Raw genomic sequence first — 121,006 nt, 5'->3', positions numbered from 1 at the left:
CTCTACTGTCTGCTATCTTCCTCCGTAACTCGCTCAAGCTCTTCAACCTACACTCGCTTCTTCCATCTTCACTCTTCAATTGCTAAATCCTAACTCTTTTCTCCAAAAACCAAAATCTTACTGCTTCTCCAACAGCCAAATTCTTACTGCTTTTCGTTCTTCAATTGTTCGATGTCTTATCATTTTCCCCCTCCAATAACATCAGTATTCCTCGATTTGTAGAATTGTGTCCCCATTAGTAGTTCTCATCATGTAATCTCTCCGAGATTTCTTTGTGGAAGGGCGTCTCAACCTAGTTGCTTCCTTGGAGGCAAAGTTGATCAGGCTTCCCCCACAAGGGCTGCAAATTTATAGCTAATTCCTCAACTTAAATCTAATTTGTTCACAAAATCTCCAAAATGCACCTTCCACACCTCCATCTCTTCTATTGGAGTGCCACGTTGCTGGACCTGATCGAATGATCATAACTCATAGGGCTAGAACGTCTCCTAGCATGGATCCTCCTCAACCTATTGAGTCTTTTTCTACTACCAGAATTACATGCATAATCTTCCAACCTTGCTAATTATCGTTTATAATGATATTTTAGATTAACAATCAAAATTAATAATTAGTAATAAAAGTATGTAATCGAGTAAAATAATCTTTCAAGCACAACGTGAACAATTACTGTAATGACCATTAAAATAGGTACTGAAAGCTTTAAAAATATAGAGCAACACGTGAAAAATAGCTAGAGCAAACTAAGTGGGCTAGAATTAGCCTTCAATATTCAATAAACTGTTAATAATGATAGTCAATGGGACGTTATCCCAAAAATAACGTCACAATATACATGTACAGTGTGTACAGAAAATTGAATCAATTTTTCCCTACCACAAAAAAATAGTAAAAATCTTAAATTTTTATCAAGCAAATTTTTGTACAACGAAACATTTACTCGTACACTGCAAATCCTAGATTATTAACATTATTGTCTCCAACAAGCACGCGGTCGAGCACTTGTTGCGTCAATTAGCTCCAGGTGAATCACGCGGTCGACTCTATAATCTGTCTCGTAGCAATTTCACAGAATTGTGCAGTAAACTCACGGTTTTCAGACTAAATCGATATCAGTTGTCTCAGTAAGTGTCCCTCGGACAAAAGTGAACGGAAATAATCAGTCTCAAACGTGCAAGTGGTCCAGGAATAGCAGCAGTGAGTCTTTGGGCGTGAAACTGTGCTGGCGTTGACGCGATAGTGCCTCACGGACAGTCACACGTACAGCACACCCCCGAACAACTCTGTTGTATTGTATGCCTGTCGCTACATGCGGTCTGAGATAGACAATCATAAATATTTAGTGATTAATTATATAGATATTCATATTTTAAGTGGTTTTGTTAATAAAGACAAAACAACCGATTTTGTTTGTGTGTTTGAAAGTGCTTTTCTGAACCTTTTAGCATCTAACCTCTTGAATTAATCCTACAGTCCACTTAATTTGATTTTTTTCATCACGGCCTACTCGAAGTCAGAACATTTACTATTTATTCGTTTTGCGATCAAACAAACATTTAAGTATTGGTTCAATTCATCGAAACTACACTGTGAATATGATATAGTTTCATATTGTTGACAATCAATTGATCTAAATATTCATAAATATATTATGTTATCTATGATTATTCTCTTTATTTTGATTAAAAAATTCAAATAATTGTGATTGCTTACTTATGATGGAATAAGTTGCAGGCTTTTCATTGAAAAATAAAAAAAGCTTAAGTATATGAATCGTCACGAGACAGCGGTTAGTAATTCCTTTTTAACATTTTGTTACTCTTTCGCTGTTAATTTTAGACCATAAATACCTTTTTTTCTTAAATCGTAGCGTGTATATATTACGATAATAAGCATTGGAAGAAAAGAGGAGAAAAAACAAATTATACTACGATTGGGATTGAACCCGGCTTGGCAAAACAATAATCTGGTGCTCTAACCACAGAGCTACCGCGTAGACTTTTCTTAATTTTGTTCGTCAACATAGTTCTTTCACATAAGAGTGAATTTCATAGGTGGTCTTAATGGGCCCTATTGAATTTCTATAAAACGATTGATAATTTATTGATTGAAATATTGATTAAGGTAATTACTAGGTAAATTAAAAAATTTTTTTTAATTAATATAGTAATTTTATAACTAATTCTGAAAGTAAGTTTTATATCTGACACGCTTTTGTTGAAAGTTCGGCAACGATGTGAATAATCACTAGTGACTCTATGTGGTTAGTTTTATAAAGTTTTAGGATAAAAAAAGACAGCTACGTCGTGTTAGGTGTCAGCTACACCAATAAGTTAGAAAAAAAATTATAAAAATGTCTCGTCTTAGATTTTGAAATCAGCTGAAAATCGAATAATTGATTTCACATGCAGGAATTGCCGGAGTAAGATATACAGCAAAGCACAGGCTCGTTAATGGTTGGTAATAGACAGAAATTTTTATTGGGCCGATACTAAAACCAAGAAAAGGCCAATCTGCGGTTTTTCAAAATGTAGCCAGTCAATAGTTTTTTGTATGTCAACGTCTGATATATCACTGGGGAAATATTTCATTCAATCAATAATTTGGGAGTAATAATAATAATTAATGAATTTTTAAACAATAATAAATAATAGATAATTGATAATAATTTCAAATTTCTTGATGCATAAAAAAATTCAATGGCGCTAGAACGATCACAAAAATTTTATATAGCTGCTGAGAAAGTATTACGAGTGATACGAATAATAAAGTTACAGATGACAAAGTTGTTTCTCTTTTAATTATTTATTTCAACATATTGAATATGTTGCGTAATTCTTATAGAATTAAAAAACATCGTATAATGAAAAAAAGGGAAAATAGTGATAATAATTATTGTAAAGATCACTGTCGAAACAATTCTAAAATTATTAATAGTGAAAGTGAATATTAGTCAATTGAAATGTATTACCTTTAAGTACTGTGACTAATTTATTACGTATTCTTTGTGAACAAGATTTGACAACACTACCAAAGACAGCACAAACATAACAAGGTACAGCTTATCGTTGTACTTTATATCCAATGCTGAGTTCCAAAATACTCTTGGATAATAAATGGGGAAAGAAATAGGGTTAAAAAACTTTATTTGTGCCGAATAATCATACTGATTCACGAATATTTGTACATATTGATGGGATGCAAATGTTTAATAAGACTTTTATAACAGTATGGCCAATATTAATTAGATTATATATTGTACATTGCATCGCAAAACCATCTATTGCTGTTTTTCATGGTGTGAATGTGTAATTTTTATAAATAGGTTCCAAGAATTAATTTAGAAAATGATAGAGTCTGCGAAACTTCTAAATTTTTAGTTTCTGTTTTTTCTTTTCTAGTTAACGGACCTAGTCTATCAACTAAAGATTTAGAAACAAGAACAATCGTCAAGTAATTTTGTTCTCCATTGCTTACTATTCAATATCTTGTTAGAAAGTCGGTCGCTGGCTATCTGGCGCAGGAGATCGTGAACGTTGTTGAAAAGAACGGGCGAAAAAAATTAAATTTTCGCGTTTTTTCACTTACCAAAAAATGACATTTATTCAAATTTTTACCATTATTTCTAATTTTTTTTTATCTCAAGTATATTTTGTAACTATTTGAAGTACTGAAAAAAAATGTAATTTTCACTTATGATAAACATATATTTTGGTGACATGTTTATATATGGAGAAAAATGAGAATATTGTGTTAATTATAGTTCAGATTAGTTATTATTAGGGCCAGGAATTTTTGCGCTAAAAAAAAAGATCATCAGATAATTTTTATTTTAATCAATAATAGTTTCATAAAAAAATTATCTTATCTGAAGATGAATAGGTTCAAACGATACAATGACAGTTCAGGACATGAAACGACGAAATTGGGGTATATAAACAAATAGAATGTTGATATATATATATCTATATACCCAAATAAAGAATGTATGAAAGTTACGTTTCAGTAAATGAACAATTAAAAATATTAATTGTGTCGTAAACACTAAATCTTAAATTAATTCAAATAAAAAGAAAATTGAATAAATTAAAATACAACTAAATAAATTTCCAATAAAGAAAAAAGCAAAAAAAAAATTCGATTATCTTACTGTCATTAAAACTATATGTTCTGACTTCGAGTCGGCCGGACGAGCAAACTAAAAACTAGTGGACTGTAATGATTAAGAGCAGAATAGAGAAAAAGGTTGGATGCTAGAAGGTTCCTTAAAAAGAGTTTATTAACACAAAAACTGTATGGTTTTTTCACTTTTATTAACAATTAACAATTACTACTACAATAGAAAGCACTAATCACTAAGGTTCATTGAGTTGTCCGTAATTCAACTATTTCTACACTTGTGAATTATCTGCTGGTCAATGTTTCACCAAAAAAACGTCTCAAAACAGTGAATAGCAACATTCACGGTATACACCAGAGTTGTCGGGTGTGCGATGTATATGTGAATGTCCGTGAGGCACTACGGCGTCGACGCCAGTTCAGCTTCGCGCCCAAAGACACTACAACTGACTGTACTGGACCACTGGCACTGATGAGATTGATGATGAAGCTTCAATTATGTTCACTAGAGTTGTCTGAGTCTGTTTGACCGTAACTTTAACTACAACGGGTGAGCTGACTGCAAAAATCTGCGATTTGACTGCGAAAGGTTGCACAAAGATGACCGCGTGATTTGCCTTGAGCTAACTGACGCCACAAGTGCTCGATCGCGTGCTTGTTGGCGTTACTAGGGCCGTAGAGTTGCCTTCTGGGCCATGAGGGAAATACTTCCCGATGATTGGTCCAGTGAGTTGACTGACGCGCCGGTGGACAAGTCCGGCATTAACAATTTTCGAATATTCTGAGACTTGCTGACTTGGGGCCCTCCAAGTCAGAACACTATACATAGCCGAAAAATCGGATGTAACAATGAATCTGCATCTAGTACATTCAACGGTACTTTCCCCAGTACTTTTCTCAGTACTTCTACCGTACGATCTGAACAAGGCGATTTTGATAGAAAAAAAAATTTAATTAAAAAAAAAAACATAATTTGTAGAAGTTATTGGAAACAATTTTTACCAGTGCTAAATAAGAATGCGTAGCAAATATTAACATATTTATTAGAAATGACAAGACCTCATCAGTTATAAATTGTAAATGATAGACACTACAACTAAGCTAAGTTTCGACGTTTCCGACAAGCCGAAATCATTAGCTTAGTAAAAGTGTCACATGTCGAGAAGTACATATTTTTATACATAATTTGACTCAGCAAGCATAAAATTTAATGATTTCAAATGTTTTGCTGGCTGCTATGTTACGTTTTCAGGTGTTAAAAATGCTGATACACCTAGATTATTTTTAATATTGAAAAACAAAAAGATGCAACGAAAAATAAGTTGCAAATATTGATCAAATATTTGTACTTCCTCTATCTAGTTTTACCATGTACATTATGGAGATCCATATTTCTATTTGTTTTTGATGATTCACACAAGGTTCATTTTTGATTTTATTTATATATCTATGTAAATATGTATATATATATATATTTTTTCTAATGACTGCAGTGAAGTTCGATATCAATTATTTTGTGTCGCATTTTTATGTAATTTTTTTCAATCTGTTCAGTAGCATTCTATGAATTAGAGCTAAACTGCACAAGAAACTGTATCTCTGTCTGTTTTTTACTTTATTTTATTCGTCAAAGTTCTCTTTTTTCGACACATTCATCAAGTTCATCAATTGTTATTAGTTGTTCTGTCGCGTTTAAGTTCATTATTGTTGTAATCATGCCTAGACGTATGCCTACATTGCCAGAAAGATGGGAGTACCTTTGTGAAACTTTAAATGTACCCCTTGGAGTTTATGAACTCCGTGAAAATTGTGTGCGGTGTAAGTATTGTTCCAAAACATTACATTCTGTTACCCTCTGCGATATCTGCCGTCATGAAGAAACCCAAGCTCATCTTCACGTAGTAGCTCTTAGAACCGAAGAGGTCACAGCATCGGATGATGCATGAGAAAGGTGTTCTAACCGAATGAACTCTTTTTATTTTGATTTGGCAAACGTATTGATGTCTGCAGATATTTCTTTTGAAAAATTAAACCATCCAAAATTCAGAGATTTTCTCGAAAAGTACACAAAAAACAATATCCCAGATCCTTCCACTCTCCGCAAAAATTATACTATCATGATATATGAACGTACCATATCAACGATTCGTGACGAAATAGAAAACAACCAAATTTTTGTATCAGCCGATGAAACCACTGATTTAGATAGACGATCCATCGTTTATGTGATTGTTGGTCCATTGTTTCATGACCGTCCAGGAATACCACGCCTCGTCAATAGTGGTGCTGTTCCTGTAGATAATGCTGAATACATCGTAAATTTTGTATCGAAATCACTTCTTCTTCTGTGACCAAATCTTAACCAACCATATTCTGATCGTGTTTTATTATACTTATCTGATGGTGCGCCATATATGATGCGATCTGGTCGGCTATTGCGGGAACGATTTCCAAAAATGATCCATGTTTCATGTGTTGCGCATGGACTTCACAGGGTTTCAGAAGAAATTAGAAATTTTTACGAAGATGCGAATAACATCATCGCTACCACTAAAGCTATATTTAAAAAGGCTCCAACAAGAGTTCAGCTTTTTAGAGAATCATGAAAATTTTCGAACTGTCAAAAATGTCATTTTCCAATTAATACCTGATGCCGCTGCAGTAAGACGCGCTCAACGCTACTTTAGAAAACCAAGAGTTGAACAGGACTTTTTGTTCATCCATGAAAACTTCTCATATATTCATCGATCGATCAAACAACTCGAAGATAGAAACATATCCTTACATTACTCTATTACATTGATTAATGATCTTTCAAACTTTGTATTAAATAATAACAATATTCCACTGGATATTAGACAAAAATTTATAAATGTATTAAGGAATAATACTGGTTTATCAACAGATTTGGTTAAAATTTTTAATGCTTTGGAAAGAAATATAGAAAATTTACGTGAAGATTGAACTGATGACGACGTGAGATGTATGAAATACGCACCAATAACAACTAGTGAATTAGAACGATCTTTCCCTAATTTTAAATGTTTATTCAGAGATAATCGTCATTCACTATTATCAGAAAATCTTAAAATGTTTGTAGTAACATATTTTAATAATTGTTAATTTGTAATATTATTCTTAGCGATCCCTGCTACACTGTGTATTTAGAGGAAAATCTTAGTGTAAATACTTTATTTAGTGTAAATAGAAAGTATATAAAGTGTTTTTAATAAAAGTAAATTTTTCAATTTACTTGTAGTACAATTATAGTATTTTATTAGTGTTAATCGTAGTGTCTTAATAGTAAGAAGAACACTGTTAGATATACTTGGTAAGGTTAAGAAGTTTATGTAAAAGTAAATACGTCTGAATGTGTCTCGATAATTCAAACTATTTAAATGAATAAAATTATTGCGTTTTATAGAAGCCATTGCTTTTATTGCTTACTTGCATTTCATGCAATAAAAAGATTTAGGATCTAAACAATAGCTGTGTAAGTTTGAAATTTATATGACATTATAAAACTTATTAACACACTAACGAAATTTCAATATTTTCCAAGCTTCTGTGTTACATTTCATAGTACAGAAACAGCTGATCTAACCAGTTTTTTTAAAATTTGATCATAAAAAAAAGTTTTAAGAAATAACTAATCATAAATGTTAGCTAAACATGATAATTATTCATGAAATATAATTTGAATTGATGCACATAATATCTGATAATTTCAAATATTTTTCGAGCCTCTATGTCACATTAGTCAGTATTAAATTTACTGTCAGAGCTAGTTGTCAAAAATTTCAACGAAATGAAGATTTTTAACGAAATAAGTTGCAAATGTTAGACAACTATGCAAACTTCAAAGTTTTTAAGTATTTTTAAAGTTTTTACAAAACACTTTGTAAAGTCAGATAAGCTTTCAGTACCAGTTTTTTCACTTGAAAAAACACAAGATACAAGGAGCAATAAACTACAATTTTTAATCCAATATGGTGACTTTTTATAAAATACAATTTGATGCAATATCCATGATTACTTGAAATTCTTCATACCCTTTATTTTTTATGATACATTCTACAAGAAAAGTTTATATATACTGTTATGCCGTGGATAAATTTCAGGATTTTAGTCAATTTAAATACACAAAAATTTATTTTAAGTGATCACAAATTTATTGTCACTTTTAATATTAATTACACTTAAATGTTTAGCACTAAAATTATAGTTAACAACAGTACAGTTAATTAATCACTTCTATTTATTACTGAATATTCTAAACTTATTGACAATATTCTGATTCTTATTCTTCACATAAATCGAGAAAACTTTATTTATTTCTGTTTCTACTTCAATGATAGTTTCCTGTCGACTAACGGAATAACAAAAATAAAAAAAAATCAAAATACAAAAGTAGTGCTACTAATGTGTTACTGCGCTTGAGAAAAATAAGTAAGAGAGTTGCCATGAGTCTCGAGACACAGGCGTAATAATATTACAGTCAGCAAAAATTAAATACACGTATGGTGTGAGGTAGTCACGGCGTAACACCCCCACCCTTAGATTGGAAAATCTTCCAAAAAGAAAAAGATTTTCAAAACAAAAAAGTGTTAAGTTGAGTCTTCAAATTCTGATATGCGTAATTTTGATTTAGTTAGTTTTCTTCTCTGATTTGAATGATGGTTTTGTTTACTATTTCCTGAAATGCTATTGAAATCTGAAGAAATAGAATTTGCGTAACATATTGTTCTTATTGAAATTTCGTTGGAATAATTTTCGTCGTTATTGAGTTGAGTTTTAGGAGATGAAACACAATAGTTGATTAACTTATTGTATAGTGAAAAGAACTTATTTACTATGAATTTAATCAATTGAAAGATTCTTAATTTGTAAACTAAATATAATATAACTAACACACCTAAAACATACATAGCATAAGTTAGCCAAAACATTTTTTTTCATAGGTGGTTTCGTTCGTTCATGGTTACCTATTGCAATTGCGTCTCTTTTAATTTCATCTAGTTTAGTTCCGTATTTAGTTAAATCCTCAATTTTTACATCAGGTGTCTCTATTGAGTAAATTTTGGATAAACTGAGGTTCATAATTGAATTATTGATCGTTTGGAAATTTTGGTGAAAGTTATAATTAATCGATGGGATAAAAGTTTGATTATTGTCGTAATTTGTTCTTTTGTAAGAATTTAGTATGACACTATTAGAGACAACACTACATCCCGGTGCGATCCACAATATTTTTGTTCCGTTTATAATTTTATCTGCTACCTTATTATTGCAAATAATTTTAATAGTCTCAGGTTTAGGGGCCGAATATAACCATTTGTCATTACTTTTAAATTGTAACCAAATAGAAGTTTTTACACTGATCAGTTTAATATCACAATCATTTTCGCTTAAATTTACAGGTTCGTTTACAATTTTGCTCATACATGTGTCTTGTTTTTGAATGAAGTATTTTGGGTATATCGTTTTACAGAAATAAAGTGATTTGTGGGTTTTACAAGTTCCTAAAAAATATTTATCGCTAGAGGTATATAATAGTCTTTCATTATTAGTAATTATATAATCGTTTGGATTTGATATATAAGCCAATAGATTACTTCTTATTAATTTAGGAGCAGGAATTGCTCTGTATGCTTTATAATTTCCTATTTCTAAAATCGGTATTTTGATTACATAAACAAATCTATATCCTATGACACTTATTGATACGTCACTTATTTCTAAATATTCAAAATAGTTGCCTTGATGAAGAGCAATTGGCATTTCGTTTGCTCCCCTTTCGTCTCTTGTCAATTTTATTGAACTCATAAGTAAATCTGGTGTTAATAATTGGGAATTTATTTGACCAATTTTTGCAAAACTAATAGATTGAACTATCATATTCACATTTCTACTAAACTCAATTAGGGCTAACTCAATTTCTAAGCAAATATCTGTGATTACAGTATCTTTTTGAATGATATTTTCAGTCTCTAAGATTTTTTGAATGTTTTTATCAATACTTTGAAAATTAGAATTCATTTTATTAAACTTTTCACTATATTCTCTAAAGAGGCTTTCAGTTTTATGAATAGTTAATTGCAATATGTATGTTTGATTTCGAAATAATTCACTTATTCTTTTATTATCCCTATGAATAGCATCAATTCCATTATTGTAATAAGTTGCGTCATCTGAACTCATAGTTCCGAATAAAATTTTGGAAAGTTGACCGACAAAATTGAATAGACCTCTCTTTTCTCTAACTAGATTTGGAACTCCTATAGCAGAAAACAGTTTATACTTATCTTGTCTAAATGTCTCAAATTGATTACGTATTTTCTTTATCAGATTCGCTTCAGTACAATTATCGTTACAAAACGTGTTGACCATGTTGAGTCCTTTCATGATTTCGGATTCCTGGAATGTCAATTCATCCAAGTTGATATATGATACTACGTTGTAGGTCTCGTGGAAGAATCTTACGTCCCCCAAATAGTCCATGTAGATATTTGGTAATACAGGAAAACCTGTTTCTCTGTAAATTTCTTTGTTACCATCAGAAAATTCAATCAGGAAAATTCTGAAACAAATTTATATTAGCGTATTTTAATCTATTTGCATGAACGATAATTTTTTTATTATTCTTTATTATCTCATAATTGACGTCAGACGTCTTGTCAGGTATTTGATATGGCCCTTCCCATGGTAGGTTGAGTGCATGTGTTTTATTGTTAGCTACACTTTCTTTCCGTAACCAAATTAAATCGCCCGGTTTGAATTCTTGAGGATTACTCATTCTATCATATCTGTCCTTGGATCGTTGTTTACTCTCGGATATCATTTTTTTGCATTCATCTAGATTCTTTGATAACTTACGTTTTTATTCATTGAAATACTCAGTATATGGTATATTATAACGTTTCTTGACTGATGATACATCTCTTGCGTTCTGACCGAATACTAGTTCACAGGGTGTAAATTTAGTTCCTTCATGTTTCGATGTATTGTAATATAGTGTTGCAAAATGGATTACTTCGTCCCAGTTTTGAGCATTTTCATCACAGAAGTGTCGCAGAAAGTCTTTTAATACCTGATGACTTCGTTCGAGGCATCCGTTGCTTTGAGGGTGGAAACTTGTCGTTGTTTGTTTTATTCCCAACAATTTTTCGAAATTCTTCATTAATTCACTTGTAAAGTTTGTTCCTTTGTCTGTTAAAATGTTTTGTGGTACTCCAAAATAGCTGACCCAATGTTTCAAAAATTCATTAATAACTGTAGCGGCTGTGAAATTTTTTAAGGGTACGGCGACGAGATATTCTGTGAGCTGATCTTGCAAGGTCAAAAGATATCTACTTTCCCCTGTTGTCGAAGGTAGAGGTCCACAAATATCCATGGAAATTTTCGTATTAAATCTGGTTGGTGTGTCGGTGATCACCATTGGCATTTTTGTTGGATGTCGATTGATTTTATTTCGTTGACATGTTATACAATTTCTTACATAATTATCAACATCTTTCCTTAACGATTCCCAAAAATAGTTCTCTGCAATTCTGTAGTAGGTTTTCTTAATTCCTCCATGTCCTCCAGTAAGGCTGTCATGGTTTTCTATTAATATTTTCGGTATCTCTTCTTCTGTTGGAATCATTCTACGTTTATCATGAAGATAAATTGTGATTTTCTTATTTCGAAATTCTTTCATCCAAATTTTTTCCAAAGCTTTACTCAAAAAGCCACTTAACTGGATCATCCATCGTGATCAACGTGGAGTTCTTCAAGTTCTTCATTAACTGCTATTTGTTTTATTTCTTGAATTTTTCCTTTCAATTCTTCAATTTCTCCTTCTAAATTAATTCTCACAATAATGTGATATTCTTGGTTGTCCTCTTCAGAGTAGACTTCTATGGGTTGTGAATTTTCTCCTTCAATGAACGATACATCTACACTACCCTCAGGTATTGGATCATTCGTCAATATTATTTGTTTTCCTAGCTTCGCTCGTGAGGCTAATTCTGGTCTTTCTAAATCTTCTGTATTATCTTCCTTTTCTTCCTCTACTTTTCTTTCTTTATTTTGTTTTATGTTTACTTCTATTCTTTTTCGTTTCTTATCATGAGTTACTGATTCCTCACTTTCTTCTTTCTTTTTTGTTTGAGTTTCACTCAACTTCTTCCGTTTCCTAACTTGATTCTCTGATTCTTCTCGTTCTATTTCTTTTCGTTTTTTACTAGTTGAATTTACATTCTTCTTCTTTCGGTACGCCAGTACCGGGTTTCTTGATAATGCATCTGCATTTGTATTCAAAACACCTTTCTTATAGACAATTTCATAATCATAATCTTCTAGCATGAATCTCCATCTGGCTAATCGTAAATGAGGATCTTTTAGATTCATTAACTAAACCAAAGGCCTATGGTCGGTTATTATTTTGAACTTGCGACCATACAAATATGGGCGAAAGTGTTTTACACACCATACCACTGCTAGTAATTCTTTTTCAATAGTTGAATAGCGTTGTTCGGCTGCATTGAGTACCCGACTTGTACAAGACACTGGGTGTTCCTTTCCATTTTTTTCTTGCGATAATATTCCACCTATTGCAACGCCAGATGCGTCAGTAGCTAAGGTGAATTCCTTTGAAAAATCTGGGTATGCAAGGATTGGACTATTACATAATTCTTCTTTAAGAATTGTAAATGCTTTTTCTTGTTCTACTTCCCATACCCAAGGTGCATTTTTCTTTAGCAATTGTGTCAATGGTTTAGCCTTTTTGCTGTAATCTTTGATAAATTTTCTATAGTAGCCTGAAAGTCCCAAAAATCGTTTAATGTTTTTTATGTTTTTTGGACGAGGAAATTCTCGAACACTTTTACACTTCTCAGGATTAGGTTTTACACTATCCTTCGTAATGACGTGACCCAAATACTGTAATTCAGGTTTTAAATATTCACACTTGTCAGGCTGCAGTTTGAGGTTGACATCTCTCATTCTCTGTAGGAAGATACGTAATTTATTATTGTGTTCTTCCAAGGTTGATCCATATATGATGACATCATCCAAGTAAACAAAGCATACTTTTCCAATTAACCCTCTTAAAGCTTTATCCATTATTGTTTGGAAGGTTGAAGGACTGTTTTTCAACCCGAATGGCATTCTGACAAATTCGTAGTGGCCTTGAGGAGTACTAAAAGCCGTTTTATGTCGATGTTCTTTTCTCATCGGGATTTGGTGAAACCCGCTTGCTAAATCAAAAGCTGAAAAATAGCGAGCGTTACCAAGCTGGTCTAAAATTTCTTCTATGTTTGGTATAGGATAAGCATCTGCGCGAGTTTTTTCGTTCAATTTTTGATAGTCTACTACGACTCGCCATTTCTGTTTCCCTGAAGCGTCACTTTTCTTGGGAACAATCCACAAAGGTGAGTTATATGGAGAGTCCGAGTCTGTAATTAGTCCTTTTTCTTTCATTTCTTTCACTTGTCTCAAAATTTCTTCAAGTTGTCCAGGTGGATATCGATATTGTTTAACAAAAACCGGTATTTCGTCTGTTGTTTCAAGTGGATGATCTCCTAAATCTGTGCCTGGTAACGGATCTGCTGGCAAACAGTACACATCTTGATATGAATCTATTATTTCCCATATATTTTCTTTAGCTTTCTCGTCCAAAATATGATTTAGACGTGTACTTTCCTCTAAAAGTTTACTTCTCTCTATTGTGTAATTGTTTGATTCTCTATTCTCAATTTTCAACATTTTTAATTCTGGTATTTTCCTATTAAAAATTATTGTTCTTCAAAAAAAATGTGTTTAACGTTATCTATTTCAATTTTACATTCCTAAGTACAATTCACCGGCGTAGTATTGATACCCGTTAGCTGCGCCCAGGTTTTCCTGACTGGTAGTCCGACAGTACACTTTAATTTGATGACGTTGACGGCTGCTCCTGTGTCTGCCAAGAACGAATAATATCGCTGTCCCAATTGGCTGTTGATTCTGAGCATAAAGGTTGCTCCTGGGTTTCTTGAGTTCCTTGACATTCTGTGTATTTGATGGGATTGGGCACGGTTGGTTGTCGGCGCAACGGAAAATTTGCATTAGTAGGTTTTTGTGGGCAGTCTCGAATCAAATGGTCTAAACTGCCACATCCATGACATGGAAATCGCTTTTTTGTTTGCGCCAGATTTTTCTGCGTTTCATTATCGATGCTTTTCGGGTTTTTATTCAAATTTTTGTTAATAGGTTTTTTGTTTTCGTGATTCGAATTTTTATAAACCACGCGCGATATTTCTTCTTCTTTCTCTGTTTCTAATGCTAAATTTTGAGCTTCTCGAATAGTTGTAGGTTTTCCAGCTTTGACAAATAATCTGACACTCGGCTTTAAACCACGAATGTACTGTATCAGTCCTTGTTTTTCATCATTTGCTAATATAACGGCGCGATCTCTTTTATCGTAATCAACATTATTATTTATTGCTCTTTGAATATTAAGATGACATTCAGTGAATCGTTTATTGTAAAGGGTTACTTTTTCTGATCCTTGTTGACATTGGCTTCTCTCAAGAATAGCGATATCGTAAGATTTACACTCGCCAAAATTGTTACGTAAAACTTGATATAGATCGACTGACGATCGAATATCGTGCCCGTCGATAGCTTTCCGTGCGCCCTTAATAATCTTTTTTGAAATGATCAATCGAACAAATGTATTTCTTTGCTCCTCCGGCAAATCATCAATAATAGATTTTATTTCGAAAATAAATGTTTCAACTGCTATGTTATTGCCTTCGAATTCCGTAATTAATTCGAGTTGTTGTTTAAGATTTTTTATATCAGTTGCCGTCGCGACGCTGTTTTGCGTTGTAGATGCGTGATCGACTGTATCGTGATTTGACGTGTGATTGCTAGCCGGTGCATTTATATTTTCTATTATTGCATGTAATGTAATTAATTGATTCTGTAATGCTTGTACTGAATTTACGAGATCTGTAATTCGAGCTTCCATCGTGTTTTCTGTTACTTGAATTTTTCGATATTCGTTCAAATCTTCCGTAGACTCGTTAGGATCGTCCGTATTAAAATAATCGTTATTATTATTTTCTCTGTATTCCGGAAATGCGTTATCCGTCATATGTGTTTCCATATATAAGTAATTGTACTTACAGAAGTGTTGTTATTATCATTTTATCCTTTATCAATCCAAGCATTCAAATTTCGAACTGATTTGAGATACTACCGCTGCCACTAATTTTGTTATGCCGTGGATAAATTCCAGGATTTCAGTCAATTTAAATACACAAAAATTTATTTTAAGTGATCACAAATTTATTGTCGCTTTTAATATTAATTACAATGTTTTTCATTGTTCGATTTTTTTTACAATTTATTGACAGAATTCAGAACCACAAATTCATAAGAATGTTTGTTTTGATTTTGTGGAAAGATTATACCATAAGTATTTTAAATACTCAAAAAATCATTCGTGTAAAGCGTAACAAAGCTTTTATTAAGTAGGGATGGCGTATTTGTGTCGGTACGATTTTGGCAAAAAGCAGTATGTATCTTTTTTTGGTATTTTTCTTATTAATAATTTCTAAAAATCAATAAGTCTTCCATTTAAAGTGAAATTTATTTTTAGTCTAATAGAATAACATGGCTTATTTAGTAGGGTAAGACATCTAGTGAATGACCATATTGGCATAACCCAGGTATTTTTAATTGTGATTACCATACCAATTATACATTAGTTTGTGGTCATAAGTTGGGCTAGTTACTAATTTTTTACTCTACAAATTTAGGGAGGTTCGAAGTAATTTTTCTACGTGAACGAATCTGAACTTGAACAATAATCTCTAATTATATTTTTTTCAAGTACTTTCTATTCTAAACTTCAAAACTTCGACTTAAATGTGTTACTAGTACAATTATTTTTATTACTTAATTAGAATTGAAAAACAAACTAGAAAAAATGTATGTCAATGATAATGGAATTATCATATTAGATGAAGAAGGTGAAAAGGATGATAATGATAATCAAGATGAAAATAATGATAATGATGATGATGTTCATGATAATCGAGATGAAAAATGAAAATGATTATGACAATAATGATAATGAAGATGATAATAATGATAATAACAATGAAAATAATGGCAATGATAATACTGATAATGAAGATGAAATGACCGAAGTTACACCCTCTAGTGCCATATTTCTGCAAGGAATTGATGTTCCTAATATGAAAAATGAGTGTGACGAAAATCCTTAAGAGATGACTCGCCGATCATTATGCTGCAAGGAGTGGAAAAAAATCGATTTCCCCTGAAACGCTAAAAGCAGTTCATAGTAAAGTTCCCTATAGCTATCTCTAACACTAATAATTCAGTTCTATTTCTAACTCAGCGCTTAAAATTTCAGAATTCGTTTACATCCATACAAAACCAGAATTTCGAATAACGAAAACCGCAATCAACAGGTGCATTACACAAATGTGTAACAATCTAAGAAACCCACGTTAATTTTAATATTATGTTTGATTAAAAATAAATGAAAATTATCATAAAAAAATCATGTTAAAAATTGTCAACTTATTTAAACAATACTTGCTACACATTTTTCGTTGCAACTTTCTGTCCGTTAACATATGTAACGAACGTAAGTCTGACGGCCGTCTGTTTCCTAATGGATACTAGGGATTAGAAGTAAACTAAGTATATCCTTATTATTGACACCTAAAAACGTAACACAGAAGTCAGTAAAACATTTGGAATCATCATTGTTTATGCTTGCTGAGTTAAATTATGTATGAAAAGAAGTCTAATAGGTTCTGACCAATATTTGCAACTTATTTTTCGTTGCAAATATGTTGATATTTGCTACGCATTTTTATTTGGCACTGGTAAAAATTGTTTCCAATAACTTCTACAAATTAAGTTTTTTTTTTCAATTAAATTTTTTTTCTATCAAAATCGCCTTGTTCAAATCGTACGGTAGAAGTACTAGGGAAACTACCGTAGAATGTACTAGATGCAGATTCATTGTTACATCCTATTTCGGCTATGTATAATTTTAATGACAGTAAGATAATCGAATTTTTTTTTTTGCTTTTTTCTTTATTGGAAATTTATTTAGTTGTATTTTAATTTATTCAATTTTCTTTTTATTTGAATTAATTTAAGTTTTTAGTGTTTACGACGCAATTAATATTTTTAATTGTTCATTTACTGAAACGTAACTTTCATACATTCTTTATTTGGGTATATAGATATATATATTGTAAAATAAGACTCAATAACAACTTCGGAAAATTAGTAAATTAATTAAAATGTTTATTAATGATTGACAGCAATTAATTAAAAGTAAGAATCCGTGCGGTCAACTCAAGTCTCAGACAAAAACTGGAGATAAACAAACTCTCCCCTCGTTGCTATAAACAATCTAATCGTCAAGCAATCGTTGTTAACTAACAAACTGTCGTTAGTCTAAAAGTCATTAGATGGCGACATACAAATATTTTACAATATATCAACATTCTATTTGTTTATATACCCCAATTTCGTCGTTTCATGTACTGAACTGTCATTTTATCGTTTGAACCTATTCATCTTCAGATAAGATAATTTTTTTATGAAACTATTATTGATTAAAATAAAAATTATCTGATGATCTTTTTTTTTTTAGCGCAAAAAATTCCTGGCCCTAGTTATTATTTACAATTAGTTCATGCGGAAATAAATGGAACATGTACGGTTGAATTGGATCATATGTAAATAATACATATGTACAATTTGTTACGATAGGATACGACAGAATATTCTGAAATGAACAGAACACATATGACAGGCTCTTCTCCGGTAAATAATATATTTACGATTGATTACGACAGGATACGATCAGAAATTCTCTAGTATATTTATTGTTGTTAATGGATTACGATGGAATACGAAATAAATATTTGTGTTTATCGTTGCTCACTGCCCTCTATGTTTGCCGAATTCATTACGATAAACTTATATTGTCCAAATATTGATTACGATAGATTACGATTTGAATCTCTATTCGGGAATATATTTTATTTCATATGTATGATAGTGTACGATAAAGGTATGTACAACTAGATAGAAATCCTATCGTTCTTTGTCTGATTCTATCGGTTTGTTTTACAAGGGATAGTCACTGATAAACTACTTTTGAAAAAAATCATTTTTGTAATTGTAATATACGGATTATTTAATGCTAGCATTTCAAACCAATGTGACATATTTCAATCATTCAAAAAATTGTAACAATTTTTTTTGCATCCATCTTCAATACCATAGTGTATAGATATTTTTACCTTTTGTATTTATTACATTTTTGGCTAATAGTTATTATTTCATATGTGTATAAATCGTGTGCTTAAAATAGAAATATTGTTTTCTTTTATTCTAAAAATTGTGTAACACGCAATTGTTGAAAATGAAAGTTAACCCCCTCAATGTTCGACCGCGTGCTTATTGGCGCCACTAAGGCCGTAAAGTTCTCTGCTGAGCCATGAGGGAATTATTTTTCAATGATTGGTTCGGTAAGTTGAGTGAAGTGCCGGTAGACGAATCACACAGTAACTAGTTTTAAATATTTTCAGACCAACCGACTTAGGGCCCTTCAAGTCAGAACAATATTTTACCAAAAAGAGGTTGTCATTTTAGGTCATATTGTTTCTGATAAAAAGTTTAATACGTTTAATGACATAAAAAACATAATAACTGAAAACTTGGTGTGACTGCTAAGATTTGATAGAAGCATGGAATTTAGAAAATATGCAAGCCAATTCATAAATAATAGTCATGCCAAGTTTTTGGTTGTTATGTTGATTGTATCATTAAACGTACTAAAATTTTTTTTCAAAAAAGAACCGAAGAAAATAATCTATATATTGTTGATTCTTAGATTTGAATAATTGACGTTTAATGGTTTTACGACTTTTTCTAATTTCATCATTGTCGATGCTCGATGCACATTTTTGTGCAGCCTAGAATGGTGCGGAGGAGGAGCTATTTTAGATAAGATTTCACGATGTTTGGTACATATCAACTAAAAAGGAATATTTAAAAAAAAAATCTGTTCAGAAAATCCTCGAATTATTTGTATACTTAAGCTCGAGCAGGATTAACTTGTTACCAATTTTATAATCCGTTAGTATGGGAACTTTATAACAATCAAAAACTCTGACCACCAACTTGATAAAAATGTAATTTATTTCAATGATTTTTTTTCATTAATGACAATGAAACTAAAGGTAGATTCATCGTTCCCTTACGTTATGACTACTTGGTCAGTTAATGTATGCATGTAAATTTGTAATTGAGTTTTTTCACGTGTACTTCAAGAACAAATAATGGTATTAGTATTCAACAAGTTTACATGTTGCGTAATCATGTTACTTTGACCAAAACTAGCCTTTAGATAATAAAAACTGGATTTCTTCTACTGTTTGTACTTATTTATTCTTTGTACTGCCTAATCGGATATAGATTTGCAATGGTCACACCAACAATTTTTTTTTTGTTATAAACCTATTCTCAGAAAAAATAAAAATCGGGGTTATTGTTGCAAAGCAGTATATTTAATTACTGAAAAAGGTAAATTCAGCAATTTTTTTTTTATTATAAAAGAACTAATTTATAAAGTGTCATAAAAGTATCATCTATAAGTAATGAAAAACATAGTGGTTACATTAGTAGTCAAGCAATAATAAAGTCAAGCAACTTAGACTGTGATTCGCGCTCAGAAAGATCACCTCCTTTGTATTATCTATAAGAATTTTGAGACTGCTTTTGTCTATAAAAAATCAGATACAAATGAGAATATGATTGTTGACTATTTCTACGAAAAACAGATCATGGTGTCTTCAGTCAAAGAACTTAAAATAGATTTTTCACATTAGACTAAAAACGATCTGCATCTTTCGATTCAAGAATACTTTTTAATCTTTTGATCTTTACTGAATTCCAACGTTAATATTTAATGTAGTAAACGCCAAGGAAACAATTCTTTACATTACGTAAAAAATCGTTTTTATGAATTCGAAATTTTGTTCTTTCATTGATTTAATTGTTGTGTTAGCATTATTCTGATTTTTACCTGCATAACAACTGAAGTACCAGCTTCTGTGATTGCTCTTAAACCAAGTCATTGCAAACATATGTGCTGCTGGCATAGTTGCTCCCTGAAATTAGAAAAATAATAATGATATTTTAAATAAACAACAAAAAAATAGTCAATTATAAAAATAATGAAATTCATTCTCTTGTTATAATGCTAGATTTCTCAATTTTCAAATTTGAATACGAATCAACGTAAAAAAATCTAGCAGATTTCCGCGACTTCATTTGCGAGTAATACAATTCCAGAAAGCAATTACTACGTAAATAAGTTGATAAAAAAAAAATATGTATACGCGAGTATTGAAGATAAAAGGAAATACTTTGAATTCTATCGGAAGACTCATTCCTGCTTTCTTACAACAAATTTAGTTGTTATAAACAAAAAAAGTAGGTTTCCACACATTTTACATGGTTTGTAACTTAATTTTAACAAAACAAGAAATCACGCATTGGAAGAGTTCAAATATATTGAATAGATTCCGTTTTCTGTTATTTATGAAAAATTCAATTGTCATGAACAATTTGCACGAAAAAAAAGTAGTCTATAACCTTCCTTATAATGCCCTTTAGATGTCTGCAGAATTTGGTCTCAATCGGATTGGCCGTTCCGAAAATTATCCCGAACATACAGACAGACAAACACCAGAATTTTATATAGTAAATATAGATAGATAGATAACAATTGATCGTCACCAATAGATGATTTCTTTAACTCAGCTGGAAATGAATTATGATGAATTGGTCTTGTAGTGCACCGGGCTACTGTGCCCTAAGTAATTTATTGAATGATCCCGCGCTAGGACTCAGGGCGCGTTAGGGGAGGTCCAAATTGTGATTGATAGTAGGTGTCGCTTGACGATACCTCACGGTGTACTGATACCTTACTCGCTCTCTCTACTTCCGGACGCCGACTGAGGCAGACGCATACTGGCGTGGTCATTATTTTTAGAGTAATATAAACGTAAAACTCCACGTTGGAGAAGTCATAATTATTTCTTGGAGCTAACCAAGTTTTTTTTATTAACTCTTCCTAGTAATTGTCTGGAAGATCGTCACAGAGCTGCCAATTTTTGAAACTGCCTAACCGCCACATGGGACATCAGCCTACTAGTGTTGAGGAGTCATTGACAATCGTCTTCATCATTGGCCTCGCGAGAGCATCTCGTTCCAGCCTGGAAGCCTCCATCCATCCTGAGCCTGGTAATCTGAGTGGGAGTGTGATAATTATTACTTCAAACCACGACATGCGTTGTTTTTATTTATTATCGTAAATGGTTTGCCATAGTATCAAGTGAGTTCAAATCATTTACTTAAAAGTATTTCCGGTAATCTCCAGAAGATCATATAAATAGCTTGACAATAATCACACACTCTTATCTTTATAGCGAGATAATGTTCATTGCGCTTATATATTATACCATTTAAAAAATTCGAGCTGCACAAACTCAATTTTGTTTATGGGTTTAGTAACGTAAAATAAATTATTATCTGTGTAACAATCCACATAAAAACAAACTTCACGTAAATCATAAATATTAATTACAATAATTTTGTTTGACCATTCACATAAATTGATTAAATTTAATGGCTTATTAGAAATAATAGAACTGATAATGTTACAATGACGGACTAGAACCAAATAATCCAAGTTTATAATACAAGTTTCACAATAATCAGAACAGTCGCACTTTGACAGTTTAACAAATATCTCAATAATACCAATTTTTTTGATAAGAATTACATTCAACAACATAAGAAATATTTTTTTTTGAGTCAAACACGATTCCATTTTTATAAAGTCTATCAAAATAAAAATATTTTAAAGAAAGTTTTATGTTAGATTTAACGAACAGCTTAATTACTTTTCGAGCCAATGTTATTTAGTTATTATCAAATTAGTGAAAGTATTTAAAAATATTACTTCCCATTCATAAGTATCATCTAAAATTTTAAAACAGTCCGTATGATCATTCAAATGAACGGAGTTCAAAAACGAAATCAATGATATCAGAAAGCGAACCAATTTACACAAAAATGACAGTATCATTACGTAGAAGAAAAATTCACTAAACATCAGGATTAGAATTGGATATCAATTTATAATGAATCGGTCAATTTATCATATGGGAATTAAATATTCAATTCATGAGGAATAAATTCAGACAGGCTAAAGAATAAAATAAACAAGTAATCGAGATGTCGTCAAAACATCAGGTTAATACTCGTGTAAATTGAACACTCTGCTACGTAATACAATTAGTTTCAATTCTTCGACACCATACAAACGTTAATATTTTCGTTAAAAAAAATAAAAAATGTTGAAAATGTATACTTACAATCGTTGTAGAAAAACAAATTGATTCGAACAATCACTATTGAAACAATACGCTTGAAATGAACACGATTCGTAACGCATGTGGTCTGCACAACACAAAGAATTATATCATCATATTTACGTATACTTATAGGTTGACAGTATAGTGGCTGTGCGTTGGCGCATACGCCCGAACGTCTACGCATATACCACGCATCACAAATGCCTGGCGTTACGAACTGTATTCATACATATTGAACCTAAAAATTTGAGATTACATCGAAATCTTAATAAATATGATAGATAATGTAAATTGGCATACAAATTTTTTTTCAGAATTAAATTTTAAGAAAAAAACCTCGACTCACGGAACTTTAACTAAATTGTTTATGGGTTAATTTTCATTTTAAAATCAAAGCTTTCAGTCACCATCGAGAATCCGAAAAATTATCGGCAAGAACTGTAAAATTTACTAAAGTTTTTACATTAATTTTGCGTCTAAACTCGTCAGATTTTTGTAACATGCGCTACTAAATTTTATAGGTTCTGAAATTTTTACGGTTGTGTTTATCGAAAATTCTTTCGACATTTATTGAAAATTGTTGAAAACATCTTAATCTTTGTACTACTACAGTTTAAATTGTAAAATTCAAAACTCAAACTTACAGTTTAAATTTTTTCTCCGTATGGGTTCGATGTACACTACTAGAACTATTTACCGCTAATTCTTTAGTTGCACAACTCTAAAATGTCAATAAGATAATGAGTTCTTGGTGAATTAGCACACATAAAATGTTGATATTATCTTGATTATTAATTCCTCCGGTCTTTTTAATATTAACATGAATTCCAGCATCAACATCTTTTTTTTTGCAAAATGATTTCTTTGTTCTCGAGCGATACTTTCAATGACGAATCTCGTGCACAAAGCTCTAACTGTTTATTTTTTACGATTTCTTTGTCAGAAATAGTCTTTGAGCTGATAAATTTTACACTTTTACATCTACCGAAAATTGCACAGAAGATTTTCTTTTACATTTTTTATTTCATTCCATTTTCAATCAGATTTTCATTCGATCACTGATTTTACGAGATTTCTTTGTATGTGAAGTAAGACCCACACGTTCCACGTTTTTGCGGCTATGCACAATAACTAGGACTGTGCGCACAAACTTGCACAAACTTTAATGAATTCCGTAAACTTTGTAAAAGTGAGCACGATTTCCGGATAGCAATTCGGAAAATTTTATTCAATTATTTGAAAGTATAATCTAATCAATTCAAAACATTTGTTTGATGAATAATAATTATCATTAAATTAGTTTTAATAATTCAGAAAAAACTTGATATTTTATGTAGACATAACGTTAAAAAGTTTTGTTTCGACAGCGAGTAACGATTATGTATATGTCAGCCGATTAGTTATTGAAAATGAATGGAAACAATATTTTTATTAGATGCACAATGTGTTTTGTTTAAAACAACTTATTTATGTTTCAATGTTCGTCAAGATGTTCTAACGTTGAATCATCCAATTAAACGTTCTAACTTATGTTTTAATGAATTAATATATCTTCTAAAGAACTTATTTATGTTCGAATAGTCGAATATGTATTCTAATGTTCCGGTTTATGTTATAATAATAAATAAGTATGTGTTTTAACGAACTCATTTATGTTCAAAGTCTCAAACATAGGTTCTAATGTTCCAATTGATGTTCTGTCGATATGGAATACGTTCTAACGATATTAGTTATGCCCTTATAGTGAAATATGCGTTCCAACATCCGTTGTCATTTTATAATGCTAAAACGTTATTTCTAAGCAACAAACATGTGTTTTAGCGCTTTAACTTATGTTCTAATAATGAGAAATGCGTTCTTACTCTCTCGTGTACGTTGTGATTATCAGAGATATTCGCTCATGCTGTATAAAAAAGTGAGCTATGCTTGAACTCGAATGCAACTTTTTTTTCTATAGAATTTCGAGATGGATTATTGTAGTAAGTCAAACAGCTCTCCTTGTAGTCGTGAATGGTTAATAAACTTTTAATTAAAGTATAGCAAATGTCATTAAATAGCTCATACTCATGTATGCTTATCGGAAAAGTGGAATTTTACTGAGAAGAACAGAAATGAATAGTTTTATCGATTTAGCTATGACTCGAGTCGCTGCTGAACTAGAGTGACTTTTTGAAACGTTACGGTTTTTTTCTTGAGTACAAAACAAAACGTTGACTTCTCAGGCCACCAGATGATTACCTGAGTACCGTTGTTGGCTATTGCAATCATCTGTAACGAACCTTACTAGTAGAAGTCAACCTCAGACCATGAAAGTGATGTGAGCTCATGGTAAAGTTATAGGGTGACTACCTAAGTTGCTTGTTGAAGTACTGTTGTGTCTGTAGTGAAACTTTCTTTCTACCATAAGCTTTAGGAAAAGCGAAAATGAATCAGATCATCTTACCAAAAGTGGATTGTTTAAAATTGCTTGAGTTTTGAGCAAATGTTGGCAGTTGGTTAGCCAATATTCACTAGCAATGCCTCGGTTGTATCTTTACAGACGATGAATAACTCTAGGATAAAATGTTCGTTCCAGGATTACCAAATGTAGACTCCTGATGGTTAAGTTGGAGGGGGTAATATCGAATGCACAAAATCAACACCAATTATGATCAATTGTTGTGACAAAGTACTTCTTCAATTCGATACATCTACAAACCAATGAATAGCTTGAATGATCAACGAATACTAACTGCTCAGCGCATAACAATTTCACTCAACTAGTTTGACAAGGAACTATTCAGATTATTTCCTCTAAATAAAAAAGATTGATAAGTTCCACCATGAACGAAATAACGTCTAGTATTTGAAAGAAATTTGACATGATTATTTATGACTTCCGTCAAGTAGAATTATAAGTGTCTATTGGCCTGAGTCACTCATTTTGTTGAAATGATGATGTAGAATACGCAATGGAATATATTGCGAGTTACTTATCGTTGATAAACATATTTTCTGGGAAGAAGATTGCAAAAAAACGGAAAAGGATCTAGAATGATATATTATTTAAAGATAAATAACAACTCAAGATGTTTAATGATAATGGAAATGGCGTCCGTAAAATTTATTAATGACAGGTTTAGTCACCCACCCCCTTCCTCAACCTCTTCTGCCACGCTACATGCATTGTGCCCTAAAATGCCAAATTAAGTATTAACTATTTATTCTTGTCATTCAACATCACAATGAAGTCTCATTGCCTAAGATTTATCATAATATATTACATAACGTGAAGAATTTTTTAACTTTTTGTTATATTATGAGAACGAACATTCAAACTTTGTATATAATTGTGTTCGATTACATGAAATTTATACCATTATATTCAATTATTTTTTTTTAGTTGTGTACGTATGTACGTATGTGCCTATGTGCATATGTACATATGTGCGTTCAGAATTATTTTTCGCCTCGATTATATCGAGAACAAAAAATGATGTCGACGTGGAACTAACTGCATTCGACACGTAATTGCGCAACTTAGAACTGATTAGGTTTTCAGCAAAATCGGTCCAGTAGTTTCTTATGCAGAATCAAAAAACTGGAAGAGTGGTGAACTACCTGAATTTTGAAATTTATAAATTATATCATTTTTCAGACAAAATTCCGAGATCTTATGGAAAATATGAATTTAAATGTTTGAAATAATTGTGTAGAGATATAATGGAGATATTTCATGAAAGAAGAATTTTTTAAAAAACAGAACCAGCAATGAAAAAACCTTGAACTTGTGTTGGGATGGTAAAAATAGCATTGAAGACAATATCATAGTCAATAATCATTGTTGATAATATGACATTGTGCTCATAATAATTGAACATTGTTAATGACAAATGATTATTGATCATGATAATATCTAAATAACAAATTTTGAATAGTTACATACAATAAAAAAAGATACCTATGCAATATATTTGAATTCTTCCAGCGCGTAATTTTTTCTATTACTAAAAAAAAGTTATCAACCGTATGACATGAATGGGCACTCACTCTTTTTGTTTATAACAATTAAATCTGTCATAAACAATTGGATATGGGTTTTATGCAAGGTATTTAAGTTTGTCCAACGGGGATTTTCTTTAGAGGAAGTTCCTTTCTAGGTGTGCACCTCTACATTATCCAATTAAACACATATAGACTACTTCACAACTAGCTCAGGACAGAAAAATAGATTCTGTCAAGATCAGGACTCGAGCCTAGATCATCCAGTTACGCGTGCCTATATTCGTCATATGTAGCTTCCCCCTTGACTATGTACCATGATTAACAACAGTTTTATTTCTATAACAATAAAATTGTTGTAAAGGAACAGAAATTTAATTTCATGATAAATTTCCAATTTTTTTTCCGTTTTTTATTAATGACTATGAATTCATTAGTATTTTTTTAATACTATTACAAAATAATACGTATTTGTAATTGGCTCGTTTAAACTACGAAAATACCATATAATACTTTCTCGATCAATTTATTACTATGTAATGTTTTTATGAATATTCCGCGGATATAGTCGCACGAAACAGTTCGTCGTGTGTCTAAAATCTATTGATAGTTTACGGCATTCAACATTGAAGAAGCTAAGCATGTTAAAAGTATCTACACGAATAGCGCACTTGGATTTACGGTATATAAACAGTACTTAACCATGAAAATAGATGTTGCTTAATACAAAATCATAACATACCGTTTAGTTAATCAACAATGTTTACCAGTTCTTTTTCATTGAATATTAATTCCTTATAACACAATGTTTGTTTAGTTAACGATTTAGTTGCCAAAAAATCCAAATTTTTTTGATAACCGTTGGGTTAATTGTTTATACTAAATTTAATTATAGTTAATAGCTATTGTATATAAGGGCATATTTTGCTATACAAAATTTCACAATGTTTTTGCAATTAAGGTTAGTTTATTATCAAACAATAAATACAAGCGTATAGTTTTTGATTAAAAATTCATAGGCAATATTGTAATATCGACGCAAAGCCTGATTGTAAATACCAGTTGTCAACAATAAAAATAATTTTAAATAAAGCAACGCTTTTTTCTGTTAGTTTTAGAGGCATTTATCAATTATGAACACTGAATATTGTTGTTTTATGTTCTGATTTGTCTTATGTTATGCTAATTTTTCAAAATATTCCAGACTTTTACTTCAATACAGCTGCTATGCATAAGATTTCTTACATTTTTTCCGATTATTTGAGCGAATTGATGTTTAACCACCGAATCCGTATAGCGTACGTCCCCGATCTATTAATTCATGAACTACATCTACCGTGACAGTCTTTCATTTGGCATACTTGGTGTAAGTTATTGCGTCACAAATCACATTCTCGAGGAATACTTCTAAAACTTCACAAATCTCTTCGTAGGTTTATCTAGGAATACGTTTAACACCACCTCGAATGGTGAAACGATGGATTGCAGGTTTCATGATATGTTGAATGTTGTCTTTTTTTCCCTTTCCACGTCCATTCCTAATGAATTACTAAAAGTTATCTTGGTAATAACCTCAAAACAAAACAGAAAGACTAGTGCTGATGTTTGTTAAATAATTTACGAAGAGAATAAAGAGTGTAGCAATGTCAGAATCTTGGTCTGTTATCAATATTGTTTAGTCACTTTAGAGTATCATTAGAGAAATTTTTATAATTTAGGGTATCTAGTTTATAATTCGTATTCACTTCATGTCTTCATATTGTTCTTGATAACTTGGAGAAACTTACACTCTGTTTAATCGTGTTCTAGAAGCAAGTATTGTACTATACATTATTGCTGACGAGATGGAATTGACATTGACTCATCGATATGCTTGAAGGAGTTTTCGATTAGTTAAATACCGTCTTTCGATATTTACTTTCAATTTAAAATAAGATTTATGAAAATAAAACAACAATAGCAGTATATAAATAGATATTTTCCAATCTGAATAAATGGAAAAGAGATGTAATTTTTTAAAACAATCTGTTAACAACGTATATTCACAACTGTTCTTCAATCTTCTCTCGTGGCAGTGCTTGTACTTCCTCGATGATGAAATAAACCTATAATAAAAAAACAAAAAAAAAGTATTATGTATTTTGGATAAATTACTGGAAAATTCACGTTTTTCTAGTAATTCAAGCATTCCAGTTTAGATAGTTTACAGTAGTAACCAGTAACTAGTAACTGTCAATTCATTCTAGAATAGGCTTTCGGTTAAAAATAATTCGTTATTAATTGATAGAATGTATTTATCACTGTACTTTTACCAACACCAGCTGATCCACTTAGAAATATTTGGAATGGAGTTTTATCGATCTTGTAACAATGTAAGGTTGCATTACCACTTTTTAGTATTTAGATTTTTCATCATATTGTAAAGGTCTTCTGTAGATACTCGAGAGGGCATTGTGTATCGTATTTTTTCATGTAAATTATTAACTGTGTTTTGATTTACTTTCCAATCACCAGCTCGTTGAAAAATATCAATACGTTGATCATCAGACAGTTCATAACTATCATTATTTTTGCCAACATCATTTTCTTTGTCACAATTATCTTTGTTTACTTCTTTCAATACTCCATCACTTATTTCATCAGGAATAATAGAGAACGTTGCCCGACTAGCGGTTATAATCTGTATATTATTATTATATACTGTTTTATAATGAACATCTTCAATTTCTAGTTCTTTATTTCTCCATGGCATGAACAATAATATTTGTTCACGATAATAATTGCCGGGATCTTGCTTTAACTTATATCTTCGGTATCTAATAATAGCTAATACCTGTCGTTTTTTATCGACATCACTGATTTCTGTATCACTGTTTGATCCCTCTTTATTTTTAGTATTATTATAGTTTGCTGCATAATCCGCTAAACAAATTTCATCGAGGATACGGTTTCTTTTACTATATTTTTCAAAAATATCAGCCATATAAATTTCAGTTGAGTCTTTATTTAAAGATTTCAAACCATTTTCTGATTTCAACATTAAAACTCGTTCATTTATAGGACTTGTATTTATAAATACTGCTTTACGACTTTTCTTCGATAATGACAACGATAATACATGATAAGCAGCTTCTTGTGCCGACATTATATTACTATTTAGAAATATACTTGCAAGTGTGCGAAGCATTATTATATTAATGCTTGATCAATAGTTCTTTTCTAAATTTTTTTTAGCCATAAATAGGATCCGTGATGGTATGCACGATCGACGATCGTAACGTCTTACTTCTGACTTGATTCGATCCATTTTTCTTTTATGCTTTTATTATTAACGTCACAGTCTTTAGCAGCTTCTCTTAATAATTTAGATAAGCCACCATCAACTTTGCTAATATAATTCGTAACATAGCTTATTACAGCATATTTATCGAGTATGAATTGCAAATCAATATTTAATTCAAATAATTGTAAAATATCTTAATTATAAGCATTAATGCATACTTCGCCGCTTGTTCTTTTTAGAAAAAATACATCTCTGCTTGAGAGGACTGCGAAAAGCAAGTATATCCTCTTCGTCAGTCATTTTTAGTTCCTTTAAAATATCATCGTACTCAACTAACTGACTTTTAGCATAAAATTTGCGCATTAATTCATCAACAGCTTTGTAAGATTTAGGTGCAACTTCACCTTCATCAAGTGGCTCCAATATTATTGTTTTCTTCATTACTAGATATAGTACATAGAATCGGCATTTTTTATCTCGCTTACATTTATAACAAGTGTGCGAACGTTTATGAATTTGAATTTTAATATAGGGATTGTTTTGATCATTTTTACATGTGATAAACTTATCAATGAAATTAATAACTTTGTTACGTCCGACCTTTTATGAAAATTTATTTAAATAAAAAGGTGCGAAAAATTAAGATTGAAATTTATCTTTTTGCAGTATTTAAAATTTATGAGATACGTTGGAAGCGCTCGGTGTGAACTTGCCCCAGGAGGCGCGGACGTAAGTTAATCTCAGATAGAGGACAGAATTCCTCTATCTTTTAATTTTATTTTTTTTTATTTAGAGATCGTTCAGAAGGACTCTATCCTTCAGACCCTTTCTTGCAGAATGACCTTTCCTTGGATATCGGGATAAATGTGCACCTTACCTCTTTGCTGATAACTTATCCTACACAGCTACGACCGATGATGGAAAGATTGAACCTGCTGCAGGTTGTCGGGATATGATGCAGAGAGGCACTAATAATCTATAGTACCACAGGTTTTGTCTTGTTATGAAGTTTATTTATTGTTTTTATTACACCCAAATTATGTCACTTTTAATAACTTAACTAGTATCAATATATATATATATATATGCGTAATGAAATTGAAATGGACTGCTCGTTCGACGTCGTTGAGCAAACTGACGTCATAAAATTCTCGCGACGCTAAGTACGCCGGCTGTCTTGACTAATCTCTGGTCAGTGACAAAAAGCCCAGATAAAAATGTTTAGTCTACAGGTAGACTCGGTACTTGGTCTAAGTCGCCGGGGGTTTCCAAGAAGACCGGAACGATGAAGCATCGTAAGCGCTTCCGATTTCAACGTTTTATTTAAAAAGTACTTACAATGTAATTTTTATTTAAATATAGCCTCTACTTTGTAGGGTAGCTAAAATAAAAACCTGTTTCTCAGCTTAGTCAGCTTGAGAAACTAAAATTTCAACAAAACGAATTTTTACATTAAGCAAGGGCTTCGGGTTTCTGCATGGGAAATGAATTTTCTCATGAGGAAGCGTGAAACTCAATTTCCGTCAAATACAAAAATTATTTAGTCAGCGTATCGATAAATTAAGTATGCGTTTAATTTTGGTTTACCAAAAATAAGCGCGAAATATATATATATGAGGGAAAAAGAAGAAAAATTGTAACCATAAAGTCGGACACAACAACTTCATCATTATTACAATCTTTTTTCTGAAATTTCGGTGCATCTTTTAACTACAATAGCACATGTTCATGTGGACTCCCACGTTGCTGAAATTCCACACGTTCGTAGCTATCTTAAAGTATATAAGTACCGAATATACTATTTTTTTGTCTTAACAACCACATGAATTTGCTTACTTTATTATATTAATGCTTGATCAATAGTTCTTTTCTAAATTTTTTTTAGCCATAAATAGGATCCGTGATGGTATGCACGATCGACGATCGTAACGTCTTACTTCTGACTTGATTCGATCCATGTAAGTTATATTTTTTGGCAAATTCAATTCACGACTCTCTGTAATGTCCGTGTTATTGTCGATTAATAGAACTTCATCATTATTAATTTGGTGCATATTAATGTTATTTGTATTATTTTTCTCATTATTATTGTTGTTATTGTTATTTTTCGTTGCTAATTCAGATTCAATATCGTTTTAATCTTTTTCGTCGACAATAAAATCAATTTCGTCACAAAGGTTCATATTTTTATAGCGCTCGAATCATTTATTGTCTCAATGCCATATTTTTCATGTAACGGTGTATTTATAAGGTGTTTGAGCGCCTTGCACATCATTCCAGGTCTAATAATTTCGAACGTATAATGACTTTTATAAAGAACATGACGTTTTATTTTCACTTGAATTGTTCGCATATCATTAAAATTACGTGGTAATACTTGCATCATATTATTTACATCAATAAAAATATTTACCACACTTCCTTTCAATCCTCATTGTGGATTTAAGGCATACGGCTTCAAGGCACGGATTTGCATAAAACTCAATACTGATGAAGCCATTCTTTCTTCAAGATCAGAAAGTTCTTAGATAGATTCACGAATTTTAACTCATTACTTGTAGATGATTTATAGATTTTACTACTAAAGGCTGAGTTTTTACATTTATTGCATATATAATCAAAAGGAAAATTTGTTACTTTTATCAAAAACTCAGTTCTACTTTTGTCAATGATCTTTTGCTTATTCAATTAAACAACAGAATGCTTGAAAAGTATACCTTCACAGCAACAACATGTTATTGATGATGTTTCTTTTCTCAATTGAATGAACTGCAGTATTAATCTGACCAATGAATCATTGTGTTTATTCTTCAATAAACTATTGTACATGTTATCACGGAGGACGAGAACATCGTTAGCTCTCATGTCTTTTTTATTTTTAGCATCGATAGACTTTCCGCGATTTCAATAATGAGCATCACTCCATTGATATATTCTCATTTTCTTTTTCTTTTTTATGTTTGTATTTCGTTTGTATAAACAGCAATGCTGAAGTAATCGCATTCTGTCACGTTTTGTATTATTTTCACGTGTTTTATATGTAATTTCTCTTTGTAGCATTTTCTTTTGTTGAATCCAGGTTATAATCACTTAAAGAATATCGCTTCGACTGTTTCATACCGGATATCATTCTTGCTCTTCTAAAGCGTTGAGAAACTGTGGATCCTTAAATCGCTTTTAGTTTTGTTTTCGATTTGTTTGATTTTGTTGTCGATTTTGTTTAGTGGCTGCAAATTGTTCGCTTTGTCTCAACATTTGTATCCGACGAAGATTTCGGGAATTTTTATCCGAACGAAAAGTACGATTTTTTCGTAAATTTCGAATTCGTAGTTTCGTATCGATACTCTCGTTGTCTCTGTAAGTATCGTTTAGCCGCAATTTCTTTATTCGTCGCCAATTTCTTAGATTCTCAGATTCTTTATAATGTTCATCGCTTCGTAAAGACGACATACGTTTTTGAATTTCAATATTTTCTAGTGCTCTATATCATCATATAGACGTAATTGAGACACTCGTTGCTTATTTGTCAGATTCTCAGAGGACCTAAAATCTTTGTCACTTCGCCATGATGCTATTTTTTGTTGCGCTTCAATATTTTCAATTAGCCGGTATTGAGAATTTCTTTGTAATGTACGCATTCTTAACATTGCTTTTTCATTTTTTACACTCATAGAATTTGCGTTTGGTTGCAATTCGCGCATAATTTTTTGTTTTTTCTTCGTATTTTTTTTGGTGAGTATACATGGTGAAACGGGATTTTAACTTTATCTTGTCTTTCACGAGACTTTCTTTTTTTCTTTTCATTTTTAGTTTTTTATGACTGCTTTTTTGTTTTTATTTCGGAAGACAGTACTTTTGTTTACTATTTATTAATATCCGATGCTTAAGGCAAACAGATATTAAATTTAATTAAAAAAATTATTCAGCGTTGATCGCTGATAAAATAGACTAACTACCCATCAATACTACAAAACAACACGAATGATGTTACGCTACAAATGGTTCTAATAATCTACGATGAATTGATGGAGATATGAATAATATCGAGATTTATGATTAGTTAGTACTACAATACAATGTATTCAATTAGTTATAAAATTTTAATATTTACTTACCTTTTTAAGAAATTCCTGACAAATAAAAAACTAACAATACTTTTACACTGTTTCAAAAATCATTCACGTTATAATGGAGGAATAATAAATTTTCTTATCACTGGAATGTTTTATGCGAAACTGATACCTTATACACATTGATTTATTGCTATAATCACATTGTTTTGGTCAAATTCCATAGGGTTTAAGAATAGTAAAAAAACGGCATCCTTCTGTCTTTTTTTTATCTACAATGTTTTCGACGATTTCTTTATTTAATTCATTGATAGGAAAATAGAGTTTTGTGACATTCAAAATTGCAATGATAAATCACTTTGATAACTGTAATTGTTTTTACCAACTCGGTTTATTAGTCAACTTACAATTCCACAGATTTTTGTATTTCTGATGATGGTTAAGGCTGGGCTGAAGTCAGAGAGGCGACTGATTCCCCCTATCTAAATACATGGGATCGGGATATTTCTAATTTCTTCGCCAATTTACTATTATTTTTATAAAATTAGGTACCAAATTACAGAGGAATTAATGCCGGGACTGATGTAAACAACAATTTTTTGTATATAGTGAATATTTTTATTAAAAAAATTAGAAAGAATAATGAAAAAATTATGAATTGACTTGCCGCGCTCAAATTCCAAGATGGCGGCCACATCATTCAGATGAAAAATCACTAATTATTCTATTTTTATACGTTTTTCACCCAAAATTCGTGTTTGCGTCAGTCCTTGCCACCTGTCTGAATGTTAAAAAAATCAATTCATAGTATAAAATTGAATAATTTAGAAATAATTAGAAATATTGTATTCCAGATGAGATTCTCCGGAAAATTAGTTTGAAAAAATTCCGATAGGTGACAGCATTATGCTCGTAGATGACCTCAGTCATCCATACTGAAAAAATGCTCAATCTGTATCCAGAACTGATGGTGCCCTGCATTTTGGTGAGTAATTTGTGTATGTGTGTGTACGGGTAATATATGTATGTGATGTAAACATAGTGTATCACTTCACAATGCCTTATACTTTGATGACTATTGCAGTTAGAATAAATGAAAATGATGATACTCATTTAACATTAATTAATATAATACCTGCAAATAACTTCAAATACATATTCATCCATTATTATCATTTTTATTAGGTATAAATGTTAATAAAGAAGCGCAATTACAAGTCGGCGTATCCAAGCATGTAGTGTAAAAACAAATACACATAAACTCAATACCGAGATTATGCTGGCCATGCGGTTAGAGCGTCAGAGTTCTATTTTGCCGGGCAGGGTTCGATCCCAGTCATAATCACTTTTTTTTCTACTTTATTCGTTAGATTAGCATGTAATTATAATATTGACATGCCATAATTAATCCTTTATAACGATTTGATTTTTTTTTCTCTTTACTCATTGAATTTATTGACGCTAAGTCGGAAAATATTTAAACAGAGCCATAAACTTTTTTTTTGTATAAATACATTGATAATAGCCTGTGTTTAACAACTTATACATCTTTACATGCAATGTTATGTTATTAACATGTTATTAACAAGTTAATCATATTATTATTAACATTGAAAAGTAGTTTAAACAATCTGTGGCGAGTTCCGGCACTTCCCCGGCAAGCTCTACCTCCACTCTCTGTGCCCAAGCCTGCAGCTTATAATTTTCAAGCATATATCAGCATATTGGATCCATAATAGCTCAGTGGTTACAGCATCGGTCTTTTATTTTGCTAGGCAGGGTTCGATTCCAGTCATGATAAAGTTTTTTTTTCTTCTTTATTTGTTAGATTTGCATGTAATTATAATATTAACATGCTAAAATGAATTCTTACTAATGATTTGATTTTTTTTTCTCAATTATTATGTAATTTATCGACGCCGAGTCAGAAAACATATGAACAGGGTTATAAACACTTTTTTTACTATAGCTATATGAACGTAGCTTTCTTTTAAGCAATTTAGAAATATTTAGAAGTAGTTGAAATAATCCACGGGGATTTCCGGCACTTCGCCGGCAAACTCTATCCCTACCCTTCGTACTCATGCCTGTATTACACAATTTATAAACATAAACATAATGTCGGAGATGATGTGTTAGCTCTGTGAGTAGAACACCAAGCTTTCATTTTACCGATTAGGGTTCGATCCCAGTCATAGCCAATTTTTTTTTCCTTTATTTTTTCATTAAAATTTTATATAAATATAATAATTGGTTGCTTATATAAGTTCAAAATCAATTCCTATTGCCTTTTAAAGACAACATTTTCGAAAAAAGAGAATTCATAGTAACTTGTTCTTCACCCTCAGCTTATTTTCAGAAAAACAAGTTGTTTTCCGTAATCAATTGGAAGAATAATTTAATCAAATATATGAATTAATTTATAAGTATATAAAGTCACTTAAGCAAAAAAAAAGAAAAAAAATTGCTTATGACTGGGATCGAACCCTGCCCAGCAAAAAAAAAGGTTGGTGCTCTAACCACTGAGCTATATGATTCCAATAATATTAAGGCTGGGCTGTAGAGAGATTTCTCCCTAGAAAGTTCCTAGCAAATTTTTCTCTACAAATGACGGCGTCAAAAGTGGATGAATTTAGTTAATTTAGGACTTAATCGAAAGCTTATTTTATTCTTCACATCGGAAAACAACAATATAATAACATCAATTACTTCATCATAATTAAAAATGAAGATAAAGATATGCACTCATTTTTCACTAGATTTTAGAAGTGTCACGGCGGATACCGCTGTCATCAGCCGTCAACGAGAAAATGAATTATTTCACAATAACCAGTGTACCTATACTGTAAATCGTTGTTTTCTGATGTACATACTATTGTTCGGGATATTTAAAAAAATATTTTATAACAAAAAAACGAATAAATAAAACACAGTTTCGCGAGAAAAATTTCAGGTGATCATTCACAGAATCGTATTTTTTCCATTCTCGACAGGTGGCGTAGCAATGGTCTCTGAAAGGCATGGAATGATTATTGATTTTTACGACAGTGCGTATCAAAATTACTCAGAGCCCTAAGACAAGTGACAAAGAGCGTTATATCTTCTGTCGCAGTCTTATTCATTCCATCTTTCTGCGCATGTGTTGCACATAAAAAAGAATGAGTAGAAGTAAGAAACGGCTCATGTTCATAGAAAGAGAGAGGCATACGACAATCGGCAGCGAGTTCTGGCAATTCGCCGGCAAGCTCTATCCCCTTCCTTCGTACCCAAGCGAGTAGCTTATAACTTATAAATATGAACAATAGAAGAGTTAATGTAGTAACTCTGCACACAGAGCACTAGAATTTTAATTTGCCGAGCCGAGTTCAAACCCCGCCGCAGCTAATTTTTTTTTCTCTTTTTTTTTTTTAATGATATACAAGCGTTATTTTAGCATGCCAAAATTAGTTTTAAATAAAAATTTTTTTTATCAATTACTCTTCCAATTTATAGCGGAAGAGTAAGAAAGTTATTAAAAAGTTTGAAAAAACTTGTTTTTATGTCGCTACAAAAGGGGCAGCAGTTTTTTTTGAATAATTATAAAACATGAAGAGCACTTACAACAATTTGTGACGAGTTCCAGCACATCGCCGGAAAGCTGGATACCCACACTCCATACCCAAGTAAGCAGCTTAAAATAATGAACACGAAGAAATTAGATGAAGATATGCTAGCTCCGTGGTCAGAGTGCCAGTTCTTTATTTTGCCGAGCAGGGTTCAAACCCAGTTACGGAAAGATTTTTAAGAAATTTTTTTTTTGTTAAAATTGCATGTAATTGCAATTTTTGGATGCCAAAATTAATTTTTCAATATCAATTTTAATTTTTTCTATAATTATTTTTCTAATCAATGACGGAAGAGTAATAAAAAATTGAAGTAGTGCAGAAAAATTTATATTTATATACTTACATTAGTTGTAGGATTTTTTTTTAACAAACAAAAATAATAAACAGCAAAAAAACAGTTGAAACAATCCGCGGCGAGTTCCGGCGCTTCGCCGGCAAGCTCTATCCCCACTCTCCGTACCCAAGCCTGCAACTTATGACTTATAAACATGTAAATAACAAGTAAATACATGTTAGCTCTGTGGTCAGAGCACGCGACTTTTATTATGTCGGGCAGGGTTCGGTCCCCGTCACGGCCGATTTCTTTTTTCGTTGTTGAAATTACACATAATTACAATAATTACCTATTCATGTTGGATTAAGATTGTTTTTTAAAGTTTTATAGAATCTACATTTTTTAATAAAGAGAATACATGTCGTTTTCGGAAAAATTTAGAAATTAATTTTAAACTAATATAAATAGGTAATTATGATAATTATATGTAATTTTAAAGAATGTAAAAAAAAAAATTGGTCGTGGCTGGGATCGAACCCTCATCGGCAAAATAAAAGTCTGGCGCTCTGACCACAGAGCTAGCATAGATTCTTTTGAAATTTTATATTTATTAATTATAAGTTGTCGGCTTCGGTACGGAGAGTGGGAATATCCTGAAATTGCAATTATATGCAATTTTAACAAGAGAAAAAAAATTGGTTGCGGCTGGGTTTGAAACCCGGCTCGGCAAATTAAAATCTAGTGCTCTGTCTGCAGAGCTAATACATTAACTCTTCTAGTATTTAGACTTATAAGTTATAAGCTACTCGCTTGGGTACGAAGGGAGGGGATAGAGCTTGCCAGTGGAGTGCCAGAACTCGCAGTCTTCTCTGAAAAATAAGACGGAGATAGATAGATATATTTTGTGCTCTGTCTTGCTCGGAACAGATTATTCTAAAATTTGTAAATTTCTTGGTGCCCTAAGGCTCCCTTTTTGTAGTGCATCCCTGAAAATTATCATTTTTCGAACGATTTCATTGTTACCTACTCAATTTCAATTGATGTCAAGCTTCGGCCTTTTGCCGCACAACGCGAGGGCGTAAAGTCAACTCCGGGAAACTTTCTGACTTCAGCCCAGCCTTAAATCAATATCTGTCAAATTTCGCTTTTATCAACAGACCGTACTTGCATATCGATTTAATCGATCGATAATAATTCATTATTGTTCACGTACTGGCCGCATGGTAGCGCGGTAAGTTGTAAGTATTGTAAGTTACTTTTGTAGGAATTTGAGACCACGTGTTCATTAATGTTTTCATAAAAGCACGTGCAGTTTCCAGTTGGTAAGTAGTGTATATTATAATTTTGTAATTGGTAAACAATCAATGATAAAACATATGGAATTATCCTCATTTATTAATTTTTATTTAATTTTATGTTATTAAGTAATAAATTATTATAATTAACTGTAGACCAAGGTCACGAGTACCTGCGAGGTAACGCAGTACTCTTTTTGCTTTTGTCCAATCCTTGGTTGGTGAATTAGTGAACTGGGCAAGTCTCGAGACTGTGTTTGAGATATCGGGTCTCGTTCGAACTGACAAGTACATGAGTACTCCCACAAGCTCTCTGTACGGTATGTTTTGATCACACTTTGATGTTGATGTACTGGGTGGTAGCTTAGAGTTGAGCTCGGTTGGAGTGAAGATTGGGTTACACTCGTCCATATGAAAACGTTTTAATATATCTTCAATGTACTTCTTTTGAGTCAATGAAATTTCATTACTTCTCTGTCTTATTTCTAAACCAAGACAGTTCTGGGCAAGGCCTAGATCCTTCACATCAAAACTTCATGCTAAACCCAGTTTTATCGCATTAATTCACTCCTCGTCTTCTGAAGCTAACAACAAATCGTCTACATATAAGAGTACTAATAGGATATTTTTGTTGCAGTGAGCGACAAGTAGACAAGGCTCACCGACAGTTAGAGACAGTCCTAGATCCTTTAATTTTTGATCAATGGTTTCATACCACTGTTTCCCTCCTTGACTAAGACAATAGAGAGCCTTATTTAATCGACAAACGTTACCTCCCTTTTTCAGTTCATCAAGTAACTTTGTTTAACATTGTGGGCAATGATTAATCTGATGGAGTCCAGCCTTGCTACCGGTGCCAAAGTTTAATGGTACTCAAGTCCATAGCGTTGACTATAACCTTTTGCTACTATTCTTGCCTTATATTTCTTGATAGATCCATCATCATTATACTTTTTCGTTAACACGAATCTTCAACCCACAATATTTTGACCGTTTTGATAAGTCGTGATATTCAATGTGTTATTTTTGACTATACTTGTGACCTCTGACGAAATTGTGACAAAATTGCTTGTTCCTATGCAGCCTTTCCATCATCATTATTTAAAGCTTCGTCAAGAGGTACCTCTGCAAATCAAGCAAATACATCATCTTCGATGTCTTCGTTCCCTATGTCTGTATCATGTTGTCTTTCAGTCTCTAACCTATACGAGTGAAAAAGTCTTCGTGGTCGACCTCGATTTCCTGTTCTTAATATTCTAGATCCACCACGGGCTCGTCACGCTACTGGTATAAATATGGGCAAGTTACCGTCTCGAGCCCTTAGAGGGGTAGGCTCAGTTTGACCATTGCTATCTGATCTCGAACTGGTAGTGCTTAACGTCCAAATCTCAGCAGGAATTTCAATTTCTAACTCATTAAATCGTTTCTCGGTTCCCCCGGAGTTATCGGGTAGTAGCTTCAGGCCATCTGTTTCGTTAATCTCAACAGATCTTCAGATACTCTTCTCCACAAATTTTATATCTCGTTCAATGATTATTTTCCTGGATTCTGGTATCCATACTCTGTATCTTTTTGACTCACGGGGGTAACCTACGATAATACCCTTAATAGACCTTGGTGATAATTTATCCTTGATAGGATTTTTGTCAGCAACATATACGGTCAAGCCGAAAGTTCTCATGTGACTAATTTGTGGAGACTTTTTATACCGTTTTTCATACGAAGTCATACCGTTGAGGGTTGCAGTAAATGATCTATTTCTGATATAACATGCCGTGGCTACGGCCTCTGCCCAAAACATCGTAGGTAATCCAGATTGAAGTAAGAGACATCGTGCCATGTCTAACAATGTTCGGTTCTGTCTCTCCGCCACCCCATTTTGTTGTGGTGTGCGGGGCACGCTGAGCCGCCTTGCTATTCTCAACTCTTTTAACAAGGCGTCAAACTTACCTCCAAGATACTATCTCCCATGATGTGACTGTGAAAATTTTATCTTTCTTCCAGTTAAATTCTCTACTCTGTTTTTATACTGAGAAAAAGCTCAACTCTTCTGACTCAATAAATATACCTCGCACCATCTTGAGGCATCATCTATAAATGTAATATAAAACTTAGCCCCGTTTATCGATTGAGTTCTCATTGGGCCAACAACATCAGAATGAATAACATACAATAACTCTGATGAGGATAGACCACCTCTTGGGAAAGGTAGTTGAGTCATCTTTCCCCTTAAACAAATATCACAGGGCTCTAAATTCTTGACTTGACTATTGATGTCTAGCTTCATAGACGTACGTTATACTTGAGCCAAATCAATATAATTTAGATGACCAAAACGTTAGTGCCATATTTCCGTAACATTAACATTTCTTCACGCAAGCGCATCACGGAAAAAGCACACAGCTATTTTCAGCGCATTATTTTACTTGAGTTGAAAGCAACGCTCAGCTATCTTATGATGTTATCTCTTGAGAAAATACAGATATTGTCAGTATTGATGGCACTGTTGTACCAGGCTCAAATATTGTAGATCTTTTCAACGATGCTATGAGGTCTAAAAAAATGAATACGCAATAGGTAGAGCTCAGTTTACCGGGGTTATTCATCGAAAATACGTGTCACACGGACACGGCATCTCATAATACCTGCCGTAATAGCTAAAGGCACGTCGTCGATGAAATCACGGAGTGATTGTGAAGTAAATGAGACCTGTTTTTCCAGTGCTGCTAGTGGTACATCACAAGAAGGTACTGGACTCTTAAAGAAAAAGTGTAAAAGAAACCGCTGGGTGGAATTTTTATTCAAATAATGGCGTCACTAAAGAAAATATATTACAACCCCAAACATTGTGCAGGCTTCGCGGGCGCTACACATCTATTAAATTATACAAAAAACATCTTCCGTGATAATGTAAAAAACTGGTTCAAAAATCAAGACACCTATACGCTGCATCATATGATACGCCGGCATTTTTCCAGACGTACATATTATGTTTCCCATGCTGACGATGTATGGGAGGCTGATTTAGTTGATTTATGTAATATTTCTACACACAACAATAACATAGAATATTTATTAGTTGTTATCGATATTTTAAGCAAATTTGCATGGGCCGAGCCATTACAGGACCAAACAAGTTTAACTATTACCCGTGCAGTGACACGAATTTTCAAACAGAGTAATAACATATTACCACGTATAATGTAGACAGGCCGGAGCTAAGAATTCCTAGGTTCTGAATTTCAAAAAACTCTAAACAAAAAACAGATTATTTTTAGAGCTGTAAGAAACTCTGATGTCAAGGCTGCAGTTGTTGAACGGTTTAACCACACGTTGAAAGAACGCATGTGGCGTTATTTCACGTTTTCACATACAAAACACTACGTTGATGTTTTACGAGAAATTGTATCTACTTACAATAATACAAAACATAGTGCGACAAAATTTAGACCTACTGAAATTAACAATAAAAATGAGATAATGGCTAAACATGCAGAGTAGTTATGAAAAATAGATGGCATAAGGAATTGTCAAAAATATGTAAATATGACATTGGTGATCAAGTTCGTATTAGAAAAGCAAACAGCAGTCACGAAAGGCCATGCAGGTGGCTGGAGTGAACAAATTTTCAAAATCGTTCGGATATTAACATTTCGCCAGCCTCCTGTTTACATTCTTCAAGATCTTAATCATCAAGATATTGATGGTGTTTTTTATGCAAAAGAACTGTCAAAAGCTGGTCGGAAATCAAAGCCAAGAAAATAAAAATGGCTTTAAAAAAAGACGAGTTTCGTGTAATACTGCCTAGTAATAGTAATATGCTTTATTTTCCTGACAACACGACAACACATTTTATCACACAGTTGTCACAACGTCTCAGATTACTTGGTGAGTGGGGTGTGACTTTAGAGGAAATAAGTATTCCTATGAATTTTTCGAATGTACCTGTAAAATACACCGTTTCTTCGTTTACACTTATACATGACGCTGATATCCTAGATTTTGACAAAGAAAATATTGTTTTACAAAATTTTAAATACGTTGAAAATTATGACGTCTTAGTGCCTGCAGGCGTGTTTCAAACGCTTCAGCATTTATTCGATGGACTGAACGCCTTAAATATCGTGAAGAACCACATAAAATGGTCTGTGAATCATGGTGGTTATGTTGAAACCACCCTAATTTGCGATGAAAAATGTCATGGCCCCCACTTAGTTCAACTATCACCGCATCTTCAGCATATTCTTGGATTTCCAGTCAAAGATAAGCTTGAGTTATTGGCTCTTCTACGTAGTACGCGGCCAGCTGATATATTCGCATTGTTACCATATAGATTATTTATTTACACAGATATTTATGGGAGTTATGTAATCAGAGATGTATAGACGCCTCTATTACGCATTGTACCACTGGATATACATAATTATTTATATGGGACTACAAAAATAAAACCATTATCGTCGAAACGCTACCTTACTCTTTTAAAACCGGATATTCGTACAATCGAAATAGATACCATTTGAACACGGTATTTTAACTGTGATATTACATTTCAAGAGATTAAGATAAACATGTTTCAAGAAATTGAAAATGACATGTCTCAGACTACTAAATATAGTACACGATACCCTCAATAATGGAGTATTATTCGAAAAATCAGCTCGCGCACGTTTACCTAAGTCGGGAAGAAATTTGGCACGAAAAGCAAAATGAAAAATTGATAGCTTAGAGTAAGATTCAGGCTAAGTGTTGAGTTCAACCCTGAGTTTAATATTTGAAAAGCTATAAAATAAAATAAACAAAATATTTAAAAAATACCATTCATTTTTGTTCGGAGAATCCAACAACCTAATTATAAATGAAAATCTTTAAAGTATAAAATGATAATATTTCGAAAATCAAACATTTCATATTAGAAAATAATGAACAATCAAAAATTAAATTATTGAAATTACTAATTGACAAGCAATGAAAAATGAAAGTTCAGAAATTATAGAATAATTTGATACTGAATAATGGAAGTTTAAAATTACTAATTGATGAAAAATTAATAATTCAAGTTCTGAAATTTTAGATTACTTAAGTAATGACTGATTTGAGCTCAATCAATGTTATAGTAAGAAAAATTAATTATTGATCGCAATAAATAATTCTAATAATAAAATGATTCTTCGATTGATAGATGCTGTCGTTAATGATCAAGTATTATTATAACCATTAAATATTGACATTAATGATCAAATATATTTAATAACAATTGAATATTCTTAATAGCTATTCAACATTGTTAATTACAATTAAATATCGACATTAACAATTAAATACTGCTATTAAAAAGTAAACATTGACATTAACTTCAAATATTGTTAATATTGTTAAAAATCGTATATTCAAGAAAAAAAAATCTGTATTTTCTTAAATCTTGTATATAGGGGCGTGGCCAATTCTTCATTATTTAAAATAATTAATTTTGAAAGACAATAGCATACTTAATCTATTCCTGTAGTAAATTAATGAGGTTTTCTGAAGTTTTTATGGCATGTTAAGTCAGTATAATAAAGATATTGCAATCTTAAAGTATATAACCTCAACAGACTGTGATTCAAGCAGAATAGAGACACAGTGGTGCCTTCATCACCGTGATCGTGGCAACGTTGCGCTTTACGTATTATATGTATATGATGCACACTACAATTTTCAAATATAAAATTAATTTTTGAATTGACTATCCACCAAAAACAGGAATCGTTCGATATCTGTAAAAAAACGACGCCACGTCACTGCTATTTAAAAATCCGATATTTTTAAATTGTTCTACATGCAAAAATGTTTGAAATCATAAGATTGCGCCAAGTTTGACTTGCCATAATCGCAAAACCATAAAATTGTTTAATAAAAATATCACACAAGTGTGCGAAGAAATTGTAGATCGAATGTTTGATCAAAATATTAACATTTGATAGCATAAATCTTATTCAGAATTTCTCTTCAAGTGTTTGAAGTATCTCGCCAAAACTACCATCATCGGATGAAAGTAAAACCTTGCGCCATGTACACGTCCAAAATGACTCTGCAAATAATCAAATTCTCATTTTTTAATAATTATTCAAAAAAATTTTGAAACACCAAACAAGTTTAAAATCAATAGGAGTGCTATGTCATCTATAAAATCGAGTCTTTTTTTTTCGTCACTTTCGATGAATTGTGTAAGAAAATACTTTCTCGAAACTTCTTGAAGTAATTTAGAAAGTTATTTTGTAGATGAAAATTTACGATAAATTTTTTTTGCAATCAATTTTTACTTAATCTGAAAAAGTAGCTAGTTAAAAAAAATGTCATAAGACGTGGCCGAATTTTTTTAATGTTCTCTATTGATAGAAGATTTCTGGATATAATTCTTAAAAATTGAACGAAGTCGAAGTGATACCAATCTTTCCACACTGCAAATCCAAGTGTATTATTTTTGTAGACACTTTTAACATGCTAAGCCTCTTCAACGTTAAACGCCATAAAAACACTATAGATATTTCACTCACTATGAAATGTGTACAAAAAGTATACAAATAATGTATAGTTTTTTTATGGACATTTTACATTGAATACGCTTTATGTGTGTTATTTTAACACGTTTGTAGAATCTTAGGATTTGCAGTGCACCAGGGTAGAGAAATTAAGTCTGACAAAAGATATAGGATGTATTGGTTATTTTCTATCTATGCTCCGATACGAGCTTATTCTTGCAAATTTGTCCGCGTAAATGCTGTTTGACTGGTATAAACAGTAATGAATTAAAAGAATTAACGGACGGAAATTCAGAACCATTCATTTTTCAGCCAACTAATAGAATCTCTAATTCATTGTAAATAATCGATGTGGCATGATTGCGAAAGAAAAAGTAATAAATTTGTGTGTATAAATAGAAACAGTAAAAATTTGAATTTGAATTTAAGATTTGATATATGCTTATTTAGAGCGATTACAATCGTAATTAACAAAATGTTCGATTACATTAATTCACATGAGTAATAACTTTTTATCAGTCAGAAAAAGAAAAAAATCACATTGAAAGAATTCGAATTAATTGTATAGATTCCGTTTTTAATTATTTATAACAAATTCAGTCGTTATAAACAAATAGAGTCAATGTGCGAAAAACGGAATTAGGGGCGTGGCCTAATCTGTATCTCGATAAATACTCGATGAATAAATCTCATTTTGGATTTAAATGAAAAAGTAACAGTCATTATTAATCGTGTATTGAAAATTATCCCGTAATATTAAAGAGTTATCGAGATCTTTGCAATTAAACATTGCGTCGTGACGTAACGCGCGAACTTTTCAGTGTAGAGTAGCGTGTTACTCGGTACTGTAAATATGATCCGCGAGAGCACGCTAGTTTGATAAGGGGCAATAGATGGATAAGGGGCAGAACGTGGCGCTAAGTATCTACCGCTACTCTAGATCTCAAATTTCCCTAATACTTCGTTTGTTTCTTACCTTAGCTGTGTTGCTACATTATTCACAGTCTTCTTTGCCATAACCAAGAAATGTCAATATTTGTCACGTTTGAGCGAGAATATCTTCAAACGATATTTCAATTTACTTCGAATTTCGTAGGTAGATAAGCAGGGCCGGTTCTGGATCACTCTGCAATACCGGCCAAGTCGAAAGAGGGTTCTGATCCGCACTAATTACCGACCGCGATAACTTTGACGAAAAGTTAGCGACTTAGCGGCCGTGATAAGTTATCAACAGTGATAATATCGCTTTTTACCGTCCTCGATAAGTTATCTTTAGCGATAATACCGATTGCGATAACTTTTTGGCGATAAATTATCGGCAGCGATTGATTGTGATTTTTTTTACCGACCTCGATAAATTATCTTCAATGATAATACCGATTTTTTACCAACCGCGATTAAAATTTCACTATCAGCAAAAGAAACTGATTTTAAAAGTTTTGTCAATGTATTAATATTCTCTGAAATTTGCGCTACCGACTATCGGGTTTTTCTGGAAATAAATGAATGAAAACAGTAATCTTTTTTGTGTTTACAATTTATTTATAGCAAAAAAAAATTGATTAATACATAAATAATATAATCATAGTTATATAATATATATATTTTTTTTACAATATTTTATGTTGGTTTACTCATTTGCGCACTTAAAGGTTTATACTCTATTATTCGATCATGTAAGATTTTTGCGTGCAGTTTGAAATCCTAATATAACATAGCGGGGCTTTTCCAATTGAGTTGATGTTTTTACGACCCATACGTGTTTGGTTGTGTTCGGCAGCATTGGATATTCATATAATTCCCATGATCTGAAACTCACTGGAATCGGTGGGTCTTTTGCAATGTAACTTAACAATTATACTTTTTTTATGTCTGCAACAGTGACATAAGGAATGATCCATTCAATTTTTATAAGCGTGATCGTCTCTTCAGGTTCCGCTGTAACTTGTACAATTGCATTAAGGTTGGTATTTAAACGAGTAAGTACTGATTCATGTTTGGCATTGACAATTATGCGATGATAATCTTCAGAAAATCCCAATAGCATATGTAACGGTATCGAAACATCGAAGTATCCATTATCATTAAATAATCTTTCATTCGCAAAATCGGACCCATTACTATAACTTCCCACTGGGAAGTTAAAAATATTCGGAAATATCTTGATCAGCAGCATCATGGACAAGGAGAAAAAAATAATAACTGAAGAGCTGCATAGACCGGTTAGAAGAAATTATTAACGACGACATGTTGATATACGTGGGCCTGATGAAACTTGGTAAGCTGATCTAGTTGACATGAAAGCATATAAAACTTATAATAAAGGTTATCAGTATTTATTGACTGTTATTAATATTTTTTCAAAATACGCTTGGGCTGTGCCCACAAAATTTAAAAACGGTAAAGATGTAGCTCATGCAATGAAATCGATTCTATCACAAAAAAGAGTGCCAAAATTTTTGCATGTTGATAGAGGAAAAGAATTTTACAATAAAGAATTTGAAGCACTTATGAAACAATATAATATTAAAATGTATTCCACATTTAGTAATCTTAAGGCATCTATACGTGAACGATTTAATCGCAAGTTGAAAGTCAAATGTGGAAACAATTTACGTTGCGAGGTAATTACCAGTGGATAGACATCTTACCAGAATTGATGACATCATATAACAATAGCAAACATAGAACCATCAAACCATTATTAAACGAATGTTGAATGAAAGTAAAAAAAAAAAATAAGACGAATAAGAATGAAGATTATTTCGTCATATTATTTGTAGAAGATGAGTTCAATACAAACTAATGTAAATAATTTATAATTTTTTTTTTTTATTGAATAAATTTTTTTCTTACAAATTATTTTGTTTTAACATAAACCTCATATTTAAAATAATTTATTCACACTATTTAACATGAATTATAACCCCAAGGAAGTGTATCAGTTGTTTGTGCTAAAAGAACTCTTTTATTGTCTTCCCAACTTAATGCTAATTTTTGTCTACTAATTGTATGTACTTCATGTTTCTTGCTGACTATATGATATTCCGTTTTACATAATTTTTCATGATAAAGTAAGCATTTTTCGTAATCATCAAATGTTATAGATTTTATTGTTGCAGTTTTGACACCCTTTGCTTTACTATATTTGTCTTTTTTATTTTGAACTGTAAATGTGTACATTTTTGCTTTTAGACCAATGAATTCCGTCATTATTTCATCTTTATTTTCATTTTTCATAAGACCTACAATTTTTTTATTCACTGATGGAATATTTAAAACGGTTATTTGGTGGATAGTCTGAGGTGTCAAATTTATGTATATTACCTTTGATGCAATCATAAATATCAGCATTGAGAAATTGATAAATTAAACTATCTGTGTATAATAATTTCACCTGATTGTCTGTAAATTGTCTTTTAATTAAATTGTAATGGAAATCATAAATAAACATTTTTGAAAGATCTAAAACTACAAGTCCTACGTATATCGACTTATTAAAAAATGTATTTTTTTTGCTCTATTACTATTATTACCATGTAATTGTCAAAAATTATACTATTGTGAAATTCTGGAGAGGCGATGAGATTTTTTGCACCATACCGACCTTCCCACTGTGTAACAAACTTTACATCTTTATACTTCCGAACCTTTTTCATTGTTTTTCCGTAAACTGCATTATTCATTAATTCATAGAAATTTTTTTGAAAATCATTTTTAGACTTTTTTTATAAATCTGTATTCAGATCTACATACTTCTTTATCCATGGTGATCGATTAAATTTAAGGATCCTATGGATTTTGGCTACAATCATTCCTAAATCGAGACATTGTTTTAAATTTCTGTAGTGAATCACATATTCAAGTTTAGGTAATAATGTCGTCAGAAGTTTGCTGCTATTGCTGTTTGGAGGTTTACGGTGTTCAGGACACAATGGCAAATCTTTATGATGCTCGTGTAAGATTTTTGGATACTCTAAATCAACCTCGAAAATGTAACCAACTGAAGAATCATTGGAGATATTTTTAATTATTTCACAGATATTAAAAATATTGTTGTCATCTTTTACCCATTCAAATAATCCAATTGGTAGGTACTCACTTATTGCTGCTCCATACAAATTATTTACATCAAAATACATGAGATATGATATATTTTCATTGGGGTTATAATCATTACACATATACGGGTTCTTTGCTTTTACATATCTATTTGAACACTGTGCCACTCCTCCTCTAATACCTTTTTCTATGAAATTAATCATTTCCACATTGTCCAAGAGTTCGAGTTCAATTTCTGTATATTTCAACATAGCATCAAAAGCTAATCCAGGTGCAGTGTAGTAATGTAACGGATCAAGCTCATAAGTAGAGATACAACTTTGTCTAAAATTTTGAAAAATGTCTGCTAACAGAAGGACGTCTGTTTTTTAATATAAATCTAAATATTTACCGAGGGTGTTTAGTTGAAATTGATCGACGAGTTACTAACTAAATTTATCTGGCTCGGGATAGAAACTTTTGGTAATTGATTTCGCGTTATTATCCAAAAATGATGCAAGTTTCTCAATACTATTTTCTCATGAATCGGAAAGAATCAATAAATCGTAATTTAACAAATATTTCTTTTTTTCTTTTTTCGAGGGAAATTTTCTGATCAACTGTTTTTGTAAATACTATGTATTTTCCTTTATTGACAGGTAATAATTCCATATAACCTTTAAATGATGTAGCTAATGATTTAATAAAAAAATGTGAGTTATATCCTGAGAGGTTATGAAAAATGACTGGAATTATGCATGAATTTTGATAATCTAAATCACAATTAACATGAGCAGCGCCTTGATAATTGGCTGTGAAGTGACAGTGATCATGTACTTTCGTTTCATCATGTAAAAATGATTTATTACAAATGTGACAGATTTTTGCATTACGAAAATCGTTTAACTGTTGGGATGTTGATGGTTTCATTGGTACTACGTTTTCTAGGTAAGTTTTGACAGTTTCAGCTATTTTTTTCAACTCAGTCGTGAACTAGTTTACACAATTAACGTCACGTTTAAGATTAAATCGACATTTTGAATTGTCATCTGTACAGTGCATATAATAAGCTACACTACATGTGATATGCTTTTGATTACCTTCATTATCAGGTTCAAGAATACTCTCAAGATCGGCATAGATAGCAAATGGCACAGGCTCTTTAAAATGAAAATTTTTGAATTTTATTTTAACACCTTTTTCCGGAAGTGAAATTCGCGTATCGTTCATATTGATACAATCTTTTTGATGATTTTTATATGATTTTTCTATCTTAAAGTGATTTAAACATCTATCACATAAGAATAGTTTGTGTGCATTTTGAGAAAATTTAATTTCCAACTAATCTTGAACGATCCTTTATCAGACAAAAATGAAAAACTGGATTAATATTATTTTCATCACCTACTTCTACTCTACTTTGTACCATTAACAGGTGAATACATGGCTCATCTACTTTATAATATTTACTTTATTTAAATATAACAAAATAATTTCACAATTATTATCTAAACATACACACTTATTGCTGAATCATTGAGTTTTTCAAATTTTGGAACATCATGTAAGGTTGTGGGACAGTTGATACCCTCACATTTTAACACACTTTTGTAATTAGGATATGAACTTGTTCTTGTTGAATTTACAAAAACAGGATAAAGAGCTGCAGTAACAGCCCAAAAGAAACAACATTGATCGTTGTTTTTAATATTTAGTACTGCTTTTTTTTGTTGTATAAATTTTGGTAGAGGTATAAATGTAGATTGTCCAGCTAATAGAGATTGATAACGATCAATATTGACTTGCAAATATTCAATTTCTACAAGTGACCAACCAGAATCTCGTAAAATTGCTTCATTTTTAACATTAAAGTACTTAATTTCTACAACTGTTCCATCATTTGTTTGATTACAGAATTTACAAGCAAGGACAAAGTTCACTTTCAAATTTCCCTCACTTGTTACTATATCTGTCAACTTTTCGGTAATCAGCTTTTCAGCGTCCAATAAGTAGTCTCGTAAATTTAGATGTTGCAAGTTAATGACAACACCAGTGCGAATTCGATTCCTCAAAACATTTTCTAAATCTTTCCACCGAATCAATTGTTCTGTTGATTGAAGGCTTCCTCCAACGATTGAATGATTTATAAACTTTTCATGTAATGTTGCGAGTGCTACAATTATCGATTGAATTCGTTGTTTTTCACCAACCGATAAACCACTCGATTGCAAATGTCTGTTTAATGTAGTAATATTGTCACCACTTATTCGCACCCACTTATCAATGATTTCACTAGATTCATGATTCAAAGATGGTAGAAGAGCATAAGCCTCCTCTATCATTTTAATCAAATCTGAATAATAGTTTGATGCACTCATTTCTTTCGACTATACTAGACAAACATCAGAATTACAATGATGGAAAAGCGTGTTTAAAAAGATTTATATAGGATTTTGGATGACCTTGTAATGAGTGCCATAATCCAAAAAAATTTCTTGAAAGTTCGAGAATATCAATTACCAAATTTAACTTTTATTAAATAACGATTTTCTAAAAATGTAGAGAAGGGAAATATTTAAATCAAAAGAACAATAATTTCAAATTTTTTTTTTTTATTTATTGTATTCATTATTTTTGTAACATGAAAATTTTTTTAGATTACATTGATTATCGTAAGATTTACATTTCATCAATTGTATCCATTATATTTTTTTTTGACATGTAAAATTTTAGATTACATTTCATCATCAGCTATGAATTCAAAAGAATTGTTAGCTCCACCATGGTACAACAATGATAATCTGTTGTCAGCGGCCAACTCAACCAATTTTTCAAATTCTTTATGATTTTCCAAAATTTTCGGTGTTCTTGGAGATAAAAATATCATGTAGCTATTTTTAACTGTTGCCACAACTTTTGTTCCATACACAGTTTCAAGTTCTTTCAAACCAGTAATTTCATACGTTTGAGACGGTTTTAATGTATCCATCTTTTTGGTTGGTAAGTACATCTCACTTTTGGCAATTTTATTTACTCTTGATACATCCATTTTTACTGTTTTGAATTATGTATAACAATGTATTTCTCACAGTTTCAATTGATCAGTGATTTTAAACATGAGTTGCATGGGTATAAATACAATTCATCCCCTCCAAAACAAAGATTCCAGAATGTTTCAATTTTTGATGCAATCATAAATTAAAAGATGCATATAAAAAACGTTTACATGATGTTTCATCATCCCCCGCTGAAAACTTCCAAAACATGTCAAGGCTGTGAATCAGCCCTGAGATCATTTAAATTCTTGCTTGATTCTCCAAGAAAAAATCTTGAGGGGTTGGCATGATGTTTCATCATCATTCTCGTTGAACGTTTCAGACTATCGAAAATTACATGTAATGAAAAAAAAAAATATAATTTTATAGACAATCATTGTAGTGATCAAACAATAAAATTAGATGTTATAATTTTAAAGTGGGGGTAAACATATAAATAGATGATTTACCAAAAAACTTTTCAGTTGGGTTTTACATTTTGGCATGTATACAAATTTTTGAGCGCATCATGAAAATGATATTGGATGTTCAAGGTTTCAAGCAGCCAAATAATCAGTTTTTAGTGAAAGAATTGGCGACTATTACAATCCAAGATAATAGTGATGGTATGGAAGACATTTCAGTGATAATTTTTAAACCGCCATATCAGTGGGAATATTTACCTGAAAAATATGAATGCATAAATTCGTGGTTGATACGTAATTATCATGGCAAAAGAATGTAAAAATTCTAAAAGTATGGTATATGGTGAATTTTTATGGAAAAATCCCATTTGAAAAGTCATTTAAATTGTATTGTTTATTGAAAAATATAACAAAAATGTCAAGTGAAGATATTGCTTGTCTTCCAAAGTATTTTTTCTTGAAGATTGTTTCAGAATACATCGACGATATTTGGGATAAATTACCGGAACATTTACAACTCGATAGAGATATCTTATTGCATCGTAAATGTTACAAACATTACATGTCATTAGATCATACAAAAACTTTGAGAATTCATTGTATTGAAAACCCCGTTGTAGGCGAAAAGTAAAAAAAGCAAAAAAACAAACATCTAAAGGAAAGAAGAAACATAGCGGCTGCGAAATTAAGAGAAAAAGGAAGGCAAAAAAAACAGGAAAAGTACGACATGTTACAGATATATTTAAATAATAATAGCTTTTCTCCATGTTCATTCTTATGAGGGTGCCAAAACAGAACTGGAATTATTTTCTGTACCACCTATATAGATAACGATTAAAGGATCTTAACTGGTCTTTTACAAGCCTATTTCGTCATTAACAGATAATTTTCCGATTGAATTTGTTGTTCAAGGGCAAGGCGACGAATACATACACCTTGCGCATACAATGTTAAATGTAAAAGTCAAAATTACAGCACGTGACGCATCTGTAGATGAAAGTGCCAAAAAATGTTGAATGATATGCATTCTATGTTTAACCAAGTTGACGTTAATTTTAACCAAAAATGTGTATCAATACCTAGTAATTTGTATGCTTATAGAGCCTATATTGAAACACTTCTAAATTATGGCCGTGATGTAAAAAATTCTCATCTAAGTACGATCATCAACTGGTCTCAAGACACATCTGGAAAAATGGATAGTTTTATGAACGATAATGAAGGTTTAAAAAAACGACAGCAATATTTATCATATGGTAAAACTTTTGATTTTCTTGGGCATTTACAAAGCGATGTATTTAATCAAGGACGCTTTTCAATAAACGGTGTTGGAACACGCTTACGTCTAACAAAATCTCGTGATTCTTTTTGTTTAATGAACGCCTCGGACGTTAAATGCAAAGTTGACATAATTGAAGCATCGTTAATAATGCTACGTAAAAATATCGTCTAACACTCTGCTGTCTCATGCCCGAGTTTGGGCAAAAACCACAGCTAAATATCCGTTAACACACATAGCGGTTAAAGCTGATTCTATACATGGGGGTGTTCATGGTGAAACCATTGATAACATTATTCTTGGGCAATTGTCACGTCGTATAATAATTGGTTTTGATGATAATAAAGCTTTCAACCGTAACAAAAAATTGAACCTATTCAATTTTCATCGTTACAAAATTAATAACTTATCGTAGCATGTTGATGGCCGTCAAATTCCATCAAAATCTCTACCATCAGATTTCACCAAAAACTCTTTATATGTCGACTTCATCACGCATTATTCTCAGGAACGGGAATACATTTTCTAAACGAAAATGATATTGGTCGTACTGACTATCCAGATGGTTATTGTTTATTTGCTTTTGATTTGACACCCGATCTTCCTGCAAATAGCAATACACACTGGAATTTGATTAGACACGGAAGTATGCGTCTAGAGGTGCGTTTTGATGACGCCTTGGCTTCAACTATAAACTGTATTATTTATGCAGAGTATGAAAATATACTTGAAATTGATTCATTACGCCAAATTATTGTAAATTTTTCTAGTTGAGTGCATTATGTAGCTTAGTATCGAACTAAGCGCTGTTGCTGTGACACGTGCCAGACATAAGCAGTTCTTGTTTAAAATGAAGTTTGTAGTCAATATTCATTTTCCACCTAAAGAAATTGCTTTAGAGACAAACCTTATTGGCCACTGAATAATTTCTCCAGAATTTTCATATTCGTTGTTATCAGCGGCAGAACAGCACACGAATAATTTGATGACAGCTCATTACGACATTCCCTGGTACGACGGTACGTCATCAATTATGGCTGTATACAATAATCTACGTTCTATAACATATATTGCTGAACAAATTTACACACGTGACTTCTTACAAAAAAGTTTATTAGAGACGGTTGCGTGTCGAAATATTATAAATATCGACGACGTGCCTAATAAACCATCATTGACGTCATCTGTTGAGTTCGTTGGTTCATATTACGCCTCTTTAAGGTACAGCTCTACGGAGCACTGTTCGATGTCCACGGCTTGGTATTATTGCACCTGGTTGAAAAACCATTTACCAGCTGCACCTGTTTCGGAAAATGATTCGTCAACTAGTGATCAACCGTTTGACATAAGCCCCTGAGATGCTTTGATAATTGTAGAGCATGTTATGAATACGCTGCAGATTTTAGAGGCCCTACAGCATATCCCGGCACATACTATAGGTGTATAGTCAGCCAACAAGATAATAAAAAGAAACGTGATGAATAAATACAAAGGCTTTTTTTATTATTTGACATGAGCACGTGTATATGTTTGTCTCGCTTATATGGTTCATCTCTTTCACTCTCGCATGTAAACAGGTACTTGGTGATACATGGGTGCGCGTAGCATGCATAAATATGCAAACGCGTTTGTGCGCAGCTCAGAAATACCCGAGCAGCTATACGTATTCGGATAAATGGACCATCAATTTACACTGCTCTGAGACCTGTCGGTCCCACCATTCGCTCTCGAGCGTCACTGCACACGGACCTCGCAGCTTACTCTCAGCGGGTCTCGTTATCTTCGAGAACGCTAGATGTCGATGTCCTTGTGGCGTAGCCTGAAGTTTTGGGCATAGTGAACGCAGTCCGAGCCCACACTTTTATCTAATAAAAAAAAACTTTATGTTCTTCGTAAACAAAAATTGAGTATAATTGAAAAGCAATAACTAAACCTCCACCATGCAATTTTTTTTTCCAAGATTTGCTACAAGGCCCCTCCCCCCCCATACCCCTCGTGAGTAGGCTCTGGGGGACGCAAATTTATCTCCACTTTGTAGTGGGGATAGGAGTGAGGTTCGCCAAAGTTGCCCCATTCTACTGGTTCTAATAAGCTTCAACTTCCTAGAAGAAGCGGCAAATTAGAAATTTCATAAAAGGCATCACGAAAGTAGGAACCATATACTGCAAAGAAATGTAAAAAAATTTATATTTATTTATTGAAACGTTATACTTTACATCATCTATTATAACTAATAGTAACGATTATCTTGATCATGAATTATTTCGGGCCGTTATCATGAGAAGTCTCATAATAAAATAAAAAAGATTATTCTCACAAAGTTTTTTGGAACATGACGTACTAAAAATGCCTGGTAGGTCGGGAAGGCACAGTACGCAATGAGGAGTCATAAAGCAAAGTTCAGACTTGACATCATAAAAGAAGTTATATTTACGATCGAGGTTATCGTTTTATCAAATATGCTGCTTGAGTACATTCATAGGGAGATAACAGTAATTCCATTTGAACTAATTTGATAGTCACTAGTTGTAATTAAGTATCAATAAATAGTATGATAAACAGCAGAATGAGAGAAATAAATCGTATGTAACCAGTTATTTGAGAACAACATATTCATTTGGTATTTGATAAAAAAGTATGAAGGATTTGACTTATTTGTTAAGTTGTTGTGCTTATGTTATGCAATATATTGTAAAATATTTGTGTGTCCATCTATGGATAGATTAATAAACGACGGAATTTGTTGTTAGCAACACGTGACTGGTTTGTTTATTTATGCTTGTGACTGAGACTAGCTCTGATTAAACGTTGTATTTAAGGTTTTGTATTTGAATCTGTCAATTTAATAAACTTTTTTCTTTTATTATCTGTTGTTTTCATCTAATACTTAACATTTGGTGCTAAAAGTGATTCGTCTCACATGACGAAGTAAATTGTTTAGTATATTAGTGTGATTTTCGAAGTTTCGAGAAATGTCAAAAACACCAAGGTCCCGCCTCTGTACAGTAAAAATACTCTAGAAGTAATTATAAAAAAAATTTTTATTAAAAATAAATAAGTGACAACTAGTTTCTAGTAATGATGAAGTAACTAGAAAGGATATAAGAACTAAAAAAAATTGTTAATAATAAAAGAATTGTTTCAAAAACAATTAAAAAAAAATATTATAATTTTTTCAGATGCATCATTAGAAAGAGCATCGCTCATTATTGAAAAATTAATTTTCCAATAGCCATAAATGTTATTAAAACTATTTTTTTATAAACAATGAAAAATTCACATACTACTGTGGATTTGAGAATTTTGAATAAATCCAACATTTTGATGATAATTGTTTATAAAAAGCCTATGAATTAGTTAAAAAAAAAATTGAAATAATGAAAAATTACGCATTTGTTTATAAAATGTACCAACAACAAATGCTGAAAAAAATTTTTTTCAATTGTTTCATACTCTTTACATGAAGATACAAAACTTCGCTGTAGATAATTTTCTGAATTATAAAATAACTTTATCCTCAAAATAAACGTTAAAGAATCCAAAAACAACATTTGGTTTTTTTCAATATTAAAAAAAAATTTTTTTTCAAAAACTGAGATAGCCATTTTATAGAGCAGGAAAAATCCTATCTGCTCTTAAATTAGCTACAGAATGTGTCCTTCTTAAACTAAAAAGATATAAGGGGGCAAAGTTTACAAAAAAAAATTTTAAAAAAGACGCTTTAGATAATGTAAAAAATCGAAAAATTCAGTTTTTTTTATAATTTTAACTGGAAAATGTTTAGAAAACGATTCAGAACTTTTCCAGATTTTATTCAATGTTATAAATATTTTCTTTTTTAATGTTAATTAGAAGGCGCTCAACGGCATTTTCTGCCGTTCCCAAAATGCTCGATTCTCAGCGCGCCTTCGCGGCGCTGTATATTTTTACCTGTTCACGATAGACAGGTGCTCTCGCAGACTTTTTGTGTAGAGAATTCGATTCTAAGAGAGTAAGTAGGAACGCTACAGAGAGCTCATAGAGGTCATGAGAAATGTTCACCACAAGTATACAGCACATGTGATAGTCCTGGTGATTGGCGCCCTCGGAGTGATGATGGACCACTTTCTGACAGAGCTTTGAACACTACTAGCCTGCCGTAGTCAGACTGAGATTCTCGCGACTTGTATGCAGAAAGCGGTTATCCTCGATTCTCTCCGAATTCTGAGACGATTAAATTAATGACTGAACGGCTATAACCCTGACTCACTATAAAACCTAAGGGAGTCGAGTGTCTGCAGGATAAGCTCAGGAAGTTTGAAAAACCTTGAGCTTAGATGATTCAAGAACTTTTAGTGCGTTGTCTAAATTGTTTTGGTAATAACGATGAAGACCTCAAAGATGCAGTTTGCAATGATGATGATAATCATGCTGATTTCTCATTAAAAAAAATGAAAAGTCATTTAATGATCGAAATTCTCATTGATTAAGATGGTGGGTTTATGGAATGGAAGGTCGTTCGAAATCCAATTGTAATTTTCTTCGAACTACTCAAGCAAGTTTAACTGAAAATAATTAGATCTGTTTTGAATTATTTAAGTCCAAATTAATAGATTTTTCTACAGAAATAAAGGAAATTGCCTGAAGTTTTAGATGTTTTGAAAAGGTCTGTATGCATCTAAAATTTACTAAGTGGTGTTGTTTTTAATCTTCCGAAAATTCCGAATGATTGTTTCAAAGTGGTTAATGATATTAATAGACTCGTTCCTTATGATAATAATTGATTATTGACTCTTTCTAGATTCCTAATTCCTGTTGAATTCAGCGTTTTTGTTACTTCCAGTCTGAGAACGTTGGCTCTCATTAATGATTCAATATCTGATTTATATTCACCATGTCTGTCGTGGAGCGTTCTCGTAGAGTTACGATAGGATGTACACAGTTAGAGCTTTTGTGTTAATAACCTTTTCTTCATGAATGGCCAAAATGAAGTTAAGTTAGGCACTAAGTGTCCATAATATCCTAAGTTCTACTAGTTAATTAGACTATTGACCTAATGTTTCTGAAAATTCCTTGCAACTTCCAGCTCTTACGGATTCTTATTCTTCACTCTCCAGATTTCTTCCAATGGAAAAAAAGAAAGGGACGAAGGATTTTTGAGAATTTAATTTTTGACTTTTATTGACTAAGATTTTAAAGTTGTATAGAGTCACGTTATTGGTTCTTTTGACCTGCTTTGGAAGTTTTTATCTGTCGCAGGATTTTTCCCTCTAAATGAACAAAACATATCTGTCTCTGCAGATCTAGAATCCAACCCGAGGATGACATAACAATGGAGTGAAAAGCTTAGCCATTTTTGCAATCACGTTCCACGATCGAGAAAGAGTCGCAATACTCGCATGAATACAAAACAATCAATGAAAAAACTAAAGCTTATTAAACCAGCTAAGAATAAACATTCAGTTGCACATAAAACGCATAGTTTATTTGTTTAAAAAGATTGAATATGATAATGGAATCATAAAAAAGATAGACTATTATAAACAGTTGGCATCTTTCGATATAATGATATCGACCTATAAAATTCAGTTATCCTGTCCCAAGTCGAAATAATGAGTCTGGTTTGAATCTCCAAAGCCTTAATTCCTTTGATAATGAATATGCCGCTCAACATTATGTTATTTGTTAAAATCTCCAAAATCTACTTTTACACTTAGAAGACTTAAATCAGTACTTTAGATATTTTGGAATACTGGTTAAGGTTTCTAAGTTCTATATTTTCTTATCTAAATATAAAAATATTAATTCAATCCTGCAAAAGCAAATATATGTTTCAATTATAATCATAAAATGGTGGAATTCTTATGAAACATATGTTTTACCAAGTTTAATTATTCAATAATTTATTTTTGCTTCATGTTATTTAGTTGCCTGAAGAATTTCCTATTGCAAATTTGCGAACTCATACAAAAATTAGTGCCGACCACGAAATATATCTATCAACTGATACAGCAGCGTACATAATTAAGAAAAGTAAAACTCAGTCATCACTAGATTAGAAATATGCAGTCGAACTTACTCTAATGGAAATATATGGTAGAAAACTTGAAAATTATTGTGCACTCGGAAAAGTTGGTGATCGACCCTGAATTATTCGAACCTTTCTATGGTGAGTGACGTCTTCAATAGAATATTGGTCGTAAATTTGTCCTTGGCATTAATAATATTCTGGATTATAATTTGTTTACAGAATGGTTAAATGCGTATTTTTCTGAAGATGATCAAATAAAAAAATCAGATTATATTAAATATATAAACAAATTATTCAGGGAATCTAAGGAAAAAGAAGAAAGATAATTCTAAAAAAGTAAAGAGTACCACAAATAAAGAATAAAATAATTTATTTTCAACATCATTAACAATTGTCTTCATATTAAAATTTATTAAAAAATAAATGGAAAAAATCATTATAAAAGGTTTTTTTTTAATGTTTTCAAACAAAATGACCATTATAGAATTGTTGATTGATATTTATAAATTATATTCAAGTTTTCGTATCTAACGTTGTGATGTTACAACTTTATGTACGAAAATTTTCAAATAATTTTTAAATACTAATTAATAACTATAATAATAGTCAATTTGTGAATTTCAAATTTTTTCAAACATCAGACCTATCAGGCTTAAACCAGGATTTCAATTTCCTATGCACTGAACTTGTAGATGTTTAACAGTATTTCAAAAACCTAGTTTAAATCTTTGCAAGGAAAAAAGGGACATTCGTGATGAATTGAGGATTAAACCAGTCTTTTAATTCTATATAAATAAATGACCCTAAGTACTGATTTTATACTTCTAAGTCTACCGGCAGAATTAGTAGATGTATAAGTTTTGTAGATTTGAACCAGGCTGTCATTTTTGACTCGGGGTATGATGATAACAAAAGAAATATACTTGTCTACATTACAATTTAGAACAATAACATCAGAATGCCAAAAGGTAGATGGTCATGTTATTGATGCATATGCCACAATCTTCGTGGAAGAATATAAGAACATAACTGATTACAGCACTGACATAACAATATTCATAATTAGCAATTTTTATTTTATTTTTATAAAACAAAATTAAACTTCTACCGAAATAAATCGAAAATCGACAATACATGGACAATTACTGATCATTCATGACGAATATTTCAAAAACTTAAAAGAACATGATCGGATGCTAAAAGCACAGTATTTACGTATCATTTTATATAAAACACTATGTCAAAATTTTACTAACACGTAAAGTGAAGAAAAAAAATGTAATGCCTAAGAGTTTTTCGATTGAGATTAACGATTATTACTAAAGTTATTTTCTAAGGTTTCTAATGTTTTTTAAAATAGAAAGGATTTCGAATATTCGTTAAGAAAATCATTTTTTAGACATTGTATTGTTTTCGGAACTCACGTAGCAAAAAAGCAATAAAACTTTCAAAAAAGAGTAGGAGACGTAAAAAGAGAGTTAACTTTCTAAAGAGGAGAAGGACCATGCGAAGAGACTGGTGCGCGCTTGAAGTGAAGGTATTCTAATTATGTCATCTTCGATTAAAAATAAATGAAAAAAATTGTATAATGTATGCATTAAAAGATTCGTCGCCGTGCCATCACTTGTTCTATGATTGAACACTTTTAACACATATAGAAATGGATATAAAATTTAGTTAATGATAAACTAACGTTTTATAATATTTTAAAAATCAAAGCATCTTTATTTGCGATAAACATAATTTAATAAAATTTATTGTTGCAGGTCATCAATCTAAGATGCGCTTCATCGGGAAATCACTTTATATTTCGACTATCACCAGTTCATAGTTGCTGATATCATAGCAGGAGAATAAAGGGTAAAGTAAAACTCTCGAGAAAATTTACTTTTTTACTAAAATTAGTAGAAAATAAAGACGTCATCGTCTTCTAAACGAGACAGCAAGCAAGTAAATATTATTCTTTATTATCGAAAAAAACTAATTCTAACTCAGAATTAATACTATCAAACATATACCAAATGTACTGAAAAAATATGAAACAAACTTTTTTCTCGTTCTACACTCAATCGAAATCTTATAGTCTTGAGTTATTACCTTTTAACTATCAAAGCATAATATGCAGTAATTACAAAGACATGCATGTAGAGATTCGTTGATGACGTCACATAATATTTTTTGTATATAGAATAGTTGGTAGCCTCGGCGCACATGGGAAAAAGAACGCGCTAGTATAAATACAAAAGACAATAAATGTGTACTTGGCGCCGAGTATCTACCACTACTCTTAGTTGAGTAAGATTAAGTTTTTTATCTGAATTCAAGTTAAGAAGAAATTATTCATGCAAACACGTTACTCTTATTATGTAGATTTTGGTAGCTTCAGCTCAATTCTTCTCTTCAACTCACAAACTAAGCAATTTCGTGTAGACAAACTCTTCATTGACATGTCTACAACAATCTTATTTTAAATTCTAATACTGCTACGTTTGTTATACTATAAATATTCTGTGAATATATTATGAATGTAGTATTCCTATTTTAATTAATCTGAGTATTTTCGAAATTTTTACTAATAAATAAAAGAAAATTCAATACTGACTGTACATAAACCCTGAAAAAGTCGCAAAGCAACATGTGAAGGTCCTCGCCAGGCAGCTGGAACAAGAATGCAAGCTAAGCAAGCTCCAAGAATGGCTCGTGAAAACACCATCGATGGTCCAGACCTTCCCCAAACGAGACACCCTCCAAGTAAAGGCCCTGCGACTTGACCCCATAAAAATGCTTCTCTCATAATTGATTCCGCTCGTTCTTCTTGTGGTAACTGCAATAAATTTCATCAGATCTCATCTCAGAATAGCTTACTTGAATTAACAAGTTAACATACCTCTAAAAGGATAACTTCGAAATCTTCTGTACGGTTTCGGCTACTTATGTTAACTAACATATCGCAATGCCATGAAGTATCAACAATAGCGTGATTGTCTTCTTGGTTTGCTAGTAATGCAACAGAAGAACTCACTTCAACGGCACCACATAATGCAAATCCAATAGCTACAAGACCAGCAACAATGTGTCGAGCTCGAACGGCCGCTGTTAGAAAATTAATAGAATTCAGTGAATTGATAATTTTGAATTGTGACTTCTACATATATAGAAAAAAAAACTAAGAATATTCATTTAACAATGACAATGAAATCGATTGCGCAAATTTTACTGATATCACTGTGTTCTGACTTGGAGGGCCCCAAGTCAGCGAGTCTAAAAATATTTAGAAATTATGTAATGCCGGACTTGTCCACCAGCGCGTCGGACAACTCACTAGACCAATTGTCGAGAGGCATTTCCCTCATGGCCCAGCAGACAACTCTACAGTTTTAGTGACGCCAACAAGCACGCGGTCGAGCACTTATGGCGTCAGTTAGCTCCAGGCGAATCACGCGGTCAACTCTGTAAAACTTCTCACAGCAAAATTGCAGATTTGTGCAGTAAACTTACAGTTTTTAGTCAAAATTTTGTTCAGTCTTCTCAATAAAGGTTTCACAAACAAACGTGAACCATCATAACCAGTCTACATAGTGCCAAGGGTCCAGATAAATAAGTTGTAGTGTTTTTGGGCGTGAAGCTGAGCTAGCGTCGACGCCATAGTGCCTCACGGACAGTCACACGTGTAGCACACACTCAAACAACTCTGCTGCATTGTATGTCCGTCGCTACACGCTATGTTTGATCCTTGTTATGAATTGCGTTTCAAACAATTCATTATTACGTTCAGACAATAAATTTAGTGCATTATATAGATAATTAACGGGCAACTAAAAAAAAATTAGTGGCTATTTCTCTATATTCCTAGGTTGAGTGTTTTTGTTAAATAAAAGCCAGGAAAACCATACTTTTTTGTGTTTGTGCATTCTTTGATTGAACCTTTTCAACCTCATTACTACTTATTACAGTTTCATCTTATGAGTCAAAACACATTGGTAAAAGTAACAAGGTAACTATTATCGAAGTGCTCTGTTACTGTAAGTTTCTCAGAGAAGATGAGAACTATGCCAGGTCCCAAGAAATAACCAGAGACAAAGAGAGAGTACGTTGTACTGAACAACTTTATTTACAATAATCACTTAACACTAGATACACAATAATAACACAGAAAAGAAGAATATGGTATTTTTGATTGATCTCACAAAGATTTTAGTTTATGAAAATCTCGTTGATTTGGTCAGCACACCACAGGTTGTAAAGCTGTGGTGGTGATCTGATCTCACACAATGAATCTGGACTTTTGGAGAATACTATTGGCACTTTACCCTTGATTTGTACACTTAACTGAGTTGCTGAACTCTATACTGATTAAAACTAAATCAATGCTAGTCTCTAAAAAGTTGATGAACACCAAGACTCTTTAGAATCTGTAAACGAAAAAAGCTACTCTTAGTTGCTTTTAATGATAAGTACAACGCAACTGCCGTGACATGAATCAAGGCACTTGAGTACAATTTCACGGCACTCGAAGCGCCACTGTCACGTCGCAGCATGAGATCATTGCTCTGATGGAGTGGCTCTAAATTCAAATGATGTATTTTGATCATATTACGATTTCTCCTTTATTGAAAAAAAGAATTGTAATTAATATTTGTTATTGTTAACGTTATTCACGTCGTTGTCTTTTCTGCAGCCTTATTGTTATTAACGCGTTTCACTTTTTCACATTTTTTCAAAGTTAATTTTTTTTTCAAATATCAAAAATGATTTTTGAATTTTGTAAACAGTTAAAAACTATTTCAAATAAAATTAATCTTTTCAACTTTAATGAATACAAAATACAATACTTGGCGTTTAATGATTTTACGCTTTTTTGTAATTTTTTAAATGATATACATTTACGATAATAGCATTTTTAGAACAAAGATTATCGTTCTCGTCATTCAAACTTGGCGCACAGTTTTATACAGTCTGTGGGGCTGTTTTTGGTATGATCAAATTGTTCTTGGCAAACTTTAAGTTATTTATTAGTTGTTATTAACTCCAAATCATTCATTTATGAAGAAAAAAATAGCAACCAGGGTAGATGACAAAGTTGTTTGGTGTAAGTGCAATACTCAATGTGTAATAAATGTTTTATTCATTGGAGGCTTTTGACAGGTACGTCCGCCATGACACCTCATATTCTAGTGAGAAATGGGTGTTGATCTTAATTTATTATTTTCATTGATAAAATGAATGAAGCAGGGTAGTGAGGTTTTCTCGGGGCAAGGATGATCTAGCGTGCCTCTACCCCCAGAGAGTTCTGAACTGCTTTGTTGTCATGTCGTAGGTCTCTTAAGAAAGCATGTTGATATTGAATTCTCAATAACCCAAGCCACAGTCGTCGGCCAGTGCGGAGTGTGAAGATCTAGTTCACGGGAGTGGATCGAGAATCGCACGCAGACCGCTTTCCAGGAGCCCGTCCTTCTCCCGAAAATATTGTATGACGATACTGCGAAGGTTATTCCACCTTTCATATTTGATTGGTCGTGAACGAGGATTCATCCTTCGGTTTTCTAGTGAACGAAGGTGTTCCTCGAGGCCCTGACCAGTCCCTCCACTATAGCTCCTGTGCTGGGCATTTTCTTTTAATTAAAAAGCAATACGTAGCAATAACAGTACGCCATGGTACTTGTCCTCAGCTAAGGCGGTAACCAAAAGTCATACTTTTATGATAAATAAGTTTAACTGATTATTTATTATTTATTTTTCTATTCTCACACTATGTCTCATTATATTACCATGAAATGGATCATTTTTATTTAGAAATGCACATAAACTAACCGCCCTAGTAATTTTATGTTTTTCAGAAACAATACGTATCTCGATACAACACGTATTACAGGAACTGTCGCCCTTGAGGCAACAAAAGCAAATATGGAATCAAGCGTACTTAACAAAATATCCACAAGTAAAACCAGCCCCATTCGGAGTTTGCGGCGGGGCCATTATTTATGCGTGAGGTCAGAAAGGCTGCAAGAGACAACTGGAATCCACACCAACAACCAGAAGGGATTAAGAAGACGACCCTGGAACTTGGACACCTCAGCACCCGCTGAGACCCGAAACGTTCGAAAGGGTGTCCGGTTAGTCTCGCGCGCACTGCCTTCTGGCACTCCCGCTAACAGCTGGTCTCCGAACCTGACCACGCGATCGGTCTGTCCCTACCGCGCGTTGTGATATGAGCTTGCCCAGTCCAAGGAATGCTTTGTGTTCCTAAATCGACTGGATGCTCGAGTAAACCTAATAGGCAGGGTACTTCGAATCCGTAAATGCCCATACTAAGCATAGAGAAAGTATCTTTTGACCTCTCGCAATGGAAGGCTGCTGCCAGGGCTCGGTAACAGGTTTCCGCAGAGGCAACCGATATCAGTACCGAAAATATCGCAAAGAATTCCGCTATTATAAGGACAAACTAGCTCGGTCTTCTCCAATTAAACCTTCATCTCAACATTAACTCCACAAAAGAAACGTTTGCACTTGTGAAAGAAAAGTAACTGGATGTACGGTTATTACAGAAGCCCTACTCCACGAATGCCGATTTACAAGGCTACGCAGTTAGAAGATTTGGTCAAGCCCTCGTCGCCGCAAGAACCTTTAGACGGGAAAAACCTAAAACGGCTATTGTCGTAGTCAATCCTTTACTTAAGGTGCTCTATATCGATGAACTTAGTACTGCAAACTGTACGTGTGCTTCCATTGATGGGCTCGGTTATTCATTTTACGCTATTTCACATTACTTCCAGTTCAAGGATCCAATCAAAGTTCACACCGAACACCTATGAAAGGTATTGACGACTCTTAAAGACAAGCGAGTTCTTGTATGTATAGATGCGAACGCCCGATACTCTCTGCGGTCACCAGACTTCGACAATACAGGGGAAAAGTTTGCAAATTTCTTTACCGAATTTGGTCTGGAAGTTCTCAACAAAATCGAAGAAGGTCCTACATACAGCTCCTCAAGAGAAGAATCGTACATAGACGTGACCGTAGCGACTCAGGAACTGCCACAGTCCCTAATCAAATGGCTAGTCAAAAAAGATTATATTCAGGGGTCAGATCACATGGCCATCGGAATCCAGCTTGGTGAAAGCGGAGTCCTGGGTCGAACTTACACAGAGGCAACCCGATGGTTCAATGTTGAAGCAGCCGATTGGGAAGCCTTCGGTATGTTGATGCCCGAGCTAGAAAGCACACTTTCCGCTAGATCATTGCTGGACTCTCCGGTAAACATTAATGGATTCACTGACACTGTCGCAAATGGGTTGACAGATTTCTGCGAAAAATCCATGCCAAGTTGAAAAGCACCAAGGAAAGGGAATCCCTGGTGAAACAACCACTTGTCCTGTTTATAGCGTAATGCCTATAGACTGCACCATAGATACGAACGCATAAAAAAGCTTGATGTCGATACCTACTGAATCACAGACTTTGAAACCGCCAGCAGGCGAGAAGGTATTCCCAAGCGATAAAAAAGGCGAAAACAAAGAGCTGGAAAAACTTCGTCACACCCCACGGAAACGAGGAGAAATGGGGTGTGGTATACAAGATTGTAGCCGACAAGATGCGAGCCAAAAAAGTTATGGATGCACTTCGCACTAAAGAAGGTAATGTAACCCTAAACTTTCAAGAAACAGCCATGCGATTGCTGGCAGTACACGTGGTCGACGACCATCCAGAAATGGATACAGTCGAACATAGCAAGATAAAGATAAACGCTCTCGACCTGCCCAGCACATTCAATAAAGAAGAACTCAAGCAAGTCGTCCGAACGCTAAAGAATGGAAAAGCTCTAGGGCTAGACTTGCTGGAAGTGGAGGTTGTTAAACGTGCAATTGCGTACCTCCCAGAAAAATTTCTAACATTTTTCAACGAATGCTTGTCCCAAGGCGTCTTTCCTCGAGCTTGGAAGGAGGGAACAATTCGTATGCTCCTAAAGAGTTCCGACAAAGATGTAGCAGACCCCAAATCATATCGACCTATATGTCTTCTATCAGTACTAGGCAAAATCTTCGAAAGACTTATAAAAATTCGTCTTTCAACTAGCGTCCTTAAACAAGGAAAGATCTCAGATCACCAATATGGATTTATGGAAGGGCGATCAATGGTAGATGCGATACTGACAGTGCGAAGAGCAGGGCAAGAGTCCACGTAACGTGGTTACATTGTGTTTCGATATTTCAGGCGCGTTTGATAATGTATGGTGGCCTTTAGTCCTCGAAGGACTAAAGTCACGAAACTGCTCTAAAAATATCTATTGCAAAATTACTTCACAGATCGTACAGCTAGCCTATCACGGGAAACTGGCTCAGTCACAAAAGTGGCTACGCGTGGGTGCCCTCAGGGTTCTATGCTTGGCCCACTGTGCTAGAACGCCTTTCGCGAATGCGTTAGGGACTCAATTACCATACTTGTTTAACTATATGTAGGGGGGTGCTTCCTGCCGGTGGTCGCTTATGCGTCCCCGACATGGAGCGAGTTATGAAACGCTGTGAATCAAACAAATAGGGACTTTATTCTCCATTCTCTACTTTTCTGCTTGTTCGGTCTTTCTTTTACTTTTTTTACTGTACTTCACTTTCAGGTACTCAACAATCTCTAATACAAACTTTTACATATTTCAGGAAACGCCTAATACTAATCATTCATTCTTTCAGCTGTTGACAATATAATGGTGCTCCGCTCATACCATAAACAATTAGGGCCGCCGACCAAAGCGGATAAAACTGGTACTACGGGCGACCGAAATCCAAGCCCGCACCTGAGGCTGCAAAGACGAAAAAAGACATGTAGAACCAGGTGCTTTCGGACAAATGAATTTGAACTCGTAGTGATATGTGGCAAGGTCTTGAGCTAGATGCACGTATCCTCATGCCTTTCTAAAGGCGCGAGAATGTCACGTCCCAAATAATACCGTCATTAGAAGTAGACTCATTTCCAGAGTTATGCCCTTTAAGGATAAGTACTTAAATAAAATAACTTTCTTAAGACAGGAAAACAAGGACTGAATATTCTGTATGATAAACGCATTAGTTAATCAATAAATACAATTTTTAATTGTTTCTAACAAATTCGTATTGTTACAAACAATATGTAATTGGTGAAGGTCGTATTTGGTAACGAATAATAATGTCTAGTCAATATTGACTTCATTTCCGAATAAAATTGCTATTCTTATGCTTAAAAATATTTTAAATAGTTAATCTTTTCATTTATTTATTATTAACTTCCCAGTGGGAAGTTATAGTAATGGGTCCGATTTTGCGAATCCCGAATTTTGACATATATCCACGTTTTAAGGTCCCCAGAGTCGAATACGACCGTTTTCCAGTGAACGTCTGTGTGTGTGTGTGTGTATGTACGTATGTACGTATGTGCGTTCGGAATTATTTATCGCTTCGATTATCTCGAGAACAAAAAATGATATCGACGTGGAACCAACTCCATTCGACACGTAATTGCGCAACCTAGAACTGATTAGGTTTTCAGCAAAATTGGTTCAGTAGTTTCTTATGCAGAATCAAAAAACTGAAAAAAATGGTGAACTACCTGAATTTTGAAATTTATAAATTATATCATTTTTTAGACAAAATTACGAGATCTTTTAGAAAATATGAATATTAAATGTTTGTAATAACTGTATAGGAAAATGATAACGATATTTCATAGAAGAAAAAATTTTTAAAAAACAGAATAAGCAATAAAAAATTGTTAAACTTGTATTGAAATGGTAAAAACAGCATTGAAGACAATATAACAGTCAATAATGATTGTTGATCATGTGGAATTGTGTTTATAATAATTGAACATTGTTAATAACAAATGATTATTGATCATGGTAATATTTAAATAACAAATTTTAAATTGTTATAAACAATAAAAATAGAAATCTATGCAATATATTTGAATTCTTCCAACGCGTAATTTTTTTTTTCTACTAAAAAAAAGTTACCAACCGTATGACATGAATGGAAACTCACTTTTTTTGTTTATAACAATTAAATCTGTTATAAACAATTTAAAACGGGATCTACGCATGATATTTGAGTTCTCCCAACGCGTACTTTTTTTTCACTGAAATAAAGTTACAAACCATGTGAAATGTATGGAAGCATCCTCCTTTCGTTTATAACAATTGAATTTGGGTCCGATTTTGATTCAAATGAATTTTAAGAGTAAGAGTGTTTATTAAACCATTTATTAATTAATTGTTGTATTGAATAAGCTGTTCTATTAAAGCATAACAAATTCAAAAGAAAAATACAAAAAATGGAATTTAACCACATGTGAATTAGTCAATTCTTACAGTTATGTAAATTTTTTTTTAAAGAAATGGTGTAATAACTTTATGGATTCAATTCCATATAAATTAAAATCTTCTTCTACTGTATGTTTTATTGGAGTTTGCTAAATTCATGCAGTATAGGGGAAGAATCATGGCTTTTTTTGCAGTTCAGTGGCTTCTCTGAAAACAAGGTGAACGTCAAATGGTCGGAGAATTAATAAAGCAATACATATATAGACGATACAAATTTTCATTGAACGTAGTTGGATTCTTATTAAACAAAGAATTGTTCTTTCGTGAGAAATAAGAAACTTTTATTTGAATAAAAAAAGCCAACATTAAGAGAACAATAATCTTCAAAATGAGGAACTTCTGTAGTAATGAAAAATTTAAAATGGCTTAAAGAAACATTATGTTTTGACCAAATGATAAAAAAAACTATTAAAACTTGTTGATTTTAGGCAGATGAACTCTTTTAACAGAAACTACAGGTACATCATTTATTTTTCAATGGTATATATTTCTAAATAGTGATTTCGTTATCTAAAAAAGCTGAAATATCTAGAATTCTTTCTTTATACATTTTCCACAACTTCCAAAGAGTTTGTTTTTCCTTTTTTTTTGCCGACACTTCTCTCGAAGTGGCTGACCACTTTTTGAATTTTGGACTTCAATATGCGTTATTTCTTGAATTGCAAGTATTTTCCCAGTAAAAGAATATAAATAATTATGTATCATCAACATTATTGCTTCGTTCTTATTTGTAAATACACGAAAAATATCCGATATACTTGTCAACTTCCATATCGGAAATATCATATTGTTTTTTTTTCATTTTAACATAATTTTTATATGTAACTAGATATTACCGGTACAAATACAGATCGAAGGAAAATTGCAAAGCGACGGGAAAAGTGGTTAAATTTGGAAAGTTTCATGTACTACAGGATCATAATCATACAACTGAAATACAAATGGTAGAAGATAACTCAATTTTTCGACAATCCTTATATAAGGCAACAATTATTCAAATTCGTCCATTAAAAGATATCTATAACGACATGAAATTATTGTAAGTATGAAACATTTATATTTCTGAAATTTTATACTAAACAATACTTCTATTTTTACTCTATATATTTGGTATTTGTTTAAACATCCTAATGCGGCAGAAAGAAATACTTTTGAAAATATTCGTAAGACAATATTGACATGGCGTAACGTATTATTTTAAAGAAGTTTAAAATAATACGTTAGATAATACATTGGTTGTTGTTTTTTTGTACAACACCTAGACATAGCATAGTCTAATCGGTGAAAAGTACAACTACCTTATAGATATACTCTTGAAGTAGTACCGTTATTTTTGTTTTGTCTCTTATCGTTTTCGCCATAGCAGCACTTGTTTATAAAAATATCTTCTCTTATAAATAAAACGTGAGAAAATGATCTTATGCACTCTATATAATAGACTCGAATAATAATACTAAATTAAACAAAACGATTAAATCTTTATTGATCACAATCGGAAGTGGATTATTTATGGCTGTGTCTAAATATACAGAAAAACGTGAATGACGACGCGGCGTGCGCGAGCCACGCAAATGCATGAATGACGCGTTCTATAAAAGAATGAAAATTAACGTAAACGCCGTCGCTCACGCTTACCGTCATTGACGCAATATTGTCATTCACACTGCATCATTTTTATCGTTATTCACGCAATGTCGTCATCCACGAAGTATCGTCATTCACGCATCTTCATCTATATCGTCATCCACGCTGCATCATTTTTATCGTTATTCACGCTACACATCCTGACTTATATTATAAATGCGAAAGTAACGCTTTCTGTCTGTTATATTTTTATGTCCAAACCTCTAACTGATTTCGATTAAATTTGGCACAGAGATATAATAGATCTTAGTGAATGACTATTGAATGGCTATTTTTTTTTATTCTGATTATCTATAACAATGGAAATTGTTATAAACACGCAAAAGGGTGCCTGCGTAGGCGCAGCGTGCAAACCCGATGTGGTAAGGTGGAAATAGGTGATTTGGCAGAAATGAAAGTGTTAATAATTCTACAACAATAAAAATATATATATGAGCATATTAATAATTACAGAAATTGTTTATAATAATTTAATTTTTTATAAACAATCGAAAATGGGATCTATACAACATATTTGAGTTTTTCCAACAGGAAATTTTTTCTTTGACAAAAATTAAGTTACAAACGATAAAATATAGATCTCAACGAACTCTATTTGTTCGTAATAACTAAAGTTGTTATAAACCATTGAAAACAGGAACTATGCAATGAATTCGAGTTTTTCTAACGGAAGATTTTTTCATCGACCAAAATTACGTTACTAACGATGAAACGTGGATCTAAATAAACTCTATTTGTTTATAACAATGGAATTCGTTATAAACGAATGAGATGAACTCTAATTGTTTAAAAAATTGTTATTTGCTATACACAATTGAAAATAGGATGTACGCATTGAATTCAAGATTTCTCAACGAAAAATTTTTATTCTGACTAAAATAAGGTTACTAGCGATGTTTTATGCATCTAAGTGAATTCTATTTGTTTATAACGAACGAATTTTTTATAAACAATTGAGAACAGGATCTCTGAACATATCCGAGTTCTTCTAATGGAAAATTTTTTCTTTTACTGACAAAAAGTTACTAACCATGTAACATGGATCTAAGTAAAATCTAATTGTTATTACAATGGAATTTGTTATACACAATTGAAAACAGGACCTATAGAGAAAGTTCAGGTTTTTTCTATAGAAAATTTCTGAATAAATGAAAATAAAGTTACAAACGATATAACATGGGTCATGGATAGCATCATTTGTTTATAACAATAAAATTTGTTATAAGGAATTGAACACGAAACTTATGCAATGAATTAAAGTTTTTCTAGCGGGAAATATTACGGATTTCCAACAACGCCGGGTAATTCAAGTATATACTCAGTGTGTTCCAGAAGTTACACTGAAAATGCACCATTATTTCTGTAGGAATACATAGTGTATTTGTCTCATTGTACGCACCGAATTTACACCAAGAATGAATTTTGTTTTTCTCTGAATTATACTCAAAACTCATAGTTATTATGCTGAATAACATTATAGTATATTTAATCAAAAAATTATTAAAATAAAAATGCATTCATTGAGACTTGTCTTCACTGGGATTCGAAACTGCGACCGCTGCACTTGAAAGCTAACACCTTACTCACTCGACTATTTAATGATCTATATTCGGGTCGGAAATATGTCTATATCTATATATATATATTGAAAACTGTTAATATTTTACATATCATATCAAGGAATTTGCAAATTTTTATTGAATGAAATATGTCTGCAATTCGAGTATTATTATAGTTATCAAATATATAAAAATATATATTACTTGACTCCAGAAATGTTAAAGTGACATAACGTGTTATCTGTATGGATCTATTTGATCTTTTTGGATCTTATTATACTCTAATAGATATTATTACACCTCTTGAGATCTTTTTAGACATGATTTGATCTGTTTACATATTTTCAACTTCCCAGTGGGAAGTTATTGTAATGGGTCCGATTTTGCGAATCCCGAATTTTGACATATCTCTACGTTTCAAGACCGCCAGAGTCGAATACAATAGTTTTTGAGTGGACGTCTGTGTGTGTGTATGTACGTTTGTGCGTACGTGCGTTCGGAATTATTTTCCTGGTCGATTATCTCGAGAACAAAAAATGATATCGACGTGGGATCAATTGCATTCGACGCGCAATTACGTAACTTAGAACTGATTAGGTTTTCAGCAAAATCGGCCCGGCCATTTTTTATGCAGAATTAAAAAACTGAAAAATGGTAAATTAGCTAAATTTTGTCATTCTTTCCACTGGGAAGTTAGTAGTGTGGACCTTTCGTGTCGCACCCAAACCACTGGAGAGCACTGATATTCAAATTTAATTATATCCGAATACATATAGAAATATAAAGAAATATGTAATAAATTTTTTTTCCTCAGTATTATACGAAGACATGTATTAGTATAAATTATAGATAAGAAATGAACAATATCTTGCTTCTAAAAAAAAAAATGAAATTTAGATATTTATAGATAGTTTGTAAATAAGGAATTACTTCGTGAAATAATTTATTTAAATTAATATTTACATAATTATTTATGTTTTATGTACATTTGTACGTATAATGCACATATATGCTCTTATATATACAAAATTTCTGTCTAGTATTTAATGACAGCGTAGCCAAATGGGTAACGGCGACCGTTTCAGTGCATGTGGTCGTAAGTTCAAGACTCCTTAAAGACAAAATTTATTTCAACAAAAAAATTAACCGATTAGCCGTTTCGGAGATTACCGTCAACAGACAGACAGACAGACACCAGTAATTTATATCGTAGTATAGATATAGATTAAAAAATTCCCATTATTGTATTTTTTTTTCTTTTATAAAACCAGGAACTTTTGTGCGCGCTACGCGCGCTCTATTGCCGATCGGAATGGGTATTACATATAAACGCCTCCTTGTGTCATAAATAACAATTGTTATTCAAAAATTAATTATTAATTTTTCAATTTTCTAATTAAAAAACTGTCCATATGACATTCACATTTCATATAAACATAAAAAATAAAGAAATAAAATAGTAATCGTGTTAACGAATGCATGCTCATGATTAAATATAAGATATAAGAAACAATTTATTACTATTCTTGTTACAATTATATAAAAACCTACTGATATACCAGGAAAAGAAATTTCTTTCCTGTACTCCTGCTAAATTTTCCCTTGTCTGCTATTTCTTCCCAGACAACACCCCGCACAAAAAGAGTTCTTTAGGAGCTCTTTTTCGGAAGCTCCTAGAGAGCTCTTGAAAAAGAGTTCACTAAGAGTTCTTTCTTGCGAATTCATATATATAGAAATTTTTTATTATGATTTAAGCAATAAAAATATTTTCAGAGCTCATCTATATAAATAAAATCAGAGTGTCTGTCTGTAATTTTTGAAAAACTGCCTCAAACTAAGCTCAGAGGGTCATTCGCATGCTGTTAAAACGTAAATGACCATTTTTGAAATTTTTGTCTGTCTGTCTGTTTGTCCGGGGTAATCTCAGAAACGGCTGAACCGATTTCGATGAAACTTTGCAGACATGTAGAGAGGGTCATCAGGAGTAACATAGGCTACTTTTTGTTTATGTAAATTGTTTATCACAATTGCATTTGTTATAAACAATTAAAAACGGGATCTATGCAATATATTCGATTGCCTCTAACGAGTATTTTTTTCTTTTTCTAAAAATAAGTTACTAACCACGAAACATGAATTATCACGGACTCTTTTTGTTTATAACAATTGAATTTGTTATGAACAATGAAAAACGGGATCCTTTAAATATATTCAAGTTCCACTAACGGAAAATTTTTCTTTTTACTGAAATAAAGTTACTAACCGTGTGAAATGGATGAAAGCCCCTCTTTTGTTTATCACCATCAAATCGTTTTAAAAGAGCAGGAATAGAATCTCACGTTCAAATTCGAACCTTTTTCTTTCATTATTAATGATTACGAATATAGTATTTTCCTTCGATTACTATCACGAAGCAATGCGTCTCTAAATTGGCTCATTTGACGATAAAATTATTATTTAAACCATCTCGATCAATCTATTACTATGCAACGTAATTCTACACATTATGCGAACGAAGTCGCGAGAATCTGCTAGTATTACAATGAATTCATAAGTTAACACAAAAATATTTTTTAAAAAATTTCTTCCATTATTGTATTTTGTTATATATTCTTAAAAAAAAAAAAACGTAATTTAATGCCATTACATACTCGATTAAAATTATTTAGTTATCGAAGAATAACGTTTTTTATTATTGCACTAGCAGATTCCTGCGACTTCGTTCGCATAATGTGTAGAGTTACGTTACATAATAATACATCAATCGAGAATGTTTTATATAGTCCTTTATAGATTTAAGAAGCCAATTTAGAACATATTGCTGTGTAATTATATTAAAAGAATAAGATAGATTCGTAGGCATTTTTTCTACCCGTAGAAAGATAAAATTTGTCGTGGTCGCTTCAAAAAATTTGGCCTAAAAAATGGGCCAAGCTGTGGAGAATTTATCCGAAATCGAATTCAAGTATCCGGAAGTCATTATAATGTAAGCTTGGCGCTCATTTTTACAGATATCCGAAGGTATCTGTTTTGTCCGGATTTCATTACTTTTTTCTTGATATTTAACAAAGTCTGCAGAAACAGATGAGATGTTACGATACAATAAACTTGAACATCTACGCAAAGAATTTCGCGTTGTGAACGATATGCGCCGAAAATATTGAACCCACACATAAAACATACGAGCATTCAATTATAATTAGCTAATGTCAAGGTTGCGAATAATGAACAACTATACAGAAAATATAAAAGTAAAAAAAATTCTATAAAAAATATAAGCTCGCATTATCCTGCAAAAACAAAATAATCTATATATATATAAGCGATTTACTTCTGACTCACTGACTCATCGTTTCATCACGAGATCTCCACAACTATAAGTCCGATTGACTTGAAATTTAACATTATTGTGACTTTAATAATATATGAATAATGCGAATGAATTGAGATTATGACATAAAAAAAATGCAATCTAAAAGACGAACCAAAATTGTGTTCTTTACAGCAAAAATGTTCTTACTTTTTTCGAAAAAAAATTTTCAACGAAACATATGTAATGTTGAAAGATGTCATTTATTTCCTATGCTACATAGTTGTATTTTACACTATGGATATATCTAAAATATATAAAATTTCTATCAATCTACTAAGCCAATTTTTAATTTATTAATGATAGAAAAAATTTTAACTTTTAAATGTCTTTATAGATCAAATATGATGATTAGTTGACGCCATGTGGTATAGATGTCTCTTTGTTATTCAAGAGAGAAGAAAACATCACGAGGTTAACGTGAAAGAGAGTGATAACAATACGTAAGGCAAGAAAGAGGGCACTGTGGAAAGCCTAACGTGAAAGAAAATGATATAAGACACATTCAGTAAAAGAGAGCACATGATAGAGCGCTGGATTAAGTAAAGTGAAACAGCGAGCGAAAAAATCTTGAATAGCAGAAATATCGCTGTTAGGAGCGTCGCTTATTAATAACTCTGCTAATAATTAATGAAAAATTTTCGTTCAACGTTTAATCGAAAGCTTATGATATAGCATGACTACCTGTTAAATATGAAAGCATAATATGTAGCAATTATAAAGATATTCACATATGAAGATGCGTTGATGACGTCACACAATATTCTTCATGTATAGAGTAGTCGGTAGCCTCGGCGCACACGGGAAAAAGAGCGCTCTAGTATAAACGGGAGAGACCGTAAATGTGTGCTTGGCGCCGAGTATCTACTGCTACTCTAGATAAAGTTCAAATAAATTAAGATTATTTATTTATTAATAAAGTTAGAGACTGATAAAGTTAGAGACTGATAAAGAGACTAATAAAGTTAGAGACTGACAGCTAATATGACTCTTTTAGTAATCTTCTCTGATACTGGCTCGATAAGTGATGATTTTCTCAAAATTACAGTTTCTTCTTTCTTATCCCATGTAAGACCAAGAACTGCTGTTAACCGGGAAGGTTCTTCACAACGTGAATACTCTCACCCTCTTAAGTCAAAACCTGCCGTAACCATTAATTTTATAGCTTCATCTCTGAACTGCTCTAGCTGCTCATATGTGTCAACACTAGTTACACAATTATCTACATAAAAGGACTTTCGAAGCTTTTGGATAGTACTTTTCATGTTTTTGGAGTCATCTTCGTTGTTTACTCGTTCCAAATGAAATGCAATAACAGCAGCAAGCAGAAATGGACTACTAGTTACTCCAAACACTACTCAAGCATATCTATAAACTTCTAAAGTGTCCGGCTTATTTCTATTCCACCAAAAGAATCTGAGAGCATCTCTATCCATAGATGCAATACTGATCTGCGGAAAAGCTTTTCTGATATCTGAGATAACACCAATTTTCTTTTCTCTAAGAGTAACAACATGGTAGAAATGAGTTCAATAAAATTTGGGCCTACTTCCGGGCACTGTTTCAGCGATAAACTATTCTTCTCTTTTGCAGACGCGTCAAACACTGGTCTCAATCTTGTAGTACTGTTTCCTTTTAAGACGTGTCTATGGGAAAGATAATGACCCCACTTACTTAATTCTGTGTCTGGTACTTTTTCAACTATTTCCTCTTTACGCCATTCCTCTATAACTTGATCATATTCTTGAAATGAATTTTGATTTTGCAACTTCTTCGTAGTGACTAGAAGCCTTTTAAAAGCTGAATCTTTATTAGTAGGAAAGGGCGGATAATTTTCTTTCCAGGATAAGCGTTCTTTATATCGACCATCATCATTTATAATCGTTGTCTGACGAAAATAATCACAAACTTCTTGCTGATGAGCTTCTTCAGATTTGGATTGAGCTGGATCAGTAATTCCTATTATATCTAAACGCCAAAAATCAGATATCTCGGCTTCTTGAGCAAACATTGTAGTCACTGCCAGCGCTGTGTTGCTACATCTACTCTCTTCATACGGTTTTTTACCCATCAAGGTCCAACCCAACAATGTTTCAACGGCAGTCATTCTGCGTTCCAAATTATATACATTGCCTGTTAACAATTTTCCCAGTATGTCAGCGCCTATTAATATCGAAATTTATTTTTCACCTTGTCTAACATCTGTCAATTTAATATCTGCCTTTAATAATTCTTTAACCCAGGGACCACTGTTGATGCTTGATATTCTCTGACAAATCGAAGTTTGATCGAGAGCAGTGAAATTGCACGCGTAGCTATCATTTAAACTTCTAAGATGAACTAAATAAGACTTATGAGCTTGAGATTTTGTTTTAGTGCCTTCAAACAACAGATGAACTATCTGGTGTTCCCCATTTGATTCATAACCTATATCATCAACAGCCTGTTTGAGAATATATGACCTTTGTGAGCCGCTGTCTAATACTGCTCGTACTATGCGTTCTTTTCCATGATTGGTCATTTTTACACGTAATGTATGAAGGAAAACATCTGGTTCTAACAATAAATTAGCAAGATTAGCTTCCCTTATATTCTTCTCATTAACTTCTCTGCTTTCTGATGTTGATTTATTCTCTGTTTTTTGTTTTGACATCTCTCTACATAGTAAAATAGCATGTTTTTTGCCACACCAATGACACTTCGGTCGAAACTTACAACGACTAATATTATGTCCTGGCATTAGGCAGCCAAAACAACCTCCCTTTTCTTTTACTTTATTTTGTCTTTCTTCTAGTGACATTTTCTTAGCTTTGTCACATTTGAAGCTCTTGTGATCATCATTACAAAATATACATGGGTGAGTCGTTTTGTCGCCTCTTTCTGCTAATAGTCCTGTCGCGGTTGAAATATCAGACTTTGCAGGCTTATTCTTTTTCTTAGGTTCATCTTTGTTCTCTTGCTCATTGTTTAATGCAAATCCATCTACAGCCATGTTCATTCTTTCCTTATTCTCAACCTCTGCTTGCAAAAATTTCATAAGCTTTGATAACCTGTTTTTAGTCGCATTTGTTTTGCGAGTAGATGCATGTCGTTGCTAGATACGTAGTAAATCTTCAGGGAGAGATGACTCTACCAATGGGTACAACATTGCAGCATATTTGTCCTTAGTTACTCCTAGAGATTTCAACGCTCTTAAGTGTGATTCGAGCTCATCATAGATAGTGGATAATGGAGTCTTTTCTTTAGGCTTCATTGCATTGTTAAGCACTAATGTTAACAATTCTTTTATGTAGACTTCCACTAGTAATTCGTTTTTTCCAAATCTACTTATTAAACTATTTATTGCTTTCTCATAATTTTCACTTTTTGTTGGAAAGCTATTTATTAATTCTGCTCCTCTGGAACCTGGATTCATAAATTGAATTAAATATTGAGATTTATCTTCTGTGCTGAGTTTTTCGTCTTCATAAATATTTTTGAATTGACTCCAAAATTGTAACCAATCTTTGATTTCACTACTGAACTTCTTAACCTCAATTTTTGGTAGTTTACATTTTCTTTTTCAATCGTGTCCTTGAGATGGTGTGAGTCTCGATTCGTTTATCGACGGTTGATATGCTATGAATGCTCTGTTGATAATTTTATTGACCTCTAGTTTTGCACGTAAGAACTTAGCCGTATATTCCGTTGTGACGTCATATTCATCTGTTGGCTCCTCTAAATCATTTTCAGCTATAATATCTTGAATTCGTTGATGTAACGTATTCAATTCTAATCCTCTTGCTTCAAGCAATTGAAAGCTAACTTGTATGTTCTCAACTATAGGGGTTTCTTGATTTAGATGCTCTTGTAACGTCATGAAGAAACGGAATAAATGATATGATCTGAACATCTGCACAGTAAAATAATAGTCATAATTATATAATATAAATGTTTGTATAAATAGTATAAAAATAATCAACTGAATAAAAAAAAGATAGATTTCGCTATAACAATAACATTTGTTATAAAAAATCAGAAATAGATTCCACTAAAGATTTTAGCACAGTTTTAACAAAAACTGTAACTAACTGTGCTGACATTCAGATGTTGCCAAATTCACTTAAGTTCTCCCCACTCTTCGGTGTTCACCGATGACAGACGCAACCAAGATTCAAAATTTGGTAGCGCTGCAACCAGAAAACTATTGCGGTGATACGTCCTGACGAACTTCACTAAACTTGGAAATGTCATTTAATTTCAGGATAATTAGTCAGAACGTAACAGCGGCGAATCCCTCATTGGGTGACCAACGTCGTTAGGTTACGCATAGTGACCAATCTAGGGTTAATGTGAATCAGAATGAACTCAATGATCTTATGTGGGAAAAATTGGAAATCTACATGGATAAGTTATTTTATTTGTTCTTAAAATATCATTATAATTCTACAAATAGAAGATTTTAATCAGCCCATGTCACCTTGTTGGTAACTTTCTGATAGTCGAAGAAAAATTGTCCCGTTGGAAAAATTCAAATTTATTCTAGAGATCTCGTTTTTAATTGTCTAAAACAAATTCATTAGTAATTAACAAATATAATCCATTTAGATCGATATTCTATCGTTAGTAATCCTATTACAGTCAACGAACAAATTTTTCATTAGAAAAACTCAAATTTATTGCATAAATCCCATTTTTAATTGTTTGTAACAAATTCAATTGTTATAAACAAATGAAATTCATTTGGATTCATATTCTGTCTATAGTAATTTTATTTTAGTCAAAAAAAAGATTTCTCGTTGGAGAAACTCGAATATGTTGCGTAGATCCGATTTTTAATTGCTTATAACAAATTCAATTATTATAAACAAATGAAGTTCATTCAGTTCTATGTTTCGTCGTAAGTAACTTTATTTTAGTCAAAGAAAAAATTTTTCGTTGGAGAAACTTGAATATGTTGCATAGATCGAATTCATTATGTGGATCCTGTTCTCAATTGTTTGTAATCAGTTCAGGTGTTATGAACGAAAAAAGGTTTTATTAAACTCTAATGATTCAGAACATAATTCATGTCAAGTAATTTATTAATATGGATGATATAGTGTGAATGAAAATATTGCGTGAATGACAATATTGCGTGAATAACGATATCGCGTCAATGACTATATAGATAATGTAGCGTGAATGACGATATTGCGTGAATAACGATATCGCGTCAATGACGATATAGATAATGTAGCGTAAGTGACGATATTGCGTGAATGACGATATAGATAATGTAGCGTGAATGACGATATTGCGTGAATAACAATATCGCGTCAATAACGATATGGATCATGTAGCGTGGATGACGGCATTTGTTTTAATTCAGTTAACACGTCGTTTACGCATTTATCGTGATTCACGAGAGCCTCCGTCATTCAAGTTTTTCTGTACATTTAGACACTTCGTTAAAATAATCAACTTAAATACTCTCAGAGTATTTGTATTTGTAGTTAAATACGACATTTTCTTTATTTTATTTGATTTTGCAAATGCATCTGATGATATTTTCTAATCTGAAAACGATTTGTATACAATTCAACTCAACAGAATATATAATAATGTATAAATTGTTGAGAAAGTTGTTATAATAATTGTAATTATGCAAATATGTTTTCCGATAAAAAACCTTAAGCCAAGTATTCGTATTTGTAATCGAGTATCTGTACAAACCCAAGTATTTATATTTAAATATTCTATAAAATAAGAGTATTTATATTTAAATGCTTTTCAAAAAGTATTTTTTACAAGTCTGTTGGTCACTGCTTTGCTGATGAGTAGATCGCTATCAACCTTGCAATATCATCATGGCTATTAATGATGTGTGTAATGTCCTCACTCTCAAACTTGGCGCAGACAATTGAGTTTTTGGACCAGACATAAATAGAGCCAATTCGCTTAAGAGTATTCTTCGCTTTCCCAAGTGATTGGAACGTCCTAGAGGACAGTAGCTCATTAATTGTGACCCCGAAGTTTCGAGAAGTAATCCGCGTGGCATCCAGTAGTAGTTTTGCACGGTGTAGCATGGATGAGGACAACCCACCGAGCTTGCGTTTGGCAGCAATAGCTGATTGCACAAAACGAGCATCAGCACATTTCACAGCAATAGAGACAGTGTACTAGACTATAGTCTTACGCTTGGATGTCTTCCTGATAACACCAGTCGAAGTAGAAGTAAAAGCTGGACAGGGCACCGCAGAAGAAGAAGACGAAGGCAGCAATTGAGCAGATACAACAGTAGAATCTGGTGGAGTATGCTTTTTTCTACTGCATATTTTGACCTGAAATCTTATACTCGATGATTTTTGGGATCGCTGATCACGAATCTGAGGTAGTATTTTTCTAATTTTCAAATCCAAGATAGCGGACCAAATTTGTGAACTTCAATGTAATTTCACTAAAATTGGTATACAGAGGTTTTTGGGGATGCTAATCACGAACATGAGCTTAGGTTTGCAAAATTCAAGATAGCGGCCTAAATTTTGTGCAATTGAATCGTTCAGACCAACCGATCAAAAATAATTCTATTGCATCTTGGATCCGTCGTTTTGAATTTTGCAAATATAACTTCGGTTTTGTAATCTACGAACCTGAAAACCCTCGTGTACAAGTATTCAGACCAAAATATGCAGTGACATAATGTTTGTCTGGTTAGTCTAAAATATAAGTTCAGTTTCACATATTATACCCATAATCTTCGATTAGCCATTTTGAATTTCGTCAATATAACCTCAGATTCATGTTTAGCGACCCCAATAACTCCCGAGTACAAAAATTCAGACTAAAATATACAGTAGAACATTTTTGACAGCGGTTTAAATAGGTGGCAGTACCACTGTGACTCAAAGGGTCGAATACTGCTATAACTAAAGGTGAAAGATTGGTGAATGAATCACTATCTAGAAAGTCTGATATTTTTAGCTCTGCGTTCATGGCCTGTTGCTTGATGAGGTGCTGAAGACAAGTAGTGTTTGCCTGGGGTAGCTCCAGCTAAGGCTGAGGCAGAAGATGACAGAGAAGTAGCAAATACTCTACGTTTTTCAAGCTCCTCAACACACAGTGTTAGTCGCTCCAATAAAGATCTTATTTCAGCATTTTTAAGCTTAAGATACTCTACATCCTTACAGCTAGCCTTTACTTTAGCCATAAAATCAGGCAGCTTGCCAATAACTGCACCATGGGCAGCCTGCGTCGCCTCCAACTTGGAGATAGACGCGTTTAATCCATTAATAGCTTCCATAATATTCAGTAAAGGGATTTTAGTAGGTCTTTTTAGTGGTGGCAACTTCGAAAATAGCACTTTTTCAGAGCTCATTCGTCTTCTTATTCTCTTAGCTGAGCTCGATGAGCTATCAGATTCAATAGTTGTATCACTGCTCGAGACTGTATCTTTTTCCATCATAGCCAAAACACTGCAGAGTTTGAATAAATAAAGGCGTAAAGGAAAAGATCAGATTTTCAGTTGAAGTTGTCGGTAACACTGATCACTACTTAGTTTATGGGACCTGACGTGAAGATGGTCAGTGCGAAATTTTTTATCATTTAAAATTTTTCTCAACTAATTTATAGGCTTTTTATAAACAATTACCAACAGAATGTTAGATTTATTAAAAATTTACTAGTAGTGTGGGAATTTTGAATTGTATTTTTACTGTGAAAGAGCGGGCCCTTCTAGTGTCAGAAGGCACGTGAACGATAACAGTAGCAACGTGTAGAATTACATATTTGAAAAACTTAAAGATACTCTAGAATAAGTAAAAACTGATAAGTAAACACCCAAAATGTACCAAATCGTACGAGAAAAGTGCTTAGAATGCATTTTTTTCATAAGAAAATATGAACAATTGTTTGCAAATTCAAAAAAATGAAAGAAATGTAAAAAAATATTTTATAATTACTAATAAGTAATTGTAAAAAATTTTTAAGAAACATAAATGAGTCACAGCCAAATTCAAATAATGATAAGATAACTGAAAAGAATATAAGAAGTAAAAAAAATTGTTAACAATAAAAAAATTGCGTAAAAAACAATTGAAAAACAATATTATAATTCTTCGAGATGCATTATGAAAAAGTGCATCGCTCATTGTTAAAAAATGAATTCTCCAACAACCAAAAATGTTATTGAAACTATTTTTTCTATAAACAATTATAAATTCCCATACTACTAGTGAATTCTCGATAGATCTAACATTCTGTTGGTAATTGTTCATAAAAAGCCTGTAAATTGGTTGAAAAAAAATTTTTTAACAATTGTTTCATCCTCTTCACATGAAGATATAAAACGTTACTGTACATAATTTTCATATTGAAAAATAACTTCACCCTTAAAATTAGGGTGAAAGAATCCAAAAACTACATTTGGATTTTTGTCAATAGTAAAAATGTTTCTTTTAAAAACTGAGATAACCATTTGATAGAGCGGGAAAAATCCTATTTGCTTCCAAATTGGCTATAAAATGGCCCATAAACAAAAAAAATATGAGGGTGCAAAGTTTGCAAAACAATAAAAAAAGACGCTTTAGATAATGTAAAAAATCGAAAAATTCAGTTTTTTTTTTAATGTTAATTGGAAACTGTTAAGAAAACGATTCTAAACATTGCAGAATTTTCCAGATGCTGAGAATATTTTTTTTTTGAATGTTAATTATAAAGGCGCTCAATGGCATATTCTGTCGGAGCGCGCATAATGCTCGATTTTTAGCACGCCTTTGGGGCGCTGTACATTTTACCCGTCCACGGTAGACAGGTACTCTCGCAGATTTTATTGTAGAGAATTCGAGTCTCTACAAAAAAGACGCTAACTTTTTTTTATATCTCTTACCGTTCTCGCAATGGAAGGTGGAAAAACGCAATTTGCCAAACTATGACACTCGATGAACCAATATTAATTATTGTAATAAAAATTTGCAAAAATACTCTCTTCATCATCCTCTACAAGAGAATGTAACCCAAAAATATTGATTATCATTCTATAATTAATATACGATAAATTCACACAGCTACTAGACTATGAAGACACTCGGAAGTGTCAAAGTTAAATTATTTAATGAAGGGACTGTATGTCATGTGATTCCTGATACTTTAGGTATTCCGCATGCAGGTCTTGTAGGATCTTGATTTTCCGCAACTCATGGAGTAAAGATTGATTATAAAAATAAAGCAATGAAAATAGACAATGTTAAATACCAATTCAAAAAAGCTAATAGAGTCGAGGATGGAGTGATATATTCTCCCTCGTAGTGAGTCGACCTTTTTCATAAAAGTTGAAAATAAAAATATTGTCGAAGGTTATGTCTTAAGATTAAAAGCGTGTAAAGTCCTATTTTCGGAAGACTGTTTAGTACGTGACAATGATGGTCGTGCTTATATGCAAGTTTTCAATATGACTGAAAATGAAGTGGGATTGAAAATTCCTACTTTATTTATACAATCAATAGAGAATATAGATGATCCTAAAATTGATCAAGAAGAGTGTTTGAATAGAAATTGTAAAATTGAAACTTAATCAAATTTTAATGAACTAAATTTTAAAGATGCTGATACGGAAAAAATTTTGTCAATTGTTCAAAATTTTGAAAATGATAAAAGATGTAAGAAAATTATAAAGCTATTGAGATTAATCCATTTAGGCGAAGAAAAATGAAAACATGTCGAAACCATTTTGAAAAAATATGTAGATCGGTTTCATATTCCAGGTAAACCATTGGGGTCAACAGATGGATACAATCACAAAATACCTACTACTTTAGATATTCCTATAACAGTAAAACAATATCGTACACCTCAGTTTTTAAAGACAGAAATTGAAAAGCAAATTGAAAAGGAACTCGACACAGGCATTATTAAGCCTTCTGAATCTCCTTACGATAGTCGAGTTTGGATCCACAAGGACATTGAGAGTTTAAACGTATGCCGTTCGGGTTAAAAAATGCACCAGCAACGTTCCAAACGTTAATGGATACGGTTTTGACTGGGTTGCAAGGTATATCGATGTTTGTTTATTTGGATGATATTGTAGTTTTCGCGGAAAATTTGGATAAGCATGAAAAAAGAATTGTTGATTTAATGCAACGTTTCCGTAAAGCTAATTTGCAATTGCAACCAGATAAATGTGAATTTTACGCAGTGAAGTAAATCATCTGAGTCATATTATTAGTAATAAAGGGTTGAAACCTGATCCATCGAAATTAGATGCGGTAAAAAATTTTCCTGTACCGAAAACGCAAAAAAATATTGAAGCTTTCCTTGGTTTAACTGGATATTACAGGAGATTTATTAAGAATATTTCAAAAATTGCAAAACCATTAACGCGTTTATTAGAAAAGAATAGAGATTTTAAATGGTCTCAAGAAGCACAGACTGCTTTCGAGATATTAAAGAAAGCTTTATGTAAAGCTCCAGTATTACAATATCCAGATTTTTCAAAACCATTTATAATTACAACAGATGCTTCAGGTATTGCTGTTGGTGCAGTTTTTTAATTATTTTAATAGGTAAAGATAAACCAGTGCTTATTGTTTTTATTGTAAGTAAATTGCCTGAGATTTTGAATCAGTTATTTTGAGCCAAAGGATCGATAACTGATGAGCTACACCGTAGAATGTGGTCAGGAGACGTGCATATACACGAATAACACCTTTTTTGAGCAAAAAACACTTTTCATTATAAAAAATATACTATTTTTACAGCTAAGAAGGAATCCTTAATAATAGTAGAGCTTAGTTAGAATGTTTTAATCAATCTAGAGCTGATAAAAGAGCTTGGAACGATTTATAATTAGAAAAACAGAAATCGCGGTAACAGAGCACGTGTACTTGAGCGTTAATGGCTGCAAACACGTTGTAGCCGGCGTCGGTAGACCTAGCACAATAATAAGATAACTATCATTGGCGAGGTTGGAGAAGACAAGCTGTAATTAGTTGAGCGCTGAAAGAAGAGCTAGGATAGAGCGAGTAGATCAAGTGAGCATGAGCTGAGACGAGAGCAAGTCCAGCTGACAGGTTGCAATTAACCTCTCGCAACACTCATTATTCGAGAGCGTTAAGAGGTGCTGAGTTGAAATATGATACATATGAAAAGGAAGCTTTGGCTATTGTCCAAACTGTTAGAAATTTTAGGCCTTATATTTATGGGCATTAATTCACGTTAGTTACTGACCATAAACCATTGATCTGGTTTCAATCTGCAGAAGAAGCAAACGCGAGAGTTCTTAAATGGCGTTTAAAATGAGCAGAAGATGATTATGATGTTGTATATAAACCGGGAAGAATTAATTTGAACACGGATGCATTGTCGGGAACTCTGGTAGAAATTGTAAATGTTACTACTCGTGCTCAAGCAAAAGTAGGAAATGAAAAGAAAGGTTGCTCCGATCTCGAATTGCAAATGAACAATAAAGTCAGTGATTCAAATGATTTATTAGGAAAATCGTCAAAAAGAAAAGAAAACGGCAACGTTATTCCCGAAAAAAAAGGAGTAGGGCGCGTAAGAGAGTCGGAAACACGAATAGAGCTATACTCAAGAAAAGAGGTAGGCCACCGAAAAAGGTGTTAGACTCTAAACAACCTGATAATGTAAATACTCAAGGTATCTCTAATGATGATGATACAAAATTTGGTGCTTCTGATAATCCTTATGATTCTGACTCCAAATCTCAAGTCGAGTAGGACAATGAATCGAATGATTCGTTGAAGGATGTAGCTGTTGATGAACAAAAAATTAAGAAAATTGGGTCGAATATTATTTTGTCGAAAGAATTATGAGAGATGAGAGTGGACATCCTTATAATGAAGGCTCTAAGAAATTAAAAGACCTTAAACGATTGCTTTTAATTGAATCTCCTAGAGTAGAAAGTATTTATTCGTACAAAGTTAATCGAAAAATTCATTTTGCATGTATAATTCGAGAATCGAAAGGAGAATCTATAATTCGAGTAAAAAGTCATTTAGGATGATGTTTGGTCAACTCAAAAGTCATGTTAAAAGAAAAGAATATTGAAACAGTTTTAATTGGTAATTCAAAGTATATAGAAAATTTTTCTTGGGATGATATTTTATCAATGATTAAAGAAATTTTTGAGAATGAAAATATAAAAGTAATTATTTGTCTTGGAACTATTAGACATGTTCCTCCAGATGAACGTGATAAAGTTTTTGCTGAAGCACACTCTTCACCTATTGGTGGTCATAAAGGTGTGTCTAAAACATATAATCGATTAAAGCATAATTATTTTTGGGAAGATTCAAAGAGCGACGTGCAACGTCGAATACAACAATGTTTAGATTGTCAATTAAAAAAATTAACTCGTGTTAAAAATAGGGAACCGATAATTATTACGGATACTTCAGGTACAGTGTTTGAAAAAATTGCAATGGACATAGTAGGTCCTTTACCAGTTACATCACAATGAAAAGAATATATCTTAACAATTGAGGATCAGTTATCAAAGTATAGTGATAATCCCATGGTTTTTTAGAGAGATCCCACCATTTGTTGGGAGAATATTTAAAACAGTTCGCACGTAAAGATGATGAATGGGACGAGTGATTAGAATTAGTCATGTTCTCATATAATACAAGTGTTCATGAAAGTACGAAATTTACACCTCATGAACTTGTTTTTGGAAAAGTAGCACACGTTCCGTGATCATTATGATGGACCATTTGAAGTTTTAGAGATACATCCAAATGGAAATTCCCAAATACTAATTAAGAACAATGCGAAAGTAGTTAATTCTGATAGACCAAAAAAGTCGAAAATAACGACGTCCGAAGCTAAACAACAATTGAAGAAGTCGAAAAAACGAATAACCAAGAAGAATGATCTAGGTTATCGAGATTAATTTTTGTTGTTATTTTTTTTTTCAGTAACAATGCAGAGTTTCTAAATTTTGTTATTGTCGATTGTAGTTAGAGCAGTTTAAGCCATTATTGGGTATGATTGCGGTTCCAAGTCGGTGAATATGACAACGATATCTCTATTAGACATTGAGGAATGCAATTTTGAAGACGAACCTGTACAAATAGCAAATGTAAACCTTTTCTTACTGCAAATTAATGAATATGATCATGTTGAAATAAGTAGAACTGTACATTATTGTGGAATGCATTCTCATGTTTCGGTTGTCGATAACGCGTACATGGATTATGTCCATTCCATGTCAAGGAAAGCATGCCAGATAGCGCACGATCATGGCACGCTCCGAATCGCTAACGCAGTAATAGATGGTTTACTATTAAATACAACTACAATTAGAAGCATCTTAGCTTCTATATAACCTTAGCTAATATATAACCTTAGCAGGCTCATCAACTCAGAATGGAGCTTGTTTAAATGCACAGTACTCAGATCCATACGGTACATAGAATTCTGTAGTAGTGATGGGCACTGTTGGTATTAGTTTACGATCAGCAATAGCCCGAGTAAAAACGGATTCTAATCAAATTTATTTGCCACCCGGATTAAAATGTAATTTAAATTCGGGAACATGTTTAGATCCCGAAGGAGGACATACCTTCTGAAATCAATTACCGTGTAGATATTGTTCTACGACTACATATTCAACATTATATAAAGGGTTAGCTCAAAAATTAGAAACGAAAAGAAAACGATTTACACAGTTCAGTCGGAAGATACTACATTTTCATTATTTGTAATTGGAGCTAGAGATTTATGTGGACTCAAATTATTGAAGAGTGAGCATCCAAAACATTTCATAGTTATTGAAACCTAACTCGGTCAAGTAGAAGCAACTAAAGCAGTCAATACGACAACCGATAATATGGACATTTTTCTTTATATCAATACTAAATTTGTTTATGTTGAAAGACACATTAGACGTCAGCACCAAACATTATATCATGATGTAATGATGCATAGGTGTAAGCTGGAGAAGAAGATTCTACAGAACAGCCTGGTTATCGCATCCACCCAGCCCTTGAGAAGTTATTCATATAGTACAATGTGTTCTAGTTGAAGTAAAGATTCAGCATACAGGAATTTGTTATAACAGAATACCAATATTAAGAAACAATCAAAGTTTTTTCTTATCACCAAAAACTCATATAATCACAAATCATGCAGCACAAATTCCCTGCAATTCGCCATTATTACAATTTTATAGAATTGGACAGACATGGTATAAGTTCATGCCAAAACCTGTCGAAACAGCACCACCAATGAGTCTAAAACCGGACTCAAAAATTACTTGGGAATACAAAAATCCTGTTTATTTGGCGAGTAGCGGAATTTACACGTCCGAAGATTTAGAAACCATGAGGAATCGAATAATGTTCACCATGGAACAAGCAGCAGTATTAGAGACAGTTGCGAGAAAGGCAACCAGTGGATCAATATCAAATAAGCCATCAATTTATAATATGCTGGATGAAGAATCGTTGAAAAAATTAGCTAAGAATGCCTGGGAGAAGACCTAAGGAAGATTTGTCAAATTTGGGACTATCAGCGCAGGGTTCATTGGCGTGTTTATGGTCCTGAAAATATGTAAACTAATAATAGATACCATTGTACATGGTTACACACTTTATACCGTGTAGGGATGGTCATTGAAATTAATAGGAGCCCTCTGGGACTCGATAACATACTTATTGGTTCATTTGGCAAAAGATAATTCAAATTAATATTCTTCGCCAAATGTAAAGATGTCGGATATAAACGTTGAACGTGGAGAAAATGTTACAGCAGCTTAAGCTAGTTCTCCATTATATCCAGATACAGATAATCAAAGAACAGAAATGACAACTCGAGTATTTGTCAAGTGAATAACTTTCCGCAAAATTGGCCTACTCAACTTCAACTAATTTGCAGAAGGATAACAAAGGAGCGACCAGTGAGCTGCCAAAAGATCTTCGAAAGGATTCTAAAAGAGTTCGAAAATAGTTTATCATTGTCAACCAACAGATAGAAAGTGATTTCAAATAACTAACCATGTATGAATTGAGTGTTACTAATCTTATTGTAAATGTTCGATTTTTAAAAAGAAAAACGTCGTACTCGATCAAATTTTGTCACTCGCACTTCCGTCTAACACGGTGCGTGTAATGTCTGAATGTATTTTAATTATTTTACATAATTATTTAAATATATTTTAAGAGAAGCTAAAAATAAATAACAATAAAACTTAAGGATTGAGGTTAACGATTATTGCTCAAGTTATTTTTCTTTGAGTTTTCCTAAGATTTCGTTAAAATAGAAAGGATTTCGAAGAATAGTTGAGGAAATCATCTTTTAGATATTTTATTGCTTTTGGAAAACCTACGTGGCGAAAAGCGATGAAATTTTAAAGAAAGAGTACGTGACGTAAGAAGAGCGTTAGCTTTCCAAAAAGGGAAAAACCATGCGAAGTAACTTGTGCGCACCTGAAGCAAGGGACTTCTAATTATGTCACATTCGACAAAATAAATACGTAAGGTTTGATGCATCAGTCAGTTGTCGAAAAAGTAAGATCGAGATCAGATCGTCGTGGAACATCTCTTGAAATCGTTAGTCTTGTTTTGTCTTGAACATTATATTGATAATATTTCAGTTTGTGAATTTTTGTATAAAGTTTATTTGATTGTCAAATTATTTTGAAATTGATATTTAAATTAATTCGCGGGTAAAAGTGAATAATTGCGCTCTCTGGGGCATCGACTAAAGACCAATTAATTGTAATTCATCTCGACCAGAGTAAAAGAAATCATCTGTTGGTAACGTTTAAATTGTTGTTATAATTTTTCAATAATTTTCATTCAATAAAATTTTGTTATTGTTTTTATATAAATCACACATTTTTACTTTCTCTATCGAAGATCCCCTCATCCCTGTCTATTGGTCGAAAGGCTAGGACTAAAAAGAGGAATTTAGAGTCTCTAAGGTTAAGTATATGGTTTACATATTGATTCCTGTAAAGAGCAAAAATACATGAAAGCCTATAAATTGTATTAAAAAAAATTGTACATAATTGAAAATTACGTATTTGTTAATAAAATTTATCTATAACAAATGCTAAGAACAATTTTAAAAAAGTTGTTTTATGCTCTCCACATAAAGATATGAATCTTCGCTTTACATATTTTTCTGATTAAAAAAACAACTTTATCGCCAAAATAAGGGGGAAAGAATCCAAACACAACATTTGGATTTTTTTCAATAACTTCCCATTAGGAAGTTATTGAAATTGGGTCGATTGGTGAAATTTCAATTTCCATCATGTCTTTACGTTCCATGGTATTTGCAAGCATGTTGACCAATTTTTAGAATGATGTATGTGTACGTATATATGGACGTCAGCATTTTTTTCGTTTTCGATATCTCAAGAACGGATTGAAATATCAACTTTAACCAAATAAATTCGAAAGATATTATCAAAAAGCAGATCTGAGTAAAATTTGAACAAATTCAGTCGAGTCGGTTTTCTTTTTATAACAAAATAACTCATAAAAAAATGAAAAAATTAGCTATTTAAAATACCTTCAAGTCAAACATTAGATCCGACATCGTGACCTAAGTGGTAACGTGCCAGCTTGGCGCACTATGGGTAGCGGGTTCGATTCCCGGCCGAGACAAGACCCATTTATAATATAGTCTTTTCTCTGACCACGATGAGCGGGAGAACTCTCAGAGAGCAGTCAAATGCGTAAGCTATCGTGCTGATGACTGAATAGCACAAAAAAGTGCTATTGCCGCTACGATGCCGTTGGGGAACCAAGCGACACCCCATTGTAGTACAGCCTTGCTGATGCTGAGTCTGAAACCAGGACCCTTGAGGTAACCGGTAGAATCTCCGAGTGTAGGACGATTTCTTGTGGAACTGGGACGACCTCTTAGGTTGACACCAGGCCTATAGATCTTGCCTACCTAAGGCTAAGGAAACCGGGGGACCCATGGGGCTTAGCGAAATCTCCAAAGCAGAAATATAAACGTTCTTTCGTACCACCATATATATATATATTGGAAATCGACAGGGACTGTTTCGGGGCTCAGAAGGGAACCAAGGCAACTTGGGAACCTAGGAAACCTGCAGGCCTAAGACATAAGACGACCGCCTTTACTGTGCAAACAAACCCTATACAATGGCCCCATGGCTGAGTGTAGGGGAAGGCGGGACATTCTAAGACACCTTCCCAAAAAAAAAAAAAAAGTCAAACAATAACATTTTCATTTCAAAATTAAGTCGAAACTGAGTAGACGTTATTGTTCACTACTGAATATAACTTTCGTCAAACATGCATTCTTTACAACAATACGAATTTGTCATAAATAATTGAAAATTGTATTTATCGATGAACTGATGCGTATATCACATGGATTTGGATATTTTCAACAAAATAATATTATAAATGATGAAATATGACTCGTAAAAATTACATATTTCGTCGTGTTAGCACAGACAAAGTGTGCTCAGACCTACTTTTCATAATTTTAATTAGAAAATGTTCAGAATCGTTTTCTGAACATTCCAGAATTTTTTTAGATTTTTTATGATTTTGGAAATATTTTTTCTTTAAATGGTAATTAAAAAGGCGCTCAACGGCATACTCTTTCGAAGCGCCCAAAATGCTCGAGTTTCAGCACGTCTTCGCAGCGCTGTACATTTTTACCTGTCTACAATAGATAGATGCTCTCGCAGACTTTTTTGTAGAGAACCGAATTCTCTGCAAAAAAGATGTTAACTTTTTTTTTCTATCTCTCACCGTTCTCACTACGTAAACGATGAAAGGTGGGAAAACGCAATTTGCCTAACTTTGACACTCGATAAACAATATTAATTATTGTTTCCGAATAATAAAAATCTGCACAAATACTTTTCTGATCATCCTCTACAAGAATATATAACCAAAAAATTTTTATTTTTATTCTATAGTTAATGCACGATAGCATAGTGCTTAAATTTATAGCTACTAGACTATTATTAATAAATTTTTTTTATCCACAAATCAACTATTTTTATAAGAAACTCTGGGACTGTGACTCATAAGATCCTATGAGAATTTATGAGTACGCGACGCCGTTTGATTCTCCATCTGATTCTATACGATTATATGAGAACAATTGTCATCAGATGGAATAAGAACTTATTGGTAACTCATTTTTATTAACATATCAACTTTTTTTGTAAAAAACAATAGGACAATTACTCACAAGATCCTGCTCCAACAAGTGAAATCACGAGCCTACAGAATTCAGAATTTTCCGATTGATACAACTGAATAGGATTATAATAATTATAAAAAAAAGGTGGCGATTTTATAGAAAATAAAGAGTTTCTATAGGAAATGAGAGTAGAGATTTGAATAAAAAATTGAACGATTCAATAATATAATCTGACTTAAAACATTCATCTTTGTTTCTAAATGCCGCAAAAGAATTTAGCAATATTTAATAGGTTGAACTCTTTCAACATCCAATAGTAAATACCTACTGAAAAGCAACATTCCAATAGAGAATACCGTGATGAGAAAATATTCTTTCAGTCACATTTTCATACTTGATGAATTGGTTATCTATATTTTTATTTTTTTTTATTTTTCCTCAATTATATTGATTTAAAATAAGACGTTTAATTTATTTAATTAATTATATTAATATTATATTATTAAATGAATTTAAATTAATTTTATATAATTATTTTAATATAAAAAATTTAATTTTTTTAATAACTTTATTTTTTTATATTGTTTTAAATAATTTTATAGGTTTATTTCCATATATTTTTACTGCTTCAAGACATATATTATTTTCTTTAGTTTATTCTTTTAGAATGTGATTAAGATTTAATTTGTTTGGATTTTTAAAAAATTTTTATTTTATGATAGTTTGTTGAGAAAATCTCAACTTTTGAATTAACCTAACCGTTTAAGGATAGGGATGATTGTGCCGGAACAGAGCAAACGGAAGTCAGGTTTTAAAAAAAATTTATCTTTATTTTTAGCACTAACAGGTACACAATATACACTGAATGACCTTTGATCCCTGAATACAAGAATTGAATGTCATTAAAAATTCACAGAATGTCACGTGTGGTTACTGAATGTTTGAATTGAATGTCCAACAAAATGTTCAACTTGATGTGTTCGGTATTATTGACCTCCTACCCGAGCTCAGTACGCTTCTCAAGTTGATCAAGAATATGATTGTGCACGTGGCGTTAGCCTATCTATGCAATGCAAAATGAATTTATTGTACTTTCTTGAATGTACTATGAATTGTCTTGAATTATTGGTTGATTTCCGTTGTAGACTACAACTTGAATGTTTCTGATGATTCACAATAGCACTAGCACTAATGATTGACTCAAAACTTTAAGATTTGTTAAAAAGGAATGTGGATGACGTGTACACGTGAACGAGAACAGTGAAAAAATGGCGACAGGAACTTCATTAGGCAAAAGGGACACTGAAAATTAGTCAAATGAGTGACTAATTGAGTGAGTTATTTATTTATTTCGTTTATTTTCCTATGTTTTGTTATTAATTAGTAAAATTATAATTATAAAAATCGAATCGTCTGAAATTTTCTCTATCAAAAAATATATTTTGGTTTCTTTTTTTAATAATTATTCGCAGAGTAAGCCCGCACTAGAGTTGTTATAAAATAATAATTTTGCTTCTGAAGACTTACAGTTTCACAGAAAGGGCGGAGCTTAGTCGAACATGTATACCCTGCGTTCGAGTCTAGCTGTATGCATTTTTTTTTTTAATTTTTTGCTTTTTTTATATAAAAAAAGTCATTATAATCAATAATCGTTTGAAATAAGTAATTAAAACATGGTTTTAGATTGGATGAATTAGAAAAGTTAACTGATGCTAGAACAGTCGAGACTTTCGATCGGTGTGAGTGAATCGGCTGACACTAATTAACAGTAACAGTTAACGATTTATTAAACACTAATGTAACAGTAACAGAAAAATAATGATAAGAGAGTCAGTCTGATTATTATATGAGATGAGTTTACTGAAAAACATAGTCCTTGAATTGTCTGTACAGTCTCGAGTTTACTGAAATTTCACATAGAAAGTTCACTGATGAGTAGAAGATCACAGGAAAGTTGTAAGTTTTCCTGTACTGGTCTCTGCGCCAGGAGTCGTCTGGATTTTTTTTGAGTCGTCTGAGTTTCATTGTGTTGGCGTCAGCCACACAGACACAAGCAGTTGTTCGTGTGTGGAGTTTTTGTGTGTGCGTCTGTGCCGCCATCGTTTGCGCTTTTTATAAAAAGGTGCTGATGTGGACTAACGTGAGCTTACTGATGATGTGTAATGAGAGTCAGGCTGCTTAATGAGTTCACAATCATCACTATCGATAGTTGATTGATGAGTTATTCCATTTCTGAGGAATATTCTGGAAAGTTCTCTAGGTTTCACTAGAGAGTTCGACAGCGTGAGTTCTCGGCTAGTACACACGTACCGAGTTGTTTGTTACAACAAGTTGTCTGTGGGTTGGCATCGTCCGATGATGCTTAAGGGTCATCTGAGTACAACCAATACAGACCGTTTTTCCCGAAAACTCTGCATTCTCGGAGCTTCAAGGCCCTTTGAGAAGGGATATATACGTCTAGGAATTAATTAGAGTTGTCTAATTGGCGAAAATGAGTTGGCAGGAGAGATCTTGGTTCATCTAATTATTCGGTGGGGAGAAAAATGTAAGGCCATGGGTAGAATACCTCTGACCAAGTCAGAAGAAATATATTTATAAAAAAAAAATTCTATCAAATTGTTTTTTTCAGTAATTGTTTATAAAAATTGCTTGAAAAAAAATGAAAAAAAATTTTTTATTTCTCTCAGATGGAGTTAGAAAAGTTTGCTGAAGACAGTCTTTTAAAATATTAATAGCTTCAGCCCTTAAATAGGAGCAAAAGTAACGAAAAATGTGTTTTTAATTTTTTAAGGAACGGAAAAAAATTTTTTGGAAAAAATGAGATAGCCATTTTGTAGGACAGAAAAATTCGATCCACTCTTAAAATGGCAATAAAATTTCCAAAGATTATTCAAAAATACAGATGTTCAGAGTTTACAAACAAAAAAGAAAAAAAAACGTACACAGTAGTGTAAAAAATCAAAAAAATTGATTTTTTTAAAAAATTCTAACGCGAAAATGTTCACATTCTTAACATTCCATAATTTTTTGAAATTTTAAAAATAATAATTACTATGTTTTTTTAATTCATTAATTGAAAAGCGCTTAACATCACATTTTGCCGGAACGCCCGAAATGGATAGTTTTAGTGCGCGTTTAGAGCGTTGCACTTTATTACCTGTAATATATGCCTTGGCAGAATTCGATTCTTTACAAAAAAGGTATCTACATTTTTTTCAAAAAAATTAACGGCTCTCGCTGCGTAAGTAGTGAAAAATAGTAAAAATCATTTTCAAACAATGACATTTCGCACAAATGCTCTTCTTATTAATCTTTACGAGAAACCGCGATCAAAAAATTTTTTCAACTCTTTCAAAATCAATGCATACCAGCATAGAGGCTTTTCATACTGCTTTTGGACTATAGGAACGCATCTAATGAATCATTTAATTCCATTTGGTTCTGGTTTATTTACATACAGTTGTCTGCGTCAATCGTTGATTAGTATTTTTGATTTAGTTGATTTGTCGAAAGTTCCGTGAAATTAAAAATTTTCATTCATATCGATGGTTTGTCCGTTTCTAAAAGTTCTAAAAGTAACATCTGGCCTATATTAGGCGGTTAATTAACACTGATTACGGTTTAAGTCCTCTTATTATTACTACTTTTTACGGTCCCGGAAAATCTTCTTTTTATCCAGAATATTTATCTAGATCTGTAAACGAGTATCGAGAGTCACATTCAAGTGGTTTTAAATATAAAAATCGCACATTTAAAGTTGATATAAAGGCAGTTCTTGCTGAAATTGAATACGGTATTTTCTTGCTCATAATAGTCGATGTGATGAATATTTACAAGGAAGAAAAACTTTAGCAAATCGTAGAATTTTTTTGTAATTGAATTCTCAGCTTCGAACTGACGAAATAATTTACCACCAGCTTTTGGTAATCGTCATTCAATTCTTAAAGATGCTGGTCTGAGTATAACAAACGATTTCCCTCCTGAATATATGCACCCTATTTGTTTAGGTGTTATGAAAAAACTTTTACAATCGTGATTAGATCAGTATAAACGTTTACAACACGCCTTGCGACTGCTATATGATGTCGATCATATTTACTGCGACTTTTCAACTTCAATGCCTTCTGATTTTATACGGTAGCCTAGTCCATTGTTTGGAATTAATTATTAGAAAGCCACCGAGTTTTTTTAATTTCTTTTATATCTAAGACCAGTCTTTTTACCATCTTTATTAAACGAAGAGCACAGAATTCATTTTAATTAGTTAAATTGTGCATGTAGAATCTTATGTGACTCTGAACAATGTATCATAAATAATGCATACGTCAATAGTCTAATGGTTGATTTTGTAGCGAGAATAGCTGGAATCTATGACAATGTAAATATAACATATAATAAGCATAATTTATTCCATATTGTTCGTTATTTTAACGAATTTTCAGAAACTAAATTTTTTTATGTAAAACATCTAGCTAAAAAAGGCTTTATAACTATACATGGAGATATAAATATACATGGAGATAAAGCTTATGCTATTCCTAAACTTTATTGAAAATAAGAGGAAAAACTTTAAATTTTCCACCAATCAAAGTTTATTTTGAAGCATAATATTTTATGTTAATATATTAGTAACACTTATAACAAAAAATTTTGCTTATATATAATTATTTATGTAGTATTATTAAAATCATTACAATATTTTCAAAAAGCAAAAAAATAAATCTCGTATTTAACTAAATATTCACGCGTGAATCTCGGTTAAATATGATAAAAATAGTAAGTATGAAACAAAATAAGAACGGGTGAATATGGTTCGTTAAGCGGTTAAAAACTAGTAAAATAAATAAAATAATTTTTATATATCCTGACAAATATAACGGTTGAATAATAGGTAAAAACCAGTTAAATGTTGGTTAAAAAATAAAAATGAATCTCACGCATTTAAGGTAGTTCATTCGCTCCGGGCCGTATTAAAAAAAAAGACCCAGGGCCCTTTGAAATAAAATTAATTTTTTTTATGAAGCACACATACTAGCTTTCTGCATCTTCATTAATTTGTCTTCTATTATTCGAAAAAACAAAAAAAGATTCAAAAAAGAAGGTTAATGCCTGTTTTAGATGAGTGTTTAGACTAAAATTATTAATAATAACTTATTCTTTTAGGAACGGTACGATAAAACTTAAATTTTTTTTTGACAATATTTGTTATAAATGCATTTACATTATACAATGTTTTTACGAAAATTGGAAGAACCGTTTTTGAATGAAAGTTGAAAAACCTAATCTTGTAGTCAGCGGAATTCGTTTCATATTGACATAATAAGGTATTTGATGACTACACGGAAAGAAAAATACAGTAAAAATTCCGATGCTGTCTCCCGTAACCACGTTGTGTTGACAAAAAAAACTGAGCGGTCAATTATTAGTGATGGATGCGGGTTGTGTTTTTTTACTGTGCTGCTTGGGAATATTTGAATGTCATATTTGGTTGTGAACAATAATGTCTACTTAATTTTCAAATGAAATTGTTATTGTTTGGCTTAAAAGTTATTTAAATAGCTAATCTTTTCATTTTTTTTCTTAGTTATTTTGTTATAAAAAAAAACCGGCTCGACTGAATTTGTTCAAATTTCACTCAGGTCTTCTTTATAATAATATCTTTCGAATTAATTTTGGTTGAAGTCGATATCTTAATCCGTTCTTGAGATATCGAAAACGAAAAAAAATGCTGACGTCCGGACATACATACATACATACACACACACATTATTCTAAAAATGAGTCAGTATGCTTGCAAATATTTTGAAACGTGGAGATTTAATGAAAATTCAAATTTCACCAATCGACCCAATTTCAATAACTTTCTAATGGGAAGTTAAAAATAAAAATAAATTTTATTTTGTATTTAAAAAATTGCAATTAGTTTATTTAGATTAACATAAAAATTGCTACGAAATATTGGGTGCAAAATTTACCTGGTATGTATTGCCATTAAATGATATAAATCATTTTGTATTAACGTTAGATATAGTCAAATTCACGTTTGGGTACTTGTTTACATTTTTCTGTATTCACGATGTCGAATGTGTATGTGCATGGCTATGAAATTAGCCAGATTGATTCTGGTGTGACTCGTGAGAGTCAGTTAAGTTTTGTACGAGCATCTAAGCGTGTCTAGTAAACGAATTAGCATTAATTAGTATTTTCAATAAAGTTTGTCTTTTTACTATATACTGGCTTCTGTCTTACACTGAATCTAACAACAACTAAAATAGATATATCTAAATATAAGTACATTTTGAGAACATGAATGGAATTATTGTGAATGGAAATAAATTTGAATATAAAAATAAAAGATTTAATTTATAAAAGTTTTATTCTTTCAATTGAAAAGCATTCATAAATCCTCTTGATCCTTCACTTTGTTAAACAATCAAGTACTTTATTTCCTATTTTTTGAATTTTTAGTTTGAATTCCAAATTTAAAATTTTCCGACAAATTTTGACGATTTAAACAAGAAATTTTACCGTGCTCATCGTTAATTTTTACAGTGCTGACTCCTTAAAAATTCTTTTTTTGGCCTGATAATTTTTGATGGGCTTAAAAGTCCCTTCGCGGTTACGGCGGAACACAGTAATTCTTACTGAAGATTTGAGATAATTATCCCGGAATATATCTTTTGGTGTATGCCTACTCTCGCGACTATAATTTATTTATAACAGTATGTTATTGTTATAAATAATTTAAGAACATCAAATTGCGTTGATTTGAGATTTTTCCTGGTAATATGCTTTTTTTTCTCACACTTGATTGCTTCATTTTTACAAGCTGAATATTTCACAGTTTTTAATTTTTTAATTATTATTATAATTTGTTTTTTTATCACAAATGACAGTTCCCTATTATATATCGATTATTTCTTATCAGCAGAACTCCATTTTTACATTTGGTTCATCAAAATTTTATGTTTTCTCTTCAGCTAATGTGAAAAGTTTCAAGGAAAAAGACCATTTTTGAAGGAACGTTTCAGAAGCGCATTTTCGTTGTTACATGGAGTAATCTTTCGGGAGTGTTTATGGGTTTTTCAGAAATGAGGTTGATTTGTAAAATGTATTGAAATGAGTTCACATATATGTTTCTATACTAACTATATTTTTCAATACTATATATTTACATTCAAAAAAAATTGTTCATTGGTTCAAGTTATTATTTACTATTTATTTGTTTATGATACATTTTTAAATTATAATTACATTTTTTACAATTTTTCAGAAACCTATAAATATGATGAATAGATGGAATGATTCAATTTCAATCAGCTTCCCAGCAGTTTGAAAGTTTTATCGCATATATGAGTCGTTCAGATGATATTAAAAATGCCGGCTTTATAAAAGAACTCCTAGGTATAAATCTTCATTCATTGGCTCCGGATACTCGATGTACGTACGAATGAATGTTTGCTCATAGTACTGTTCATTTGCAAACAAATCATATTATCGGTGAATATGTTAATGAATCATATCCGGCAAATACCATCAATAATTTGGAAAACAAAAATAGATTATTAAAAAAATCTATTGAATGTCGCAGAACCCCAAAACTTTTACACCAATATATGGCCCTCTATTTTTATCGAAGGACATATTTGAATAAGTATAAGGGTGATCTGGGTTCTTAAATCATGCAATTTCTTCTTCATATTAAAAAAAGTATATCCGGAAGTAGTGGATGGAAACTTGGAGAAAGGGATAACAATTGAAGAAACTGATCCACTATGTTTTGCATTATCTTAAGAGGAAAAGTTATTACCTCTAGCGAAAGTAATAAGATTAGAAGATGGTTCGGCTGATGAAGAGAACGACATTGACACAACGATAGAAAACGATTCTGATCTAGAATACAAGGGTGAGGATGTTTTTTTAAAACTAATCAGTCTCAACACAACAGGAGGGGTTTGGAGTCGTAAAATACATTGAGAGTGACGAGCCGAGGGGTCCTCTTTTGTTGTGTATAGAACAATTAGACAATACCTTACCGTGGTACGGTATCGATATTGCGATATACGATATTAAACAGTGATCAATTGTTTGTAGACGATTAGGAGCATGCATCGATCCTACTATGACACCTTCATACATTTTAAATGACGGTATGGCTATTAGTGGTGAATAACCTTGAGCTCCATTTCTTCTTTCATTATGATCTAAAACATCTTCTATGTCGGCTAATAAGTCATCGTTTTAGTTTTTGTAGTTCATGAACGAAAGGACATAATAAATAATTCATTAATGGATGCTTCTTATTAATATAAATTTCTGTAAGTAACATATGCTTCATTCGTAGACGAGATGTGAGTTCATTAAACATTGCATAAATGGGCCAAGCAGATACATTATTTCGACAGTTTTAAGCAAATTCTGCTGTAAAAACTCAAATCCTACAATTATTGACGTTTTTTCATAATTTATAACCATGACAGACTCTTATACACAAACTATAATCGCGAGAGTAGGTATGGAGTCATCAGATACTTTAAGATACTTATCATGTCAATATTAAACGAATTCCGCTGGAAAAACTTTGAGTCGCGAGAGTAGTTATAAAATCAATTATTAGCTACAAGAATCAATTTTTTCTTTAATTGAAATTTAACTTTAACCGGTTTTTACCCAATATTCAACCGTTATATTTGTCAGGATATAAAAAAATTATTTTAGTTATTCCACTAGTTTTTAACCGCTTTACAACCGAAATTGAAGTGCGAATATTTAGTTAAATACGATATTTATTAATTTCCCATTAGAAAGTTATTGAAATTGGGTCGATTGGTGAAATTTGAATTTTCATTAAATCTCCACGTTTCAAAATATTTGCAAGCATACTGACTCATTTTTAGAATAATGTGTGTGTGTATGTATGTATGTATGTATGTCCGGACGTCAGCATTTTTTTTCGTTTTCGATATCTCAAGAACGGATTAAGATATCGACTTCAACCAAAATTTATCCAAAATATATTAAGATTTAATTGTTTTAAACAGAAAGAGTGAGTTTCCATTCATGTCATAAGGTTGGTAACTTTTTTTTAGTAAAAAAAAAAATTACGCATTAGAAGAATTCAAATATGATGCATAGATCCCGTTTTAAATTGTTTATTACAAATTTTATTGTTATAAACGAAAAAAATGTTTTTATTCATTTTATACGGTTGGTAATATTTTTTTAGTACAAGAAAAAATTATGCATTGAAAGTACTTATATATATAGCATGGATCAATATTTTTATTGTTTATAACAATTTAAAACTTTTTATTTAAATATTACCATGATCAATAATTGTTTGTTAGCGACAATGTTTAATTATTATGGACACAATTCCATATTAAAAAAAAGATCGAGGACGTACGCTATACGGATCCGGTGGTTAAACGTCAATTCGCTCAAATAATTGGAAAAAAATGGAAGAAATTAATGAAGATTTTACAACACCAACATCTTATGCATAGAAGCTGTACTGAAGTAAAAGTCTGAAATATTTTGAAAAATTAGCATAACATGAGACAAATGAGAACATAAAACAACAATATTCAGTGTTCATAATTAATAAATGCCTCTAAAACTAACAGAAAAAAGCGTTGCTTTATTTGAAATTATTTTTACTGTTGACAACTGGTATTTACAACCGGGCTCTGCGTCGATATTACAATATTACCTATGAATTTGTAATTAAAAACTATACGCTCGTATTCATTGTTTAATAATAAACTAACCTTTAATTGCAAAAACATTGTGAAATTTTAAGTAGCACAGTATGCCCTTATATACAATAACTATTAACTAAAATTAAATTGATTATTAATTAGCAGATTCCCGCGACTTCGTCCGCGAATAAGCCAATTTCAGAAACCTATTGCTGTGTGATAAGATTAATGAGAAAAAAATATACGCGTAAGAATTGAAAAAAAAGGAAATGATTCGAATTCTATCGTAAGACTCAATTTCTGTTCCTTTACAACAAATTATATGTTACAAACGAAAAAAGTCGGTTAATAATCATTTTACATGGTTTGTAACTTTATTTCAGTGGAAGAAGAAATTACGCGGTGGAAGAACTCAAAAATATTGAAAAAATCCCTTCCTCTATTGTTTATAACAAATTCTATTGTTATAAACGAAAGGAGGATGCTTCCATACATTTCACATGGTTTGTAACTTTATTTCAGTGAAAAAAAAGTACGCGTTGGGAGAACTCAAATATCATGCGTAGATCCCGTTTTAAATTGTTTATAACAGATTTAATTGTTATAAACAAAAAAAGTGAGTTTCCATTCATGTCATACGGTTGGTAACTTTTTTTTAGTAGAAAAAAAAAATTACGCGTTGGAAGAATTCAAATATATTGCATAGATTTCTATTTTTATTGTTTATAACAATTTAAAATTTGTTATTTAAATATTACCATGATCAATAATCATTTGTTATTAACAATGTTCAATTATTATAAACACAATTCCACATGATCAACAATCATTATTGACTGTTATATTGTCTTCAATGCTGTTTTTACCATTTCAATACAAGTTTAACAATTTTTTATTGCTTATTCTGTTTTTTAAAAATTTTTTCTTCTATGAAATATCGTTATCATTTTCCTATACAGTTATTACAAACATTTAATATTCATATTTTCTAAAAGATCTCGTAATTTTGTCTAAAAAATGATATAATTTATAAATTTCAAAATTCAGGTAGTTCACCATTTTTTTCAGTTTTTTGATTCTGCATAAGAAACTACTGAACCAATTTTGCTGAAAACCTAATCAGTTCTAAGTTGCGCAATTACGTGTCGAATGGAGTTGGTTCCACGTCGATATCATTTTTTGTTCTCGAGATAATCGAAGCGATAAATAATTCCGAACGCACATACGTACATACGTACATACACACACACACACAGACGTTCACTGGAAAACGGTCGTATTCGACTCTGGGGACCTTAAAACGTGGATATATGTCAAAATTCGGGATTCGCAAAATCGGACCCATTACTATAACTTCCCACTGGGAAGTTGATAATAAATAAATGAAAAGATTAACTATTTAAAATATTTTTAAGCATAAGAATAGCAATTTTATTCGGAAATGAAGTCAATATTGACTAGACATTATTATTCGTTACCAAATACGACCTTCACCAATTACATATTGTTTGTAACAATACGAATTTGTTAGAAACAATTAAAAATTGTATTTATTGATTAACTAATGCGTTTATCATACAGAATATTCAGTCCTTGTTTTCCTGTCTTGAGAAAGTTATTTTATTTAAGTACTTATCCTTAAAGGGCATAACTCTGGAAATGAGTCTACTTCTAATGACGGTATTATTTGGGACGTGACATTCTCGCGCCTTTAGAAAGGCATGAGGATACGTGCATCTAGCTCAAGACCTTGCCACATATCACTACGAGTTCAAATTCATTTGTCCGAAAGCACCTGGTTCTACATGTCTTTTTTCGTCTTTGCAGCCTCAGGTGCGGGCTTGGATTTCGGTCGCCCGTAGTACCAGTTTTATCCGCTTTGGTCGGCGGCCCTAATTGTTTATGGTATGAGCGGAGCACCATTATATTGTCAACAGCTGAAAGAATGAATGATTAGTATTAGGCGTTTCCTGAAATATGTAAAAGTTTGTATTAGAGATTGTTGAGTACCTGAAAGTGAAGTACAGTAAAAAAAGTAAAAGAAAGACCGAACAAGCAGAAAAGTAGAGAATGGAGAATAAAGTCCCTATTTGTTTGATTCACAGCGTTTCATAACTCGCTCCATGTCGGGGACGCATAAGCGACCACCGGCAGGAAGCACCCCCTACATATAGTTAAACAAGTATGGTAATTGAGTCCCTAACGCATTCGCGAAAGGCGTTCTAGCACAGTGGGCCAAGCATAGAACCCTGAGGGCACCCACGCGTAGCCACTTTTGTGACTGAGCCAGTTTCCCGTGATAGGCTAGCTGTACGATCTGTGGAGTAATTTTGCAATAGATATTTTTAGAGCAGTTTCGTGACTTTAGTCCTTCGAGGACTAAAGGCCACCATACATTATCAAACGCGCCTGAAATATCGAAACACAATGTAACCACGTTACGTGGACTCTTGCCCTGCTCTTCGCACTGTCAGTATCGCATCTACCATTGATCGCCCTTCCATAAATCCATATTGGTGATCTGAGATCTTTCCTTGTTTAAGGACGCTAGTTGAAAGACGAATTTTTATAAGTCTTTCGAAGATTTTGCCTAGTACTGATAGAAGACATATAGGTCGATATGATTTGGGGTCTGCTACATCTTTGTCGGAACTCTTTAGGAGCATACGAATTGTTCCCTCCTTCCAAGCTCGAGGAAAGACGCCTTGGGACAAGCATTCGTTGAAAAATGTTAGAAATTTTTCTGGGAGGTACGCAATTGCACGTTTAACAACCTCCACTTCCAGCAAGTCTAGCCCTAGAGCTTTTCCATTCTTTAGCGTTCGGACGACTTGCTTGAGTTCTTCTTTATTGAATGTGCTGGGCAGGTCGAAAGCGTTTATCTTTATCTTGCTATGTTCGACTGTATCCATTTCTGGATGGTCGTCGACCACGTGTACTGCCAGCAATCGCTTGGCTGTTTCCTGAAAGTTCAGGCTCCCATTACCCTCTTTATACAGAATATCATACAGAATTTTGCGAAACTGAAGAATTCCCTAGTTATAATGATAAAATTAATGATACGGTAAAACAAACAAGCGATGGGAAAACGTTTGTGCGTAGCGACAATTGTTGCGATAAGTTTTCATTCAACGTTCACTTTCCAAAGTATACATTGCACTTTATAAAAATTCAATCAACTTCATTCTGCTCGTAAGGGCATGCTTCAAAGAACGCCGCCAAATACAGCTATTGATTTTGAATGATCGAAAAGAAATTATAGAACGCCTAAAAGATACTACATGCGGCAATAAAAATTTTGACCCTCCAAAAAAAAAACAATTCAAAACTATAGAACATATTAAGGATCTTTAATTGGAGCAAAGTTTAAATAGAAGTACGACTCGGAAATCTGCAAGTTGAAATTATGATTTATTTATTAACAAGTGAATAGATTGGAAACAGCATCTATTTTCAAATAAAAAGTAATATCAAATATTTCCTCGTTATTACGCCAGGTAGCATTGACTGTACAAAACAATGAAGAAAATGCAGTTGGCACTATCTAGTGGCGTCAGTGGCAAGTGGCAATATCTTCTGGCGTCCGCCAAAATAGTAAATCTAGCCCAATATTTACGACATCAATGACTATTTTTCATCTTTAATCTTTGTGATGAATAAATCGAATAATTATGAAATGTGTATTATTGAATGGTAATTCTAAACATTTCTTTCTAATGTTTTCTAATGAAATACCGGCACTAATTTTAGAGTTACAAATATTTAATGTTAGATAATTAAGCATTTTTGAGCATTGACCAGGATCGTTGTCGTCATGGGGAGCTAAATATCTATGCAATGAATTTGCTCTACGCCAACAACAACATCTTAAAATTATGTAGATTATTATTAATACGCACACAATGTAGCCAATATAAGTGAATATGGATATCTTATAGTCTATTACCTTATGTCTACTAAGGTCATCTATCATATTAGAAAGTGTTGATAGTTTATGACTGGTCATTTCGAGATTGTTTAGGTTGACATCAACTTTAGGTAGTTGTTTTATTATTGGGAGGTTTTTAAGAGTTAAATTTTGAATTTCGCAACAATCGTCGGTTGTTATATTGAAAGGTAGGGTTTTTACTGTGTAGTTACTAGTGAATGAGCCTTCTGTTCCAAGCATAGTTGATGATGTATAAGCTTTGCAGTGTGATGATAGTTCAAATATTCCTGTCCCTTGAAAATTTACATCAGTTATTTCTGAATTTCGACAAGAAATTGATATTAAAGTTGTCTTAGGTAACACGTACATCCAAATGTTTTTATTAATCAATTTATACCATTTTTCATCTACGATGTTAACAATTCTAGTATCGCATGTTTTCGGAATGCTTTTGATGGGAGATAATAATTCTATTTCCCATGGAATTGGTGGAAAAATAGTGTAAATCGAATAGGAGAATTTACATATATAGAAGGATGCTTCGGTATACTTACAATGGGATAAATCTTCTACTAGGGAGTATTGTGTTTTAGTTTGCGATAAAATTAAGTATTTGTGTGAAGGTTGGATAAAAAGATAGTTACTTGAATGTTGTAAGGAAGGAAATGGTATAATATTATAAAGTACGTATCGAGTGTCTCTTACGAGTGGTATATTAATTATAAATACTAGTCTATAATTGGAGAAATAAGCTTGAAGTGTAACTAGATTAAGGAGAGAATGAGCATGGGAGATATCAAGCATATATGGGTAGTGGCAACCTGGAGGTAGTTGAACGACAGTTTCTCCTTAATTCTGAAATTAATTGGGTAGGATTAATGATTCTAGGGTGTAGGACATTATTTTTTGCAAATAGTATGGTTTCCATGAGGGTGTTTAGTTTGTCGCGAATTTCGTTATATAATAGGAATAAATAAGAGAGATGACTTTCAACTGTTTCTTTGACTTCGTAATGCTCTATTTGTAAGGAGTAGTTTAACATATATTGATGGATTGTTTCCAAATTATCATTTAATATTTTCTGACTTTTTTGAAAATTTGTGATAGTTTCGTTGAAGTTTGTAATTGTAGTACTGACTACTTGAACTTGTGCTTTTAATAATTGGGTGAGTTGGTGTTCGTCTTCTTGGACTTGATTGATTAGTTTATCATAATACTCGGCGTCATTGTTATCAAGGTTTCCGGTAATTGTTTTGAATATGGTACCTATTCCATTGAACCACCCTCTTTTAACGCGGTTAGAACCCAATAAATTTTAAGTTCGAATTCTAACTTTCTAAGCTCTGGAGCAGAGTGTTCTAACAGCAGTAATTTTGTACGGCATGAAAATATTGGACTTGACTTGCAGAGTGTTTGAGTGCGACTAAGGGCTGATTCTACTAAAGATATTTTTTGATCGATATTGTTTAGATCGAGATGGGTTTTTAATTTCCATGAGTTATCGTAGAGTGCCAATTTTCCTAATTCGTCGTAGTATATGCCTGAACAATGTGTTATTGAGTGGATTTTGTAATGACCCAATGCCACGAGTAGGAAGCTGGAACAAATTGTATTATTTTCTTAGATAAGCAGGTCTGATTCTATTGGTATGTACTGTTACGTTTTTATTTTTTATCTTAAGGGTAGCGTTGACTGGCGAATTAACTTTAATTATCTTGTAAGGGCCATCGCAGCGAGCAGATAACTTCTTGCATTTGGAGAATTGTTCGTTAGTCAAGTAGACTTGATCTCCTTCTTTATATGATGTCGATTTTGAATTCTTGTCGTAATAGCCTTTACTGTTTTCTTTACTATTGATTAGGTTTTCGCGAGCGATTTCACGTGATCTTTGTAGTTTGAATGTCAGATCGTCAACGTAATCATCGTATGTGTATTTAAATTGTGGAGGTTTAGTTATTGCGCTTGGTAATACAGGGTTGTGTCCATAGAGTAATTCATGAGGAGTGAATTTAGTTGAAGTGTGAATCGTCGTATTGTATGAGAACATTGCAAAATCGATTCAATCATCCCAATCCGTTTGATTTTCATTAATAAAGTGTTTATGATAGTCCGCAAGAGTGACATGACTTCTCTCTAACGCACCATTGGTTTGTGGATGATAGGCGGTGGTTTGGATTTGTTTAATTTTAAAAAGTTTTACAATTTCTTTCAAGAGAGATGAGGTGAAATCTTTACCTTGATCGGTTAAGATTTCTTCAGGTTGTCCGTATTTGCAAATAAATTGAGAAGTGAGTTTTTTAGCTATTGTCCTTGAATCATGTTGTGGGATAGCGTATGCTTGCGAGAACTTGCTGAGGTCGTCCTGAAGTGTTAGGATATATTTATTACCGGATTCTGTTGGCGTTAATGGTCCTACGATATCGAGATAGATTCTTTGAAAAGGTTTGGTTGAGGTGGTAGTGATTACCATTGGGTTTTTATTTGTCCTACGATCCACTTTATTTCTTTGACAAGATTCGCACGTTTTTATAAAGGTTTTGATATCATTTTTCATATTCGGCCATTTGTAAAATTTCTTAATTCTTTTATATGTTTTATGGAATCCAGTATGACCCGCAATAGGTGAGGAGTGATATTCTTTTAAGATATCATCTATTTCTTCAGATTTTGGTTCAACTGCGCTACTTGAATATAATTTGATTCTTATGTGACAATCTTTAAATATGTATCGAATTTTATCCCAACGAAGGGTTTCGAATTCGCTGAGGGGCTTAGGAATAATTATAGAAGTTTTACTTTCTTTTATTAGGGTATGTTTAAGATTAAGAAGGCTTTTAAAACATCCTTAAGGTCTGCTTTGTCCCACGGTTGATGTTTTATGATGAGGTAATAAATGTTGATACTTTCGTGAGGAAGGGAAATTACTTCGTGTATTTTAGGGTTTATTGTTTTTAATTTATTGAAATGATTAGTTGTATCGAACAAGTTATTTTTAAAATTAAGGTGTTCAGATGTGAATATTATATAATTATCATCTATTACTTTTAGAGGTTCATCATACTCGACTATTTGATTTGAAGTGATTATTTTAGTTTCTAGGGCAATCAGGAAGTTTTCATATGAACAATTGGTTTGGAGTGAATTGATGTTAACAAAATTTGATGAGGAAGGATTTTGGTCATTCGGTAGAATGATTCGACTTAATGCATCTGCATTTTGATTTCTTTTCCCTGACTTGTACTGTATCTCATAGTCGTATTCTTCCAGTTTTAGTCTCCATCTTAGGAGTCTGGAACTAGGGTCTTTGACACTAAATAGCCATGTTAAAAGACGGTGGTCGGTAATGATTCGGAATCTCCGACCTAGGAGGTAAGATCGAAAATGTTTTACTGCCCATACTATTGCTAATAGTTCACGTTCAATTGTTGAATAATTTATTTCAGCGGAATTTAGAGTTCTACTAGCATAAGCGATTGGTAAATCTGCTTTGATTTTCTTTTGATCAATGGGCGTTTCTCGTTCTTGTGATAAAACGGAGCCTATTGCAAAGTTGCTAGCATCGGTAGTTAAAATAAATTCCTGAGTGAAATCTGGGTAGATTAGTATTGGGTCAGACATTAATTTGGTTTTTATGATTTCGAATGCTTGTTGTTGAGTGCTGGACCATTGAAAGTCGACATTTTTCTTCAAGAGACTTGTTAGAGGTTTAATGATGTTGCTAAAGTTTTCAATGAACCTTCGATAATATCCAGCTAAATCGAGGAATGATTGTATATCGGTACGATTTTTGGGAACAGGGAAATTTGAAATAGCTGTTATTTTTGATGGGTCTGGTTGTACTCCAGCTTCTGAAATTCTATGACCTAAGTACATGACTTCTTTTCGAAGAAACTCACATTTGTCTGGTTGAAGTTTGAGATTGTGTTTTGCTAGGTGACTAAATACTTCTCTTAAGCGTTTGTCGTGGATTTCTAATGAATCTGCAAATATTATTATGTCGTCTAGATATACTAGACAACGAAAACCTTGGATTCCTGCTAAAACGATGTTCATCAGCCTCTGAAAGGTAGCAGAGGCATTCTTTAGACCAAAAGGCATTCTAACGAACTCATAATGACCTTGAGGAGTTGAAAATGCTGTTTTAGCAGCATCCTCCTTTCTCATCGGGATTTGATGAAATCCTGAAACTAGGTCTAGAGTCGTAAAGTATTTAGATTTACCGAGTTGGTCCAAGATCTCTGTTATATTCGGTAAAGAGTACGCATCGCCAATAGTTTTTTCGTTGAGTTTTCGGTAGTCTATTACGACGCGCCATTTCTGTTTACCTGAGGCATCTCTTTTTTTTGGCACTACCCAAACTGGGGCGTTCCAAGGAGACTCTGATGATTTTATGATACAGTCTTTCTTCATTTTCTCTACCTGTTTTTCTACTTCCTCTTTATGAATTTCGGGAAACCTATATGCTTTTACGTTGATTGGTTCTTCGTCGATTGTGGGAATTCTGTGCTCTAACGTATCAGTTAAAGTCAGCTTATCATCTTCGAGGCTGAATATGGAGTTAAAATCTTTGCAAGCACTAGTTATACTATTCTTTTCTTCAGGGTTCAAATGCGATACGCGCAAGTTTTCTTGTAGTATTTTTAGTCTATGAGATTGATAATTTTTTAACGAATTAGTGTTGGCTTGGACGTTCAGTATTCTAACTACATCTTCTGTAATCGGTTCGATATTTATTTCAAGGTTTCTGTTAAGTAGATAGTCGTTTTCGATAGTATTAAGGATAGTTGTTTTTGCGTATCCGTTTGCATCAATCTTTACTATGCTGCCGGATATGTATACACCTTTCTAAATTTCTGTGATGTCTATTATACCTTCTTTTACCTGAGTATTGTTTATTTTAATAGGTACAATGGTTTCTGTCCTGGCGTTAACTCTGTGAATTTCAACTGGTTCTGTGTTGAGGTTTCTGTCAGTTAAGGTTTTTGTTGAATTTAGTTTTAGGTGTTTTTTTTGTTTGAATAAGAGCCGTTCTTGAAATAAAGTTTATTATCAGTATTGTCTATCTTAGTTTTGAGTTGTGTAAGGATATCGTTTCCAAGTATTCCAGAAAAGGAGATAGGAAAGGAGTCTTTGACAACATGAAATATAACTGGGTATTTGAATTCATCTACAATTAAGTCTAAATGGCAATATCCTAACGTGTCGAAATTTTCATTTGAGAGTCCGTTGATTTTTAGTTTTGTATCTTCATAGCAGGGAGTGTCTTCATGCAATTGAGAAATTTTTATAATTGATATGTCAGCACCGCAATCAAGTAGTAGGTTTACTGGGTTTTCTAATGCTTGAAGAATTTTAGCGTTTACCGAGGTAGTGATACCCCTAATAAAATTTATTTTTATTGTTCTGCCTGAAGGGCTCGAATGCTCCGAGGTACGGCAGCTACCGGAGCATCGTCCAAGTTTAAAGTGTGGATTTCGGGGTCAGAGAAATGTACGTCAGCATCTATGTTGTTAATCCGTTGATTTGGTCTGTAATTATTCTGTGACGTGGAAGGGTTAGAGTGATTTTGAGGTGTAGGGAGGTTAGGGTGAGTTTGGCGGGTTATGCCCGTACTGATTTCGTGGTGAAATGGGATTAGCGTAATTTTGGTTTTGTTTAGCATTATTATACTCTCTTCTCCTGCATTCAGAAATGACATGTCCCGTTTTTTTGCAGTAGTTACAAACTTTTCCTTCATTTGTTTGAAGTTGGCGAATGTTCGGTTCGTTTTTAATTTTTATATTCCGTGGTAAATTGTTAGGTTTGAGTTTAAAGCATTCGAATGTACTATGTCCCATACGATCGCAATGATCACAATATTTAGTTTCTTTGGAACTAACATTTTGAAATTTGACCATCTCGTTACGCGATTTTAACTCGCACTCTTCGGCTAGACCGTACTGGATAGCATCTTCAAGAGATTCAGGTTTTTGCGTTTTTACGACTAAAGACATATCTTTATGTAAACCTAACACAAATACATTCATGGCTTGTTTTTGTAGTAATTTTACGCACGCTGCTCGATCTGTTTCATTTAGGTCTGATTGAAGGCTACTACATAATTTGATATAGCAATTCTCTACCTTGGTTGCATAAGACAAGATATCTTCTTTTGGACCTTGTCTACAAGAAGATAGTTCTAACTGCCATTGAGCATGAGATCTTTTTCAGAGTAAGCATCAAGAAGATATGTTTTGAGGGATTCCCAGTTAGGGAATGTTCTGTTACGAATAAGCGCACGTGCATTTCCAGATATTTTAGTTTGGATTATGATGAATAATGTCGCTTTTTTAGGTTCCTCTATTATGCTTAAAGCCTTATCGCAATTATCGCAAAATTCAAAAAGAGTTGATTTATCTCCATTGAAAGAACTTAATAGTCTAGCCGCGATCTCGATCGACACAGTCATTTTTGGATCTGAATTTAGTATTATAGAGATAATATAATCGAACTAATGAAATAAGATATCCATAAACAATTTTGACTTACAGAAGTAGAATGTTGATCATAGTGGAGATGTTGAAATGATGAAGCTGCTTGGTGATTGAGACCGGTGATCCTGTTAGGTGTTGGAGAAAATGGCTTAGTACAGCAGGCAGTACAGTTGTGGTCAGCAATTCGACAGCGGTGGTGATGATGGTTGTCTCTCGAACTTGAATTACGATGATTTTGGAGATTCGCTTGGTTACTTGAAGACTTTTAATGTTTGTAGATTTGAAAAGAATTTTGATGATTTAGATTTTGATTTCACTTGAATAGCTGTAGATTTGGAGAGAGTTTTGATGATTTAGATTTTGATTTCACTTGAATAGTTGTAGATTTGGAGAGAGTTTTGATGATTTAGATTTTGATTTCACTTGAATAGTTGTAGGTTCTTGAAGATTCAGCTTCCGTGATTTGTACTTTGATTCTTACTTTTGGATCCTTCTCGACCAGCAGACACACTGTATTTTCGAGAGATGATCCCACTTCTGACACCAATGTTATAAAATCAATTTTCCAACATAGAAGGTGAATAGGGTTGAACAATTTATTGTAGACTTAGTAATACAACGTACAGGTTGACTTATCGTCTAAGAGTGAGTGTAGCTAAGGGAAGAAGGATTTTTATAACAGGGCCAGTTAAGGAAAGGGTAGGCGTCTTGTGACGTAGAGGGTTTTTCTTGAAGTGAAACGGTGGAAAATCAGGAATTTGGAAAGTTAGAGAAATCGAGTCTCTCAGGGAGATTTTGAAGAGATAAAGTTTTATTACAGGATGAAGAAAAAAAGGGTTGTGAGGAATTTTTGGAAAGTATGAATTCTTACTTATTTTATCTTAGCTTACGTACAATATATTTCTTAGTCTAAGTTGAGGGTTTATTACATGTGTAATGGTTATATTCCATTTAATAAGTTGATAGCCGAGCGGGTAAAGTTACCGGTTCAAGTTATGCAAATTAATGGTCGTAGGTTTCAAATCCCCCTGGGTACAATTTTCAATTATTTAATTTTCCGCGGAAATTTCATCAATTATAATCAATTAATAATATTTCTCATGTAATAGTCATAAAAAAAGAATTGTCTAAATATTTCTTGTTTTTAATAACAAAACTGTAATATTACGATAACATAACAGTTATATTATTGTAACATAATAGCAACATAACAATGTTATGTTGTTGAACGGGAAGTAGTAAGCGATATTAGACAAACGGTCAACATAATTCAATAAATATTATTATTAGTAGAATATGGTCTAATCGAAATAATATTATTATTAACTTATTGTATTATCATAAAAGTATCAAAGTTTTTTCAAGAAATTAAAACGAAAACATAATAAATTTAATATAATTGGATTGAATAATATGTCTACTCATTATTAAAAAATTCATGCAATTTATACAGAACTTAAAATAGGCTTTAATCTGAGACCGAAATTTTCAAGGAAAAACATGAATTCGCGAAGAAATTAGAAACATATGATCCAATGTATTTAGATAGAGGAATCAGACAGCTTTCTGATTTGAATCCAACTTAACACGTAATGGGTCCGATTTTACGAATCCTGAATTTTGAGATATCTCTACGTTCCAAGACCTTCAGAGTCGAATACAATAGTTTTTAATTTAGAATTTTTTTTGCAGAATCAAGCAACTGGGAAGAAAGCTCAATCTAATCATCTATTCCCTGGGAGTTAGTAGTGTGGACCTTTCGGTTCGCACCAAGACCACCAGAGAGCACTGATATTTTTTAAGGAAAATCTAAATTATCAAAAAATTCCGTTTGTTCCAAATTTGGAATGGATTGAATAGGATTATTTAAGAATGTTTTTCCATTAATTAAGATTTTTTTCATTAAATATACTGTATTGGTATTTTTTAATTTTTAATATATAATAGAAGAATCCAGGAGTAAAAGGATGATACACATAATCGTATAATTGAAATTGAAGTTACGTACTCAGAGTGATGCAAATTATTCATAATTAGTCATTTGAAGGACCATGAGGGATTAAAATTTCAAACTATATTTTTATTTTTTTTCTGCAGCTTTTTTTTCTGGACAGTATCTTTTTTTTGTTTTTCTATCTTATTATCATTTCATTGATACTTTGACAAATGAATAATTGTCTAAATGTTTCACATTGTTCAAGTGTTTCTTCTTTTACATGGATTATCCTCTATATTTTGAATGTAAATAAACTAGCATTATTAATAAAACTGTTGTATTAAATAAAACATAATTTTCGTTTGTGATCAAACATTCCAAATAGTTTTTATTTTGGTTGAAAAATTGACACCTTTAAAGAAAGCAGCTCTACAAATTACAAGTTGCACTTTCTGAATGCAAAAGCAAAAAGTAGTGAAAGTATCGACGCACCCTTTCGATGTATGCAACTTAAAATTGTCCAATTCGAAACACTTAAATATGAATAGGAAAAAAAATATATTTTCCAAAAATTTCCAAATCAATTCTGCTCAGTCTCACCAGCGGAACAAAATTTGGAACTCATCCAGAATGAAGTTTTTTTACACGGGTTATTATCAAATATTTTGATAGATGTTAACGACTAGCATGTTCGTTGGATAATACTACCGATGATTTGATTATTAATTATTATTATCAATAACAATGTTTTGATTAATGAAATTTAATAAAAAGTTAAATTAAAATAAATCCAAACAATTAATCCATCAGTTTAATGTATGTATTAGAATATTTCCTTTCTGCAGCAGCATCTGACGTCTGACGTTAATCTTACGTTAGGAAACCAAAAAGACAAGCAACATACGTAAGTCTGACGACAGCCTGTTTCCTAATGGCTACAAGAGTATCATTTTTGTATAATTTTCATATTACAAAATGTTAAAAATTATTCTAACTGATTAATATTAATAATTTTTAACTGATTATATTTCTAATGTCCAAAATTTTTTAATTTTATTTCATCAATCGTGTTATATCTATAATTCATAACTTATTTGGTTATGATAATGATTAATAACTTTATGACTGTCTGTAATGGTCATAAAGTAATGATCATAAATATCGCATTTTTACGACTAAATTTACAACCTCTCACTTCTTTCGCAGCATGCTTTATCTGGACGCTGCTTCGTTTTACAAGTTGTACACTACCTTTTCTGACAAAGTCTGCCATCTCACCAAACTAACAATAAATGAACACTAATTGAAGAAGAGAATCTTCTTATCATTCAATAAGATTATTTTTGATACACAAAACACTCACGTAATCGTATATAAATGATCTATATAAATGACACATCTCGTTATCATCTTTTTTTACCATACAAAAATGAACTGCAAAATAATTTTTTTTATAAACAAGTAATTTTGTTGACGTCTACAAAATTAGTTTCAATTTCAATAATTGAAGAATAATATAAAAAACATCTATCTACTTTGATGTTGTAAGCGAAAGATAAAAATCCATAAAGCTTTATAGTAGTTATAATTTACAAAACTATGAAAATCTATCAATCATATACTGAAAATCATTTCAATGAAGCATGATTCGTTGAATAAAAGTCATACCTCATAATGGAATATAGAACATATTTTTTTAATACTTATGAGCATTATCTTTATTTTCTCTATTGCATAAAAATTGTATTGAGACAAAAAGGTATTTATATTTTTATTAAATCTTGCACTGAGTGTCTAAATGTGGTTTTTTGAGAAAACATGTTTTAAATTGATTTTGACAGAACCATTGTAACTGTGGTTAGTCATACAAACAATATCGAGATCAGTATAGGAGAATGAATAAACATGCACTAAGCTTAACAAGTCTTGATAAATAAGTACCTAAGTCTGATTGGCCTTGTCAAGTGACGTATATCAATCAAAATATATATTTTGTACTAAATACATATATAACCATTTTTTAATGCTACATAACAAAAATTTTTTTGTATTTTTATACTGAGATTGTATTTATTTTAAAATAATAGTAACTCGTAAGCTAGTACATATCTATACACTGCTTTTTTATTTAATTTCACTTATGTAAAAACTTATTTTTGATATAACATTAATGATTTTCTTATTGATTTTTCGAAAGTAAATCAAATCTTTCGATTAAAGATAAATAAAAATAAGAGAAATATAATAACAATTATAATTGTAATTGATTCAAATGCAATGTATCAACAGGTATGTTACAATTTACTATTGTGAAAACAAAAATTTCTTCGAATACATTTATTTATATTGAATAAATATACTAATTAACTAAATAAAACAAGCCAAGATTAATCATTAGTACCCTAGTTTGATATGACTTAATTTTTAAAACTTATTTCTACGTTGAATTGAAGGTTTAATGAATCTGTAAAATATAAAATATGTATCTTCATATAGTGAATAATTTTTAATTTTTTATAAATAAATGTTCTATTCTATTTACCTTCATTAAATTACATGATTCTAATATAGTTTTTACAATGATAATATTTTATTCTTCATGTATTTGTCACTGCAATTGCTTGTGGTAGGAAAACCACAATGTTTGATTATTTTTCATTACGAAAGTTCTTTTTCCCCAACCAGTAGAGAAGTTTAATGTGCATTGACCGTATTTTTAAGAATAATGGTAATAAAATCAATTGCAACATGAATATTGCCAATACATGGTATAATTCATTAAATTTTTTCTTTTTAGCCTATAATATTTTTTTTATAAATCAGATTTTGGATTCTAACTCAAAAATAGAATTAACTTACCTATTAAAGTTTAAGGTTTTTCTTAGTAATTTTTCACAAATTATATTTTCGTAAATAATCTTATTTCTTCTAATGATGTCTAATAATTTATATTTTGAAACTTCAAATTCGCACATATACAAGAAATATAGATAATGAATCTCATATGCTGACTTACTATTTAGAATAAACTAGACAAAGATTTTTATACGTGTAGACATCAATTAGCTATTGTCAATACTCCATGTGCATGTAATAGGTTTCTTTAAGATGGACTATTTTTATCACAACATTATATTGAAAATTAATTTGAGAAATACAATTACCACTGATGTTGAAATTTATTTAATAGTTATATTTATTTACAAGAATTATATATACATGATTCCTACAAAAATATTTTGTTAGTAAAAGTATTTTCACAATAGAAGCTAAATTAATTATTTTTCTATCTATGAGCCATATTCGCATTCTACTTATTGTATAAAAAAACTTTCATTTATTTCAGTAATGCATGCATTCATCGAGCTTCATTTTTAGGATCAATTACGAAATATCTGTTTAAAAATACATGTTTCAGTACACCAATAACAATAATACCTTAAATAAAAATTTACTACATACTTGTACCTAAGTAAATTTACACATGTATCGATGCTTTCAAATTCCTAAAAATATTTATAA

General features: G+C 32.2%; 1 protein-coding gene across 3 annotated transcripts; it reads right to left on the bottom strand.

Moving 5' to 3' along the window:
- Nucleotides 1-19,797: 19,797 nt before the first annotated feature.
- Nucleotides 19,798-118,804, bottom strand: LOC118064132 (uncharacterized). 3 transcript variants are annotated; one of them, XM_035078668.1, is made up of 6 exons: nucleotides 118,673-118,804; nucleotides 63,299-63,504; nucleotides 63,014-63,235; nucleotides 37,527-37,596; nucleotides 20,234-20,318; nucleotides 19,837-19,930 (listed from the first exon to the last, which is right to left on the bottom strand). In XM_035078668.1, exons 1-5 carry the CDS (start codon nucleotides 118,755-118,757, stop codon nucleotides 20,272-20,274), a joined length of 630 nt encoding a protein of 209 aa, XP_034934559.1. In that variant the 5' UTR covers nucleotides 118,758-118,804; the 3' UTR covers nucleotides 19,837-19,930; nucleotides 20,234-20,271. The 3 variants fall into 3 exon arrangements, with proteins under 3 accessions (XP_034934480.1, XP_034934559.1, XP_034934633.1); XM_035078589.1 differs by lacking the exon at nucleotides 37,527-37,596 and having other exon boundaries at nucleotides 19,798-19,930; XM_035078742.1 differs by lacking the exons at nucleotides 19,837-19,930; nucleotides 20,234-20,318; nucleotides 37,527-37,596 and adding an exon at nucleotides 53,331-53,380.
- Between the last annotated feature and the right edge of the window lie 2,202 nt (nucleotides 118,805-121,006).

Source organism: Chelonus insularis, unplaced genomic scaffold (genome assembly GCF_013357705.1).
Source record: "Chelonus insularis isolate UGA/USDA-ARS -01 unplaced genomic scaffold, ASM1335770v1 contig_108_pilon, whole genome shotgun sequence".
NCBI classification, from domain to species: Eukaryota; Metazoa; Arthropoda; class Insecta; order Hymenoptera; family Braconidae; genus Chelonus; species Chelonus insularis.
Note: the sequence above shows the minus strand (reverse complement) of the source record. Positions and strands in the feature narration are given on the sequence as shown.

Bases quoted from the DNA above. Each gene is read 5' to 3' on its own strand.
- LOC118064132 (XM_035078589.1), bottom strand. From the start codon at position 118,757: ATGGCAGACTTTGTCAGAAAAGGTAGTGTACAACTTGTAAAACGAAGC. The intron at 63,505-118,672 runs GTTGTAAATTTA...ATTTTCTAACAG, and splicing joins TGCTGCGAAAGAAGTGAGAG to CGGCCGTTCGAGCTCGACAC. The intron at 19,931-20,233 runs GTAAAAATCAGA...GATTTTTTATAG, and splicing joins GTACTTCAGTTGTTATGCAG to ACAAAAGCAGTCTCAAAATT.